Source organism: Mastigoproctus giganteus, chromosome 1 (assembly GCF_048544385.1).
Source record: "Mastigoproctus giganteus isolate SK-2022 chromosome 1, ASM4854438v1, whole genome shotgun sequence".
In the NCBI taxonomy this organism is placed as follows: domain Eukaryota; kingdom Metazoa; phylum Arthropoda; class Arachnida; order Uropygi; family Thelyphonidae; genus Mastigoproctus; species Mastigoproctus giganteus.
In genome coordinates, this window is record NC_143575.1 from 250299262 (window position 1) to 250443440 (window position 144179).

At 37.8% G+C, this 144179-nt stretch overlaps 1 protein-coding gene across 1 annotated transcript; it reads left to right on the forward strand.

The window, feature by feature from the left end:
* Positions 1 to 8814: 8814 nt before the first annotated feature.
* Positions 8815 to 112511, forward strand: LOC150091749 (CD63 antigen-like). The gene is made up of 7 exons (XM_090385544.1): positions 8815 to 8925; positions 47030 to 47221; positions 55849 to 55923; positions 63841 to 63933; positions 82009 to 82092; positions 96854 to 96937; positions 111989 to 112511. The coding sequence occupies exons 1-7, from the start codon at positions 8860 to 8862 to the stop codon at positions 112031 to 112033; spliced, it is 639 nt and encodes a 212-aa protein (XP_090241670.1). The 5' UTR covers positions 8815 to 8859; the 3' UTR covers positions 112034 to 112511.
* The last annotated feature ends 31668 nt before the right edge of the window (positions 112512 to 144179 follow it).

Consider the following 144179-nt stretch of genomic DNA (forward strand, 5'->3'; position numbering starts at 1 on the left):
AAAGGGTTAAAAATGTGAAATTCCTGGGTGATGCACTTTCTTTGAACACCAGTGTATATTTGCAATTAACTTAGCTACAGAGCCATTGCATACATAGTCAAATTTAAAGAATCCTCATTAAAATGGATTTATGCTCACCAGTATGACGATAAGAGAATTACTGTATAAAAAAAAAAAAAAAACTGTGCGAGTGAGTTTTTTTTAGGCGCGTTCGCATATGTAGATGACTGTGCACAAACGCCTGTTGTCTTCACCATGTTTGTCCATCTGTCGACACGCAACAATTCTGCTGCTAGTAGCCGGAATTTTTATTTATTTAGCTATATATATACAGAGAGAGAGAGAGAGAGAGAGATTTAAAAAACAGTATACGAGAGAAGGGTAATAAATGTTATACAGTTGTAATTAAACTGAATGGCTCAGTTTAATGAACACTCAATAAAACTTCTGTAGTTTTATTTATTGTTCTATAAAGTTATAATCACTTCTATTAATCAAGGAAAAATTCAATTAATTAAAAAAAAATTGAATGCGCCTAAAATGTAACACACTGCGTACATTAACTACCTTGTTTTTTTATATAAATTCAATGTGCAAGTAAATACATTAGAAACGTACTGTTTATATTATATTATTTGTATTAATGTTTCCCAATTCACCTTATTGAAAAGCGTCATTCAAGTAAATTTAGGCCAAAGGCCTCAAGTTATAAAACATTATTATACGAGTGGAACTTAGCCTCACCGTGCACTTATCAGTCAGCAAACTAGGTTTGCTATCCAGTCTATGGATATCATATTGCGGGTTTCCTTGGTTTCACACTTAGGGAATAGCAACCCTACAATAGCTAATACACTTGGTGGGGTTGAATTCTAAACAACAGAGAAAGAAAAGGATTCGAGAGTTACGATACGGCGGACGTGAAGTTCTCAGAGCAATTGTAGGCAGGTAAGAAGGAAGTCGCGTGGTGTCCTATGGATGATTTACCTAACATTTGCTTGAGATCGGGAGGTCATACCATTATATAAGGCAATTTTAAGATCGTACTTAGAACCCTGTATCCCATTATGCAGGCTGCACCTAAAAAAAAAAAAAAAAGTTATCCAACTTCTTGAAAGAGTCAACATCAGGAAGCTGCTTGGTAAGATCTGTAAATGGTCGTTCGTATGAGGAGAGAATTGGAATACTGAATATGGGTTAAAGAACTTGGCAATCAGAGGCTTCTTGGGGAAATTCAAAATCAGCTCGTTTTACCTGCGTGAGGAGACAACCATTCGTACTTTATTATTTTTATTTTATAATTTTTATTTTAATTAATTATTTACTTAATTTTTAATTATATTAAAATTATATAATTTTAATATTATTATTTAATACTTAATTAAATAATTTATTTAATACTTAATTAAATAATTTATTTAATATTTTTAGCAAAAGCCTGTGGCACTGTATGTCTAATACTAATATTAAAGTTAGGGCAAAGACCTCATGCTACGATTGCTTCAATATATTTTTATACAAGTAGGGCATAGTAATGAAGCCTTGCCCTACTACTACAAACAAGAGCTTCATTTAATTTAATCACTTTTTGTAATTTTATTTACATTATTTAATATATATTTTTAAAAAGCTACGGAAATAAATACAAATTACAAACGTTTTTGTTGTTTACCGAATTACAAATAAATACTGTATATTAATTTCTGTTACAGATTAAAAGGCTTGTAATTCTCTCATTAATATTGTTTTAAGATATTTTTAATTTATCATAATAATATCATTTTCCTCAATTTAAAAGCAATAGTCTGTTTTGCTGGTCTCCATTATATTTGTGACATTACTGCTATAACTTCGTATTTGTCGATTACTATATATTTCAATATTAACTGATGTTTTTCGTTATTGCCTTTGATCAGATGATTCATGCAGAGATCACATTGAAATGCTGAATGCGTAATCGGTGAAAACCGTACTGGTAAGTGGAAAATTTGTCCACATTGTACGAAACAGGATATTTTGATATGCCAGTGATTTTATGAGTCACGATGCAGTGGGATTGAGAAATCGCACGTATACATCTGCGTGATATCAGTGATATTTCAAGAGATTCGACAAAACTGGAGCACAAAGTGCGTTATTCTTTTGCAACACACATGCAACCATTTTAATAATCATCGCTTTTTATTCGCAAGTGAGACATTCAACTGAAACTGCAATAAGGCAAACGACACGAGTCAAAACTGAAAATAATGCTTTCGTCTGCATAAGCCACGGTTAGAAGTACCATAGTTTACTATTATAATAGGGAAGAAAACAACAGGCGGCTGAAGATCACTCACTACGCCTTTTCTTCCATGGCTTTCGTACCGAGTGGGGTCTGGTCCAATTGAGTAACCTTGAGTTGTTTGTTGTTAGTTTTCTTTAGCTACTTGTATGTATCAGTCGGTACTGACGCTTAACCTTATTTTTCATGCACAAATAGTGTCCATCAATTTCTAGTAGCGTGCATTTCTAAACTAATCGAGTAATCGTAATTTCAGTTTTTTTCAAATATATTTCAACATTAAAAAATATAATTTCTGTTTATACATCAGGACAATGTCTGTCTCTGTTTTGTAGTACTACTTGAAAATGTTTACCTGCCTTATTTTGCTCTCACAAGTAGAGAAGAAAATACAAATTATATGCTTTCCTCCGCAGACAGGTAACTATCCAGTTGACCTTTCAATTTATTCAAACTTTCACTCATCAACTACCTGTGAAGACAACCTGTTCCAGCAGTCAACGACACGCTCGATAAAAAAAAAAAAAAAACTTCCTACAATCTAATCTAAACCTCATCACCTGTAATTTGAATTTATGGCCCCTAGTTCTGGAATTCTTTATAATAATGAAAATTACACCTTCATTCATTTTACCAACACCTTTCAGAGCCTTATAAACCTCAATCAAGTCACCTCTTGAGGGTGCCTGGTTGCCAAGGTCTGTAGTTCACGTAATCGGAGTCTCTCCTTGTACGGTCGTCCTTTTTCCGATCTCACCATGTGAGTTGCGTGTCTTTGGATCCTTTCAAGACGCTAAATGTCTTTTTTCAGATGAGTTCTCCATACTTGAACACAGTATTTCAAATGTGTTCTTACACTTGTCTTATGCGATGGGATTATATTATGTTATCGTGTAAAGATAGGGAGGATAACGTTCGATAAATCAATAGGACACCACGGGCTTTCCTAGCTTCCTGTTTACGCTGTTCAGAAAACTTCATGTCTACCTATATCGCAACTCCCACATCCCTTTCTTCCTGTACTGTTTTTAATTCAACCCTACCACGTGTATAATTTACTTTGGGGTTGCTATTCTCCAAGTGCAAGACCTTGCATTTTGCTGATTTTTAAAACATAGCTGCCACTTCTCCGACCATATTTGAAGTGTGTTCAAGTCATCCTGAAGGAGCGCTGCTTGGTACTGATTATTAACGACTCTACAAATCTTTATGTCGTTTGAAAAATTTGACATCACGCCTTCTATCCCTTTGTTGTGTCGTTTATGAAATTCAGAAACAACAGTAGTCCAAGAACCGATCTTTGGAGGACCCCACTCCTGACTTTACTCCAATCTGAAATATCCATTAATCACAACCCTCTGCCTTCTGCCCTGCAGTTGATTTAAAACGTAACGGTATTCGGATACTTTTGGCAACAAAATGCATATACAGGGACAAAATAATGGAAACATGGTAAGAGTTGAAGGTATGCACTAATATAGTGTTGGGGCACCCTGTGTTTGAGTTGCATTCTACGTACATTAAATTCAAATAAATCCTGAACTGTCTTAAGAGGAATATTGAACCATTTTTCATAGAGGAAAGTTTTAAGCTCCTTGAGTGTTGAAGGTAGAGGAAATCTGCTTCTCACTTTCCTCCACGTATGCCCACAGTGGCTAAATAACATTTAAGTTCGTGGCACAAGACAATCAGGATAGTGCGCTTCCATTGGCATTCACCAAACGTAAATTCTCGCTGATGTCGGAAAAAGTATGAGTGATTATTCCTCTGAAAATATGAGATGTTCCCAATTACACGGGTCAGCATCAATTTCCTCCTTGAAATAATTTCGAAAGATTCTTGTAGAAAGTATGTTCAAAAACTCAGATATGCGATTAAAAAGATTTGAAAGCTGAGGGTGATTCTCATCACCCTCAGCTTTCAAATATCGTAGGTTAATGACCGAAAACCAAGACCTGTAATTAGTTTAATTATCTTTTCCATCTGTTTATTTTTATATTTTTTCTAGAACATTCGAGAGATTTCTTCAACATTCGAGAATATTCCGGAACGTGCTAGAATATTGCTCCGTGCGGAAGAAGGATCGGGGTGTTTCCAGAAGATTCTAGAACTTTCGCCGTTCTCTGTAGAAACTTCTCTCCGTATATATACGAGTGGGTTCCGCACCAAGCAAGCATTTTCGTATTTCTAGAAGTATGTGTTTCAGAGTGGGAGTGGTGGACGTGAACAAATGTTTAGTTGTTGTTTGTTGTTGTTGTTTTTAGGAGCATTAGCAACTAAGGCCATATTGTTCCGGGGTTATGCGGTGGTCATTCCCTGACCTTTCCGCATCCTCCATATTTGGTGGTGACGGGCTCGAACCCCGGTCTAATCAAGAAGCGTGTGCTACGCACTGCTGCTCCTTCCCACCTGGCTGCGGAGGCGCCCAGTGTTTTAGTGAATTAGTGTTTGCAGCCTGAGGCATAAGCCCTAAATGCATTATTGAATTAGTGTTTGTAAACAAGTGTTGTGTGTGTGCATAAGCGTAAATCGAGAATTGCGTTTAAATTAGAAATAAAAATCTACACTTTCTTAATTGTGTTCTTATGTGCACGTAACTCAACCGTATATGAAATATGTCGCATTCTTGCCGAAATAAGCCTGATGACATCTGCGGAGAAGTGGTATTCAAATCGCAGCGGAAGCCACTGTCACAACTTGTGAGTAAAGCCTATGAACTCTATTTTGGATGTAAGGTCGGAGATCCAAAGATTTCCTATAGCTCATGTTCAAGGACATTAATAGGCTGGCTTAGAGGTAGTCATAAATCGATACCTTTTGCTGTTCTGGTGATATGGCGGGAATCTCGAGACAACATAAACGATTGTTACTTTGGCATATCTAAGGCATTTGATAAAGTCCCGCACGAACAACTTCTGGAAAAACTTAAGCTGTATGGCATCCGTGACCCTTTGCTCTCATGGCTACGCAGCTATATTACGCATCGTTCCTTGAGCGTTATCATCGATCAAGTGAACTCAGACTGTTTTATACCACTAAGCGGAGTACCACAAGGCTCTCCCTTAGGTCCTCTTCTCTTCATTGTTTTCGTAAATGATCTTCCTTCTTTCATCTACACCTCCAATGTTCAAGTTGCTCTCTATGCAGATGATCTTAAGATCTACTCAGCAGTGAAGGAGACTACCGATTCTCAACAACTTCAATGTGCTCTCAATAAATTCTCTCTGTGGCTATCTCTGAATGGCTTGTCTGCTAACCCCGCGAAGTGCAAAGTTATCTCTTTCTCATCTTGCAGATCTCCACAACTAATGAATACGGAGTATAGTATTAACTCTGTGATCATCGAAAGGTGTGACCAAGTTAACGACTTAGGGATTCTCTTTTCCAGCAGTGCTAAATTCGATGCCCATGTCCTTAAAATCACCAGCAAAGCATTCAAAACACTGGGATTCATCAAACGGAACACATACAAGTTCAAAAACTACAGATATGCGGTTATCCTTTATAAAACTATTGTACTGCCAATCCTTGAATTCAGTTCCCCCATCTGGAATCCTCACACAAAGACTTTAACTAACAAAATTGAAGCAGTCCAAAAAAACTTTATCCGTTACCTTACGTACCGCAATCCTCTATTCTATCACTCAGTGTATTATGAATCGCTGTGTGATTACTTTCATCTAAGGCCTCTGTGCACTAGAAGAGTTACTGCTGACATCGCCCTCCTAGCCAAAGTAATCACTGGAATTTATGAAGCATCTGATATCCTGAGTAAAATAAACTTCAATGCTCCCTGTAGACAAGTCAGGAACCTTACACCGTTTCGCCTTGACTCTGCCAACACGGACTTAATGAAGTTCAGTCCACTGAACAGAATCAGCAAATCAGCGAATGACTCTCGCATTGACTTCTTTGACAACTCCCAATCACTGATGAACTCCATCCACAAGTTTGCCTCTTCACTTAAACTGCAAAGTGACTAGCTCACATCTAATTATTGTAGCTTATTATTTGTTATATTATTTTTCTATTCTCTAACGGATTAATTATTACTTGTTTTACCGGTAACTTAACTTAATACAATCCTCTTTTGTACATATGCTTTATTGTTTGAATTTGTATCAATGTTTATCGTCCTGTAGGATTTCACATTATTGTTATTATGTTTATTGATCTGATCTCAGATACACTGTTAATGGTTACCTGTTGTGTATCTTTTTATTAATAAAATAAAAATAAAATAAAATAAAATAAAATGACCAATATTTCTGGTTTTTCTGGGAAATTCAAGAATAAAGTAGAGTATCCCTATATGTCCAGCAAACAGATAAATCGATCATAGAACGCGCAATTAACAGACATAAGACACATCACGGCAGATGAATTTCATTATTCGGGTGGCTTAAATATAATAGTTTGGTTTTTTTTAGTATCCCAATATACCTTCTGCTCTAAGGTCGGTTCCTAACGATGATACAATGCCAGTACCAAAGCAACCAGAAACTTATGGACTTGACTGTGATTTAGGATAGGAAAAGGAATCTCCAGAAGATGCAGAACCCAGAACGAATACAGACCCGGACTTCAACTTTTGATACTGCAAAACCGCATCTAATCACTCAGATAGAAATGAACGATTTGGTCATAAATTTGGACCTCTCTAAAACCAAGGCTCAGTTACTAGGATTACGGCTTCAGCAGTGAAATCTTCTTGAAAAGGGTGTCAAGATGTCTTTTTATAGGAAGAGGAAATATAACATAATGATCTATTACTCCATGGATGGTGCTTTGTTGGTTTATTGTAACAATGTCCAGGATTTAATAAAAGTTACATCTGGAGCACGTCCACCAGCAGTGGAGGCTTTTCATTGGTTCATCCAAGGTCAGTTTGAAAGCGGTTTTACTCCATAATGGATATAAGTATCCATCTATATCAATGGCCCGCGCAGTTCACATGTAATTTGCAAAAGAACCTGTAGGTTCTTTTGCCAAAAATATGTCATCAAGAATACAAATGGATACACTAAATACTGCTGCTTTTCATGCGAGTGGGACAGCGAAAGATTGTCACTATAGGGTTAAAAAATGGCTACACCGTTCAGAAAATATGCCAGGCCAGAAAAATGTAGCACATCCTCCTTTGGTAGATAAGTCAAAAATCTATTTACATCCTCCTTTGGTAGATAAGTCAAAAATCTATTTACATCCATTGCACATCAAGCTAGGTTTGATAAAAATATTTGTGTAAACGATGGACAAAAAAGGAGAAAGATTTTCCTGTTTGAGGCAAAAGTTTCTTCGAATCAGTGAGGCCAAAATAAAAGAGGGAATTTTTCTGGGTCCTCAAATCAAATTGCTGTCCAAGATGAGGAATTCACTAAAAATTTTTTTAAAAATGCCAACGAAATAAGAGCCTGGCAGGCATTCGAAAACGCGTGCCAGAGGTTTTTAGGCAATGAGCTAATTTTAGCATTCAGAGAGTTGGGATGCAACATGTTCTTAAAGCTTCATTTCCTACATTCTCATTTAGACTTTTTTCCTGAAAACGTGGGAGCCGTCTGCGATGAACACAGTGAAAGGTTTCACCAAGATATTTCTCAAATGGAAAAAAAGATATCAGGGAAAATGGAGTCCAAATATCTGACAGACTACCGTTGGAATCTCGTATGGGAGACACCAATGGACGATTATAAAAGACAAAAAACGACAAAATAAGTGTTTTCTTATCACATAAACATTTTTGTAAATAGAATAAGGTTAACAGACCCATTATTCAATACTGTATGTAGCATTTTAACATATTTAGTACTGTATGTAACATTTTCTTAAAATACATGAAAATGAAATCTTTTTTTTACTAGAAACTTAGTTTTTGACTTTAATCCCTTCTCCCTTAAAATGGTGCGTGTTACAGCGATATGGTTGCTATATTTGAATTCAGCAACGTCTATCTACAAGAATCATCAACTCCATCGGTACCTGGAAGAAACAAAACAAACACAAAAAGAAAAGTAAACACTGTATGTTCATAAATATCCCATACAAGCCATTACAAAAACTACTACTTTCTTATCAGGTGTTTCCATTATTTTGTCCTCTCTAGTATATACATGTATATATAATTTAGAATTTTGCTAAATTGCATAAAGTTATTATGGTATATGCATTTAGTGAAACAGCTGATAATTTATTTTCCATCTCCCTCAAGATTATAACATCATTTCCCCCTCAAGTTCAACGTTAAACTGCAGTTATAGTATATCAATACAAAATCCTAGAATAGAGTATTTTGAAAATGTTTGTTGTGTGTAATCTGTTTTTCACGGAATACTGGTTATCTTACAAATGTTAACTGTTATTAGAAGCGTAACAATAGTGGGAGTTACAATCCGATTGCACTGCGCATGACACACTGTTACGTTTAGCCAATGACGTTATTACACAATGGGAGGTACAAATAAAACTAACTTCTCTTTGTGCCATCTCTACGTGTTGATTCTGCCAGAGAAGTTTGGAGTACATCTACACTTTTGCCCAAATTTAGGAGTTTTAATTAAAAATATTTAATTTTAAAAATGGTACTTAGTGGCGGACAGTCGTGTATTAAGTTACTACTACATGTATTCAATTTGCTTTTTTTGGTAAGTAGTCCAACTTTAAAAATTATAAGCGATATCTATCAAGCCAAAATACTGTCTAAAAACCCATAATGTAATTTTACTTAAGTGTTAATATTTTCCTTTTCGCTATTGAATTAATACAGTTCTTCGTTGTAAAAATTACAGTTTTAGTTGATTGGTAATTGAGATTAATGGGGGGGGGAGATTATAAGCCTACTGAGTAAGTTTTTTTTTTTTTTTCGTACACGTAGATGATTGAACGCTGGTAACATACCATTTGTAATTCAAATAGTTTAATATTTCCTTCCAAATCATTGCCTGACGGTTTCAAAGACTAATTTTTCATACAAGGCTATAAGCACTCGCAGACAAAATTCAAATGGTTATTTGCGCAGGTGGCAGTTCTGGATCTGCCTATATGCGCATATAGGCAGATCCAGAATTTTTTTTCTGGGGTAGGGGGGGACGCAAGTTGGCATGTCAATTATGATAGTCTAATAGCCTGTCTATTATCCACCCCCCCCCTTTTTTTTTTTTTTTCATTTTCTATTCGGCGCAACAGTACGTTAAGATATGATGCTTCTAATTCCAATTTTTGGGAGGAAACACGTGCCCCTTGTCTTTCCCCTCAATCCGCAAGCGAATGGAATGCAAAATCACTTGTATAACAAGTTAGTTAATGTACGGGGTGAGTTACATTTTAGGTGCGTTAAAAATAGTAATAATTTCATGATTTCTTAAAAAAATAAACATGAAATTTGTTACAAAGATTCCTAAAATATCGTAAATACGTACTGAAATTTTGAAATGGATCAGAACTCTTGATCCTAATTTATAGTAATATTTCTTAGAAAAACTGGGGAGGGAATGTCACGAAATCTGAATTTAAAACCATGCCAGGAGCCAAAGAATATGTTAAATTTGGTAGCAGTCGCATACATTCATTTATGCCGATTTTTGTAGGGGGGGGGGAAATGAAGATTGTGAAATCTCATCTGGACCTGAAAATTTCCCAAGGACTAACAGAACATAGGTTGAAAACTTGGCCTCCATCCGACTTTTCGTTCTAGAGTAATACACAAAATATACTTTAGTTTATAAGGAGCGAGCTACAGCCGCTGTTGACCCTACCTAGGACTGCCACTGGTCCCAAGGAAGAACTCCGAGGAACACCTTTAGTAAAAGTAATAAACATCTGATACCATCAGTAGCACATGATGTATATGGCCTTGGAAATGTTATCACTTTAACAAGATCTTTAATGCATAATGTAGTACATTATGCAAAGTAGAGTAAAAATCCTCGGTAACTCTCCTCTCTGGACTTTACTTGAGATATACACCATCTGTGTGGACATTTTACTGTACGCAGTCGAAGAGGGCAGACATGTTTTAAGTTGGCTTCGGTGGATTAAGATTTTTATTCAAATTTAAATTTTAACAAAATTTTTCTTAACATTTTTCTTTCGGAGCGTGATGAAAAGGTGCAAACACAGGCAACTCAAATGACGAGATCAGAAAAAGACGGTACGAGGAACGACTTCGATTATGTGGGATACAGAGGCTGGTAACCAGCCACCTTAGAGGAGACCTGACTGAGGTTTATATGATGCGGTTAGTAATATGAGAGTGGTCAGTAAAATGATTGAAGGAAGAATTTTAATTATTATAAAGAATTCCAGACCTAGGGACCATAAATTAAAATTACAGGGGATGAGGCTTAGACTAGGTTGTAGGAAGTTTACTTTTAGCCAGCGAGTTGTTGATAACTGGACAAAGTTGCTTCCTCGTGTAGTTTAAGCTGACAGTTTGAAGGAAATTCAGTGCTCGACTGGAAGTTACCTACCTGAGGTGGGAGGTCGCATACTCGGTTCGTTTTTTTCTTTTCCTTCTGGCCGGCGCATCAAAGTCTGTGGCTTCCTTGCACTATATGGCCAATATTAAGATGAATCTTTTCTTAGTATTGGTCATATGAATCTTCCAGCATCTAATACTTCATCTCACTCCTGAGAAGTAACCAAGGCCGCCGCAAGTGGGTAGGCGAAGTAAGCGTCGCTTACGGGCGGCAGTTCAAGTAGGCGCCGAAATTTCTTTTGATATTGTTTTCTGATTGGTTAACGCTTATCAGTATTCAACATTTAGGGCATCAAATTTTATTTTGCTTACTGGCGGCACATCTCATGAGTGACCCTCATGAGGCTGCTTAGCTGAATTTCTACTCAGCTGAATTCCAACCAGCCCAGTGAGACCGCAGAGCTTTCTGCATATGCCAGCCATAATGGCAATCGGTGCCGGCGGTCTTGCTGGACCCATCTTTCTTTCCCACTCCCTCGGCGGTAGGGGAGGAATCAGGAGGCTGTCCATCTTTCCTCTCCCCTACTCGCCAACCCAGATTTCCTCCTCGTGGAGCATGGACATTCACCACTGACTTATAATGGGGTCATCTCCTCTATTTATCCCATTTCTTCTGTCTTTCTCCCCCCAGTCTCCTCTCCCTCTCTATCTGCTCTCCAGTGTATATCCCACAATTCAAAATTTAATAGTTCCAAATTAAGTTCGCTCACATTTTGGTCTTTCAATCTAGCGATCAACCCACCCAAACGTAAGGCGCCTCCGTAGCCAGGTGGGAAGGAGCAGTAGTGCGTAACACACGCTTCTTGATTAGACCGGGGTTCGAGCCCGTCACCACCAAATACGGAGGATGCGGAAAGGTCAGGGAATGACCATCGCATATCCCCGGAGCAATATGGCCTTAGTTGCTAATGCTCCTAAAAACCAAATGACAACAACCACGCAAACGTTTTTTTTTTTTTTTTTAAGGTCCTAGCCACTGAAATCTCAGGAAACTAGGTGGCAGGACCTGCCAGAGTAAACTACAACTACTGGGTACCTGGTCTGCCTCCATGGGGAAAAGTGTGGGCAACGTCGGGCCTCAGCAGGGGTCTGGCGGCTAAATGGCCAGAAGAACAACAGTACACGACATCACACACCTCAAGATCCATATACTTTTAAATCTCTGGCCTTTACAGTGAACTGTATCACACCACAATGTAAACTACGCGGAGAGGGGGGAAACCCCTGGTGCCGTTTGACCCTAAACACACTTTACACTTTACTGGCGGTATATAGGAACGCAGCGCTACTGGAAGTAACGGGTGATTAGAGAGCTCACATGACAGTTAGAGGGAATGTAATGGGAAAAGGACCTAAAGAAAAAGAACACATCAAAGCACAACGGTGGTTTAATGTAGTGTCTGCCATTTTCTGTCTAGAGTCGAGATCTACACCCAAGTTATCGTTTCCAAACTCCTTTTGGGAGTTTTGGAATCTGGAATGTTTCTGAACAGTTCTGCTCGAACCAGTAAGTTCTATTCTGGACAGAGCAGAGAACTAGCTGAACTAGTAGCTCTTGAAACCCCCCAGCAACTTTGCTCTTTAGGCTGCTGTTCATGGCCATAGAAGCAGTGCAAGAATTACTTTCACTTCTGCTTGTGGCTTCTATTAGTCTGTGAATCTCCCCCCCTCCCAAAGCTAGCAGTTTCCGACCCACCTAACACTGCCTCCATGGCATCAGCAAATATTCTCTATTTAAGTGTATCCCATCCTTTTAGAAACACTCTCCTGTTAATAAGCACAGACCGCGCTATGAAAAATTCTATCCAATGAGCCTTGCACAATCTCTCCACGGCCGAATTGATTGACAAGGCTCTCATCATATACTGCCTCCTATCGTGTCTGGGCAGAATTGCACTTGACTCCAGTATAAAATAAACTGGAAAATAAAATAATAAAATAAATAAACACACTACTACTTTTTTTCATAATTCGTTTTGAGGGACATGATCATATCCGCTGTATATCCGAAACTGCGGTATGAAGAACGCATTATATCTAGATTGCACTGTGTTGATACTTAAATTTTTTTCGTCTTTGATTAAAGTATCTTTTGCTGATTAAGGATGGCGGCATTTGTTAAAACAAAATCGAAGTGGTACCCATAATGCAAAGCGTAAACAGCATGGCGACTGGACGTTTAACATTCGAACAACGGAGCACAAATTTAAAATGCTGGAAATCCATGGATAGGTGTTGAAGTTCAAAAGATAATGGAGACGTGAATTTTTCGCAAAAACTGACATCGATAAGTCCAAGAATTAGTGTTAAATTTAAGACACGATACTGTGCAAAATTTGTGCAAGCATTGGGGATCTCGCTCATCAAAGGGTCAGTGAAAAGTCTGACCTGGTGTTGCAGCGACTTGCACAATCAGCCGAGCAGTCAGGCGTGAGAGTACATAAATAGGTGTGCTTTGAGGCTTGGTTCAGGCCCGCGCGTACTAAATACGGTGCTGTTTCTTGTTTTGTGTACTCTCTCTCTCTCTCTCCCCCCCCCCCCTTGTAAACTACTCCGCTGAACACACTGTGGTCTTCCCTGAGTACAAACAGAAAATTCTTTATCTGTCAAGGGTGCTGCTTGCGAGACTAGAAACACTAGTCTCACAAGCAGCACCCTTGACAGATAAAGATACACTGCTGCTTGGAAGAGAAGTTACAAATACGTGCCAAGGATGCTACACGATATGAATGTCCTCGTGGCAGCCCATTGGTTATAATCAGCTTCTTTCCCACCTCCGATGGCAAAAGCCCGGGTTCGAATCCCGTCTACAGTACAAGGAATTCTTTTTATTTTTACATTATATGAATTAAAGCTAATTCCTTTTTCTGAGTTGTCCAGTGAACGGCTTAAAAGAAGGTGGATGAGAATGCAAGATTTTCGGGTAAGATGGGTTGGATTCAAGCTCAATAGTACAGTGAACTGACATAATTGTGTTTATTGATCCCCTGATAATTCAAATGTTCATGCAGTGAATTTAACACAATTAGTCTGGTGTGGTCTCTCATCTAGTGGTAATTAACCAAGAAAGGCTTGTTCTGCAAATTGCAGCGTCTGGAGACCAGGCACCTGCGAGGCCATCTGATTGAGATGTTAAAGCTTTGAATGGATTGAGCAAACTCATTGCTGATAGGATTCTTCCTCTCGCTCGGACTACGCACATGAGGACATTTCAAATTTAGGAATAGATGTGCGGAAGTTTGTCTTTAGCCAACGAGTGGTTGTTTGCTTGAACTAACTTCTATCCTGATGTTGTGGAAGTGGATAGCTTGAATAAATTCAAGGAAGGAATAAAACTGCTGGATGGGATGAATAGGTGAAATGGGAAGGGGTGGGTTTCTTTTCCCCTCTGGTTCTGTATAAGCTTGCTTTCTTGCATCATTTGCCACTACTAATACTAATTTTTGGACCGTATGTTTTTTGAAGGGACAGCTACCGATGTCAGAGCCTATTTTCATAACAGATCACTTATCTGTAGATAGGCCAATGAGGAATTTTGTGCTCTCCCCTCTCATATTCATCTGATTTAACCCCACTTGAATTCTACATGTGACGATATCCAAAGGATGTAGCTTATAGTGGAAAATTAGCGACACTTCAACGATTAAAGGATGAAATTAAAAAAGCATGTGGAGCTGTCCTTGCAGTAACATTGGAGAACATTTGTCATTCACTTGTTCGGTTGTAAATAGTGCCTAGAAGAAAATGGTGGACAATTTGAACATCTGCCCTATTTCAGCATGCTTATGTACATACACAAACCTAAAAAAAAAAAAAAAAATTATTTTATTTTCTAAAATGTGTGCACATTTTTTGAGACACGGCAAAGCAGCGAAAATCTGCAAACTTCCTTTGAATATGTTTTCTATTAGTTCTATGATAGATTTGTCTGTTTGCTGGACGAAAAACCCCAGTTTCTGAGGGGAAAACCTTTCTATCTGCGCCTGAGACAGACTAACTCAGCCATGGAATGAAAAAAGCCCACTAATGTTCCTCGCTTCATGGACGGGATTCGAATCCGGGCTTTTCCCACCCGGTGTAGGGAAGGACGGTGACGATGCCACAGGGCTATTCGCGAAGACGTCCACATGGCGCAACAGGAAACTTGATTCACAGAACCAGACGACCTTCTTCCAATCACTCATGGTCCAGTTTCGATGCTCGCGTGCCCATTGCAGGCGCTGTCACTGGTGAACTGTGGTTAGCATGGGCACTCAGAGCGACCTGCGGCTGCGCAACCCCATTTTCAGCAAGGTTCCATCTGTTGTGACACATTACTCCTGTCACTAGCATTCCAATTACTGGCGAGTTTTTTTTTTTTTTTTTTTTATGTAAACCCCAAACACTTGAGGTATTAGAACCTATAGTACTTAGTACTGTGCTTGGGTTGGAGGTTGAGAAGACGAAAGAAGATATTTGTTGAAATTGGACTTGAACTTCTATAGACTTGTAATTTTTAGGGAATACGTATGCAGGGAGGTTGTTCCAAAAAACGGCAGTTCAATGAATAAACGAGGAAGATGAAAAGTTGGTTCTGTGAGTTTGAAGTTGGACAGTAAATGGATGTTGACTGGTGGCGTCACGTGTTCGGACTGTTTTGAAAGAGAGAGCGGGAATTATAGAAGCCAATTCAGAAGAGCAGTGCCCATGGAAATATCTGTAGAAGAGGCATGCAGCAGAAACGGTACGTCTGTGAGACAGCGAGTGGAGAGACTCTGTTAGAGATGAATTATTAATTAAGCTAACTGCCTTCTTTTGAATCAAGAAGCCTGAGAGAGGTTTTGGGGCACCACCAAATGTGGGAACAACATTCCATGGTAGGGCGGATTTGCGATTTGTACAGAGTGAGCAGCTGTTTGGAAGAAAAGTAACGCCGAGAGCGAAAGAGAAAATCAAGTTTTTTAGATGCAGAGGAAGCAATATTTGTAATGTGCTTGTGCCAAGAGAGATTAGAAGTCAGGGCAATCCCCAAGAGAGATATATCATTTTGCCTAGAAATCGGAGTAACACCAAAGATAAGCATTGGAGCAGAGGAATCCTTTTTGCGAGATATAAGACAAGACTGAGTTTTAGAAGGGTTGAAATCAACTAAGTGGTCTTTGCCCGAATGGAGAATTATCGGAAGATCGGCATTTAAGGAATTGGTAGCAGATTTGCGGGAAGTTGAAGCTGATTGAGCAGGGCAAGGTTTGTCAAAATGGAAAGTAGAATACAATGTGCTATCATCAGCAGAACTATGGATAGGATTTCCGGTCAATGGAAGAAGGTCGTTAATATAAAAGAGAAAGAGTGGGGGAAAGAACTGAACCTTGGGGGACACCAGCATTAGTGGAGAAATTAGAAGACAGAGCCATCTACCATCACCCTCAGTGAGCGATCAGAGAGAAAACTGGATAACCAATTACAAAAAACAGTTGGCAAACTATAGGATGGAAGCTTGTTTAGAAGACCTTTATGCCAAACACGATCGAAAGCCTTTGAGATGTCAAGAGCAACTACTTGTGTTTCACCGAACCTTTCCATTGAATTAGTCCATAAATGGGTAATATAAGCCAGAATATCACCAGTGGATCGAGACTGACGGAATCCATACTGGCGATCGTTGATCAGACGGAAGGTTTCTCGGTAATTTAAGAGTTGGCGGTTAATTAATTTCTCCATTACTTTAGAAAGAGTAGAAGTAATTGCAATGGGACGATAATTGGATGGGAGGGATTTGTCACCCTTTTTAGGAACTGGATGGATATGAGCAAATTTCCAAGCAGAAGGAAAAACACCTTTGGAATAAGAAAGTGAAAAAAGGCGGCAAGGAATAGGAGTAAGTTCAGGAGCACAGGTTTTGAGAACAAGTGGAGAAATACCATCGAGACCTGGAGCTTTCTTAGCATCAAGGTTCGTCAAAATCCTTCTGACATTTTTTTCACGGAAGACCACAGGAGGCATTGACTGGAACGCGTTGGGAATGGTGGGAGGTGTTTTACCAAGATCATTAATACATGAGTTGGAAGAAAAATGGGATTTTTTTTTTTTTTTTTTTTTTTGTGAACCCCAAACACGAGAAGTATTTAGTACCGTGCTTGGGTTGGAGATTGAGAAGACGAAAGAAGATATTTGTTGACATTGGACTTGAACTTCTGTAGATTGTAATTTTCAGGAAATACGTATGAAGGAAGGTTGTTCCAGAAAACGGCAGTTGAATGAATAAACGAGGAAGATGAAAAGTTGGTTCTGTGGGTTTGAAGTTGGACAGTAAATGGATGTTGGCTGGTGGCGGCACGTGTTCGGACTGTTTTGAATGAGAGCGGGAATTATAGAAGCTAATTCAGAAGAACAGTGCCCATGGAAGTATCTGTAGAAGAGGCATGCAGCAGAAACAGTACGTCTATGAGAAAGCGAGTGGAGAGACTCTGTTAGAGATGAATCATTAATTAACCTAACTGCCCTCTTCTGAATGGAATCAAGAAGCCTGAGAGAGGTTTTGGAGGCACCACCCCAGATGTGGGAACAATATTCCATGGCAGGGCGGATTTGCGATTTATACAGAGTGAGCAGCTGTTTGGAAGAAAAGTAACGCCGAGAGCGAAAGAGAAAACCAAGTTTTTTAGATGCAGAGGAAGCAATATTTGTAATGTGCTTGTACCAAGAGAGATTAGAAATCAGGGTAATCCCCAAAAGAGATATATCCTTTTGCCTAGAAATTGGAGTGTCAATAAAGATAAGCATAGGAGCAGAAGAATCCTTTTTTGCGAGATATAAGACAAGACTGAGTTTTAGAAGGGTTGAAATCAACTAAGTTGTCTTTGCCCCACTGGAGAATTACCTGAAGATCGGCATTTAAGGAATTGGTAGCAGATATTCGAGAAGTTGAAGCTGATTGAGCAGGACAAGGTTTCTCAAAATGGAAAGTTGAATGCAATGTGCTATCATCGGAAAAACTATGGATAGGATTTCCAGTCAATGGAAGAAGGTCATTGATATACAAGAGGAAAAGAGTGGGGGAAAGAACTGAACCTTGGGGGACACCGGCATTAGTGGAGAAGTTAGAAGACAGAGACCATCAACCATCACCCTCAGTGAGCGATCAGAGAGAAAACTGGATAACCAATTACTAAAAACAGTTGGCAAACCATAAGATGGAAGCTTGTTTAGAAGACCTTTATGCCAAACACGATCAAAAGCTTTTGAGATGTCAAGAGCAACTACTTGTGTTTCACCGAACCTTTCCATTGAATTAGTCCATAAATGGGCAACATAAGCCAGAATATCACCAGTGGATCGACACTGACGGAATCCATACTGGCGATCGTTGATCAGATGGAAGGTTTCTAGGTAGTTTAAGAGTTGGCGGTTAATTGATTTCTCGATTACTTTAGAAAGAGTAGAAGTAATTGCAATGGGACGATAATTGGATGGGAGGGATTTGTCACCCTTTTTAGGAACTGGCTGGATATGAGCAAATTTCCAAGCAGAAGGAAAAACACCTTTAGAATAAGAAAGTGAAAAAAGGCGGCAAAGAATAGGAGTAAGTTCAGGAGCACAGGTTTTGAGAACAAGTGGAGAAATACCATCAGGACCTGTAGCTTTCTTAGCATCGAGATTCATCAAAATCCTTCTGATATCCTTTTGACGGAAGACCACAGGGGGCATTGAATGGAGTGTGTTGGGAATGGTGGGAGGTGTTTTACCAAGATCATTAATACATGAGCTGGAAGAAAAATGGGATGCTAGCAGGTCAGCTTTATCCTTGGCTGAAGTGACAACAGAACCATCTGGTTTGGACAGAGGTGGGAGCAGAGATGGGCAAAAGTTGCGGCCAATAGCTTTGGCAAGAGACCAGAAGGCTCGGCTACCATTAGGGCAAGAAGCAAGTTTTCTACTCTTAGCCTGTTCAAACTCTAGTTTGGACTGATTAATAACTGCTTTACAATTGTTGCGAGCTTTGGTGTAGGCAGAAAATGAAACTGAAGAATTAGAAACAAGCCAATTACGATATGCAACATTCTTCTCTTGGACAGCCTTAGCACATTTATTGGAAAACCAAGGTTTAGATAAAGGACGAGATTTTAAAGTGGAGTGTGGGATAAAGGATTCCATTCCTGCAAGAATAATTTCACTGACACGATCTGAGCAAACATTGACATCAGAACTTTTGAAACAGTAATCTGACCAAGGAAAAGAAGTCTCGCAGGTCATCCCATTTTGCACTCTTGTAATGCCAAACAACACGAGGTTGGGAATAACCATGAGATAAAGGTTCCATTGGAGAAGAGACAATCACCAAGTTGTGATCTGAAGTGCCTAAAGGAGCTCTCACTTCGACCGTGTACTTAGAAGTGTTGTTTGTGAGAAAAAGATCAAGCGTATTGGCTGTATGATTAGGATTGTCAGGTATTCTTGTAGGTAATTGAACAATCTGTGCTAGGTCATTAGTAATTGCAAAAGCCTCAGCATCTCGACCTGCTGGGTCGGTGTGACTAGAAAACGGAAGCCAGCTGGGGTTGTGAACATTAAAATCACCAAGGAAAATTACCTCACTGTTAGGAGAGTTGGACTGGAGAAAGTCAAGTTGCAACGAGAGGAAGTCAAAGAGCTCCAAGTGATTAGTCGAGTTGGGAGAACGGTAGAGACAACAGATGAATTTGACACAATGAGGTAGAGAGATTTTAAGCCAGAGAAGATCAAAGAGAGGAGATTCCAAATTGCCAAGTCTCTGACAGGGAATATCAGAACGGACATATGCACAAGTACCACCTTTGAGGCGAAAGGAATCATACAGCGAATAATTTGGACATCTGAGATGAGCAGTAGTTGAATCAACCGATAACTGAGATACTGTCAGAAAAAGTACATGGGGTTTGGCAGACTGCAAGTGGAAATGGACATCGTTGAGATTAGAATTGAGACCACGTATATTTGTGAAATGAATTAGGAAGTCCTTGGGAGGTTCAGATCTTTTCGCAGATAAGCTTGCTCTATTAGTTTGACAATTCATGGTGTATTCAATACTAAGAAAGAGTGGGTGGGACATGCTGTATGAAGTAATGAAATTTTTGGATATGGCGTACATGTGGTAAGAATATACCTAGATCCTTGATATAACGTGGCCTCGACAATGCTCCCCGCATACACACTACTCGTACTCCCTCCAGTCACTATCTGGCAGAGTAGAGGTAGCACGATTATACACTAGCTGATCCGGAAGCCTCCTAGAGAGTTACCAATAGGTCCGGTCCGGTGTACTAACTAGCGGCCGGCCTGCGAAAACCGTTTTAGAGCTGTACCCGCGAAATTTAAGGAATATTGGATCTCGCCACGACGTTCATCATAACCTCAAAAGTCATCAATCATACTGCATGATGGAAGAGATAGGGAAGGGTTGACCGGAACTTAGCTCTAGAGACTAAACATGGGTTCCCACCACTTCAAGCCTCCAATGCTAGCAGGTCAGCTTTATCCTTGGCTGAAGTGACAACAGAACCATCTGGTTTGGACAGAGGTGGGAGCAGAGATGGGCAAAAGTTGCGGCCAATAGATTTGGCAAGGGACTAGAATGCTTGGCTACCATTAGGGAAAGAAGCAAGTTTTCTACTCTTAGCCTGTTCAAACTCTAGTTTAGACTGATTAATAACTGCTTTACAATTGTTGTGAGCTTTGGTGTAGGCAGAAAATGAAACTGAAGAATTAGAAACAAGCCAATTACGATATGTAGCGTTCTTGTCTTGAACAGCCTTAGCACATTTATTGGAAAACCTAGGTTTAGATAAAGGACGAGATTTTAAAGTGGAGTGTGGGATAAAGGATTCCATTCCTGCAAGAATAATTTCACTGACACGATCTGAGCAGACGTTGACATCAGAAGTTTTGAAACAGTAATCCGACCAAGGAAAAGAAGAAAAGAAATCTCGCAGGTCATCCCATTTTGCATTCTTGTAGTAGTAGTAGTAGTGGCATGTGATGCAAGAAAGCAAATGTATGAGCTTATGCAGCATCAGCCAAAAAAAAAAAATCACACCATTCCCTCCAAATGCCTCTCCAGTTCCTCCTTAAATTTATTCAACCTATCAACTTCCACAACGACAGATGGAAGTTTGTTCCAGCAATTAACCACCCGCTGGCTAAAGGCAAATTTCCGCACATCTATTCTACATCTGTCTTTTCTTAATTTGAATTTATGCCCCCTTAGGTTCGTAATCTGAACAAATGGAAGAATTCAGCGTGCTCAACCCATTCAAGGCTTTATATACCTCAAACAGATCACCGCGCAGGTGCCTAGGCTCCAGCCACTGAAATTTGCAGAACTTAAGCCTCTCTTGGTAAGAGGATCCCTTCATTCCCCTCACCAATCTTGTTGCCCTTCTCTGTACACGCTCAAGTAAATCTACATCCTTCCTAAAATGAGGCCTCCAGACCTGTACGCAGTACTCAAGCCGTGGCCTGACCATTGCCTTATACAGAGGGATAATCACCTCCTTTTCTCTGCTAGCAAAATTCCTATATATCATTGACAAAACCCCATGACCTGCCCTGGCAGCCTGTCTGCATTGCTCAGAGAACTTCATATCTGCCTGCACAATTACTCCCAGGTCTTTTTCATTTTCTACCACCTTAAGTGTAGTACCACACAGTTGGTACGTTTCTCTGGGGTTACTTCTACCCATATGCAGTACTTTGCATTTGTCAAGGTTAAACTTCAGTTGCCACTTCTTAGCCCATCTGCCCAAATTATCTAGATCCTGTTGCAGTAGCACACTGCCATTACTGTCATTAACAACCCTGCCAACCTTTGTATGATCTGCAAACTTCGACATTAAGCCATACATACCTTCATCACATACCTTCGACATACCTTCATCAATATCATTGATAAATATATAAAACAACAGTGGACCTAACACCGAACCCTGTGGGACTCCACTAATAACATTAGTACAAGAAGAGCAGCACCCATTGATTACCACCCTCTGTCTTCTCGCACTTAACCATCATTTTATCCATTGTAGCAACTTACCCTTAATACCATTCTGCTCCAATTTGTACAATAGTCTTCCATGCGCAACAGTGTCAAAAGCTTTCCTGAAATCCAAATATATGATATCAAAATTATTTTTCGCATCGAGTTCCTTTGTAACCACATCATAATATCCTATCAAAATTGTCAGACAAGTCTTTCCCTTAACAAACCCATGCTGTGTCTGAATTATTGCTGCAGTCTTGTCGAGATGATCCTGCAATGCATCTTTAACCAGCGACTCCATTATTTTACCCGGAACAGAAGTTAAACTAACTGGTCTGTAATTACTCGTGTCACCCTTCGATCCCCCTTTGTGAATTGGGGATACATTTGCACATCTCCAGTCCGTGGGAACCTCCCCTGAGTCCAAGGATGCTCTCATAATTATGGCTAAGGGTTTGCTTAGTTGCTTTGCCGCCTCCTTTAATATAACTGGATAGATCCCATCCACCCCAGGTGCTTTCCTTACGTTTAACTTCAACAATTTCTCTTCCACTTTGCTCTCAGTTATTACAAAATCATTAAGTATCTTGCTACAATTTGATAACCTTCTGCCATTTTCAAACCTTAATAATTCCTCACGTGTGAATGTAGATGCAAAATACTCATTCAGTTTGTTTGCTATCTGAGCAGGATCATCAACAGTCGAACCATCGATGTCAAGTGGACCAATCAGATTCACCCCCTTCCTTTTAGAGTTTATATAAGTAAAGAAATCCTTGCTGTTTTTCTTAGCATCTTTTACCAACGATTTCTCGTAATCTGTGTAGCCAGTCGACATCGCTGGACAGTGCAGTGTGGAGTCAGTTTGGTGTGACATAAACATTGGGAGATCAAAATTGAGAGTAGGAGTGTGCTATAGGCCTAATGACTCTGATGAGTATAATAAGGAACTGTACAGGGAAATAGAGTGGGCCAGTAAATCAGAGTGTCTTATAATGGGAGATTTTAATTTCCCAGATATTGACTGGAATTTGGGAGCTGGTTACTCACACACTAGCAGGACTTTTGTGGAATTATTGGATGATTGTTTTCTACATCAGCATGTTCGGGAGGCAACTAGAGGGAGTAATACTCTTGATTTGATTATCAGCAGTGATTCTTCATGCATTAAGAATCTGCAGATAAATGAACCACTAGGTGGCAGTGATCACAGTGTGCTGAAGTGGGATTTACTCAAAGAGGTAACTACCATTAGGGGTAAAGGGAAGGGTTATTGCTTCCGTAAAGGCGACTACGATGGACTGAGACAGTATTTAAATTCTATACAGTGGGACCAACTGATGATGTTACCAACAGCAAATTCAAAATGGGAAGCATTCAAAGAACTTATCTTGGAAGCTACTAGGCTTTACATACCAACTAAGAAATATTGTTCAAGGTTTAGGCCAAAATGGATGTCAGATGAACTAATGAGGCATATGGCAGAGAAGAAAAATGCATGGGATACATACAAATTAACACATGACACAGAAGCCTATGATAGATACAAGTTGATATGCAACCAAGTTACAAAGGAGGTTAGGCAGGCGAAGGCAGATTACGAGAAATCCTTGGCAAGGGATGCAGAGAAAAACAGCAAAGAGTTCTTTACTTATGTAAACTCTAGAAGGAAGGGGATGAATCAGATTGGTCCACTTGATATTGATGGGTCAAGTGTTGATGATCCTGCTCAGGTAGCTAACAAACTAAATGAATATTTTGCATCAACATTCACACATGAGGAGTTATTCAGCGAGGGGAATGCCAGAGGTGTATTCAACTCTAGCAGTAAGCTACAGAATCTTGAAATAACTGGGAGTAAAGTGGAGGAGAAACTGTTGAAGATAAACACAAGAAAGGCACCCGGGGTGGATGGGATCAATCCAGTTATATTAAAGGAGGCAGCAAAGGAAGTAAGCAAACCCGTAGCCATAATTATGAGAGCTTCCTTGGACTCAGGGGAGGTACCCATCCATAGACTGGAAATGTGCAAATGTGACCCCAATTCACAAAGGAGGATCAAAGGCTGACACAAGTAATTATAGACCTGTGAGCTTAACTTCTGTTCCAGGAAAATTAATGGAGGCACTGGTTAAAGAAGCACTGCAGGATCATTTAGACAAGACTTCAGTTATAGCTCAGACACAGCATGGTTTTGTTAAGGGGAAGTCTTGCCTGACCAACTTGATTGGATACTATGATGCAGTCACAAAAGAACTGGATTCAGGGAATAACTTTGATATTATATACTTGGATCTTAGAAAGGCTTTTGATACTGTTGCACATGGAAGACTGCTACACAAATTGGAGCAGTGTGACATTGGAGGCAAATTGCTGCTATGGATAAAGGGGTGGTTGAGGGGGAGAAGACAGAGAGTGGTAATCAATGGACACTGCTCATCGTGGACTGATGTTATTAGTGGAGTCCCTCAGGGCTCAGTGTTGGGTCCGTTATTGTTTTCTGTATTTATAAATGATATTGATGATGGTATATCGGGCTTAATGTCCAAGTTTGCAGACGATACAAAGGTTGGCAGGGTTGTCAAGGACACTACTGACACTATGCTGCTGCAACAGGATCTGGAAAGGTTGAGCAGATGGGCTGAGAGGTGGCAAATGAAGTTTAACATTGACAAATGTAAAGTACTACACATGGGAAACAGCAACCCCAGAGCAACGTATCAACTCTGTGTTACTACACTGACAGTGGTAGAGAATGAAAGGGACTTGGGGGTGGTTGTGCAGGCAGATATGAAGTTCTCTGAGCAGTGCAGACGGGCTGCAAGAGTAGCTCATGGAGTATTGTCAATGATATACAGGAATTTTTCCAGCAGGGATAAGGAGGTGATTATACCATTGTATAAGGCGATGGTCAGGCCACACCTAGAGTACTGTATACAGGTCTGGAGGCCTCATTTCAAGAAGGATGTAGAGCTGCTGGAACGAGTACAGAGAAGGGCAACAAGATTAGTGAATGGAACAAAGGGGTGCTCTTACGAAGAAAGGCTTAAGTTTTGCAAATTACAGTGTCTGGAGACTAGGCACCAGCGAGGTGATCTGATAGAGGTGTATAAAGCCTTGAATGGTTTAAGCATGCTCAATGCTGATGGGATTCTTCCTCTAGCTCAGAAAAATCACCTGAGAGGGCATAAATTCAAATTGAGGAAAGACAGATGTAGGATAGACGTGCGGAAATTTGCCTTTAGCCAGCTGGTGGTTGGTTGGTGGAACAGACTTCCATCCCTTGTGGTGGAGGTTGATAGCCTAAATAAGTTTAAGGCTCAGCTGGACAGGTATTTTGAACGAACAGAGGGGTGAAGTGGAAGTGGGTTTTTTTTTTTTTTTTTTTTTTGGCTGATGCTGCATAAGCTTGCTTTCTTGCATCAAATGCCTCTACTAATGCTAATGCTAATGCTAATCTGCCTTCGCCTGCCGAACCTCCTTTGTGACCTGATTACAGACTAGCTTATATCTGCTATAGGATTCTGAGTCGCTTGATAATTTATATGCATCCCATGCATTTTTCTTCTCTGTCACGAGTCTCATTAGTTCATTTGATAACCATTTAGGCCTAAACAATACAAGGCCTAAACAAGAAATATTGTTCACACCTTGAACAATATTTCTTAATAGGTATGAGACTTTTAGTAGCTTCCACGATTGATTCCTTGAATGCTTCCCAGTTAGAATTTACTGTGGGTAACATTGTCAGTTGATCCCACTGTACAGAATTTAAAAACTGTCGGAGACCACTGTACTCGCCTTTACGGAAGCAAAAACCCTTTCCTTTACCCCTGATGGTAATTAAATCTTTAAGTAAATCCCACGTCAGTACACTGTGATCACTGCCACCTAGTGGTTCTTTTATCTGCAAATTCCTAATACATGAATGATCGCTGCTGATAACCAGATCAAGAGTATTACTTTCTCTGGTTGCCTCTCGAACATGCTGCTGCAGAAAACAATCATCCTATAAATCCACAAAAGTCTGACTAGTGTGTTAGTGCCCAACCCACAAGTTCCAGTCAATAACTGGGAAGTTAAAATCCCCCATTATAAGACATTCCGATTTACTAGCCCATTCTATTTCTCTGTACAATTGTTCATTGTACTCATTCGAGTCATTAAGCCTATAACACACTCCTACTCTTATTTTTGCTTTCGCAGTGCTGATGTCACACCAAACTGACTCAACAGTGCGCTGTTCATTTATATCAACTGGATGCACTTCTTTTGATTTTATGTTTTTCTTTATTAACAGCATAACACCTCCTCCCTTCCTATCCTGTCTATCCTTTCTGTACACATTGTACTCCCCAAATTCCAGTTCGGCATTCCTTATATCTGTGTGACACCACGTCTCTGATAGATATCCCAACAATATCCGCCTTTGATGTCTTGACCAACACTTCAAATTCATCAAATTTATTTACTATACTTCTAGCATTGGTATACATGCAAGTATACATGCACCTATTCCTATTCCCAGCCACTCTAACACATCCCATATACCCACCTGTTTCACGATGACTGACATCCGTCCCTGAAACCCCCAACACCCCTCGCTCCAGGTCGCTACTTATTCTAATAGAAGTTGTGCAAGAATCACCTTCACCTCTGCCAGTGGCTACTGTTAAACTATTAGTCCTTGTATCCCCCCAAGCTATCAGTTTTCCGACCCACCTAACACTGCCTCGATAGCATCAGCAAATATTCTTGCACCCTTTCTATTTAAGTGTATCCCATCCCTGTAGAAGCAGTCTGTCCTGTTAACAAGTACAGTCCAGGCTGAAAAAAATTCTATCCTTTGAGCCTTGCACAGTCTTTCCAGGGCCGAATTGATCGACAAGGCTCTCATCATATACTCCCTCCTATCGTGTCTGGGCAGAATTGCAGACACGTTCAAATTCAACCCTAATTCACGGCTTTTTTTCATCAGTGACCTGTACTTGTTAAGTAATTCTGCCGGTCTCCTACTCTTAATATCATTAGTGCCAACGTATACTACTGTATCACTTTTTGTGCCCCTAAAAGATGGTATCTGCTCTACAACGTCATCAACCTTTGCCCCTGGCAGACTTACCCTGGTCCTGTTCCATCTATCCTTTCTACAAAGGATGTTTCCCTGACAATAGAGTCACCAACAACTACTAGTTCCTTTGGGACCAGCGCAATCTGCCTTGGGGGTTGCCGCTGTGTTGCGTGATGACCAAGTGCAAGCTCTGGAGTTGATGTGGGCAGCTGAGAGCCTGATGGGCCCCTCAATTTAGATCTTTCGAGGGCATCCACCCTGTCCTTCAAACTCTCATATAGGCCCATAACAACGCTGAGTTGTCGCCTTATTTCCTTACACTCCTTACATCGCGTACACACAGACATCCCCCATGGCAATATCATGTTCCGTTCCAGATAGTTCGGCAAATATTTCACAAGTTGCACATTTTTTTAGGCTGTGATGCGTCGGAGAAACGCCCCCCTCAGTTCTCCCCCGAGTCACAGCACTCCTGCCACTTTGTGCCCGTTGCTTTGCTGCTCTAGTTTGGGGCATGATATTTTAAATTAATAAGATCAATAAATTAAATTAAATTAAATGTCAATACTATGCTATCTAATAGAAACAGTGAAGCGTATTACTGTTTCTATAATTATACGTTAGAGCTACCTAGCTACCTCAATTAAAAATATGAATTCCCTATCACTATATACAAAAACAATGCCTGCAATATTCGAACGATAACGGTTTTATAAAGTATTACGTATATCTACAAAAACTGTTTATATAAATTAAAATAAAAATAACCAGCGTAATTAGAACTATAAGACTACGTATTAAGTAAAATAACAATTATGTAAATAAAAAGCAAACACTTACAGTAATGCCAAACAGCAAGAAGTTCGGAATAGCCATGAGATAAAGGCTCCATTGGAGAAGAGACAGTCATCAAGTTGTGATCTGAAGTGCCTAAAGGCCTCTCGCTTCGACAGTGTACTTAGAAGGGTTGTTTGTGAGAAAAAGATCAAGCGTATTGGCTGTATGGTTAGGATTGTCCGGTATTCTTGTAGGTAAATGAACAATTTGCGCCACAGAAGCCCTTCTGTTGCCACGTACCATCTGGGAGAGCATTTGCTCACCTCGAGTATCAATGAGCCGTGGTCGTCCAACACCTCGCCGGCGGTTTGTGGGTTTCCCCTCCTCAGACCACTTTCGGTAGGTACTAAGGACGGCAGACCGTGAGCATGCCACCAGCCGTGCCGTTTCGGATAAGCTCTGATCCAGTCGTCTGGCCATTACAATTTGGCCTTTGTCAAACTGGATTAAATCCGCCTTTCCCATCCGAAGAACAAGAGTAACACTGATTAACGGATCTCAGTATCAGGGTTTTTTTTTTTTTTTTTTATATACACCGTGTCCTGACCTGAGCACGTGCCGTAGTTCACCTGCAGTTGCTTCGATTTGCATAACGACTCGCTGGTCATAATGTTTTGGCTCATCAGTGTACTTTAGATTCCTTAACAAATAGTCACTTGGGACCTAATCTGTGCTGAACGTGGGCATGGGGTTAATTGTTGAAAAATCTACATTCATTATTAATTTTAATTGGTGCACGGGTGCTTTTTCATGGAGAAGAAAAAGCACCTGTGCACAAATCTCGGGTTGCATAGGCTAAAATTAATAATGAATGGAATGTAGATTTTTGAACCATTAACCCCCTATCCATGTACAGCGCAGATTTGTTAAGCATGTTAAGTTCTTTTCCCAATTGCAGCCTTTTAACTTTGATATAAGACTGGCATAATATTATCCATAATGTTATTTAGTAGCATTACAGATGAATTACAGAGTTCCAGACTCCAGAAGCCTTTCAATGAATAATATTTTCCTCTTATTGTGGTTTTAGGTGCACGGTAATCAGTTAAGAACAATTCTTTTGTGTCCCACAAAATTGAGACCAACACTTTTCTAGTTGATGATTTGGTTCGAAACCTTTAAGGGTTCGGAGATATTGTTTCCATTGCATTCTTTCTAACTTGGACCCAGGATCATCAAAATGTAACTAAGTTTTACTACCAGTCACCAAACGCGATAAAAATGTAACTGGATTAGCAATAATTAATTTTAAATTCTCTTTTGATCACTCCACCCTATGTGGTTAATGGAAAGGTTTCTGGGAACACATTTTGCACAAACTTTGGACGTTACTAATGCTTATTGTATCATTGTTAAAATGCTTCCATGGGAAATGTTAAGCATATTAAGTTCAGACACTATTTCTTCTGTTTTCTGAATTTTTTTTCTTCAGAGGGCCGGCCACACCTTAGCATTAGTAGAGGCATATGATGCAAGAAAGCTAGCTTATGTAGCATCAGCCAAAAAAAAAAAAAAAAAAAAACCACTCCCATTTCACCCCTCCGTTCGTTCGAAATACCTGTCCAGCTGAGCCTTAAATTTATTTAGGTTATCAACTTCCACAACAAGGGATGGAAGCCTGTGTCACCAACCAACTACCCGCTGGCTAAAGGCAAATTTCCGCACATCTATCCAACATCTGTCTTTCCTCAATTTGAATTTATGCCTTCTCAGGTGGTTATTCTGAGCAAGAGGAAGAATCCCATCGGCATTGATGGGATTCTTCGTCAACCAGAACAGACCGCTATCCTACTCTAACAGCAAGACGGAATCATACTATTTCCTGTCTTCAGTTGTCTCTTGAGGTTGCTACGGCTGCAGGTGAAAACATTTCGAACCGGACTGTGTTAAGAAGGCTCAATTCAAGTGGACTCTATGCAAGGAAGCCAGTGGTTTGTATCCCATTAACGCCAAACCACTACAGAGCTCGTTGAAACTAGTCCCATGAACATGGGAGCAGTTTCAACCAGTTTGGGACCTTGACAAATGGGCTACATTTCTGTTCTCTGAGTCCCATTTCAGCCTACAAACAGATTCTAGATGTTATTTCATATGGATACGAGGAATGAGATACCATCCCTGCAACATGAAAGAAAGGGACACTTATGGTGGTGGAGGCGTTCTCATGTGGGGTGGAATAATGATCAACGACCGCATCCCCTTCATGTTTTTGATAAGGGTACTATAACTGCGCAAACGTGACGAGAACAAATTGTTGAACCCTATGTGCGACTTTTTATGGGTGTGGTTGGCTCAGATTTTCTTTTCATGCACAACAAAGCTGCTGCACAAAGAGTTCAAATAGTGGAGAAATATCTTGGAAGTTAAGATAGTGTATCTGTCAGTGGTTCCCACGAAACGGAGAAACTCGAGATATTTTAAGACTGCCATGACCAGCACGATCAACAGGTTTAAATCCGATCGAATGTGTGGGACACTCTTGGGCGTCGCATTGCACGCTGACAGCTAACTCCTCGGTCACTTGGAGAGCTGTGGTCTGTGCTGGTGGAAGAATGGGATTTGTTGCCTCTGAATCTTAGACACCCTTATATCAAGCATAGCTCACCCCTGTCAGACCTATTTAGCCGTTGGAGAGGGTCATACACCATACTGATGTCATGTGACCATATTTTCGAGCATCTTGTATCGACTTCTGTAATGTGACCTTTATGGTAATTCTTATACAACCCATATAAATGGCCCTTATACTTGTCCGAAGTTTCTCGCTGTCTCCTCATTTCATCGTTATTGTATGGTACACCATACCAAATTTTGTCCGACTTCATCGCAAGCTTCACGAGTTACAACATGTTTTCTTCATGTTCTATTAATTTTTTAGCAGTGTAGTTGTAGAATTGTACGCCATCGCATTGTGAATAGAAACGAAACTTATCAATATAGCAGCTGTTTAGTTTCAAGTATTTAATATTGGTAATGTAATCTCCGAATTAGCGTCCATGAGCCACCAGGGGCTGTATCGGATTATAAAAAGAAAGATGTTGGTGTGATTAGAAACTGTAATGCATTTAAGCATAACCTTGGACTTTTTATGAACCGTTAGATGTTTCTTTTCACCGTCCCAAATGTATTCTTATATTTACGCTGACACATTCCAAGACAAATTATAACAGTTTACTTATGAATTTGAATAGGGAAAAAAGAAAAAAAAAAAAGAAATGCATTTAAAATTTAAGTTACGTCCTGTTTCCAATTTCTGGATGACGCCGAAAACTTAACGGTACTTACTACAATAAATATTCTTTTTGATCACGTTTCATCAACTGTTTTAAAAGTTCGCACCAAGAATTTTTTTAAAACGGAATTGAAAAGCCTTTAACTGTGTACAAGGAGAAATATTAATAACTTAGTAGTTTAATTTTAAAGTTTTTAATGAATTTTTGGAAACTGGTTTGAGCTCATTTTTCGTCACCCGTAATGACTTACTTGGAACTGTACTAACGTTTTCAGAAAGAATATCGAATTTCATCGAGCAATGGCTGGGAACTTCAGGTAATAGAGAACATAATCTTAACGAAACTTGAAAGAGACAGCCCATTTTATTTCAGTGGCAATTTTTACTATTTATAGGCGAAACTTCAGGGCTTTGCCAAGGCATGGGCGAGAGGGATGTTTGCCCGGATGCATTTCTGCTAGGGGGTGAAAAATAAGATGAAATAGATATCTGGGAAATGGTTCACTATACTTATCCTTCTATACAGCTTGCAGCGATGTGGAGTATTTTGTTTTTCTATGTCTTGTAACATTTTAACCAACTTGTATTGTATTGTACATTAAATGTACATTTTTTTTTGTATACTTAATGCTTTTGTCATTCCTTTTACATAAATAGTAAACTTTTCTCAAAAAGAGAAATTAAAAAAATAATTAAGCTGAAGGGGTATAATATGAACTGCTTTCCTCGAGCACTGAATTGGGTAGGCAGGATCACGGTCATCTTTTGGTGTTCGTAGGCCTTAGGTACTCCTTGTTCCGAGGTCTTGCTTCATCACATTAAAATGCCCTTGCGTTAAATCTATTTTGTTTTTAAACGAATTCGAATGCGTTTCTGTAAATTTGGTATGAAGTTATTTCCACATTACAGCACTAACTTGTAGCAATACAAACTTTGATATTGTTAATGACTTTGTTAACAGAAAATTGAATAAAATTTATTTTAGAAACCTTCATTTAAAAATTAGTTTGTAGAATTTTGTTGTTGAAATAAGTCTAATTCTATTTGAATTGTTTTCGAGTACACAATATGGCCCTGGGTAGGATCCTGATTAAGGTTGAGTTACTGGATGAAAGTTTAAAAAAAAAAAAAAACTCTTGAAGAAAATTGCTCCATTATAACGACGTTTCTTAACTTTGGATTCGCGTGGATACCGTATGGGGTCCTCAATTTCCAGGGAAACTTTACAAAGTATTTTATAGTATGTGAAATCAATTTTATTAAAGTGTGACTAAAAAACGTGAAACGCATGTCATCTGCTGTATGAATTGGGTAAAACTGAACGGACAAATTGTCAAAATTATTTAAGCAATTGTGACAAGGTTAAAGATTCGCTGTATTATAAGATAAGTTGTAAGGTCCCAAAAAATCTGATCTGAACAAGGTGCGCGGGAGTGAGTTTGTGTGTGAGGGAAAAATAATCTTGAAAAGTTGATACAACCGTGGAGTCTTGGTCAAGTGTTTTCACGATAACAAAATACACCTGCGCTATGGGCAAGTAAGGGTGGCGAATGAAGTACTTGAAGTAAGATCACAAATTTAATTCAGCTTATGTCATTTTGTGAGCATTCTGGCGTTAGCTGCTTTTAATCGATCATTTTCAGTAATGAATTTAAAAATGGAGGGTTGAGAGGATATAGACAGATTTGATTAAAAGCTCATTGATTATAATCTTAAATAGTATTTTTTTGTGGTTTGTTTTCGTTTTTTTTATAATAAAAAAAAAAACCTCCTGTAGACTGTAAAACAAAAAATAAATAAAATAATATTAATTTGTCAATTTATATTATACTAATCGCTCCTTGTACTTTTTTTAATCCTGTTTTTACGTATATGGAAATGAAGTAACTTGGATACGGTTCACATCTTATAAAGGGGAGCACCGTCCCGTGGTGTAGTTTTTGGATTCTCTAAGTTAAGTTTTACTTTACAACATTAAGAAAACTGAATATCAAAACAGGAAACAGGAAAGTAATAAAAATATCAGCATATGTAATATGCTGTATATATAAACATTTACATACCTGGTTACTCATGACAAATTATGTCGTCTTAAGAAGCTAAGAATAAACGTCTGAACAAAATTTTATGTTCTTTTGGCACAGTTCATTATAACAGAGCAAATGACTCGACTGAACTTTCTGCTATGTACCTGTTTGGGTAAAGTGACCAGATCCTTAGTATTCCAATGCAGGACATCGATTTTACAGGCAACCAGGGCCGCACCAAGCTATATAGTTACCCTAGTGCAAACTATTTCCGCCCCATGGTCATTTTGCTTATATCAATTTTTTTTGGGAATTTAAAAAATATATATATATAATACATTTGTTTTGCTTTGGCTGCAAACAATAAAGTGCATTTAGCATGCATATCGCTTTTTTCGCGAATATTCAAGTCTTGTTAAATGTTGCCAATCTTTGAATGCGCCGTTTACAAGTGCAACTGAAATAGTAGTACTATGTAAAAATAATTTACAATTATAACAAAATACATCATTTTGCGAAATCGAATACAGTAACCATTTACGCGAAAGTGATTCACCGTTTTGTAATTTTTTAGTGTAATATTCAATAGAAAAGTTTCTTCTATTATTATCTTTATCTGTTAGAAAATAATTTTTTTTTTAATTGTTCTGGTTTGTTTTCAACTACGATCATTTTTATTTTATTATTTAAAATTTGTAGTTCATTTACCTGGATCAGGCCTGACGTAGCCGAGTGGTCAGGAGCGAGAGTGCATAGCACGCGTTCCTTGAGTGAACCGGGGTTCAAGCCCGTGACTACTAAATACGATAAATATTTGTATTGACAATTTATTGTAAACTCTACTGACTTGGTTGTCATGCCGGAGTATAAACAGAAAAAAAATTCTTTAAGTGAAAATTAGTTTGTTGTATACCACTATTGTGACCTTCACTTTCCTCTTCATCCGAATTTGCTTCACTTGCACCTAGTGTTTCTTGCTGAATTGGAATGTCAACATCTTGGGCAAGTGATAATTCAAGTGTTTCAATTTATTCATCAATAGTAGTAAAGCTAGAGGAATTCGATGGACGTGGCTGGAAGTCCATACACCTGGTAATCGAACTGGTTGCTTTTTTATTTGGTCGCTTTAATTTTTTTGTTTTTTTTTCTTTTCATTTTCTGTATTCATAACCAGAGTCGTTTCCTTCTGTCAGAAATCTGAGAAGTATATTTTAAAAAAATTTAAAATTCATTATTTCTTAATATAAAATATGACATAACACATACTTCGATACATTGAACTTTCAGCTTTTTTAGTGATTACAGAACATTGGTCTTTACTGCCTCTTAGTCTCTGTTGCCCCTTAGTCATTGCTACCCTGGTGCGGTACACTACTTGACCACCGGGTTGGTGTTGCTCTGCAGGCAATACCCGTTTTATTTTTTACAATTTATTTATTTATTTTTTTTATGAAAACTCCAAACACGAGGTATTAGAACCTATAGTACTTAGTACTGTGCTTGGGTTGGAGGTTGAGAAGACGAGAGAAGATATTTGTTGACATTAGACTTGAACTTCTGTAGACTAATTTTCAGGACAGCCATATGAAGGAAGGTTGTTCCAGAACACGGCAGTTGAATGAATAAACGAGATGAAAAGTTGGTTCTGTGAGTTTGAAGTTGGACAGTAAATGGATGTTGGCTGGTGGCAGCAGGTGTTCGGACTGTTTTGAAAGAGAGAGCGGGAATTATAGAAGCCAATTCAGAAGAACAGTGCCCATGGAAGTATCTGTAGAAGAGGCATGCAGCAGAAACATTACGTCCATGAGACAGCGAGTGGAGAGACTCTGTTAGAGATGAGTCATTAATTAACCTAACTGCCCTCTTCTGAATGGAATCTAGAAGCCTGAGAGAGGTTTTGAGGGCACTACCCCAGATGTGGGAACAATATGCCATGGTAGGGCGGATTTGCGATTTGTACAGAGTGAACAGCTGTTTGGAAGAGAAGTAACGTCGAGAGCGAAAGAGAAAAACCAAGTTTTTTAGATGCAGAGGAAGCAATATTTGTAATGTGCTTGTGCCAAGAAAGATTAGAAGTCAGGATAATCCCCAAAAGAGATATCAACTTGCCTAGAAATCGGAATGTCACCAAAGATAAGCATAGGAGCAGAAGAATCCTTTTTGCAAGATATAAAACAGGACTGAGTTTTAGAAGGATTGAAATTAACTAAGTTGTCTTTGCCCCACTGGAAAACCTGGAGATCAGCATTTAAGGAATTGGTAGCGGATATTCGAGAAGTTGAAGCTATTTGAGCAGGGCAAGGTTTCTCGAAATGGAAAGTGGAATGCAGTGTGCTATCATCGGCAAAACTATGGATAGGATTTCCAGTCAATGGAAGAAGGTGATTAATATACAAGAGGAAAAGAGTGGGGGAAAGAACTGAACCTTGGGGAAAACCAACATTAGTGGAGATGTTAGAAGACAGAGCCATCTACCGTCACCCTCAGTGAGCGATCAGAGAGAAAACTGGATAACCAATTACAAAAAGCAGTTGGAAAACCATAAGATGGAAGCTTGTTTAGAAGACCTTTATGCCAAACACGATCGAAAGCCTTTGAGATGTCTTGAGCAACTGCGCTTGTGTTTCACTGAACATTTGCATTGAATTTGTCCATAAATGGGTAACATAAGCCAGGATATCACTAGTGGATCGACACTGCCGGAATCCATACTGGCAATCGTTGATCAGTTTCTGGTTAATTTATTTCTCCATTACTTTAGAAAGAGTAGAAGTAATTGCAATGGGATGATAATTGGATGGGAGGGATTTGTCACCCTTTTTAGGAACTGGCTGGATATGAGCAAATTTACAAGAAGATGGAAAAACACCTTTGGAATAAGAAAGTGAAAAAATGCAGCAAAGAACAGGGTAAGTTTAGGAGCATAGGTTTTGAGAACAAGTGGAGAAATACCATCAGGACCTGGAGCTTTCTTAGCATCAAGATTCGTCAAAATCCTTCTGATATCCTTTTGACGTAAGACCACAGGAGTCACTGAATGGAGCTTGTTGGGAATGGTGGGAGGTGTTTAGCAAGATCATTGATACATGAGTTGGAAGAAAAATGGGATGTTAGCAAGTCAGCTTTATCCGTGGCCAAAGTAACAACAGAACCATGTGGTGGGAGCAGAGATGGGAAAAAGTTGCGCCCAATAGCTTTGGCAAGAGAACAGAATGCTCGGCTACCATTAGGGCAAGAAGAAACTGAAGAATTGGAAAAAGCCAATTACGATATGCAACATTCTTCTCCTGAACGGCCTTAGCACATTTATTGGAAAACGAAGGTTTAGATAAAGGACGAGATTCTAAAGTGGAGTGTGGGATAAAGGATTGCATTCCTACAAGAATAATTTCACTGACACGATCTGCGCAAACGGTGACATAAAGTTTTGAAACAGTAGTTAGACCAAGGAAATGAAGAAAAGAAATCGCGCAGGTTTCGCTCCAACACAATTGATAAATTTCGGCAATCATTGCACAACACAGTACTTTACATAATACGATTTCCCTCTAACACAGTTATAATTTCGGCAAACCTTGCATAACACGGTGTTTTTGAGGATTTGTGCTGAAAAATCCTACTATTATTAATTGGATGTAATTTTTCAACATTTCTAATTTTTTTTTTTTTTTTTTTGTGAATCCCCGCTGTTGACTTGCTAGTCGTTATAAGAAAAAACAAGTGAAACCCCTGTGTTAGGTATTGTACTATTGAACTTGCGCTTGTTTTAGAACACACACACACACACACAAAAAAAAAAAAAAAAAGTGACTTCGAAGCATTGCTGAACTGTTGTATTGGAATAATTTCTTTGTTGTGAATTAAATTCCAGTCTTAAATTATGCCTAAGGAACGTAGGCATAATTTAGGTAACTGCTGATTTATAATAATGATTTCTAAATTATTTTGTGCCAGCTGTGGAAAACTATTTAAAGCAGAAAAATCTAGTAAAAGTTTTATTACTATTGGATAATGCTCCAGGCCATCCAAAAGATTTAAGTCATCCAAAATGTTGAAGTACTGTTCCCACCACCTAATACAACTTCTTTAATTCAGCCATTAGATCAAGGCATTATATCTGTCGTTAAAACTTATTACATCAGAAAATTTATAATGGATTTTGGAAGATATTGATTCCGAATTTATTGAAATGATGGAGGCATGGAAACATTTCTCAATTGTAGACTGTATCGGAATCATAACTTTATCACTCAAAGAAATAAAACTGTCAACATTAAAACAGTGTTGGAAAAATGTATGGCCAGAATCAGTTCATTCAGGAAATATGGTCCAACTGGCAGAAAACAGAATCGGTGTGATAGTAAATATTGCTAAGTCAATAGGAAGGGGAAGGTTTGATGATATGACTGCCGAAGACTTCAAGAATTACTGGTAGAAAAGAGGCTGGCGAAGTGGGTTTGGTGGAAATGACATCGGAGGTAAACCAAATCAATTCAGAGGATGATGGCACAGATTAAAATTCTGAAGTTCAAATTTTACACTAAAAAGCATACGGGAAGGCATAAACATAGCCGAGCAATTAGAATATTATTTTCTGAATGCAGATCCTTCGACTGAGAGGAATACAAATTTCAAAAGGAAGCTTCAAAAATGCTTAGCTCCATACCATACAATTTACAAAGATCTATCAAGCAAAAGCAAACAATTCCAGAATACTGATTATTTAAAGAGAGCAGAAGATACACAAAATCTAGATGCTTCAGAAAAAAGTTAAGGCGAAGATATTCTGCAACAGAGATAACATTCTCATTTGATTGTGCTTAGTAGCAGTGAAGAGGCAGAAAATTAAATGAATGTATATCATCTGACGCGGCCTCCATAGCCGAGTGGGCAGGAGCGGGAGTGCAGTAACACACGCTCTTTGAGTTGACCGGGGTTCAAGCCCCTGACTGCTGACTACGGTCGATCTGCCAACCCGCACTGGACCAGCGTGGCAGATTATGGTCCATTTCCCTCAGCATGAATTGTTGAGGAGGCTTCCATCCTGCAGTGGGTTGATAATGGCTGCACTTTACTATATCATCTGACATATATGTATATGTCAGATAACATACTGAATAAACTTCCTACAGTTTGTAGGAAGTTTGTTCAGTTACGATTTTAATAAAAATTAAGTTTCCAATAGTTATAAAATGGTGTATTTTTGTTAGCTTTTTGGAACGTAACCCCCCCCCCCCTCCTTTTTGTACTGGTTCTTAGTCTCGTATAGCACATTTTGCATTACCCAAGATTTTATGGGAACTTAACTGTGTTATGCGGGGGTTACCTGTACACATTTTTTAAAATTTTTGGCAAAATCCAGAATCTGGTTACCCCTTTGTACTTTGACTAAAAGTCAAGGAGAAGGCAGTGATTGGCAGGTGCCACTCGCTGCTTTCCCCACCCCTGTCCTCCTAGGTTGAAATGCCTCCAGTGTTTATCCCTCCACTTGCCGCTGTTTTAAAATCGGGAAATTTCTATCAGCTTGGCCTGCACTTGTATGTAGAAGGAATCTGTTTTGTAGAGACGGAATACATTTAAACAAAGGTGGTGAAAGAGTTTTTGCTAGTATTATTGGGATACCTTAAAGGTTCAAGAAAACTGCTAGTTTTAGGGGGACAAGAGTAATATAGATATGCGTTTATCTGATAATATTGTTCAAAGTAATGCTTGCATATACCTAATGCCAGGGAAGGGAGCTTAAATAACTTTAAGGGTAGTTAACTATACAAGAGCACTGTCTTAATTGTTTGTACAGTAATGTCAGAAGCATCTTCAATAAAATGAGTGAATTCGAACTGCCAGTTAGGACAAGTAAATGCTGACATAATGGGGCTTATGGAAATGTGATGCCACTCGGAGGTGGGAGATGATGAGTTTCAGTATGGTACTTATTATGTATTCAGGAAGGATAGGGAAGATAGGTGTGATGAGGGTCATGCTTCTTGTCGAAAGCTTTCCCAGATTCAGACGTTTCGCATGCTAGTATAGAATCTGTATGGTGAGATAGTTGGAAGCAAAGGTATAATGGGGGGGGGATAATCTACAGGTAAGGTGATTGTGAAGATTATGATGAGAGCCTCTACATACAAATGGAATGGGCAAGTAAGCATCAATGTCTTATTATGGGTGATTTTAATTTGCCTCTAATTGATTGGAGCAAATGGGAAGGAAACTCACTACGGGAGACAATTTTTAAATCAACTAGGTGATTGTTATTTGTATTAACATGTCAGGGAAAGTACCAGGGGAAAAGAATATTCTAGACCTCATTACCCATGAACCAGATAACGTAATAGGACTGATAGCCAGGAACCAGAAACATGAAGTGAGTACCGATTTATACGGTTGGACGATGAAGAGAGAGGTGCAGTAGTTAAAGGCAAAGGAATGGGTTATAATTTCAGAAAAGAAAATTACGATGCCTTAAGATGCTACATGGCCTCTAACTGGGTAGATATTGCACAGAGAGCGAATACAATTGAATTATGATATACTTATAAAACATTATTCACAGAAGCCTTGAATGCGTATCTCTCTATAAATTAAAAATTTTCCTCCTAGTGATATTTATTCGCCTTCGAAAGCTTTGGTTTTATCGATTTTAATTTAGTATATTTTAATGTATTTTATTGTTCTTAACCCAGTATATTTTAATGTATATTTTATATGTATATTTCATATATTTTAGTTGTAAAGTTAAATATAATTTATTGTAAATACAGACAAATATAACTTATTATAAATACATAGTTATCAAGATTCCAGTTTTCGTTTTCTTTGTGTTTTATTTCTACATAAGGTTGGTGAAAAACATTTAAAACTACAATATGCTAAATAAAACATATTGAAAAAGGAATCAGGTCAAAGCTTGTTTAGCCTGAATTATTTAAGTTCAAAGAGTTCTGGATGGAGGAACATTTTTAGTCATGTCAGCACATACATATGTGTAAAGAACCTACCCTGTATTCCGACATAAGTCGACACCTTTGCAACACTTAAACTGTCTAAATTTAAAGGTTGACTTATACACAGGAAATAAAATTTTAAACTTGAATTGAAGGCACTTTCGTAGGGTTAGAAGACATGAATTAATATCAGTATATTCAGAATTTATTACATGTACATTTTTAAACAAATATACACTGTTGCTCACCTTCTTAAAACCCAAGAATTCTCATATCTTCTTTGGGTTGTACTTTTCGAAGTTGTCAATTTCTAATACCTAATTTGCTTATCTTTTATCGAGGCATTGTTTACAGACAAATCCAATTAGTACAGTGCTAGATAGACAAGGAAAAGCTCAACTAAGTTAGTTTCCCGTGCAGCGCTGTAGTGGAGAGTACATGCTGTATACCTCTGGATTTTTTTTTTTTTTTTTTTTTTTAGGTGAATAGAGGTAGGAATCAAACTGCCTCTCAGTTTGATTCCTACCTGTGATCAAGGCAGTATGTCAAAGATTTTTCCCTTAAGGAAGGAAAGTTTTTAGCGAATCATTTATCTTTTTTTTAGAAATATTTAGGTGGAAGAAATTTTTTTTTTTTTTTTTAGCAAATTATTCATCATATTTTTTTAGGAATTATTCTTCGTCATGTTGTAGTGTGTTTTAGGGTTTTTATTTTAAACTTTGACACAATGTCTTCAGTCACTTGGGGTTTCTTGGTGAATTGGATAGATTCGGGGTCGGGTTGGGGTCTTCAGCTGTGATCCCAGGGGTGTCTGATCACTCATGAGCTCAGATCCTATGGAAAAGATTGAACACATTTAAATATATTTTAATGATGTATATATAATTTAATCATTTTAAACAGTGTAAAATAGAAGTCTGATTTGGAGAGTTTGAACAGAAGTCATCCTATGAAAAAGATTGTAAGTAATAGTATTCCAGAAATTGTTAAGCTGTCAAACAGACTATGAGAAATCACTGGCTAAGAAAACAAAGGACAAGGAGTTTTAGATGTATGTAAATAAAAAGAAGGGTGCAAATCAGATAGGATACTTAATGATGTAGGGACTGATCCCAAACAAGACTGCACTTACTATCTCCACCACCCACCCTGGGGTGACAACAGTAACTGCATTGTTCCAGAGTCAAAAGTGTAAATCAGTTTATCCTATATCTCTAATACTGACTTCATTTGCTGTCACAAAGTACAGGTTTAGCATTTTAATTGGGGGAATCAGAGTGGTATTAATAGTGGCAGATGATGCAAGAAGGCAAGCCTATAAAGCATCAGTGGGGGGTGGAACCTTCCCATATCAGCACATGCTTCTTGATTAGACCGGGGTTCGAGCCCGTCACCACCAAATACGGAGTATCTGGAAAGGTCAAGGAATGACCACCGCATATCCCGGAGCAATATGGCCTTAGTTGCTAATGCTCCTAAAAACCAAATAACAACAACAACAACAACCTTCCCATATCACCTGTCCATCTGTCAAATAACTTTTCTAGTTTTTCCTTTAATTTATTCCAACTATGCACTTCCAGACATCCTGCAACCATCCTTCCTCAATTTGAATTTATGCCTACTCATGTGTATAGTCTGAGCAAGAGGAAGAATCCCATCAGCATTCAGCTTGCTCAATCCATTCCAGGGGCTCATGTCTGGTGAGTACGGGCTTGGCACACCCAGGATCCTGAGCTGGATATCATCATTTTTCTCTTTATTGGTGATTTCCCCCCCCCCTCTCTCAGGGTAACTCAGAAATTTTTTTTTGGCTGGTGCAGCATAAGCTTCCTTGCACTATATGGCTAATAATAATAATCCTTAAACACTTCAATCAGATTGCCTCACAGGTGTCAAGTCTTCAATTTTCAGAACTGAAGCTCTTCTTGGTAAGACCCCCCCCACCAATCTCATTGCCATTCTTTGTACCTATTTCAGCAGCTGTACATCATTCCTAAAATGAGGCTTCCAGGCCTGTATGCAGTACTTGAGATGCAGCCTGACCACTGCTTTATACAATGGGATAATCTCCATATCCTTGCTAGCAAAATTCCTGTATATCATTGACAAAACCCCATAACTGTCCTGGCAGCCCATCTGCATTGCTGGGAGAACTTCATATCATACTACCTCCAGATCGTTTTAATTTTCCACTACACTGAATGTAGTACAGTACAGTTCATATGTTACTCTGGGTTTACTGCATATGCAAATGCAGTACTTTACATTTGTCAATGTTAAACTTGAATTGCTATTTCTCAGCCCATTTGCCTTAGTTTTCTATATCTTGTTTCAGCAGCATACCTTCATTACTGTGATTAATCACCCTGCAAAAGGTTTACAGGGTGATTAATCACCTGCAAACTGAGACATTTAGCTTCATATACCCTCATCAATATTATTAATAAATACAAAAAGGAATTGTCCCAGCATTGAACCCTGGGGGACTCCACTAATAACATTAGTCCAAGAAGAGCAGTGTCCATTAATAACCACTGTGTTATCCCATTCAACTATCCTTTTATCAGTGGTGCATTATACCTTCATGGGGTCCCAAGGCAAAATTCCATCTAAAGAAAAAAACTAATAAAGAACATTTTGAATTTCATTTTATTGTGACAACAAAACAAAAAAAATTATACGACATAAGGACTAAATATAAAATTTCATCAAAATTTATAAAACATTTTTGAAAAAAAAACAATTTTAAAATTAATCTTCAAGTAAAGTTCATTGACCTTGGCAGGTAGAAAGTTCAGTTTTCGATAAAAAATCATTTAAAAATAATAGTGAAAAACAGCAATGAGTTTTTGAAACAGTGATTTTGCCCCCCCCCTTGCTGAGGGGGTCTTTTTTGCCTATAGGATAATGTGCCACTACCCTTTATGCAGAGCAGTAACATGCCCTTAATGCCACATTTTTCCAACTAGTGTAGTAGTAGTCTTATGTGCAACAATATCAAATGCTTTCCTGAAATCAGAGTATATGATATCAAAAATATTTTTTGCATCCAGTTCTTTTATTACTGCATCATTGTATCCAATCAGGTTGGTTGGACAAAATTGACCCTTAACAAATCCATGCTGTGATTGCAGTATAATTGTATTCCTGTCTAGATGGTTCTGCATTACTTCTTTAACCAGTGAATCCATTATGTTCCCTGGAACAGAAGTTAAGCTAAAAAGTCTATAATTACTTGTCACCCTCTGATCCTCCTTTGTGAATTAGGGACACACTGCGCATCTCTAGTCCATAGGGATCTCCCCTGAATCCAAAGATGTTATCATAATTATCTAAGGGTTTGCTTACCTCTTTGCTGCCTGCCTCCTTTAATATAGCTGGATAGATCCCATGCGCCCCCAGGTACTTTATGTTAAGTTTCAATAAATTGCTTTCTTGCATGATTTGCCACTACTAATGCTAATTTCTCTTCCATTTTCCACTTGGTTAACACAATCATTTAGCTCCCTCTTAGAATTTGAACTTTTGCCATCCCCTTCCCTAAAGAACTCTCCATGCATGAATGTAGATGCAAAATACCTATTCAGTTTGTCAACAACCTGAGCAGGATCAACAGTGAAACCATCAAAAAATCACACCAGGGACTCCCATCTGCCGAGTATGGGCTTGGCACACCCAGGGTCCTGAGCTGGATATCATTCTTCTTTCTTGGTGATTTTTCTCTCTCTCACTCTCACTCTCTCACACACACACAGGGCAACTCAAATTTGTTTTTGGCTGGTGTGGCTTCCTTCCACCATATGGCTAATAATAACATCAAGTGGCCCAATATGATTCAACCCTTTCCTTCTGCTGCTAATATAAGCAAAGTCCTTGCCAGACACTTCTCGTAATCCTGCTTAGCTTGCCTAAACTCCTTTGTGACTTGATTATATCTACTACAGTCTTCTGTATCACCTATAATTTATATGCATCTCATTCATTTTACTTCTCTGCCACCAATATCATCAGTTCATCTGACATCCAATTAGGTCTGTCTTGAATGATATTTCTTAGTTGGTATGAAAAGCTTATTAGCTTCTATCACTTCCCTGAATGCTTCCCATTTAGGATTTGATGTCGGCAATATCATCAGATGGTGCCACTGTATAGAACTTAAACTATCTAAGACCATTGTAATCGCCCTTATGAAAGAAATGCTTCCTTTTACCCTTGACAGCAGTTATGTCTTTAAGTAAATCCCATAACAGTACACTATGGTACCACCCAGTGTGTCATTACCTGCAGATAAGCCAGATTTAAAATTGTTGTGGCCCTAAGCTATAACATGTATGAGGCCCTTCCCCGCCCTCCACCAAATAATAATAAATTAAAATTTCTAAATTGAAAATAAATTAAATAGGCTGTACAATTTAACAGGATTTGATAAGCATGTAATATGTATTATAAAAAGCCAAGTTATATTTGTGCATCTTCTTTAACTTTAAATAACAAAATTATGAAACTTTTGCTCAACATAAAACTGGCTTTAAAAATTCCTGCTTATGGAATCAGTTTCCCTTTTTCTCCTCTTAAGATAAACTTCCCTCCAGTTGACGACACTGGTACTTGTATTTGCAATGAACTCTATTTTGCCTATACTTATCACACCACCTATGTGTATGGGATCAGCACAGCAGATGCATGCACCAGCACACATCTGAATCCAAAAAACCACACCACATTCTCATTCTACTATTGTCATTGTCAGCAAGCGAGCTGCTTGCAGTAGCAACTGATTAGCAACAGTGATAGTCAAAAACCATAAAAAATTATCATTGTATGATGTTTATGGTTCACCTATATATGACACTCATAATTTTTTATTTATTTTTATTTTTTATATGGAGTGAGGCCCCTTGTAAAGAGGCTTGCATCTGGTGAGTATGGGCTTGGCACACCCAGGGTCCTGAGCTGGATATCATCATTCTTTCCTTTCTTGTATTCCTTTCTGTCTTTGGCTGGTACAGCATAAGTCTCAGGCTTCTTTGCACCATATGGCTAATAATAATAATAATAATAATAAGCCTTAAGCTGTAACTTGTTTAGCTTATATGTAAATCTGGCCCTGCCTGCAGGTTGTAAATGTATGAAGAATTGCTGCTGGTAATTAGATCAAGAGTATTGCTTCTTGTTGCCTCTCTAACATTCTGCTCTAGAAAACGGTTGTTCAATAAATCCACAATTATTCACCTATTATATCCATAATAATTAAGAAATAAATCTAATAATCAAGAAATAAATAACATAATAAATCCACATATTATGACTATTAGTTAACAAATTTAGCCAGCTAATAACAGAAAAAAAAAAAGTTGATTATATGAGGATGCAATTTTATCCATAAGTACAGGCAACCCCTCATATAACACGGTACTTCTACAATGTTTCGCTCTAATGTGGTTTGAGAATTGCTGGAAATCTCGCATAACACGGTATTTTTGAGCTTTCGTGCTGGGAAAACCCTGCTATTATGTTAGATGTAATTTTCAACATTTCCATTCCTTTTTGTGAATCCCCTGTTGACTCGCTAGTTGTTATTGCCTTCGTGATATTTTTCTAAAGTACATTTCTGGAGGTCACTACCATAAAACAAAAACAATTTGCAATTTCCGATTTATTGGTCTTTTCTGTTAGTGCAATCAATTATAAACGGGTAGTAAACTCTATCTTATTTTATTTGCGATAGTACCAATAGCTGGAATTCTCTGGGTTTCCCCTTCCATGAAATATTCAATCATATAAAAAACATTTTCAGAAACTCATTACTCTGTATCTTATTTGTGTGTGCTGTATTCTTTGTTATTAATTGCTTTATCATTTTTACTGTTTTAAATTTTACAACCAAAAAAAAAAGTCAGTGAACAAAAATATCAATTAGTTAGTATGTACATATTACAGTACGTAATATGTACGTAAGCGTATTTTTATTTTGCTAACTAGAAAATATTCTTCCAATTTTCACGTATCATTTAAATTTGTTAATTGGTAAGGTAATAAAGTTAAATTTGTGCTTTATATCTCGGTATAGTTTAGGGATAAAGCCTCAGATTACATATATAGTTTAACTAATGTACAAGTTAGTGCATTTGCATAATTTCTGTACATAGCCAACTACATAAGTAGTTATAAATTGGCATCATTAAGTATATCTTATATTGTGAATACCTTCACAACAAGTTGCCACGATATTGTCATCATTGCAACACCCGGGTATCTGCCCACCCACTGATGAGGAGCTTATAAGTGCTGAAACGGTGCTGTATGGGTGATGGTATCCGCTGAGAATAAGTAACAATAGTCTTCTCCTATGGTGAAGCATTACTTATTCGAGGTAGTGCAATATCGTAGCAACTCATTGTGAAGGTATTCACAATATGAGATATACTTAATGATGCCAATTTATAACTACTTATGTAGTTGGCTATGTACAGAAATTCACTAATTTGTACATTAGTACTTCATATCTTTAAAGCGGGGGTCCACTGTATTTTGTTGGGAGATCCTTGGGTTAGGTTCTGTGCTATTGAACTTGTGCTGGTTTGATACTATAAAAAAATTGTGACTTAAGCATGCAGTTTGATCTAGATGCTGCAGAAGAGATTGTGCTTAGCAGCGATGAAGAGGAAGAAAATTAAATGAACGTACATTATCTGACATAAGTATCACAGTTTGTAAGGTTAAGACGTTTGTTCAGTTATTACTATTTAAGTTACTACTATTGTAAAAATATCAAATATTATAATATTAAATAATAAATTAAATTATAATAATTAAACTATAATTTAAATTATAAATTAAATATTAAAATAGTCCCGTATAACACGGTTTCGCATTACACAAGATTTTGTAGGAACCAAACTACCGTGTTATACGAGGGTTACCTGTACTGTGCTTTTATCTGACTTCTTTAGGAGGTCTAAAGATCTTAGTAAGTGCACTGTTTACTTGTAGAGACAGTTGGCCGACTTAGATATTTTCAAAAATACTATGTATGTTAAGCTAATCAACTTGGTTCTTTTTTAGAAATTTTTACTAGGAAAATATGTATAATTTGCCTTAAATTTATTGCCTTTTAAATCTTGAATGTAATCAGTATGATAGCTTTTTCCCTTCATTCCAGATTGTTGGCATTGCTATTATTGCAGTTGGAAGTTATGTCATCCATTATGCAAGTAAATTTCAAATTATTATTGGTGACCAACCATTTACGTCTCCTCCAGTGATCCTTGTCATTGTGGGATGTGTTGTTTTCATCTTGTCCTTCCTTGGATGCTGTGGTGCGATAAAAGAAAGCTCTTGTATGCTAAATACTGTAAGTACTAACTTTTTCTTTTAGAATTTATCTGGATTAGTGATGTTATCTAAATTAAATACTATGATATTGGATTTTCAGTGCTAGAAAATTCAATTTGATTAGTAGTCTCTTGATTATCCAAATTGTGGATTAACTAGGGTCTCTCTATGGCAGTGGTGTCCAACGTTTTCCCATACAGGGGCCAGATTCAAAGTTAGATTTGTTTCTTGGGTTGCATTGAGTGATTCAACAAAAAATTAAGTTTGTCACATTTCCCATATCTTATTACATGTAAAAGGATGTTTCGTTTTTCATGTTGCCATTTTTTATTTTCAGGCTATATATAAAAAAATGCAAATTCCCAATGCTTACGTGCAACAAATCTGTCAGTGATTTATTTTTTAGATTTTATTAAAATTATAAAAAATATTACTTTTTTTTTTTTTAAAGTACTTGACATTTTTGTTTTTAAATGTTCAATTTAGAAAATTTGCAACCTGAAAAGGATCACTGCTTTTCAATATTAAGGTGAATAAATAAATATAATGTTGCACCTAATGTTTTGTGTTGTTAGTTTTGTAATTTTGAACACTTTTTTTTTTTTCCCCTTTTTTTTTTTTTTCCCCTTTTTGCAACACTCCTTTATATCGATCATAAGACATTCTTGAAATCAATGTTGTTTTAAATTATATTCTTTAAAAATTGACACAGTCTCCTTGCATATCAAACATTGTTTTTTTCATTGTACTCAATGATTAAATAGTCTTCAGTCCACCTTTGATTAAAAACACGACATTCCAAATAGACATTCCTCTTTCGGAACATTTTTAAGGCTTATTTTTTTAATTCAATACAAATTAATAATAATTCAATACAATGAACAAGTTATATCAAAATAGTAGAATTTCACAATATGAAAAGATGATACATACATAACTGTGTTTAGCAGTGCATATGACTGCACTGAACTGTATACATGTTACACTTGCATGCCTGTACATGCAGTGGCACAACTCTAATGTTGTTTTAGTTCACTTTCTGTGCAGGCTGTACAAAAAATTATTTGCGGGTGTGGGTTGGACACCACTGCTCTATGGAATGCAGAAATCTAAGTTGGATAACAAAAAGAAATATGTGCAGATTCCACATAATTCTTTTTGTTATTGTATTTTTGAATGTTTCAGTATACCAGCCTCCTGAATTTCTCAGAACCTGCATCCTCACCTTTGCTTTCTGCTTACCAAGTAGCTTACCCTATCTCATATATATTAGTAAACCTTCAGTTTTAATTTGTCTGTATGCATTAGACATCTTAAAAAGAAAAAGGATTGTTCTTTCTAAGAAAAATGCTTCATCTCATCAAGAAACATGGAATTTCAATCATCTGGGAAAAATATAGTGATAAAGAATATAATTAAATACACCATTTTAAACTTTCTTGCCTTTTTCTCAAAATTATGTAGCATGCCATGCAACAACAAGCCTAAAAAGGTAAACTGCAGCCATTATCAATCCACTGTGGGATGGAAGCCTCTTCAACAATTCATGTTGAGGAAAATGGACTATAATCTGCCACACTGGTCCAGTGCGGGTTGGCAGATTGACCGTATTTAGCAGCCAGGGGCTTGAACCCCGGTCTACTCAAAGAGCATGTGCTACTGCACTCCTGCTACTGACCACTCAGCTACGAAAGCCGCCTACTCCTGACTTTTTAATTTTGTTTGCTGCAGGGTTAAGTTGCAGTCCTTTGGCTACAAAGTAGTGCTCAGTTATCAATTAATTTATTAATTTCATGATAACATCATTGACTTTAAGGTTATTTTAATTTACACTATAGTAAAAGTCACTACTATACATGGCTACCTGCATCATCTTGTGCAGGGTTGTTAAGGACACTACTGATGCTATGCTGCTGCAACAGGATCTGGAAAGGTTGAGCAGATGGGCTGAGAGGTGGCAAATGAAGTTTAACATTGACAAATGTAAAGTACTAAATATGGGAAACAGTAACCCCAGATCAACGTATCAACTCTGTGGTACTACGCTGACAGTGGTAGAGAATGAAAAGGACCTGGGGGTAATTGTGCAGGCAGATATCAAGTTCTCTGAGCAGTGCAGACGAGCTGCAGGAGTAGCTCATGGTGTCTTGTCAATGATATACAGGAATTTTTCTAGCAGGGATAGGGATGTGATTATTCCCTTGTATAAGGCATTGGTCAGGCCACACCTTGAGTACTGTATACAGGTCTGGAGGCCTCATTTCAAGAAAGATGTAGAGCTGCTGGAACGAGTACAGAGAAGAGCAACAAGATTAGCATTAGCATTAGTAGAGGCATTTGATGCAAGAAAGCAAGCTTATGCAGCATCAGCCAAAAAAAAAAAAAAAAAAAACCCCCACTTCCACTTCACCCCTCTGTTCGTTCAAAATACCTGTCCAGCTGAGCCTTAAACTTATTTAGGCTATCAACCTCCACCACAAGGGATGGAAGTCTGTTCCACCAACCAACCACCTGCTGGCTAAAGGCAAATTTCCGCACGTCTATCCTACATCTGTCTTTCCTCAATTTGAATTTATGCCCTCTCAGGTGATTTTTCTGAGCTAGAGGAAGAATCCCATCAGCATTGAGCATGCTTAAACCATTCAAGGCTTTATACACCTCTATCAGATCACCTCGCTGGTGCCTAGTCTCCAGACACTGTAATTTGCAAAACTTAAGCCTTTCTTCGTAAGAGCACCCCTTTGTTCCATTCACTAATCTTGTTGCCCTTCTCTGTACTCGTTCCAGCAGCTCTACATCCTTCTTGAAATGAGGCCTCCAGACCTGTATACAGTACTCTAGGTGTGGCCTGACCATCGCCTTATACAATGGTATAATCACCTCCTTATCCCTGCTGGAAAAATTCCTGTATATCATTGACAATACTCCATGAGCTACTCTTGCAGCCCATCTGCACTGCTCAGAGAACTTCAAAATTGGAGCAGTGTGACATTGGAGTGCAAATTGCTGCTATGGATAAAGGGGTGGTTGAGGGGGAGAAGACAGAGAGTGTAATCAATGACACTGCTCATCGTGGACTGATGTTATTAGTGGAGTCCCTCAGGGCTCAGTGTTGGGTCCATTATTGTTTTCTGTATTTTAGAAATCCTGTTGCAGCAGCATAGTGTCAGTAGTGTCCTTGACAACCCTGCCAACCTTTGTATCGTCTGCAAACTTGGACATTAAGCCCGATATACCATCATCAATATCATTTATAAATACAGAAAACAATAATGGACCCAACACTGAGCCCCTGAGGGACTCCACTAATAACATCAGTCCACGATGAGCAGTGTCCATTGATTACCACTCTCTGTCTTCTCCCCCTCAACCACCCCTTTATCCATAGCAGCAATTTGCCTCCAATGTCACACTGCTCCAATTTGTGTAGCAGTCTTCCATGTGCAACAGTATCAAAAGCCTTTCTAAGATCCAAGTATATAATATCAAAGTTATTCCCTGAATCCAGTTCTTTTGTGACTGCATCATAGTATCTAATCAAGTTGGTCAAACAAGACTTCCCCTTAACAAAACCATGCTGTGTCTGAGCTATAACTGAAGTCTTGTCTAAATGATCCTGCAATGCTTCTTTAACCAGTGCCTCCATTAATTTTCCTGGAACAGAAGTTAAGCTCACAGGTCTATAATTACTTGTGTCAGCCTTTGATCCTCCTTTGTGAATTGGGGTCACATTTGCACATTTCCAGTCTATGAGTACCTCCCCTGAGTCCAAGGAAGCTCTCATAATTATGGCTAAGGGTTTGCTTACTTCCTTTGCTGCCTCCTTTAATATAACTGGATAGATCCCATCCACCCCGGGTGCCTTTCTTGTGTTTATCTTCAACAGTTTCTCCTCCACTTTACTCCCATTATTTCAAGATTCTGTAGCTTACTGCTAGAGTTGAATACACCTCTGGCATTCCCCTCGCTGAATAACTCCTCATGTGTGAATGTCGATGCAAAATATTCATTTAGTTTGTTAGCTACCTGAGCAGGATCATCAACACTTGACCCATCAATATCAAGTGGACCAATCTGATTCATCCCCTTCCTTCTAGAGTTTACATAAGTAAAGAACTCTTTGCTGTTTTTCTTTGCATCCCTTGCCAAGGATTTCTCGTAATCTGCCTTCGCCTGCCTAACCTCCTTTGTAACTTGGTTGCATATCAACTTGTATCTATCATAGGCTTCTGTGTCATGTGTTAATTTGTATGTATCCCATGCATTTTTCGTCTCTGCCATATGCCTCATTAGTTCATCTGACATCCATTTTGGCCTAAACCTTGAACAATATTTCTTAGTTGGTATGTAAAGCCTAGTAGCTTCCAAGATAAGTTCTTTGAATGCTTCCCATTTTGAATTTGCTGTTGGTAACATCATCAGTTGGTCCCACTGTATAGAATTTAAATACTGTCTCAGTCCATCGTAGTCGCCTTTACGGAAGCAATAACCCTTCCCTTTACCCCTAATGGTAGTTACCTCTTTGAGTAAATCCCACTTCAGCACACTGTGATCACTGCCACCTAGTGGTTCATTTATCTGCAGATTCTTAATGCATGAAGAATCACTGCTGATAATCAAATCAAGAGTATATTACTCCCTCTAGTTGCCTCCCGAACATGCTGATGTAGAAAACAATCATCCAATAAATCCACAAAAGTCCTGCTAGTGTGTGAGTAACCAGCCCCCAAATTCCAGTCAATATCTGGGAAATTAAAATCTCCCATTATAAGACACTCTGATTTACTGGCCCACTCTATTTCCCTGTACAGTTCCTTATTATACTCATCAGAGTCATTAGGCCTATAGCACACTCCTACTCTCAATTTTGATCTCCCAATGTTTATGTCACACCAAACTGACTCCACACTGCACTGTCCAGCGATGTCGACTGGCTTCACTTCCTTGGTTTTTATGTGTTTCTTAACTAATAGCATAACCCCTCCTCCCTTCCTATCCTGTCTATCCTTTCTGTAGACGTTGTACTCCCCAAATTGCAGTTCTGCATCCCTTATATCTGTGTGACACCACGTCTCTGATATCCCAACAATATCCGCCTTCGATGTTTTGAGCAATACCGCAAATTCATCAAATTTATTTACTAAACTCCTAGCATTGGTGTACACGCAAGTATACCTGCACCTGTTTCTATTCTTAGCTACCCTAACACAACCCATGTGTTTACTTGTACCGCAATGGCTCCCAGCAGTCTCTGAAATACCATGCATCTTGTTTTTCAGGCTTCTGCTAGTGAATGGAACAAAGGGTTTCTCTTACGAAGAAAGGCTTAAGTTTTGCAAATTACAGAGTCTGGAGACTAGGCATCGGAGAGGTGATCTGATAGAGGTGTATAAGGCTTTGAATGGCTTGAGCATGCTCAATGCCGATGGGATTCTTCCTCTTGCTCAGAATAATCACCTGAGAGGGCATAAATTCAAATTGAGGAAGGACGGATGTCAGATAGATGTGTGGAAATTTGCCTTTAGCCAGCGGTTAGTTGGTTTGTGGAATAGACTTCCATCATTTATTGTTGAAGTTGATAGCCTAAACAAATTTAAGGCTCAGCTGGACAGGTATTTCGAACAAACAGAGGGGTGAAAATGGAGTAGTGGTTGTTTTTTTTTTTTTTTTTTTTGGCTGATGCTGAATAAGCTTGCTTTCTTGCATCATATGCCTCTACTAATGCTAATGCTAAACCCAATATTAACATAATTCTGAAAGAGATTAGCATTTTTAATGCTAAAAATGCTAATCTCTTTCTCTTGAAACGGGTAGAAAAGACATGCAACAATAGAATCCCAGTGAGATAGAGAATGGAATGAGCTTGCACAAGAGAAATCATTAATTAACCCAACCACTCTTTTGCAAATTCAGAAGTTTCAGGTCTCTATAGCCAGGTGGGAAGGAGCAGCAGTGCGTATCACACGCTTCTTGATTAGAACGGGTTCGAGCCAGTCACCACCGTTGCTAATGCTCCTTAAAAAAAAAAAAAACCAAAAACCAGAAGTTTCAGCAGGATTTTTGGGAATGGTATTAGTGGAAACTGTTCAGTAGTGTTTCCCCCCCCCCCCGTGCCAAGCTTACCTTCCAATAAAAGCGAAGGACTTATTGATCCTCATCAGGTATTAGGCTGTCTCTGTGAAATAATGAGTTTTAACCTTTTTGCATTATCTGTTTGTTTTGAAAATAGTGCAATATCAGAGCAACTTGTTGTGAAGGTTAATTGCAACTTTTTGGTTGCAACTCTTGCCCATCTATTCCCACCTCTGTCAAAACTAGATTGTATTAATGCCACTTCAGCCAAAGATAAAGCTCATCTGCAGGGGATGAGGAAAATAGCGGGACAAATTCACTAGAAAAGGTTGAAATTGAAGTAGTTGCTCTTGACATTTCAAAGGCTCTTGATCATGTTTGGCATAAAGGTCTTCTAAATAAGCTTCCATCGTATGGTTTTCAAGAGTCTTTTTTGTAATGGGTATCCAATTATCTCTGACTGCTCACTGCAGATGATGATAGATGGCTCTGTCTTCTAATTCCTCCACTAATGCAGATGTTCCCCAAGATTCAGTTCTTTCTCCCACTCTTTTCCTCTTGTACATTAATGACCTCCTTAAATTGACTGGAAATCCTATCCATAGTTTTGCTGATGATAGCACATTGCCTTCCACCTTCCAATTTGAGAAAACCTGCCCTGCACAGACAGCTTCAACTTCTCAAATATCCACTACCAATTCCTTAAATGCTGATCTCCAGGTAATTCTCCACTGGGGCAAAGATAACTTAGTTTGGTTTCAATTCTTCTAAAATTCAGTCCTGTCTTATATCTCACAAAAAGGATTCTTCTGCTGCTATGATTGTCTTCGATGACACTGATTTCTAGGTAAGGTCATATATCTCTATTGGGGATTATCTTGACTTGTAATCTCTCTTGGCATAAGCAAATACTGCCTCCTCTGCATCTAAAAAAACACATCTCTGTGTTACTTTTCTTCCAAACAGCTGTTCAATCAAATTGCAAATCCACCCTACCATGGAATATTGTTTCCACATTTGGGATGGTGCCCTCAAAACTTCTTTCAGGCTTCTAGATTTCATTCAAAAAAAGAGCAGTTAGGTTAATTAATGACCCATCTCTAACAAAGTTTCTACTCTGTCTCATAGACTGTGTTTCAGCTGAATGCCTTTTCTATAGGTGCTTCTAAGGGCACTGGTCTTCTGAATTGGCTTCTATAATTCCTGCTGTTTCTTCCAAACCTGAAGGGGGGGAAATGTTTAGACTGGATTGCAGGAAGTTTTATTTTAGGCACCGAATTATAAATTACTGGAATAAATTACCTACATTGTTTGTTATTTGGTTTTTAGGAGCATTAGCAACTAAGGCCATATTGCTCCGTGGATATGTGGTGGTCATTCCCTGACCTTTCTGCATCCTCCGTATTTGGTAGTCACGGGCTCGAACCCCGGTCTAATCAAGAAGCGTGTGCTACGCACTGCTGCTCCTGCCCACCTGGCTACAGAGGCACCCTACCTACATGGGTGATAGAGGTCAACAGTTTGGGGAAATTCAAAGGTCGGCTGGATAGTACCTGTGTGAGGAGGGAAATGCAAGGTTGTCTATTTTCTTTTATTTTATTATTATTATGTTGCTTTTTTTTTGTTTTTTTTTGCTAATGCAGCATAAGCCTTAGGCATCCTTGCACCATGTGGTCATTACTAATAATAACCAGTCTGAACACATGCCACAAACAATCGGCATCCTTTTCTGAAAATTATAGTCTACAGAAATTCAAGTCTAATGTCAACAAGTATCTTTTATCTTCTCAACCCATGCATGGTACTAAGTACAGTAGATTCTAATACTTCTTGTGCTTGGTGTTTTCATTAAAAAATAAATAAACAAAAACCTAACAAACATTTTTAGTTTGTAGTATTTGTTTTATTTTTGTTTGTTTTTATGGGATTTTACCATATTTCTTTTGGCTGCTAAACATAATTTGATTTGAACAATAAGTGATATTATGCTGTATTATTGAATACATTGTAATTTTTATAATTAGTACTTCTCATTCATCAATTTTGCACATTGCATTTGCTTAAGGAGACAGATACATTTTCTGGCTGTATTGTTATGAGTGGGGTCCTAAAAGAACTGCAGAGCCTTGGTATACTGCCCTACTTTGAGCTGGTTTATACACTAAAAATTGCAATAATAATGGCATAAAATATACTGTAATATCACAGTATATTTTATGCCATACTACAATATTTTAATGTGAATAATCAAAATCAGGAAGTAAATTACAAAAATCATTATATACTCAAGTTGAAATGCACTTGAACAAGCTAATTTATGTAGTAACATCAATTTACTTTATAGTGATTAATTTAGACTATGGGCTTTAACAGGGGGAGACAAGATACCTCCCTCCTCCATACTTTGTCTGTTACTTCAGACTTTTTTTCATAAACTACCATTCTACAGACACTGGTCTATGCAGATGTTGAAGAGTGGCAGCACTGATGATAGTAACACTTCTTGAAATTCTTTATTTATAGTATTTTCTTAATGTGATTTTTTTTTAAAACTTACTATTTTGATAATTTCAGTTTGCAGTTATTCTCTCACTTATATTAATAACTCAACTAGCTGGTGGAATCCTTGCTTTTGTCTATAAACCAAAGGTATGTAACTTACTTTAATTGAAGTAATTTTTAATCTTGTTTTGGTAGTTGAAATTGTCCATGATGGAGCCATATTTCCCATAATAAATTTACATTGAACTGTCCTTTGATTAAACACCTTGAAGAGATTAAGGAAATAATACAATTTTTCTGTTACTTCAGACGTTTTTTATAGACTACAATTCTACAGACACTGGTCTCTGCAGATGTTGAAGAATGGCAGCACTCATGATAGTAACACTTCTTGAAATTGCTAACCTGAATGAAGAAATGACAATCTACTTAGCCACTTCCATTAAGCAACAGGCTTGTTGGTAAGCTGGCAAAGACTCATTAGCAATGAAATTAGGATATCTACCATTTTATCCAAGACAACTGATAATCACTTTTGTTAAGAAGAGGTCTATTCCCCAAAACTGGGATGAGGAAAACTAGAAAAAAATGGAGAAAACCTGAAACAAAATGGAAAAAGCCAGGATAAAAAAAAATAGAAAATCCAGGGCATATTTTTTTAATTTTTTATTTTTTTGCTAACTTTGATTAGTTATATTAATTCTGCTGCTTTTGTCTGTACTTGCAAAAATTTGAGTTATAAATTTTGCATGCTAAAAAAAAAAAAAAAAACTGTTTTAAATTATATTAAAACAGTCAAAAGCTCAATTAAGAAAGAATGCAATGTTAATTCTGAAGACTTTTTTGTATTTTGAAGTTTTTTTTTTTTTTTTTTTTTTTTTGGCTAGTGCTTTTCCAAATATCCCTCAGAAAACTGATAAATATTACAGATCAAAAAGGACGAAGTTTTATTTTGTGGTAAACTTGAATTTAATTGAAATTGCTTATTTTACTTTACTAAGAATATTGTTTAGTCAAAAAAAAAAATTTTGAAGAAATGCAGTGGCAATTTTGCTTGTTTCTTGTTGTTGTTATTTGGTTTTTAGGAGCATTAGCAACTAAGGCCATATTGCTCCGGGGATATGTGGTGGTCATTTCTTGACCTTTCTGCATCTTCCATATTTGATGGATCACGGGCTCGAACCCCGGTCTAATCAAGAAGCGTGTGCTATGCACTGCTGCACCTGGCTACGGAGGCGCCTGCTTGTTTCTTGGTTTCAAGTGTAAATTCTGGACACCACCTCAAAGTTCAAGTGCCCACTCCTGTGCTCTTCGGTGATCATGCCAAACCAATTGAAGTCCATTAACCCTCTGTCCACCCTCTGCAGCAGCAGAACTGGCACTAAAGTGGTTTCACTACTGCTTAAAAGTTATAAGTTGGCTAATTAAATCCTTGAATGACAAGTTGCAATGATATTTTGTTGCCTGTGAGATTTGCTTTTCAGTATTCAGTGGAAATATGGCTGTGCTAAACAAAGCCATTTGAAATAAAATATAGCACTTCTCCTACAAGGGGTTATTTATTTTTAATATAGTTCTAATCTCGAAATTGCCATTTTGGAAGACTAGGCTCAGCAATCTAACAATCTAAAATCCAGTGATATAAATCAAGATGCTAAGTGGTATATAAGATACAGTTTTGTCTTCAAGTCTAGGACAAGTAAGTTTTTGACAATTAAATTTATCTGGACTCAAATATGCAGTTAATTAGATCTAGACCAGTGGTTCCCAAAGTGGGTGATACCACTGCAAGGGGTGGTGTCGCCCACTTTGGGAACCACTTGTCTAGACCTAGATGGGATTATCTAGGGGGTTTTAAATGGCAAGGTGGTGGATGGAACACCATCAGTGACCAGTTGCTACTGTAGGTGTGTTGCTTACTTGAAAAAAGCAGTGCCACCAAATGTCTTTACCATTCACTGTCATTCGTCTCCAACATCTGGGGAAAAAAAAACCGTGATCACCTGCACAAGTCATCACATAATTCACTGCAGTAATAAAACTATATTCCATACTCTTAATGACTGAGGGAGTTCTGTGTCAAGAATGATGAAGATTTTGAATGTTTGCTGCTTCATACTGAAGTTCATTGGCTATCAAAAGGCAACTATGTGAGAGATGTTTTTATGACCTTTTTTCAATGCTGCTGTGGACTTTTTTTTGAAAAGTGAACTTGACGAGATCGGACATGAAATTGCTTATTTTTCAAAACTGTTTGTGGAATTCAATAAAATGAATTTGCAGTTTGCAAGGAAATGACATTGGTCTTAAGGCCAGAACTGTTATCTTTATGTTTATTTCAAAGTTAACTCTATTCAAGCACAATACATGCTATCACAAGCCATTACCAATTTCAAAGCATGTTTGAACTAAAAGAGAAAGGTGAGATGCAAGATGATGATCTGCATGTTTTTTTTTGACCATTTGGATATACTGCATAAAGGTATGTCTAAGTGATTTGGGAATCTTCTTTTTGATGGAAATTCCAGATTGGGAAGTGACAAATCCATTTTCACATACTGAGGAAGTTGGTAGTGGAGCTACAAAATGACTTTGAACTGAAGTCAAAGTTTAAGAAATCATACCAAACATTTTGGTTGAAGAAGGAAATTTCTGATCACTGTCTTGCACTATGGACAGTGGTTAAGAAGCTCCATGTTGCATTTCCAACTTCATATTTGGTGGAATGTAGTTTTAGTGCAGTCATCCAACTTCTCTAGATGTGGTGATTCGACTCCTAAGTGACTTTAAACCAGACACTGGGAAACTGGTATCACTTCATCAAGCCCATCCATCGCATTAAGAATTTATTGAACAGTGAAGTAGTTACTAAATGTGGTATCTAAGACCCTTGCTAAGTGATCTTCAGCCTTTGAAAAGCTGGTATTACTGGATAAAATTCATCAATTTTGTTGAGTTAAACTAAAAATTTTAAATTGGATTTGAATTAATATGTAATTAATTGTTACTGTTTTGAAATTTTTTATCTTCCTTAACTTTCTTTTTATTATCTTCCTTTATTATCTTCCACACAACTTGTTTTATAGAGTAAGGGCACTGGGGATGAGTTTATGGAACCAAGGGAATGGTGGCCAAAATGTTTTGGAACCACTGGTCTAGATGGCAAACAAAATAGAAGAATAGTAACCTAAAAGCCTCAAACTTTGAGTTCTAAAATCATTCAGAATCATTATCTTGCAATTAGTCAGTTATTGATCTGACATGTGACTACTCTCCTATCAAAACAACTATCTTTAGGGTGAAGACAGGTGTGGTACTGTGTTACAACTAAAAAAGATTTCTTTTTTTTTTTATTTGAAACAAAAAGCTTCTCTTTTGAGGAGTGCTGTTTATTTATAGTATAGCGCTGTAGTAATTTGTCATAACAGAATCGCAACTTGAGCCTGTTGCCATTAGAGAAGACCAGGGTGGCCAACCATCCCAATACGACTGGGATTGTCCCTATTTAGAACTTCAAATTCCGCTTCCCAATAATACCATCATTTGTCCTGATAAGAGAGGAAAAAACTATTTTACGTATTTTTAATTAATTCTTATTGGAATGTAACTGATGTGTTAATGAGAATTGAGAAATCTTTTTACTATTTGGTGTTTTAAATTAGATCTTCACTGAGTAATGAAGAAAATAAAATGAGTGATTAAAAAAAAAAAAAAAAAAATGGGTGCAGTTTTTCTCAATTTCCAGAGGCAAATAATTTGTCTCAAATTGTAAGCTCCATATTAAGCATTCCACATTCAAATGCTTCATCAGAAAGAGGTTTCAGCTTAATGAAAACTGCTTGGCAGAAAGAGAGAAACCATCTTTTATTAGAAAATTTAGAAGCTGAACTTATGGGGAAAGAAAACTATAACATGTTCTGTTCAGAATTTTAAAAACTTTTTAAAATCTTCAGAAGGAGAAGAAATTTTAAAACTAGAAAAATCTAAAGAAAAATATAAAGTGAAAGTAGTCTTCCTCGATATTTTTAAAATAACTGTTATAAATAATATTATAGTTTATATATAGGACAAATACTTATTAACAAATAAATACTGTACTATGATTGATTGATAAAAAAAATGTATTTTAATTGTAATTTTATATTTTTCTTTTCCTTTTTGAAGGAAAAAATGCTATACTACACATTTCGTTTTAGATTGTCCTGCTTACCAATTTTCAAAATATGGCCACCCTGGAGAAGACTGACTAGTCTTATATAGTACAAATTCTGTTATACAAAATACTTACAATTAAAGTGTCACTTTTAGCTGCCTGTAAGTGGAAAATCACCCAGAGATGAAACCTGGAATAGGCAGGGTATAGATGTGTTGTGGCCAGCTGTTTCCTGTAGTATGCTATATCATATTTAAAATGCCCTGCATGCTACCTGGAGGGTGAATGCCATAAAAAGCTAAAATTATGTAAAGGAATTTCATGCTAAGTGCTTAAATTAATTTAAAAAAAACTTATGAAATAAATTTAATGCAGGTTGATGAACAAATGTTGATCCATACAGAATTGATGTCACAAGGAGTTCTTCCCTTGTGAGGTCATCACATTGAAACCTAGATCATAATTTCTGATAATTAAAGTTGAATTTAAATTGGTGTTTATGTAGATTTCAGATTTTTTGAATCAACTGAAAATTATTTTTTCCATATTGGTAGTAGGCCACTCACAAGAGCTTGTGTACCACTTGTTCATGCATGCTATCGGTTGGCCACCCCCCCTGATCTAGATCATATGGAAATGAATGGTACAAAACAATTAGTTGTAAAAAGTGACACTGGATGCATTTGGCACTGCATATATAGCCACACAACTGACATAGCACAACTTGTCTGTTCAAGTTACAATACACTGTGAGGAAGCTACAGTTTGGTATGATAAACTGCTTCATACAAGAGCACATTTTCAATACAAATTTGTTTAGCACAGCATGGCCAACTGTTGCCTGAAACATATCATGGGAATATTGGAAACAACATTTATCTCCAGATAAAGGAATCACTAGGTGGCAGTGATCAGGGTGCATCACTGTAAGATTTGCTTAGAAATATACGATAATATATACTACTGCCTAGAGTGAAGGGAAGGAATTTTGCTTTTGTAAAGGTGATTACAATGGTCTTACAGTTTTTAAATTCTTTACAGTGGGGACCAAGTGATGATGCTAACAACTGCAAATTCTAAGGAGAGTATTCAGAGAAGCAACAGCAGAAGCTAATAAGATTTTTATAGCAAGAGATTGTTCAAAGTTTATACTTAAATGTATGTCAGATGAACTGATGAGACCAGTGGCAGAGAAGAAAATATACATGGAATGATTATAAATTATCAGAGAATACAAACATACTAAATATAAATTAGTCTTCAATTAAGTCACTAAGGGGTTTAGGCAAGTTGCTGCAGATTATGAAATGTCTTTGATTAAGAATGTGAAGAAAAGTAGCAAAGAATCCTTTGTTTATGTTAACATTAGAAGGAAAAGGATGAGCCACATTGGTCCACCAGAAAAGAATGGCATAACTGTTAATTATCCAGTTCAGGTAGCTGAAGAACTAAATAAATATTTTGCATCCCAATTTACTCATTAAGTTTTTATGAATGGGGATACCAAGAAGCATGCAAAATTCCAACTGGAAGTTAATTGATTTTGTGATAACTGACAGGAAAGTGAAAGAGAAATTGCTGAAGCTAAAAGTAAAATGAGGCTCCTGGGGCTGACAGAATCTATCCAATTATATTAAAAGAAGTAGCCAAGGAGCAGAAACCCTTTAGTTGTAATTATGGTATCATCCTTGGATTCAGAGGAGATCCCTACATACTGGAGATACAGCGACTTCCCCTGAAGCAGCACATGGATCTTATGAGGAAGCCACTGTAGGAGGAAATCAGTCAGTCAACAGAAGCACCTTGTACTTTGTTGCTCATGAAATAACTAGTTGATGAAACACTGCTCCAGTATGCTACAAACAAGGCATTGGTTTCTTTAAATTTCGTTTATTTTGCACAAACCGTTTTTGGAAAGGGTACAAGTTTTTCAAATGGTGGTATTCCTGCAGTGTAGCCAAAGCATTTTTTTTTTTTTTTTTGTAAAAGAGCTTAAAGAACAAAACAATCTTTTCATTTACAATGCTTTTTGAGTTTTTTGTTTGCTATGGTGATTGTTTCTGCTCTTATTACATCTCAGACACATGCCTTGCTAGTTGTCAAGAGATTTACTTTTCATACTGACTGCATGCAGTGCAAAGTGATGATCCTGGTTTCATTTTTTATAACTTTTTTGCGCCATTTAGTTCCCCTCATTCACTAAATCATCCAGAAATGAAATTTAGTTTACTAAATTTCATTTAGTGAGCTAAGTGAATTTCATTTTTTGCAGGGTACCTACAGGTAGTAAAAAATGTAGGGTGCATTTTTTACTACCCGCAGGTGGCCAAATCGATGCACTATAGTTATATAACAACTTTGTGTTATAGCAGAGGAATTATGTCCAGCTATATTTATTTCTGCTTTGTAATTAATGTTATTTTTTTAGGCGTTGGAGCAAGTTATATAATTACTATTTAATTAGTAAAGATGACAATAGACTATTGTTACTTGCACTACCATTGTCTTGTTTATATTGTGGCACAACAACTAGATCAGTGGAGTTTAATTATTTTGACAATGAATACAGTCATTAACAGTATTTAGCAGTCCATTCAAAGCACATGAGTAGAGATCTAGAGTAGAGATAGGGACATGATAATCCCATTATATAAGCACATCTAGAGTAGAGATAGGGACGTGATAATCCCATTATATAAGGCTTATGTTAGACCACACTTGGAATACTGTGTTCAAGTATGGAGACCGCACCTAAAGAAAGACATCGAGCTTCTTGAAAGGATGCAAAGAAGGGTAACTCGCCTGGTGAGATCGGCAAAAGGGCGTCCTTATGAAGAAAGACTTCGAATATGTGGGTTGCAGAGTTTGGAAACTAGACACCTTAGAGGAGATTTGATTGAGGTGTTTAAGGCTCTGAGAGGCATCAGTAAAATGAATGAGGACAAAATTTTCAAGATTATAAATGATGCTAGAACTAGGGGACATAAATTCAAGTTACGGGGGGAAATGTTTATATTGGACTGCAGGAAGTTCTATTTTAGCCAGCGAGTTATAAATTACTGGAATAAGTTGCCTTCATGGGTGGTAGAGGCCGACAGTTTGGGGAAATTCAAAGGTCATCTGGATAGTACTTTCGGGTAAGGGAAGCGCATAGGATGATAGGTTTAATTTCCTTTTTATTTATTTTTTATTTTATTTTTTTTTATTTATTAATTATTATTATTTAGTTATTTATTTATTTTTTGTTTTTATCATTGTTTTGTTCGGATTTTTTTTTTTTTTTTTTTTTTTTTTGGCTGGTGCAGCATAAGCCATAGGCTTTCTTGCACCATGCGGCCGTTACTAATACTAATACTATTATGACCACTCAGTAACATCTCTCCATCAGTAACCACACTAGTTTCAAATGAATATTACTTTCTGGTACTTTCAAATTCCACTAATTATGATCTTTAAGATCTGTTGAGTTTAAGTTTGACTGAATTTATGCTACATGAGTAATTAAAAATTAATCTTAATATTTCCTATAATAAAGATATCTAAACTACCTTGTCATTCTGTTTTTGGGTACTCAAAAAAATCTGTTTAACCACTACCACTTAATTTAATTGAATGAAAGTAAAGTGTGGCTCATTGGTCTAGGGGTATGATTCTCGCTTTGGGTGCAAGAGGTCCTGGGTTCAAATCCAGTTCTTCTTTTTTACCTCAGGGGTTTGCTTCTTATTCTTTCTTGGCGATTTCCTTCTCTCTCTCTCTCTCTCTCTCGGTAATGTGGGAATTTTTTTTTGGCTGGTGCAGCATAGGCCTCAGGCTTCATTGCACTATATGGCTAATAATAATAATAATTTTCAAATCAAATATTTTTGATTGTAAATGTAATGTGCCAGTTTTAATTTGAGTTTCTTTTCTAGGTTGAAGACATTGTACGAAAAGGGATGGAAGATACTATAAAACAAGTTGGAAGTAAGGAATATCAGGATGGTTGGTATGAATTACAAAAGAAGGTAATTAATTTATTGCATTTAGTTAAGATGTAATCTGTTTTAATCATTAGCAAACCCAACTCTCCTTTACTCACTTTCCCAAATGAGTTTCCTGAAAACTCACAATGAAAGCATAGTGAGTTTTCAATAGGAATAGGCTTTGCAAAATGCTTTTAAATATTTATTTCTTCTTATTGAGATTGACTGCCCATCATTAAAGCAAAACTAACAAAAATGAAACTTGAACTTTTTTTTAAAAAATCAATTTGTAAGAAACTGGTGGGGGGAAAAAAAAAAAGTCTTAGTTACCTTATTTTTCTGCAATAATGTCCTCTACATCTATTAAGTTTCATTTAATTTGATTTCAACTTCTGAATCTGAATTCCACATTTACAGCTTTTGTAAGCTATTTGCTGAAATCCAGATCCACAAGTTGATATAAGCTAAAATCGGTCAGTGGCTGACAAGAGCAATGTTCCACCTCAGATTTTCAAAGCTATTTTTGTGCTGCCAGATGGCAGTATTTACTGGAAAAATTTCAAGACAAACATAAAATATTCACTTCTGAAAGGGTTAATACATTCTGTATTCTGAAAAAAAAGCACTGTATACAAAAGGTTATGATAGCAGCGTGGGAACGCTGCAGACGGTGGTTTTTTCCTTCCTCAGTTCAAGTCCATTTAGTCTCCCCAGGGGCTCACATCTGGTGAGCATGGGCTTGGGTCCTGAGCTGGAAATCATCATTCTTCTCTTTCTTGGTGATTCACTTTTGTCTCTCTCTCTGCGCCTCCGTAGCCAGGTGGGAAGGAGCAGCAGTGCGTGGCACACGCTTCTTGATTAGGCCGGTGTTCGAGCCCGTCACCACCAAATACGGAGGATGCGGAAAGGTCATCACATATCCCGGAGCAATATGGCCTTAGTTGCTAATGCTCCTAAAAACCAAATCTCACACACACACTCTATCTTTCTCTCTATCTCTCTCTCTCTCTATCTCTCTATCTCCTGGTGCAGCATAAGCCTCAGGCTTCCTTGCACCATATAGCTAATAATAATGTGAATTTAGATAAAAGGGTTCAATACCCTTTTGGGCATTCTCCTCCAGACTCAATTTCCAAACCTGTTTCTCTAATTCACATACCGTATATTTGTAACACTACAAAAGGCCAAATATACAGTAAGAGAAACTAATGATTACTTGCCAACAGTGATGGCATACCAAGATGTGAAAGCATTAGGAGCACAAAGACAAACTGTGAATTCTTATTTCATTCCCAAATCAGCTAGTTTCAAAAGACAGTAAGCTCTTTTAGCTTCTAAAGTTGTGACCAGTCTTCTAGGACCTGAAACCAAAAATGGTGGAGTTCAGTTTGTCATAGTGTTTGTTGTCCCATAACTACTACTGCTTGTTGATAGCTAAAGCTTTAAGCAGAACTTGGAAAGCATTGGTACCTAAACTCTGTTTAAAACTTAGCTTAGGTTCTTAAATGTTTTTGTCTCTCTTGATGGTAAGGAATGGTAATTTCAGAATCTCCTCCCACTGCAGTGCACATTTTTCACTGAAAAACTAATGCTAGTATACAGTTGACAATTTTTCTTTTTTTGCTTGTTGAGCTATTCATGGACTACTTTTTGGACCTCTTCATTGGAGTAGAAGTTATACCTCCCTCAGTCATTTTACTAATCCCCTTCAGGGCCCACATACCAGAGGTTCCAAAATTTTTATACCTTCTACCTCACCCTTAAAATAGTTCATAAATTTTATGCTCTCCTTCGAGAACAAGCGAAACGAGTGAAAATAAACAGATATGTATAAAATTTGGCCATTGGCTATATACTTTTATAAATTAACATATACTGGGTGGTTATAAAATGTTTCCCTATTCAGGAGACCAGAGTGTCAAAACGCTTGGAGATAGCGCTGTGAAAATTTGTGGGTATGTCATTTAAGGTATGGGGAAGCGATCTGTAGAAGAAACAAATTTGTTCAAATTTCTGCCACCAGGGGAGAAATTGGCACTGTACACATGAGATGGAATACTTAACTTAGGATTATTAGATTTAATATCAGAACTTATAAATCTACAGATATTGTTCTATGTGCTTTCCTTCACTTGAGATGACATTCTGAAAAATGGAGGACTGCGTGTGACAGTTTCACTTGCATAGCATCTCATTGGGGATGTGGGCTACATGCTGTTTAATGCTTGCTTTAAAATCAACACGTGGTCTGTATGCTGCCATGGTAAACTCTGTCTTTCCAGTATCCCCGTAGCCAGAAATCATAGGAATTGAGATCTGTTGATTGGCCTGGCCAGAACTGCGGAAAGTCTCTAGAAATGATATGATCATTTCCGAATGTTGAACGGAGCAGTTCCTTCACTTGTCAACCAATGTGGGGAGGGGAACAATCTTGCATGAACACTACAGTCTGCAAGCATTGCCTTTCTTGCAGAGCAGGAATAAAATGTGATCTCTTAGAAGAGCGCAGTACCGTGCACTAGTTACCGTACACCTTATGGGGCCACGAGGTGTAGGATCTTAAAAGAAAAATGGTCCAATTATAAACTCTGCTTTGAATCCACATCAAACTGTAATGTATGGACTTTGTAGTGGCTTTTCATGCACAGTAGATGGACGAGAAGTTCCCCATATTCGGCAGTTTTGTGCATTTACAGCCCCATGAAGAGTGAAATGTGCCTCATCAGACCACAAGATCGTTCGAACTCATGTATCATCAAATTCCATACGGGCCAGAAATTGTAGAGCAAAGTCTATTCGTTGTTGCTGATCACAAGACTTTAGTTATTGCACTACATGAATCTTGTACAGGAACCAGTGTAAAATTATTCAAAGCACTTTACGTACAGTAGACCAAGGAAGGTTCAAGTCTCTTGACATGCCTCTGGCACTACTGACTGGTAGTGTTTTGCATTCTGACCTGGAAACCATTGCAACTGCCACTTCATCTACTACCTCCATTCTGATACATGGTCATCCCCTGCCTGGAATTACACCTAACTCCCTGGTCACTTCAAATTTCTTTATTAGTTTTCAAATCCCCACTGATGTCAAAGGTCCTTTATGCAAACCTTTTAAGTTTCCAATATTCATGTAGTGCTGCATTAGAGTTACTATTATTCTGGTAAAAGTTTTACTAAATGAGCACGTTCCTTTTTTGTAAGAGCCATAATGGTTATTGACGGTGGTGTTGGCCTTTCTGCTTTTATCTAACAGGATGTCATTTGCATAAGCAGAGTGTCTTGAAGTAAATGACAACTTTTACATATGTGCAGTGCCCTTTCCCCTGGCGGCGGAAATTTGAACTAATTTTTTTTCTTCTACAAATCACTTCCCCATACCCTAAATGAAATACCCACTGATTTTCACGGCGCTAACTCTAACCGTTTAGACACTAGGATCTTCTGAATAGGGAAACTTATTTTATAACCACCCAGTACTTCAAAACATCTATCTCAAAGATTGAAATAAAATTCATATGAATGAAATAAAATTGGAAAAAAAAAAAAAAAAAAAAAGCACGATTCCCCAAACAAAGTGTACCCCCTGGGTGCACACCTCACACTTTGGGAATTTGCTTTATACACTTTAGTTAGACTCAACCCCCTCCATCTAAGATGTCTAGTTACAGGGCATTGCAAGCTGGTTCTAAGTTATTATTCATATGGAAAAAAATTTGACACCCCTCATTAATGTGGTTCTCCTTTGTTAAACCTTCTTAGATGCTAGTCTTTTTTTTTTTTTTTTTATTATTTATTTATTTATTTTATTATTATTATTTTTTTTTTTTTTCAGATGTGGTCTCACCACCTATCATATAACAAAACTGCTGAAACATTAAAACAAGCAAATGTACACATATCCTGTAAACTTAATAAATCACCTAATGACCTGAGCAAAGACAGACATAAAAAAACAGTACCTAATTTCCCCAAAGAATATTAATAGAACTTTCAACCATAATTACCTAAATAATTTTAATTCATACTTGTCAAATATTTAATAAAGATATTTCATTAATTAGCATTAGCAAAGGCACATGATGCAAGAAAGCAAGCTTGTATAGCATCAGCCAAAAAAAAAACCCTTATTTCACCCATCCACTTGCTCCAAATGTTTGTCAAGTTCCGCCTTAATGCTACTCCGCCTTAAATCTATTTAAGCTATCAACTTCTATAACGACATATGGAAGTTTGTTCCAGCAATCAACCACCTGCTGGCTAAAGGCAAACTTCTGCACATCTATCCTACAACCGTCTTTCCTCAATTTCAATTTATGCCCTCTCAGGCAATTATTGTGAGCAAGAGGAAGAATCCCATCAGCATTGAGCCTGGTCAATCCATTCAAAGCCTTATACACCTCAATCAAATCGCCTCGCAGGTGCCTAGTCTGCAGACACTGTAATTTGCAAAACTTAAGCCTTTCTTCATAAGAGCAACCCTTTGTTCCATTCGCTAACCTTGTTGCCCTTCTCTGTACTTGTTCCAAAAGCTCTATATCCTTCTTAAAATGACACCTGCAGACCTGTATACAGTACTCAAGGTGTGGTCTAACCATTGCCTTATCCCTGCTAGAAAAATTCCTGTATATCATTGACAAGACACCATGAGCTACTCTTGAAGACTGTCTGCACTGCTTAGAAAACTTCGTATCTGCCTGCACAATTACCCCCAGGTCCTTTTCATTCTCTACCACTGTCAGTGTGTTGTACCATAGAGTTGATACGTTACTCTGGGATTACTGCTTCCCATATGTAGTACTTTACATTTGTCAATGTTAAACTTCATTTGCCACCTCTCAGCCCATCCGCTCAACTTTTCTAGATCCTGTTGCAGCAGTGTACTGTCATTAGTGTCATTAACAACCCTGCCAACCTTTGTATCGTCTGCAAAGTTCCTTGGACATTAAGTCTGATACACCATCATCAATATCATTTATAAATACAGAAAACAACAATGGACCCAACACTGAACCCTGAGGGACTCCACTAATAACATTAGTCCACGAAGAGCAGTGTCCATTGATTACCACTCTCTGTCTTCTCCCACTCAACCATCCCTTTATATATAGCAGCAATTTGCCTCCAATACCACACTGCTCCAATTTGTGCAGCAGTCTTCCACGTGCAGCAGTATCAAAGGCTTTTCTAAGATCTAAATATATGATATCAAAGTTATTCTTTGTATCCAGTTCCTTTGTGACTACATCATAGTATACAATTAAATTAGTCCGACAAGACTTTCCCCTTAACAAACCCGTGCTGTGTCCCTGAGCTATAACTCTGAAGTCTTGTCTAGATGATCCTGCAATGCTTCTTTAACCAGTGCCTCCATTAATTTCCGTAGAACAGAAGTTAAACTAACAGGTCTGTAATTATCTGCCTCCCCTTTGATCCTCCTTTGTGGATTGGGGTCACATTTGCACAACTCTAGTCCATGGATACATCCCCCTGAGTCCAGGGAAGCTCTCATAATTATGACTAAGGGTTTGCTTACTTCCTTTGCCACCTCCTTTAATATAACTGGATAGATTCCATCCACCCCAGGTGCCTTTCTTGTGTTTATCTTTCTCCTCCAGTTTACTCTCAGTTATTACAAGATTATCTAGCTTACTGCCAGAGTTGAATACACCTCTGGCATTCCCCTCCCTGAATAACTCCTCATGTGTGAATGTCGATGCAAAATATTCATTTAGTTTGTTAGCTACCTGAGCAGGATCATCAACAGTTGAACCATTGATATCAAGTGGACCAATCTAATTCATCCCTTTCCTTCTAGAGTTTACATAAGTAAAGAACTCTTTGCTGTTTTTCTTTGCATCCTTTGCCAAAGATTTCTCATAATCTGCCTTTGCCTGCCTAACCTCCTTTGTAACTTGGTTACAGACCAGCTTATATCTATCATAGGCTTCTGTGTCACATGTTAATTTATATGTATCCCATGTCATTTATATGTATTGCATGTCTAATTAGTTCATCTGACATCCATTTAGGCCTAAATCTTGAACAATATTTCTTTGTTGGTATGAAAAGCCTAGTAGCTTCCAAAATTAATTCTTTGAATGCTTCCCATTTTGAATTTGCTGTTGGTAACATCATCACTTGGTTCCACCGTATAGAATTTAAATCTCAGACCACATTAGTCACCTTTACGAAAGCAATAACCCTTTTCTTTACCCCTGATGGTAGTTACCTCTTTGAGTCAATCCCACTTCAGCACCTTGTGATCACTGCCACCTAGTGGTTCTCTATCTGCAGATTCTTAATGCATGAAGAATCACTACTGATAATCAAATCAAGAGTATTACTCCCTCTAGTTGCCTCTCAAACATGCTGATGTAGAAAACAATCATCCAGTAAATCCACAAAGCCTTGCTAGTGTGCGAGTGACCAAACCACAAATTCCAGTCAATATCCGGGAAATTAAAATCCCCCATTATAAGACACTAATTTACTGGCCCACTCTATTTCTCTGCACAATTGCTCATTATACTCATCAGATTCATTAGGCCTATAACACACGCCTACTCTCATTTTTCCTTTCCCACTGCTTATGTCACACTAAACAGAATCAACATGGTGCAGTGTCCACCAACATCAATTGGATGCACTTCCTTAGATTTGCTGTTTCTTAACTAACAGCATAACCCCTCCTCCCTTCCTGTCCCGTCTATCCTTTCTGTACACATTTTACTCCCCAAATTCCAATTCTGCACTGCTTATGTCTGTGTGACACCATGTCTCTGATATCCCAACATCTGCTTTTGATGTCTTCAATAGCGCTTCAAGCTCATCGAATTTATTAACTATACCCCTAGCATTGGTATACATGCAAGTATACATGCACCTGTTTCTACTCTTAGTTACCCTAACACAGCCCATGTATTTACTTGTTCCACTATGACTCCCAGCAGTCCTGGAAATTCCCATTGCCTTGCTTTCCAGCTGCTCACTTGCATTTCAATAGATGTAGTGCAAGAATCACTTTTACCTCTGCCAGTGGCTACTGCTAATCTATTAGTCTGTGTATCCCCCCAAGCTAGTAGTTTTCTGACCCACCTAACTCTGCCTCGGTAACATCAGCAAATATTCTTGCACCCTTTCTATTTAAGTGTATCCCATCCCTATAGAGGCAGTGTCTCGTGTTAACAAGCACAGACCAGGCTGAGAAAAATTCTACCCCTTAAGTCTTGCATAATATCTCCAGGGCTGAATTGATTGACAAGGCTCTCATCATATACTCCCTCCTATCATGTCTGGGCAGAATTGCAGACACTTTCAAATTGAACCCTAACTCGCGGCTTTTTTTCAGCATTGTCTTGTATTTGCTAAGTAATTCTGCCGGTCTCCTACTCTTAATATCATTAGTGCCAACGAGTACAACAATATCACCTTTGTGCCCTTAAAGGATGATATCTGCCCTACAATGTCATCGACCTTTGCCCCTGGCAGACATACCCTGGTCCTATTCCATCTATCCTTTTTGCACAATATGTTCCCCGTTTCCCTGACAATAGAGTCACCTACAACTAGTTTCTTTGGGACCAGCGCATTCTGCCTTGGGGGTTGCCGCTGTGTTGCGTGATGTTCAAGTGCAAGCTCTGGCATTGATGTGGGCAGCTGAGAGCTTGATGGGCCCCTCAATTTAAATCATTCGAGGGCATCCACCCTGTCCTTCAAGCTCTCATATAAGCCCATAACAATGCTGAGTTGGCACCTGATATCCTTGCACTCCTTACATTGCGCACACACAAAGACATTCCTCTTGGCAATATCATGTCCCGTTCCTGATTGCTCCACAAATATCAAACAAGCAGTGCATTTCAGTAGACTGTGATTCAGAGGACAACCACCCTCTCTCAGTTCTCCCCTGAGCCACAGCACTTCCACTAGTTTGAGCCTTTTGCTTTGCTGCTCTGGTCTGAGTCATGATTTCTATTCAGGTTCAATAAAATTCCAATACAAAATATAACACTAAACCTATATCCCAATGCAGTTATAACATTATATGTATTTCAGTATCGAATATTATCTCCAAGTTACGTTATATGACTCTCTTATCCCCTGTCAACTTATATGTATTAATTTATGATGTTACGTTTGTAATAACTAGGTTGCTATATTTATTTAGTTAAAGTCCAATTCAATTGACAATGAAATTTAATAAGATTAATAAATTTTACTGATTAATTGATACTACTATACTCGCTATATAGTTTTCCGTTAAACCTTATGCTAGCACACGTATCGTATAACAATGGCGGCAAGTTACAAACAGTTAATCTACAGACACAAGGTATTATTTACTTTCCAAATCGTGCTATCTAAATTCAAAATAAACCACGGAGCTTGACTAGGTCTATAAGCTACTTATAGAAAATAATTTAATCTAACAATTAAGTCAAAGCGGCTAAGTATAATTAAAAACTTTTGTTTGCGGGAGCTGCAAAACCTGTCCACATGTGGATTTGATACCCTTACCGATACTAAGTAATAACCTACAAAATCTTTATCTAAATTCAATTTATTGAAATGAGAGGAAAATTGTACACCCAAACAGTCCTGCAACCTAATAAACTAGCTATATTTCAGAATTTCTGTGTTGAAATCCAAAATGTAGCCAGTTTATTAGATTGTTCAGACTGTTTAGGTCTATTATAATAATCCTCTCATTCCAGTAAGCTAATTAAATACTTAATGGTAAAGTCTTTATTAAACCTACTTAGTAGTAATTTCCATGTCATGTCCTTAAGTTTAATATATTGAAAGAAGCTAACTTAGGCCTTTATTAGAAATGTGAAATGCATAGAGCAGTATTTCCCAAGATTTGTATAGCTGAGGAATAGTCCCTTCCCCTTTGGTATCCTTTTTGCTACACGTAAATATATTAGTGTGGTACTTTTCAGGGAATTACTATTTGCAATAGTAATAATTCATGATTTATAACAAAAATAATGAGCAAAAAGCAACTACTTTTATGCAAAAACCTGAGAATTTTATTTCTGCACATTCCACTGCATTGCCCACTTAATTCCTCCAACAAGCACATAGCAACATTTTATAATATAGTAGTAATAATAATGACCATATAGTGCAAGTAGGCCACAGGATTTTACTACACTGGATGGGGGAGGGAAAGAGTAGATAAGAAAATACAAATTATATATTTCCCTCCTCACAGAGGTAACTATCCAGTTGACCTTTGAATTTATTCAAACTGTCAGCCTCGGCTACCTATGAAGGCAACCTCTTCCAGCAATCAACGACTCACCGGCTAAAAGGAAACTTCCTACAAACTAGTCTAAACCTCATCCCCAGTAATTTGAATTTATGCCCCAGAGTTCTGGAATTCTCTAACAGTGAAAATTCCACCTTTAATTATTTTACTAACCCCTCTCAGAGCCTTATAAACCTCAATCAGATCACCTCTGACCTGCCTGGTTGCCAAGCTCTGTAGTTCACTTATACAGAGTCTTTCCTTGTATGGTTACTGTTTTGCCAATATCACCATGCAAGTTGCCCATCTTCGGGCCCTTTCAAGAAACCCAATGTCTTTTTTTTTTCAGATGAAGTCTCCATACTTGAATACAGTATTTCAAATATGGTCTTACAATTGCCTTATACAGTGGAACTATGACCTCCATATCTCTACAGGATAATATTTGATAAATAATTGATAGGACACCATGTGCATTCCTGGCTGCCTGTTTACACTGTTCAAAAAAAACTGTATCTGCCCATATTGTATCTCCCAAATCTCTTTCTTCCTCTGCTGTTTTTAATTCAACTCCACCAAGTGTATAACTTATTTTGGGATTGCGATTTCCCCAAGTGTAAGACTTTGCATTTTGCTGCATTAAAACATATAGTTGCCACCAGAGGCATAGCTAGGTTTTTGGCAAATTTGTGGCTACGCACAATTTTTTTTGATAATTGGTAAAATTGTAATAAATAATATTAAATATAGTCCGACCTCTGTTTAACGATCCTCTTTATAGCAAATTTTTTGAATTCCCCTTTGTAATTACATTTAAAAAAGTTTCTGTAGAACAAAGAAAATTTTCCATATAACGAATAGATTACGATGATGGCATGTCTAAAATTAATTGGCCTTTTGTTGTTTTATTTAAATTATAAATCACAATATTCATGATTACCTATTTACATAGCAAGTATAAAAACACTATACACACATTATTTATAACTTCTAGCTTATTCAATTCATGATTACCTATTTACATAGCAAATATAAAAACACTATACACACATTATTTATAACTTCTAGCTTATTCAATAGTGTATCATAGAACATACACAATGCGTGAATTGTGTAACTGATATGCAAGTGATCTACTAGATAGAGATCCAGAATCTGAGTGGACAGCATTCAGGAAAATGACTTCAAGAAGATAATGACAGATGCTGCAAATGCAAATCTTGGACGGGCCAAAGGAAAGCCAAGAGATACTACATATAGTGGAAAGCAGGAAAAACTTTAAGATGTAGAAAAATATAGGATGTATGACAGTTTGATTAAAATGGAAATAAGGAAGACTAAACAGATATGGATGGAGGAGAGATGTAAAAGGATTGAATATCTGCATAAGGAACATCTAGTCCTCAAAGAAGTGAGGGAACTATGCAACATTAGGAAAGACCAGGAAAGAGACCAACAGGGAAATTGTGGACAAACAACAGAAAAAGGTTAGATGGCAAGAATATCTAAAGGAACTATACTGCAAGGATGACAGTCAACTAAGAAATGACAACACCCAAACAGAAAGCGAACATAAGACTTTCTGATGGAAGGACTGGAGCAAACAATGAAATCAATGAAAAATAACAAAGAAACTGCCATTGATAACATCCCAGCTGAAATGTTCAAATACCTCTGAGCAAGAGGAAAACAACAGCTCCTCAATATTTTCGATAATATCCTAAATGGAGGGAAACTATCCCTTGAATTTCTGAGATCCATATTTATTCCCATACTGAAAAGGCAAGAACAGCAAATTGTGCAGACCACACAATAAGCTTCATAAGCCACTCCACGAGAGTCCTCTTGAAGATGATTCTACACAGGATGATTCTTGAATTGAAGGCAAGATTCAAGAACAAATTGGAAAAGACCAGATGGGTTTTAAAAAGGGATTAGCACAAGAGAAGCAATATTTGCTCTTAATATACTGGCAGAAAGAGCAATTGAACACCAGCAAAACCTATTTATTTGTCTGCTTCATTGACTTTAACAAAGCGTTCGATTACTTGAAACGATATCCTCTTCCAGCTCTTGACCAATCTAAACATCAATCCCAATGAACTAAGGATACTATGGTTACTATAACTTGAGCAAGAAGCAACAATTTCTGTAGCGGGAGAAAAGACAGACTGGGTACAAATCCAGAAAGGAGTGAGGCAAGGATATGTGTTGTCTCCTATGCTATCAACCTCTATGTTGAAGCCATTATAGATTTAATACAAGAGTCTAAAGAGGGAATTACTGTTAATGGTTCAGTTATCAGCAACCTGCGATACGCATACGATACTGTCCTCATTGCAACATCAGAAGAAAAGCTACAAACACTCCTCAACAAAGTGGTAACAGCCAGTGAGCAGATAGGTTTAACAATTAATGCCAAAGATCAAAACTATGGTTATAAGCAAACACCTTGCCTGGAATCAAAATATGCTCTGGCAACTCCCCCATTGAAGAAGTGAGCAGCTTTAAATATCTAGGGAAGATCTTTACAAATTATTATAAGCAGAATTGGTATGGCCAAAAAGGTATTTAAGACTCTTAAGAACTTCCTCTGTGGATTTCCAGAAAAGATATCGAATGACCAAATGCTACACATGGATCACTCTCCTATATGAATGTCTGACCTGGGTCATGCAGAAATCAGGAAACTGGAAGCCTTCAAGATGTGGATGCTCAAATTTCTGTGGACAGATCAGGTCACCAATGAGCGGATCCTTAAGAGGGCAAGAACCGCAAGAACACTACTAACTACAATTGCAAAGAGAGACTGCCTACCTCGGGAATATTATAAGAGGCCCACAGTATGACCTGCAGAGACTAATCCTGCAAGGAAAGATTAAAGGCAAAAGAGCAAAAGGAAGACAAAGAAAAAAGTGGCTTGATAGCATCAAAGAATGGACAGGGGGGTCTTACGACACAAGAACGATTTCACAAAGCAAGAGACAGAACTGGCTGGAAAATGTTGATCTACAACGTTCAAATTGAATACGGAACCTGAAGATGATGCATTTGAGCATGCGCTGATGAAGTGGTCGCCTGATTGGTCCCTTCAAAGTTACATTCTGGATGGAAAATAGATCTATGTTGCTATACAATGTGTACTCAGATTTAAAGATGCATGCAGGCTTGAATCGTGCTCTGAAAACATGCTATTTGGTGAAAAAATTAATTTTCACACCCCTGCTCTCATCCTGATGGGACATCATTTAGGGGCACCATTTCATCCATTTTTTTCAACACATGAGCTAGCCTTGGGTGTGCGGGTTCGATTCCTGTCGATGACGCGAGGAACTTTAGTGAGCTTTTTTCACTCAGTGGCTGAGTTATTCGGTCTCGGGCATAGATAGCAAGGTTTGTTTCCCCAGAAACTGCAGTTTTTCGTCCAGAAAAACAGACAAATAGACCATAGAACATATGCAATTAACAGACATAAGACACACAGTATGGCAGATGAATTTAATTATTTGGGTGGCCTAAAAATAACAGTTTGGTAGCCTTGGATGTCGAAATAGCTTGGAACGGAACTGATGTGAGCTGTCAATGGTGCCCTTCTGATACCGGCACCCTTGGCATCTGCCCCAATGCCAAGGCATTCCTACGCTACTGGCTACCACTTTTCTGACCATTCTTGCAGCTTTTTCAAGTCATCCTGAAGGGGTGCTGCTTGGTACTGATCATTTATGTCATCTGAAAATTTTGACCTCGGTGCCTTCTATCCCATCATCAATGTTGTCTATAATCAGAAATGACAATGAGCAAAGAACTGATCCCTGGGACCCCACTTCTGCCTTTTACGCTAATCTAAGAATATCCATTATTGAAAACCTTCTGCCTTGCAGTCCATGTTAGAATTTTTTCCAGTAATCGCAACATGTTCCAGCTTATATAATAACCTCTCCTGAAGGACTGAATCAAATGCCTTGCTAAAATTCAAATAAACTATGCCAAAATTGTTCCCTACATCCAGCTCATGAGTAACTGTTAATATAGCTTACCAAGTTAATTAAACATGATTTTCCCTTAACAAAACCATGCTGTGTGTTATTCAGAATGTCATATCTATCTAAATGTCCCTGTATTGCTTTCTTAATCATTGCTTCTAAGATTTCCCCTACCACTGAAGTCAGACTACAGTCTGTAGTTACAAACTTTGCTCTGAGCTGCCTTTATGTATTGGTGATACATTGTCACTTGTGTAATCCAAAGGAATCTTCCCAGAGTACAAAGATTTCCTCAAAATTAAGTTCAGTGGTTCAATACACTCCCTGGCAGCCTCCCTCAAAATTACTGGGTATAATTCCATCAATTCCAGGAGTCTTACTTGCCTTTATGCTTGAGTTTTTCTCATAAACAGTCATCTGTAATTTTGAAATCATTAATTTCATGACTCAAACTCACTTGCACAGCCTCTTCTCAGGACAAAGGGTCTTTCTTCAGTAAAGATGGATGCAAAGTGCCTGTTCAATTCATCCACATCAGCTGGTTGTCTAAGACTTTCCCACACCCAGTGCATAAGGATCCGATCTCATTCCCCTTTTTCTTTCTTGTATTTGCATACATGAAAAATTCCTTATCCCCATTGTTTGCTCTCTTAGCCAGTGCTTTCTCATATGCAGCCTTGTTCTCTCTAACTTTGTGTGTACTATTACAAATAAACTTGCAGCTGGTGTACTTTTCATCACTCTGTAACTGTCATATTTTTCTGCTCTATTTGACAAGCCAGCTCTACATTCATCCATTTTGGCATCCTCCTCCTGCAATATTTTCTTAATGGTATGTATGCATTCATGGTTATCACTTCCTACCAATGGTTCTTGTATTTTAAGCCCTGTGATGTCACTGATTTGTGAGTAATGACAGGGTCAAAAATATTCTTACCCCTAGTATTATCTCTGACATTCTGGTACAAATAATAATCATCTAGATTATTATTTGTACCAGAAAAAATTTATTTAGAAAAATTTTTCTGTATGGTGAGTTTCCCTCCTACTTATTCTGATCAATCTGGGGCAGATTGAATTCGCCCATAAGACATTCACTCTTGCTGGCCTATTCCGTTTGCATGTAAAGAATTTTGATGGGGCTGCCAGGGAGTTGTACAGTTACACATGAGCTGGAGGTAGGGAACAATTTTGACATAGTTTATTTGTATTTTAGCAAGGCATTTGACTTTGTCCCTCATGAGAGCTTATTGTATAAGCTGCAACATGTTGGGATTACTGGAAATATTCTAAGATTGCTGAGTGGCTGCAGGGCAGAAGGCAGAGGGTTGTGATTAATGGATATTCTTCAGATTGATGTAAAGTCAGAAGTAGGATCTCCTAAGGATCATTTCTTGGACCACTGTTGTTTCTGCTTTCATAAACAACATTCATTATGGGATAGAAGGCTTGATGTCGAAATTTGCCAATGACATAAAGATTGGTAGAGTAGGTAATGATCACTACCAAGCAGTGCTCCTTCAGAATGACTTAAACAGGCTGCAAGAATAGTCAGAAAAGTGGCAGCTATGTTTTAATGCACAAAATCCCAAGTACGTGGGGAAATAGCAACCCCAAAATAAATTACCCACTTGGTGAGATTGAATTAAAAACAGTAGAGGAAGAAAGGGATCTGGCAGTTATAATATGGACAGATAAAGTTTTCTAAGCAGTTTAAACAGGCAGCCAGAAAAGCCCATGGTGTCCTATCAATGATTTATCAAACATTATCCTATAGAGATATGGTCATAGTTCCACTGTATAAGGCAATTGTAAGATCACATTTGGAATAGTGTTCAAGCATGGAGACCTCATCTGAAAAAAAGACATTGGGCTTCTTGAAAGGGTCCAAAGACTAGCAACTTTCATGGTGATATTGGTAAAAGGGTGCCTATATGAGGAAAGACTCAATATATGTGGACTTAAGCTTGGCAGCTGCGCAGCTCAGAGTTGACCTGATTGAGGTTTGTAAGGCTCTGAGAGGGTTTAGTAAAATGAATGAAGGTGGAATTTTCATTGTTGTAAAGAATTCAGGGGCACAAATTCAAATCACAGGGAAAGAGGTTTAGACTAGACTGTAGGAAGCTTTCTTTTAGCCAGTGAGTCATTCATTGCTGGAACAGGTTGCCTTCACAGGTAGTTGTTGTTGTTAGATTTGTTGGTGCATCAGCAATTTAGACTACACGGGTAATTGAGGCTGACAGTTTGAATAAAGGCCACTGGATAGTTACCTCTGATTAGGGAAGCATATAATTTGTATTTTCTTATCTACTTGTTTCCCCCAATGGGTATCTATGATTTAAAGTTCTGTTAGTGTGCACTGGAGAAATTAGGCAAATGTCTCTGCCTTAACACATTCATTTGTTTCACTTTACATGTCTAATGGAGCTCTTCAAACAGAAGCTCTTCTCCAGGTCATTAGGTGATACAAAGAGTATTTTATTTTAAAACTTTCTGGCCTACCACAGAAAGTACAAAGCAACCTAGAAATTAATCAACTTTTATTCAATATATTTCTAAGGAATATGATGCAGCATATTCCTTAGATTCCTCTATCTTTACATAGGAAACTTGCTGTTTTAGTCCTTAAACCACTTCTAAACTGAATAAATAAATACATTGTTTCTATTTAGTCATTAGATGGCCAAGGCCAGAAAAGTTTATAAAACCATCATGACTGCACGAGAGTTGATCATAACGAGGAATCCATTTTCAAGGGCATTTTTAGCTCAATGGGCAGTGTAATTTTGTGGCAGCATTCAGGCTTGAACTTGCAACTTCCTAGCTTGTGATTTTCACAAGCTAGGAAGGATTACGGCTGGCCCTGAATTTCATGGACAAAGGTTTGTAATTTGTGAATTCAGGGTTAGCTCTGAATTCACAAATTAAATGCCAGGTGGGCAGGAGCAGCAGTGCATAGCACACGCTTCTTGATTAGACTGGGGTTCGAGCCCGTGCCCACCAAATACGGAGGATGCGGAAAGGTCAGGGAATGACCACCGCATATCCCGGAGCAATATGGCTTTAGTTGCTAATGCTCCTAAAAACCAAATAATAAACAAATTAAATAATGCCATTGTGTCCCAGAGCGTTGTCCTTTCCCACTGGTTTTTTTTTTTTTTTTTTTTTTTCCAATATTGGAAATGGTAGTAATCTGAAGGAGACATGGTGAATACAGTGAATGTGACAACAATTCATAACTGAAACTTGGTTATCTTCATGGTTACCTAAGCCTTGTGACTTGCCAAGTTATGCAGGAAGAGGATTCCTCTGAAAAATTTTCTGTGACATTTGGCCTTTAATTGCTCATCAAATTTTGACAAAAAAGAAGGATAATATGTGCTCTTTTTGAAGGTAATAAATATGTAATATTCTTTATCAATAAAAATCTACTACCATTACCACGAATAGTTGATGGCACCCTCCAAAACTTCTTATGGTAAGAATATCCTTCACAGTTATACTAATGGACTGCTATTTGGTCTGTGGATCATAAGGAATCTGTTTCATCCAGTTTTCTGATAAATTTTGAAAGGAGTGGCTTTGTTTTCGTATAACTCACCTTCTCCATCTGTCTGTATTCAGATTGTTTGGTAGTATTTCACTGAAATTTTTTTTAATTCTCAATTTTTTGAACAACAGGCAAATCTACTCACATGATATGTTTAGTGTTTTTATTATATATTATAATCTAATGCATGATCTTTCAAATTCAGGTGATGAACTGAATCAGTCTTGTGTGGTTGACAACATTACATCTTATACAGACATCAGTTAATCTTCAGTAACTATAATCCCTTTTGATTTTTAGCAACCCGGTTCTTTGATACTGTATGATGGGCGGCTGCCCATCATACAGTATTAAAAAAACGGGTTGTTCCATCATACAGTACAGTTGTCTTCATCTTTGTGGTTTTGTTTAGAAAACAGTACCGGTGTTCTCCTCAGAAAATTTTGCCAGCTGAGTGGCATTACGAATTAGTTGGGTGGGGAAGTGTAATACTTCACCATATTATAAAATTTTCCGTTATTTATAAATGTGACTTAAGTGACAAGAGCATATAATTTAACATTATATGCTCTTGTCGCACTGACCTAGATTGCACAGTATGTTCAAATTAATATTGATCGAGATCAGTGAGCAGTACCATATGGTACTATGAGGTACCACGAGAATTGCTTAAATTTTAGCTGGGCAGTCAGTTAAATTCACTGGACAGTGCACCCATTTGATAGGTCCTGGGGAGAACAATAGGTACAAAAAAAAAAAAGAAAAGAAAAAGCAAAGTTGTCACTACTGAATAGCTCTCTTCTTTTGTGAAATTAGTCCTTTTTTTGTGAATGTGGCTTTTTTAAACCTAGAAAAAAAGTAATAATATTTAAGATATTACTCTGAAACATTCATTTTATGCATACATATTTTTTTCAATGTACAAGTTAAAGTTGTTTTTTATTTTCAAATAATGAAATACATGCTAGTTTCAAATACTAATATAAAAATAACAATCTTTTCAAATATTAAATAAATAACAATACCACAAGGTTTAAAAGGATAGTTCAAAGCTGTAAGGGAGGCAATGCCAGAAAAGATGTACAGAATTAGTCAATGTAAGGTAATCAGCACTGCTTTGATAACCATCCTAAAAAAGTTGTTGGGGAAAAATGTATATGACATATACCCAATTATATTATTGTACTGTAACATCTGATGTTTTGTAGGTGCAAAGTACATAATTTTCGAAAACTACAAACTTAAATGCAAAATAGCTTAATAGACTTTTTTTACATTTAAGTTTATGAAGAGCCATTTTAACTGCCACGTTATTTTTTTTTTATCTAGTTTCATTGCTGTGGTGTGAATAACAGTGAAGACTGGACAATACCAAATGTTCCAGATAAATGTGAAGAAAAGTATAAAAATGTTGTGAGTATAAAAATTATTGTCAATACTGTCAGGTTCATTCCTTTCAATATATAATGGGTACAGTGTTGGCATTCGAGGTGAGTGGACATGCTTAGTCAGGGCTCCTCAGTTAAGTGGTTTACTTTTGGATAGTGCTTTTAAATATTTGATTTATTTAGATATTGTTGGATTATTTTGTTATAGGTTTTCCTGTAACAGTTTGATTTTAATAATATTATAGATATAATTTTTTAAAGTTAACTTTCATTGATATTTATTTAATTTTATAATGGTAGTTACAAGATCTTCTTTAAACACATCACAGGGTATCGTGACTCACACAGAAATAGCCGATGGCGATTTACGGGTGAGTCATGATCTAATCCGTTGTGGAACCTGTGGAATGTTTTCCAAGGTTAACCTGGTGACTAATCCTAGCTCACCTGGGGATTCTTTTCTTTGTGATCGATGTAAGGAGTGCACCGATCTTAAATTACAATTTGGTGCACTGATGGAACAATTTGAGTCCCTGAAAAAACAGGTACTTGCCCTCGAGAATAATGCATCTGAGAGCTCGTCGAGGACTCAAGACTCCAGCAATCTACCAAATGATGCACACCCGATTTGAGCGTCAAAACAGAAAAACCAAGTGCAAACTACTCTGGTTAAAAAGGACATTGTTTTATTAGGAGACTCCATTGTCAGGGAAACGGGGAATATTTTTTGTAATAAGGATAGGTGGAGTAGAACCAGGGTATGTCTGCCAGGAGCAACTATTGATGATGTCACCAACAGATTGTCAGATTTTAAAGGGGGTAAAGAGAATATTATTATTCATGTGGGGACTAATGATATTAAACGTACACGATCTGACGATTTGTTGGAAAAATACAGGACCATGCTGAGGAAATGCCGTGAGCTAGGCCATAATGTCTATGTGTCTGCAATTCTGCCCAGACATGATAGGAGGGATTATATGTTAAGATCCTTGTGGATTAACTCAAGACTTGGACTCTGCAAGGCTTTAGGGGGGGAATTTCTATCAGCATGGCCCACACTTGTAGGTAGAAGGAATTTGTTTTGTAGAGATGGGATACACTTAAACAAAGGTGGTGCAAAAGTTTTTGCCAGTATTATTGAGGATACCTTAAATGTTCAGGGAAACTGCTAGCTAGGGGGGGGATGTGGGTAATACTGACATGTTTATCTGATAATATTGGTCAAAGTAACTCTTGCACATACCTTAAGAGTTCTTATCTGCTACCCAAACTGGATGTATTATCTAGATGTTCTTGGGGGCAGAAACGTTTCACGTGAGGGGGTAGCTAATGCCAGGGAAGAGAGCCTAAAAACCTTCAAGGGTTGTGTTAGGGTTGTTAAATATACAAGAACAGTAAATCTTAATTGTTTATACAGTAATGTTAGAAGTGTCGTTAATAAAATGAGCAAATTTTAACTGCTGGTTAGGATAAGTAACGCGGACATAATAGGGATTACGGAGACGTGGTGCCACCCGGAAATTGGGGATGATGAGTTTCAGTACGGCTTATATAATGTATTTAGGAAGGATAGGGTAGATAGAAGGGGTGATGGGGTAATGCTTCTTATCAGAAGCAGCCTGAGTGCGACGATAGCTTTCCCGTATCACATGCTAGTATAGTCTGTATGGTGTGAGATAGTTGGAAACAAAGGTATAATGCGAGTAGGAGTAATCTACAGACCAGGTGATTGTGAAGATTATGACAAAAGCCTCTACATGCAAATGGAATGGGCAAGTAAGCGTCAATGTCTTATTATGGGTGATTTCAATTTGCCTCTAATTGATTGGAGTAAATGGGAAGGAAACGCGACATGGGGAACAAAATTTTTAAATCAACTAGATGACTGTTATTTGTATCAACATGTCAAGGAAAGTACTAGAGAAAAGAATATCCTAGACCTCATCATCACCCATGAATCAGATGACATAACAGGGCTGACAGTAGAGGAACCAGTAGCAGGAAGTGATCACAGAACAGAGTTCTACGGTGGATGATGAAGAGAGAGGTAGCAGTAGTAAAAGGCAAAGGAATGGGTTTTAATTTCAGAAAAGGAAATTACGATGCCTTAAGGTACTACATGGCCTCTATTAACTGGGTAGATATCGTGCAGAGAATGAATACATTTGAACTGTGGTACGCTTTTAAAACATTAATCACAGATGCCTTGAATGCATATATACCATTAAAAAATACTCGGCGAGGAGGGTTCCAAATTGGATGAATAGTGAAGTTGCCACATTACTTGAGCAGAAAAAGGTGGCATGGAAAGGTTACAGAGCAATAAAAAGTACTGAAGCCTATAACAGCTACAAGATGATCTGTAATAGAGCCACAGAAAAGGTTCGACAGGCAAAGGCAGTTTATGAGAAATCACTAGCAAACAGAGCAAAGAGGGAAGATAAAGAATTCTTCACATATATAAATGCCAAGAAGAGCAGGACAAACCAGATCGGACCTTTACGTAAGGGAAAGGGGATAGTATTAAATACACCAGCTGTTGTTGCAGATGAACTCAACAGTTACTTTGCGTCGATATTTACAAATGAAAAACCTTTTGTGGCAATGGGAAATTGTGGGAGCGAAGTTAAAAAATATGTATTTAATGATATTGAAATTTCGCAAGATTATTTAATGAAAAAACCTTCGAGCCTACAGACCAGTAAGGCTCCTGGAGTTGATGGAATATACCCTATAATCTTAAGGGAGGCAGCAAGTGAGTGCATTGAACCATTGAGGCTAATTATGCGAGCATCACTAGACTCTGGGGAGATTCCCTTTGATTGGAAAAGTGCAAATGCATCTCCCATACATAAGGGTAGCTCTAAAAGTGCAGTTGGAAATTATCGACCTGTCAGTCTGACTTCAGTAGTAGGGAAAATCATGGAGGCAATGATCAAGGGTGGAATTCAGGATCATTTGGATCGAATTGAAATTCTCAAGGATACTCAGCATGGTTTTGTAAAGGGAAAATCATGTTTAACAAATCTGGTTCGCTATTTCGAAAGGGTCACTCACGAGCTGGATTTAGGGAATAATTTCGACATTGTTTATTTAGATTTCAGCAAAGCTTTTGACTCAGTCCCACATGAGCGGTTGCTTTATAAGCTGGAACAGGTTGGAATCACTGGAAAAATCCTTAGATGGATAGAAGGATGGCTTCAGGGCAGGAGGCAGAGGGTTGTGATAAATGGCTATTCCTCAGATTGGGTTGATGTAAGAAGTGGGGTTCCCCAAGGATCAGTATTAGGATCACTGTTGTTTTTAATTTTCATAAACGACATCGATGAAGGGATAGAGGGCATGATGTCTAAATTTGCAGATGATATTAAAATTGGTAGAGTGGTTAATGATCACTGTCAAGCTGAGCTTCTTCAGAGAGACCTAGATAGACTTCAGGAATGATCAGCAAAATGGCAGCTATGCTTTAATCCAACAAAGTGTAAGATATTACACCTGGGAAACAGTAATCCCAAAATAACTTATTCACTTGGTGGAGTTCAACTAAATCCAGTACTGGTGGAAAGGGACTTGGGTGTTACAATACGGTCAGACATGAAATTCTCTGAGCATTGTAAACAGGTTGCAAGGAAGGTCCATGGTGTCCTATCGATGATCTATCGAACTTTTGCAAGTAAAGAAAGGAACGTGATAATCCCATTATATAAGGCTTATATTAGACCACACTTGGAATACTGTGTTCAAGTATGTAGACCGCACCTAAAGAAAGACATCGAGCTTCTAGAAAGGGTGCAAAAACGGGTAACTTGCCTGGTGAGATCGGCAAAAGGGCGTCCTTATGAAGAAAGACTTCGAATATGTGGGTTGCAGAGTTTGGAAACTAGACACCTTAGAAGGGATTTGATTGAGGTGTTTAAGGCTCTGAGAGGCATCAGTAAAATGAATGAAGATGAAATTTTCAAGATTATAAATGATGCTAGAATTAGGGGACATAAATTCAAGTTACGGGGGGGAAAGGTTTATTTTGGACTGCAGGAAGTTTTATTTTAGCCAGCGAGTTATAAATTACTGGAATAAGTTGCCTACATGGGTGGTAGAGGCTGAGTTTGGGGAAATTCAAAGGTCATCTGGATAGTACCATCGGGTCAGGGAAGCGCATAGGATGATAGGTTTAATTTCCTTTTTTTTTATTTATTAATTATTATTATTTAGTTATTTATTTATTTTTTGTTTTTATCATTGTTTTGTTCGGTATTTTTTTTTTTTTTTGGCTGGTGCAGCATAAGCCATAGACTTTCTTGCACCATGCGACTAATACTATAATTATCCAAAGGAAAAATTTAGCTAATATTTAATATCAGTAGTGGCAAATAATGCAATAAAGCAAGCTTAGAGTAGCAGCAAAAAAAAAATCCACATATAACCTTTCCATCACCTCTAACAGTTTATCTAGTTCTTCCTTGAAGTTATTCAAATTATCCACCTCTATAACACCACACCAGATAGTTTATTCTGAAAATTAACTAACTACTAGCTGAATGCAAATTTCCACACATTTATTCTACAATCATCCTTCTTTAATTTGAATTTGTCCCTTCATGTGAGTGTGTCCGATTTGCAGAACTGAAACCTTTCCAGGTAAGAGCACCCTTTTGTTCCCCTCACTAATCTTGTTGCTCTTCTCTACATCCTTACTAAAATGGAGTGTAAAGACCTGTATGCAGTACTCAAGATGCAGACAAACTATTGCCTCCTAATCCCCCTTTTTTTTTTCTTTTTCTTTTTTTATGTAAACCCCAAACACGAGAGGTATTAGAACCTATAGTACTTAGTACCATGCTTGGATTGGAGGTTGAGAAGACGAAAGAAGATATTTGTTGACAATGGACTTCAACTTCTGTAGACTGTAATTTTCAGGAAATATGTATGAAGGAAGATTGTTCCAGAAAACGGCAATTGAATGAATAAACGAGGAAGATGAAAATTTGGTTCTGTGAGTTTGAAGTTGGACAGTAAATGGATGTTGGCTTGTGGCGGCATGTGTTCAGACTGTTTTTTGAAAGAGAGAGCTGGAATTATAGAAGCCAATTCAGAAGAACAGTGCCCATGGAAATATCTGTAGAAGAGGCATGCAGCAGAAACAGTACGTCTATGAGACAGCGAGTGGAGAGACTCTGTTATAGATGAATCATTAATTAACCTAACTGCCCTCTTCTGAATGGAATTAAGAATTAAAAATTATATATATATAATTTTGCCTAGAAATTGGAGTGTCACCAAAGATAAGCATAGGAGCGGAAGAATCCTTTTTGCAATATATAAGACAAGACTGAGTTTTTTTTTTGGTAGCAGATTTTCGAAAAGTTTAAGCTGACTGAGCAGGGCAAGTTTTCTCAAAATGGAAAGTGGAATGCAATGTGCTATTATCGGCAAAACTATGGATAGGATTTCTAGTTGATAAAAGAAGGTCATTAATATACAATAGGAAAAGAGTGGGGGAAAGAACTGAACCTTTGGGGACACCGGCATTAGTGGAGAAGTTAGAAGACAGAGAGCCATCTACCATCACCCTCAGTGAGCGATCAGAAAGAAAACTGGAGAACCAATTACAAAAAACAGTTGGCAAACCATAAGATGGAAGCTTGTTTAGAAGACCTTTATGCCAAACATGATCAAAAGCCTTTGAGATGTCAAGAGTAACTGATTGTGTTTCACCAAACTTTTCCATTGAAGTAGTCCATAAATGGGTAACATAAGCCAGAATATCACCAGTGGATCGACACTGACGGAATCCATACTGGCGATCGTTGATCAGATGGAAGGTTTCTAGGTAGTTTTTAAGAGTTGGCGATTAATTGATTTCTCCATTATTTTAGAAAGAGTAGAAGTAATTGCAATGGGATGATAATTGGATAGGAGGGATTTGTCACCCTTTTTAGGAACTGGCTGGATATGAGCAAATTTCCAAGCAGAAGGAAAAACACCTTTGGAATAAGAAAGTGAAAAAAGGTGGCAAAGAACAGGAGTAAGTTCAACAGCATAGGTTTTGAGAACAGGGGGAGAAATGCCATCGGGACCTGGGGCTTTCTTAGCATCAAGGTTCGTCAAAATCCTTCTGACATCCTTTTGATGGAAGACCACAGGCGGCATTAAATGGAGCATGGTGGGAGGTGTTTTACCAAGATCATTAATACATGAGTTGGAAGAAAAATGGGATGCTAGCAGGTCAGCTTTATCCTTGGCTGAAGTGACAACAGAACCATCTGGTTTGAACGGACAGAGGTGGGAACAGAGATGGGCAAAAGTTGCGGCCAATAGCTTTGGCAAGAGACCAGAATGCTCGGCTAGCATTAGGGCAAGAAGCAAGTTTTCTACTCTTAGCCTGTTCAAAATCTAGTTTGGACTGATTAATAACTGCTTTACAATTGTTGCAGCTTTGGTGCAGGCAGAAAATGAATCTGAAGATTTGGAAACAAGCCATTTATGATATGCAGCAGCATTCTTCTCTTGAACAGCCTTAGCACATTTATTGGAAAACCAAGGTTTAGAAAAAGGACGAGATTTTAAAGTGGAGTGTGGAATAATGGATTCCATTCCTACAAGAATAATTTCACTGACACATCTAAGCAAACATTGACATCAGAGGTTTTGAAACAGTAATCTGATCAAATTAAAGAAATCTTGCAGGTCATCTTATTTTGCATTCTTGTAATGGGAAACAACACTAGGTTGGGAATAACCATGAGATAAAGACTCCATTGGAGAAGAGACAATCACCTCACCAAGTTGTAATATGAGGTGCCACTCACTTCAACTGTGTACTTATAAGGGTTGTTTGTGAGAAAAAGATCAAGTGTGTTGACTGTATGGTTGGGACTGTCTGGTATTCTGGTAGGTAGGTAACTGAACAATCTGTGTGAGGTCATTAGTAATTGCAAAAGCCTCAGCCTCTTGACCAGCTTTGTCTGTGTGACTAGAAAATGAAGCCAGCCAGAGTTGTGAACATTAAAATCACCAAGGAAAATTACCTCACTGTTAGGAAAGTGGGACTGGAGAACGTCAAGTTGCAAAGAGAGAAAGTCAAAAAGTTCCAAGTGATTAGTGAGGATTCCAAATTACCAAACCTCTGACAGGGAATATCAGAACGGACATATGCATAAGTACCGTTGAGGCGAGAGGAATCATACGGTGGGTAATTTGGGCAACTGAGATGAGCAGTGGTTGAATCAACCAATAACTGATATTCTCATAAAAAGTACATGGGGGTTGGCAGACTGGAAATGGACATCATTGAGATTAGAACTGTGATGACAGATTTGTGAAATTAATTAGGAAGTGTTTGGGAGGTTTAGATCTTTTTGCAGATAAGTTTGCTCTATTAGTTTGACAATTCGTAGTGTATTGAATAGTAAGAAAAAGTGGGGGGGGGACATGCTTTATGAAGTAATGAATTTTTGGATATGGCATACACGTGGTAAGAATATACCCAGATCCTTGACATAACGTGGCCTTGACAATTCCCCCCACATACACACTACTCAGACTCCCTCCAGTCACTACTGGTAGAGCAGAGGTAGCAAAATTATACACTAGCTGATCCAGAAGCCTCTTAGAGAGTTACCAATAGGTTCAGTCCTGTGTACTAGCTAGCAGCCAGCTTGCAAACACCATTTTAGAGCTGTACCCTTGAAATATAAGGAAGTTTGGATATTGCCATGGTGTTCATCCTAAACTCAAAAGACATTAATCATACTGCATGATGGAAGAGCCTGCCTGCATTGCTCAGAGAACTTCAACCTAACTGCATAAGTACTCCCCCAGATCTTTCTTTTTCCATTACCATGAGTGTAGTACCACACAGTTGGTATGTTAATCTGGGATTACTGCTACCCACATGCAGTAGCCTGTATTTGTCAATGTTAAACTTCAACTGCCTTTTCTCAGACTATCTGTCTAATTTTTTTAGATCTTCTGGTAGTAGCTTACCTTGATTACTGTCAATCATCACCTTGCCAACCTTTATTCATCTACAAACAGGCATTAAGCCTGATATTACCGCCATTGTAACACGATACAGCATATCCGGAATTCGATAGCATTAGCTTTGTATAGTATAGTGCATAATATAATATTGTCAGTTAATCAGCAAACCTATTAATCTTGTTAAACTTCATTGCCAATTAAATTGTACTTTTAACTACATATATATATATATATATATATATATATATATATATATAACGACTTAGAGTTCAAACGTAATAAATAATTAATACATAACTTGACACGGAAGTTATATAAAGGGAACTCATAGATAACACTCGATACTGAAAAATAAATATATCGTTATAACTGTGTTGTTATACAAGTTCAAGGTTTTAATTTTGTTCTGAAATTGTAATTTTATTGAAATTAAATCGAAATCATGACTCAGACCAGAGCAGCAAAGCAAAAGGCTCAAGCTAATGGGAGTGCTGTGGCTCAGGGGAGAACTGAGGGGGACAGTTGCCCTCTGAATCACAGCCTTTTAAGATGCACTGTTTGCTTGATGTTTGCGGAGCAATCGGGTACGGGACATGATACTGCCATGGGGGATGTCTTTCTGTGTGCATGATGCAAGGAGTGCAAGGAAATTAGGCGACAACTCAGCGTTGTTATGGGCCTAGTGAGAGCTTGAAGGACAGGGTCGATGCCCTCGAAGGAAATAAATTGAGGGGCCCATCAAGCTCTCAGCTGCCCACATCAACGCCAGAGCTTGCACTTGGTCATCTTGCAACACAGAGGCAGCCCCAAGGCAGAATGCGCTGGTCTCACAGGAACTAGTAGTTGTTGGTGACTCTATTGTCAGGGAAACGGGGAACATGCTTTGTAAAAAGGATAGGTGGAACAGGACCAGGGTATGTCTGCCAGGGGCAAAGGTTGATGACGTTGTAGAGCGGATATCATCTTTTAAGGGCACAAAAGGTGATATAGTTGTACACGTTGGCACTAATGATATTAAGAGTAGGAGACCGGCGGAATTACTTAACAAGTACAGGTCACTGTTGAAAAAAAGCCGTGAAGTAGAGTTAAATTTGAAAGTGTGTGCAATTCTGCCCAGACACGATAGGAGGGAGTATATGATGAGAGCCTTGTCGATCAATTCGGCCCTGGAGGGATTGTGCAAGGCTCAAGGGGTAGAATTTTTTTCAGCCTGGACTGTACTTGTTAACAGGAGAGACTGCTTCTACAGGGATGGGATACACTTAAATAGAAAGGGTGCAAGAATATTTGCTGATGCTATCGAGGCAGTGTTAGGTGGGTCGGAAAACTGCTAGCTTGGGGGGAGACAAAGACTAATAGATTAACAGTAGCCACTGGCAGAGGTGAAAGAGATTCCTGCACTGCTTCTATTGGAATGAGAAGAAGCCTGAAAAACAAGATGCAGGATATTTCAGAGACTGCTGGAAGTCATTGCAGTACGAGTAAACACATGGGTTGTGTTAGGGTAGCTAAGAATAGAAACAGGTGCATGTATACTTGCGTGTACACCAATGCTAGGAGTTTAGTAAATAAATTTGATGAATTTGAGGTATTGCTCAAAACATCAAAGGCAGATATTGTTGGGATATCAGAGACGTGGTGTCACACAGATATAAGGAATGCAGAACTGGAATTTGGGGAGTACAACGTCTACAGACAGGATAGGAAGGGAGGACGGGTTATGCTATTAGTTAAGAAACACATAAAATCCAAGGAAGTGAAGCCAGTCGACATCGATGGACTGCTGATGGTGTGCTGAAGTGGGATTTACTCAAGGCGGTAACTACCATAAGAGGTAAAGGGAAGGGTTTTTGCTTTCCTAAAGGCGACTATGATGGTCTGAGACTGTATTTAAATTCTATACAGTGGGACCAACTGATGGTGTTACCAACAGCAAATTCAAAATGGGAAGCATTCAAGGAACTAATCTTGGAAGCTACCAGGCTTTACATACCAGCCAAGAAATATTGTTCAAGGTTCAGGCCTAAATGGTTGTCAGATGAACTAATGAGACATATGGCAGAGAAGAAAAATGCATGGGATACATGCAAATTAATGGGATTAATGGGTGACATGGAAGCCTATGATAGATATAAGTTGGTCTGTAACCAAGTCACAAAGGAGATTAGGCAGGCAAAGGCAGATTATGAGAAATCCTTGGCAGGATGCAAAGATAAACAGAAAAGAGTTATTTACCTAATTAAACTCAAGAAGGAAAGGGATGAATCAGATTGGTCCACTGGATGTTGATGGTTCAACAGTTGAGGATCCTGCTCAGGTGGCTAACAATCTAAACGAGTATTTTGCATCTACATTCACACATGAGGAGTTATTCAGGAAGGGGAATTGTAGGTGAAGTAAATATTGGCAGTGAGCTAGATGATTTTGTAATAACTGAGAGGAAAGTGGAGGAGAAATTGTTGAGGATAAACATAAAAAAGGCACCTGGGGTGGATGGGATCTATCCAGTTATATTAAAGGAGGCAGCAAAGGAAGTAAGAAAACCCCTAGCCATAATTATGAGAGCTTCTTTGGACTCAGGGGAGGTACCCATAGACTGGAGATGTGCAAATGTAACCCCAATTCACAAAGGAGGATCAAAGGCTGACACAAGTAATTATAGACCTGTTAGTTTTAACTTCGGTTCCAGGAAAATTAATGGAGCACTGCAGGATCATCTAGACAAGAATTCAGTTATAGCTCAGACACAGCATGGTTTTGTTAAGGGCAGGCCTTGTCTGACCAATTTGATTGGATACTATGATGTAGTCACAAAAGAACTGGATGCAGGGAATAACTTTGATATTATATACTTGGATCTTAGAAAGGCTTTTGATACTGTTGCACATGGAAGACTGCTGCACAAATTGGAGCAGTGTGGCATTGGAGGCAAATTGCTGCTATGGATAAAGGGATGGTTGAGTGGCAGAAGACAGAGAGTGGTAATCAATGGACACTGCTCAACGTGGACTAATGTTATTAGTGGAGTTCATCAGGGTTCAGTGTTGGGTCCATTGTTGTTTTCTGTATTTATAAATGATATTGATGATGGTATATCAAGCTTAATGTCCAAGTTTGCAGATGATACAAAGGTTGGCAGGGTTGTTAAGGACACTACTGATGCTATGCTGCTGCAACAGAATCTGGAAAGGTTGAGCAGATGGGCTGAGAGGTGGCAAATGAAGTTTAACATTGACAAATGTAAAGTACTACATATGGGGAAACAGTAACCCCAGATCAACGTATCAACTCTGTGGTACTATGCTGATAGTGGTAGAGAATGAAAAGGACCTGGGGGTAATTGTGCAGGCAGATATGAAGTTCTCTGGGCAGTGCAGACGAGCTGCAAGAGTAGCTCATGGTGTCTTGTCAATGATATACAGGAATTTTTCCAGCAGGGATAGGGATGTGATTATTCCCTTGTATAAGGCATTGGTCAGGCCACACCTTGAGTACTGTATACAGGTCTGGAGGCCTCATTTCAAGAAGGATGTAGAGCTGCTGGAACGAGTACAGAGAAGGGCAACAAGATTAGTGAATGGAACAAAGGGTTGCTCTTACGAAGAAAGGCTTAAGTTTTGCAAATTACAGAGTCTGGAGACTAGGCATCTGCGAAGTGATCTGATAGAGGTGTATAAGGCTTTGAATGGCTTGAGCATGCTCAATGCCGATGGGATTCTTCCTCTTGCTCAGAATAATCACCTGAGAGGGCATAAATTCAAATTGAGGAAAGACAGATGTCGGATAGATGTGCGGAAATTTGCCTTTAGCCAGCGGGCAGTTGGTTTGTGGAATAGACTTCCATCATTTATTGTTGAAGTTGATAGCCTAAACAAATTTAAGGCTCAGCTGGACAGGTATTTCACGAACGGAGGGGTGAAATGGGAGTAGTGGTTGTGTTTTTTTTTTTTTTTTGGCTGATGCTGAATAAGCTTGCTTTCTTGCATCATATGCCTCTGCTAATGCTAAATATACCTTCTTTAGTATCATTAATAAATATAGAAAAACAATGTGCCCAGCACTAATATTATTAGTTCCCCAGCACCCTGGGGGACTAATAATATTAGTTCATGAAGAGCAGTGCTCATTCATAACCACTCTGCATTCTCTCTCTGAGTCATCACTTTATACAAAGTAACTTGCCTGTAATGCCCCAGTGTTTCAACTTGTACAGCAGTCTTATGTGAAACAGTATCAAAAGCTTTCCTGAATTCCAAGTATATAATATCAAATTATTTTTTGCATCCAGTTCCTTTGTCACTGCATCACAGAATCTAATCAGATTGGTCAGACAAGATTATCCCTTAACAAATCCATGCTGTGATTGTGGTATAATTGCATTCTTGTCTAGATGATCCTGCATTACTTTTTTAACTGGTAAGTCCATTATTTTCTCTGGAACAGAGGTGAAGCTAACAGTTCTGTAATTATTCATGACACCCTTTGATTGTCCACTTTGTGAATCAGGGTTACGTTTGTTCATCTCTAGTCCACAGGGACCCTCCCCGAATCCAAGGATGCTTTCTCGATCATGGCTAGAGTTTTGTTTAGCTCTTTTGCTGATTATTTTAATATAATTTAAATGATCCCCATCCACTCTAGTTGCCTTAATTACTTTGTTTCATTAATTTCTGTTTTGCTTTCCTCTCAGTTATCACAATCATTTATTATTGATTAGATGTTAAAATATCTGTTCAGTTTGTCTGCAGCCTAGACTGGATCATTAATGTCATACCTAGTGAGCCAGTGGATTTCATCCCTTTCCTTATAGCATTAACATAAGTAAAGAAGTCTTGACTACTTTCTTTGCCAGAGACTTATCTGCCTTAGTTTGCCTAACCTCCTTGTGACCATTGCAGACTAGTTTATACCTACTGTAAGCTTCTGCATACTCTGATAATTTATGTATGAGGGGATCAAAAAAAAAAATCTATATTCACTTGGAAGTAGTTTTGTTTAGTGTAACACCATGGGTTACACTTTTTTCAACATAGTCACCAGGGAAAATGACACATTTTACCACCTCTCAATATACACCTGCAGGCTAGTTTTGTAGAAGTCCTCTGACTGTCCCTGAAACCATGACTTGGTAGCAGAAATCTCCTCATCGTCAAGAGCAAACTGTTTTCCATGAAGAAATGACTTCAGAGCTGAAAAGAGGAAGAAATAAGAGTGCAAGGCCAAGGAAATAAGCAGGATGTGGCAATATTTCAGTTTTTCTTGGCACATCGACAACTTTTCATCTGCACATTTTGCTCTTTCCTTCTTTTTCTAGTAAGGGGGCAGAAGTCTGTGAACCCATCTGGGAGACACTCATATGAAACTGTTGATGGATGTTCTCCAACTTCTACCCCTGATTTTGTTACTGTTCCTCAAATGAAATATGAGAAATTTTATTGATTCTGTTTAGATCTACTTTTATGTAGTTTTTTTTTTTTTTTTGGTTTAACTATTTATTATTGATTAAAATCTATGTTTAATTACAATGAATGTGGAAATTACCTACTTCTGTATTGTAAAAGTGCAGCAAGAACTTTATTCAAACAAATAATAATTCTTTTAAAATATAACTGAACAATATTTATTAGAACAAAACTTCACTATAACAAATGCTTTGCATGCCTCCATCCAAGAAGTTACTGTAATGAGATTTGTACCATAAATTAGCTTGGTATGGAGCTATTAATTGTAATTTTGCAATGAATGGATTTCAGAACAACTTTTTTGTACAAATTTAATAGAAAAATGTTTAGGAGTTCAAATTTGACCCTTTCTTTTTAATAATATATTTGGTACAACTGATTTAAAATTAGGAATTATCAATATAATGCAAGTTCCATGAAACAGCAGTCATGATTATAGCAGCTCATCTCAGCATAAAATAAGTTGGTTTGTATGTTTTATAGTTCAGTGGAATGTGCATTATTTCTCTTCAAAGGAGGCAAAAGGGCTTCAAACTCATTGGCTTTGGTGCAAATCATTTAGGGGGGGGAATCATGAAGAATAAAGCACACAGTGGGGCCAGTAACTGCAGTAATTGCTGTGGCAATGCATTGGTTGCACACTGTGTAGTGTAACAGAGCATATAAGTGTATAAATTATTATTAAAACTTAACACCACACTCTGTAATAATTGAGGATTAGGTAAAGTTAGCACATGCTAGCACATTCAAAACAGCTACAGCCAAAAACAAAGGCAGTGAGAATCAAGCTTCTTCAGTTATGAATGAATAAATGCTAGAAGAAAAAAAAAAAAAAGATGACACCTTCAATTGTAATTTAACTACTGATGGGGCATGGATCCATCACATTCACTCCTGAACGTTCTAGTATGTTTTCACTGCTGAATGGGCACTTAAAGGACAAATTCAGGTTGAACGATAAGGTAAAAAATGCAGTCTAAAGTGGTTTCAAAATCAACTGAAACCTTCTTTAAAGGGCAAATACAAATGCTCCCAGAATTCTGGAACAAATGTATGTATTCTGAAGGAAGGACTGTAGCTATAAAAAAAAAAAAAAAAAGTGTCAAATTTGAACCTTGTCTCATAAATGAGGTGTTATGAGGCCTATCAAGATTTGCTATCTTTTATCTTGCACATCTTTCATTTTGTTTTTTAATTCTATCTTTTTTCACCTTGTGTCCTAGGCTTTTAAAGTTTGACCACTCCTTACATATTTTTTCCCACCTCTAGTAAAATTGCTCTCTGCTCTCTAAAATAATTAAATAAAATGACTTGCAATCTTTAATTTATCATTTTTAGGGGTGCTTTGAAAAGCTAAAAAAATTTATTGAAGATAACATTCTCATAGTTGGTGGAGTTGCCATTGGAATTATTTTTGTTGAGGTAATTTCTTTGCAACATTCAATTTATAAGTTAATTTATTTATAAATTTTTACAGACAGGTAATTTTTAAAGTGGTGCAAAAAATAATATGAAAAAGATCATTTTTGTTTTTTAGTGGTAACAGAATCAAAAATCTTTATAATAAAATTTTAATTAAAATGCTGCCTTTGGTAGACTATTTCTAGTCTGATTATTTTTTAATTAAAAATAATTTAGAACATTGGGCTCAGTTAACAATGTAAATCTATGAAACATCCCATTCTATAACTGTCTCATAATATGAAAATAACCTAAAATAAATGATTTAAAATATCAGATAAGATGGATCAATTTTTTCTTGGATAATGGTGAATATATTTACAGATGACTTTATAATCATAATCCTCCTTGGTAGCATAAGCAGATAATGCCCATGGATCTGTATTATACTGCATAGAATAAAACTGGGCTCTTCGTTTTATCAACTGAAGTTGATATGGAATTAAGTTATGAGCTTTTTCATTCCACAACCTAGGTAATCTAATCCTTCTCCAAAGGATTAGATTACCTAGGTCATGGAATGGGAAAAAAAAAAAAAATTAATTACAAATCTGCCCCCTGGAAACAAGATTTCATCTTACAAAACAGATAAACCAACTAAAATTAATCCAATTAATAAACATACCTTGACATCTTAGCCTTAGTATGCCTGGTGCAAATTGAAAGAAATCAGCCAGTGAATCCCTGAAAAGGTTTCCTATTTCAGCAATTTTAACTATGTTAAATACACCACCTAGTAACTGCAAAGATAATTAAGGCTATAAAATATCTTTAATGTATGTTGCTTTGCATACACAGTGGAGAAAAAAAAAACAGTTTTCACTAGGGGAATTCCTTCACCTGAAATTAGTTAATTACAATTGAGGAAAAAAAAACAAAAAAAAAAAAAAAAACTGGTTTTCTAATATGTGAAGGGAACCAAACCTGACTCTTCAAGTGGTGGGCAACAGTATTCTTGCAGAGAATATTGTTGCCAAAAAAGTCATGGAAACTTTTTTTTTTGTAAATGTAAATATATAAAGATACTATATTTCTTGAAAAGAATTATGAATTGTAAACAGTTATTTGGTTGGAAACATTAGAATAAATAAAAACAATGCAGTAATGCAGTCAGTACATAGCATTAGTAGAGGCACATCATGTAAGAGAGCAAGCTTATACAGCATCAGCCAAAAAAAAAGAAAACCACTTTCATTGATCTATTTGTTCCAAATGTTTTTCTAGTTCTGCCTTGAATTTAATTTAGCTATCAACTTCCACAAAAACAGGTTGATAGGTGAAACAGGGCCAGGGTATGTCTGCTAGGGGAAAAGGTTGATGATGTTGTAGACCAGTATCATCTTTTAAGGGCACAAAGGGTGATATTGTTGTACACTAAAGATATTAAGAGTAGGAGACTGTCAGATTTACTTAACAAGTACAGATCAATGTTGAAAAAAAGCCATGAGTTAGGGTTGAATTTGAAAGTGTCTGCAATTATGCCCAGACATGATTGGAAGGAGTATATGATGAGAGCCTTGTCGATCAATTCGGCCCTGGAGAGATTGTGCAAGGCTCAAGGAGTAAAATTTTTCTCAGCCTGGTCTCTGCTTGTTAACAGGAGAAACTTCTTCTACAGGGATGCAGTACCCTTAAATAGAAAGGGTGCACGAATATTTGCTGATGCTATCGAGGCATAGTTAGGTGGCTCGGAAAACTGCTAGCTTGGGAGGGTACCCGGACTAATAGATTAACAGTAGCTGCTGGCAGAGGTGAAAGTGATTCTTGCACTGCTTCTATTGAAATGAGCAGCAGCCTGGAAAACAAGGTGCAGGGGATTCCAGAGACTGCTGGGAGTCATTGCAGAAAGAGTAAATACATGGGCTGTGTTTGGGTAGCTAAGAATAGGAACAGGTGCATGTATACTTGTGTGTACACCAATGCTAGGAGCTTGGTAAATGAATTTGAGGTGTTGATCAAAATTTCAAAGACAGATTGTTGGGATAACAGAGACGTGATGTCACACAAATATAAGAAATGCACAACTGGAATTTGGGGAGTACAGTGTGTACAGGAAGGATAGACAAAACAGGAAGGGAGGAGGGGTTATGCTATTGGTTAAGAAACACAGAAAATCCAAGGAAGTACAGCTAGTCGACATGGCTGGACAGTGCAGTGTTGAGTCAGTTTGGTGTGACATAAGCATTGGAAAAAAAAAATTAAGAGTAGGAGTGTGTTATAGGCCTAATGACTCAGTATAATACACAACTGTACAGAGAAATAGTGGGCCAGTAAATCAGAGTGTCTAATAATGGGGGGATTTTAATTTCCCAGATTTTGACTGGAATTTCTGGGTTGGTCACTCGCACATTAGCAAGATTTTTATGGATTTATTGGATGATTTTTTTCTACAGCAGCATGTTTGGGAGGCAACTAGAAGAAGTAATATTAACAATAAGAAGTAATACTCTAAGAAGTAATACAACAATAAGAAGTAATACTCTTGATCTGATTATCAGTAGCAATTCTTCATGCATCAAGAATCTGCAGATAAAGGAACCACTAGGTGGCAGTGATCACAGTGTGCTGAAGTGGGATTTACTGAGAGGTAACTACCATCAGGGGTAAAGGGAAGGGTTTTTGCTTTCATAAAGGTGACTACGGTGGTCTGAGACAGTATTTAAATTCTATACGGTGGGACCAACTGATGATGATACCAATAGCTAATTCAAAATGGGAACCATTCAAAGAATTAATTTTGGAAGCTACTAGGCTTTTCATACCAACTAAGTTAAAATATTGTTCAAGATTTAAGCCTAAATGGATGTCAGATGAACTAATTAGACATGTGGCAAAGAAGAAAAATGCATGGGATACATATAAATTAACAGGTGACACGGAAGCCAATGATAGATATAAGCTGGTCTGTAACCAAGTCACAAAGGAGATTAGGCAGGCAAAAGCAGATAACGAGAAATCTTTGGCAAAGGATGCAAAGAAAAACAGCAAAGAGTTCTCTACTTATGTAAACTCTAGAAGGAAGGAGATGAATCAGATTGGTCCACTTGATATCGATGGTTCAACTGTTGATGATCCTGCTCAGGTAGCTAACAAACTAAATGAATATTGTGCATCTACATTCACACATGAGGATTTATTCAGGAAGGGGAATGTCATAGATGAAGTAAACACTGGCAGTGAGCTAGATGATCTTGTAATAAGTGCGAGTAAAGTGGAGGAGAAATTGTTAGACATGTGGCATGAGGAGTTATTCAGGGACGGGAATGCCAGAGGTGTATTCAACTCTGGCAGTAAGCTAGATAATCTTGTAATAACTGAGAGTAGAGTGGAGGATAAATTGTTGAAGATAAACACAAGAAAGGCACCTGGGGTGGATGGGATCTATCCAGTTATATTAAAGGAGGCAGCAAAGGAAATAAGCAAACCCTTAGTCATAATTATGAGAGCTTCCTTGGACTCACGGTAGGTACCCATGGGCTGGAGATGTGCAAATATGTCCCCAATCCACAAAGGAGGATCAAAGGGAGACGCAGGTATAATTACAGACCTGTTAGTTTAACTTCTGTTCTAGGGAAATTAATGGAGGCACTGATTAAAGAAACATTGCGGGATCATCTAGACAAGACTTCAGTTATAGCTCAGACACAGTGTGTTTGTTAATGGGAAGTCTTAATACTGTTGCACATGGAAGACTGCTGCATAAATTGGAGCAATGTGGCATTGGAGGAAAATTTCTGCTATGGATAAAAGGATGGTTGAGTGGGAGAAGACAGAGTGGTAATCAATGGACACCGCTATTCATGGACTAAAGTTATTAATGGAGTCCCTCAGAGTCAGTGTTGAGTCCATTATTGTTTTCTGTATTTATTAATGATATTGATGATGGTATATCAGGCTTAATTTCCAAGTTTGCAGGCAATACGAAGGTTGGGAGGGTTGTTAATGACACTAATAACAGTATGCTGCTGCAAAAGGATCTAGAAAAGTTTAACAGGTGGGCTGTGAGAGGTGGCAACTGAAGTTTAACATTGACAAATGTAAAGTACTGCATATTGGAAGCAGTAACCCCTGAATAACGTATCAACTGTGTGGTAATACACTGACATTGGTAGAGAGTGAAAAGGAACTGGGGGTAATTGTGCAGGCAGATATGAAGTTTTCTGAGCAGTGCAGATGATCTGCAAGAGTAGCTCATGGTGCCTTGTCAATGATATACAGGAATTTTTCTAGCAGGGATAAGGAGGTGATTATCCCCTTGTACAAGGTGATGGTCAGGCCACACCTTGAGTACTGTATACAGGTCTGAAGGCCTCATTTTAAGAAGGATGTAGAGCTGCTGTAATGAGTACAGAGAAGGGCAACAAGATTAGTGAATGGAACAATGGGTTGCTCTTACGAAGAAAGGCTGAAATTTTGCAAATTACAGTGTCTGGAGACTAGACACCTGCTGGTGATCTGATTGAGTTGTATAAAGCCTTGAATGGTTTGAGCATGCTCAACGGTAAAGGGATCCTTCCTCTTGCTCAGAATAATCGCCTGAGAGGGCATAAATTCAAATTGAGAAAAGACAGTTGTAGGATAGATGTGGGGAAGTTTGCCTTTAGCCACTGGGTGGTTGATTGTTGGAACAGACTTCCATCTGTCATTGTAGAAGTTGATAGGTTAAATAGATTCAAGGCAGAATTAGACAAACATTTGGAGCGAGCGTGCATGCCTGTGTGTTTATGGCTGATGCTATATAAGCTTGCTTTCTTGCATCATGTGCTAATGCTAACAGATGGAAGTTTGTTCCACCAATCAACAACCCGCTGTCTAAAGGCAAACTTCTGCACATCTAAACTACAACTGTGTTTCTTTAGTTTGAATCTATGCTCCCTCAGGTTTGTAATCTCAGCAAAAGGAAGAAACCCATCAGCATTGACCCTGCTCAATCCATTCAGGGCCTTTTACAACTCAACCAGATTGCCTTGCAGGTGCCTAGTCTCCAGAAGCTGCAATTTGCAAAACTTAAGTCTTTCTTCATAAGAGCACCCATTTGTTCCCTTCACCAGTCATGTTACCCTTTTCTGTAGGATAAATGTAGGATAGGACTCGTTCTAGCAACTCTACTTCCTTCCTAAAATGAGGCTTCCAGACCTGTATGCAATACACAAGGTGTGGCCTGACCATAGTGTTATACAAGGGGTAATCACCTCCTTATCCCTGTTCGTAAAATTTCTGTATATGATTGACAAGACCCCCATGACCTACTCTAGCAGCCTGTCTGCACTGCTCAGAAAATTTCATATGACTGTACAATTACCCCCAGGTGTCTTTCATTCTCCACTACCCTCAGTGTAACCACCCCATTGGTACGTTTCTCTGGGGTTACTGCTACCCATATGCAGTACTTTGCATTAGTCAATCAATGTTAAACTTCAGTTGCCACTTCTCAGCCCATCTACCCAACTTTTCCAGATCCTGTTGCAGCAGCACACTGTCATTACTGTTATTGACCACCCTGCCAACCTTTGTATCATCTGCAAACTTGGACATTTAAGCCTGATATACCTTCATCAATATCATTGATAAATATACAAAACAACAATGGGCCCAACTCTGAATCCTGAGGGATACCACTAATAATATTAGTCCACATAGAGCAACCATTGTTACCACTCTGTCTTCTCCCACTCAACCATTGTTTTATCCATTGCAAATTACCCTTAATGCCATACTGCTCCAATTTGTACAGTAGTCTTCCATGTGCAACAGTATCCAAGTCATCATTATCATCAGCCATTTTCAAGGCCTCTCCAGCAACTTTCCAGTTCCTTCCGTTTTGTGCAATGGCCATCCATTTTCTACCCACAAACTCATGAATTTCATCTATCCATCTCCATCATTGTCTTCCAGGTTTTCTTCTAGCTTCTCTTGGGTCCCATTCTGTTATTCTCTTGGTCCATCTGTCATCATATCTTTGAGCTATGTGTCCTGCCCATTTTAGTTCTTTAGTTTTGATAAGAATGTCCTTTACTTGAGTTTCTGCCTAATCCATGTGTTTCTCTTCTTATCTAACAGTCTGATTCCCAATATGTTTTGTTCCATTCTCCACTGTGTAGTTCTGAGCTTCTCTTCCATTCTTTTCACGAGTGCCCAAGTTTCACTTTCATAAGTCATTGTGGGGAGTATACATTAGTTCATTATTATATGTTTCAGACAAATTGGGATATTGCTCCTCAGTATGTGACTATATTTCCTGAATGCTATTCTTCCAAAATTTATTCTTCTCTTGACTTCCAGCCATTTATCATTATTACAGCTGACGACTTGTCCCAGATAAGTATATGACTCCACCTTTTCAATTACTGCTCCATCAATGATTATATCCCTTTCTGTGGCATACATGTTCATTACTTTTGTTTTGTTTTAGCCATATTCATCTTTAGTCCACTAACTGCATAACTGATTAAGATTTTCCTCTAATTCTTTGGGATCGTGGCTTATGACCACAATGTCATCTGTAAATGGTTTAGGTACTCTCCATTCACATTGACTCCTTTCTGCGACTAGTCCAATCTTCTGAAAGCTTCCTCAAGGGCAGCAGTAAACAATTTCGGAGATATTGTCTCCTTGTCGAACTCCTTTCCCAATTTTAAATTTACTACTGTCTTTGTCTAGTCTAATAAAGGAGGTAGCGTTCTCATATATTTTCTTCAAAATCATAATATGTGGGGTATCTATGCCTTGTCTTTCCAGTGCCCGAAACATTGCCTTATGGTATATGGCACCGGCGCCTCTGTAGCCAGGTGGGAAGGAGCAGCAGTGCGTAGCACACGATTCTTGATTAGACCGGGGTTCGAGCCTGTCACCACCAAATTCGGAGGATGCGGAAAGGTCAGGGAATGACCACCGCATATCCCAGAGCAATATGGCCTTAGTTGCTAATGCTCCTAAAAACCAAATAACAATAACAATGCTATATGGAGTCAAATGCCTTTTCATAATCCACAAATGCCAGGCATAATGGTGTTTTATATTCATTTGCTTTCTCCATTAGGTTTATCTTTCAGTTGATGCTCGTCAAGTATTCTTTCTAATCTGTTAGTAATGACCCTTGTGAACAACTTGTAAATGTGGAATAACAAGCTAATTGGTCTATAATTTCCAATTTCTGATTTATCTCCTTTCTTATGCATTAAAACTATGATTGCATTATTCCACTCCTTAGGCGTCACACCTTTGCTAATGCATTTTGTGAAGAGTCTTGCCAGTTTTTGTGTTATGTCTCTTACTTCCAATTTTAACAACTCTACAGTAACTTCATCTTCCCCCAGGACTTTCTGAGTCTTCATTTTCTTCAACGCATGTTCTACCTCATTAGAAAGGATATCAGGTATGCAGAGCTGGCAAAAGGGGAGTGCATGGTGTGCATCGCACACAGCCCCGTGCAGGCGATTTGTTTTTTTTTTATAATAAATTAAAAATTGAAATATTTTTAACTAGTTTGGGCTATCGCTAGTTGCAATTGAAAGAAACATTTACAATGGGATAGATTTTTCACAAATTATAGATGATTTTGCAGTGAAAAAAACATGTAGAATTACTTTGTAATACAATATATAGTTTTTTTGTTTATATTAATATTGTATTTGTTTAGAGGTATAGAAATTGTTTCTGTTACTTTTGCTATAAAACTTTGTGATTTTATTTTAATAATTATTTTTCGATTTGAAAATACATGTATCTTTAATGAGTAAATAAAAGTTTATATTTTTCGGCCCCACATTTATTTTTGCACACAGCCCCACAAACCCTGTGACTGGCTCTGCAAGTATGTCATATGTGTTACTAATTTGCGATCCATCTTCCCACTACTGTGGGAAGATGGATCGCAAATTAGATCCAGTGCTTTTAATATGATTCTGCAATAAAAAGACAAAGCATGCAATAAAAAGTATCATCTGAGATACTACAAGGTATGCATATCAACAGGTCTGGCCCAGAATCCCAACAGTATCTACTATACTGTAAAAATATATGAATATAATCTTATATATTTATTAGTTTTTTAGTAAGTAAAAGTTTACCTTAGATTAATTTTGTAGAAAGAATATAAAAAATAACAAAATTTAACAACATATACCTCTCAATTTGAAGATCATGTTTTCTGTTACAGAAACAAGCAGTTTTAAAATACGATCAGCAAATAAAAAAGACTTAATTATTTTACTCTAATATATTGCATTTAATTGGTAATTTTTCAAGTCAATTTTGGTATTTGTATAGGGCGTTTGAGCAATAATTATAAGTTTAGCATAGAAATGCTAAAGATAAAAAACTTTAAATAAGAATACTTTCAGAATATCAAAATTAAAAGTAATGTATTTTGGCAGATGATTAACATTTGTCAACGTCATTAGCTTAACTAAAACTGTAATTTCATGAATTTCTTTGACAAGTACGTTTGGCACGACCATGGGTGCCAAAAGTGCTTCAAAGAGTAAAGTGGGTAACTACAGACTAAATTTGACTTCTGTATAAAAAAAAAAAAAAATGGAATCAGTAGTTAAGGTAATGCCAAATCATAATGAAATTGCATTATTGGAACTATAAAGCAATCACGGCATGGATTTGTTAAAGATTGCATGACCAGTCTGATTAGCTACCTATGAAGTTATCACAGAGAAACAGAAGGATATTTTGAAAGGAGTAACAGGAAAAAATATTCTTATTATTATTATAATACTTAAGATTATTGAAGTATATTAAGATTATTATAAAACTATATAATAATCTTAATATACTTAAACATTTGATTATATAATTTGTATGATTTTTTTGCAAATTTAGTGTATGTATGTGTGTATTTTCATTAATATGACATAATTTTAATGTTTTTTGTAGCCGTTTTGATTACATGAAAAACGTTTTTATTGCAAAAAAAGTTTCTGAGATATAGACTAACTTTTTTTTTTTTTTTTTAAATACAATCGGTATGTCAGGATTTTCGGCTGTCGGGAATTTGGGTAGCACTGCACATTAACAGCCAAAATAAAGATAATGGTGGTTTGTTTCTTTGATCACAAAGGTGCTTTTTACTTTGTTTGTCCTACAAGATAAAACAAACTATAAGCTAGTATTATTATTATGTGGAAATATTAAAAGAGTAACTTCATTCATCATAATTCCAAACTTTGGTCTGCCATATGGATGTTGCACTATGACAATGCCATTATTCACTGCTCACTGTTGGGCAATTGGAGGTGTGCAAATATATCTCCTGTTCAGAAGAGTGCTTCAAAGAGTGTAAAGTGGGTAACTACAGACTAAATTTGACTTCTGTATAAAAAAAAAAAAAAAGAATCAATAGTTAAGGTAATGCCAAATCGTAATGAAATTGCATTATTGGCATTATTGGAGCTATAAAGCAATCACGGCATGGATTTGTTAAAGATTGCATGACCAGCCTGATTAGCTACCTATGAAGTTATCACAGAGGAACTGAATGCAGAGAATAATTCTGGCATCATATACTTAGATCTCGGTAAAGTTTCCAAAACCCATTAATACTATACCACATCTATGATCGTTGTATAAATTGGAGTAATGCAACATTATGGACAAGTTACTACAATGGATAAAGGGATAGGTTGAGTGGTGGAAGGCCAAGTAATTATAAATGGTCACTGCTCTTCATAGGCTAATGTTATGAGCAGTATTCCACATTCAGTATTGGGTCCCTTATTGCTTTTATATTTATTAATGGTATTAATATATGAATTTTAAGTTTGAAGTCTGTTTCATGATAATACTTTCATAATATCATGATAATAATTTCATGATAAAAGAGCTAAACAAATTAGGCAGATTTAAATTAACCTACACCTTTTGGCATCTCTTATATTGATGGTTCTCAGTTATTCACCTGTGAAAGGACAATAACTCCTGAAGCAGTTTCTGGACAATGGCATTCCATGATAATAAATAGTAATATACAGTGGATGCCACTTATTGTGATCACTTCGGGATATAGCTTAACTGATTGACTGGCCACTATTTCTTCAAGGAAATCGCAAATAAAAATGAAATTGTTTGAAGATAATAAAGCACTTGAAACCTACATTGTTACAATTGTTTATTTCTGAATTGGAAATGTGTACATAATGGAGTCAATGTTTCATGGTATTTTCTTACCACTTCCTCAACTGTCATGGAAGAAAAGCAGAAAGACAAACAACACAGTTTACTTATGCACCATGCCACTCGAGAAATACTTAAAAATGAAATTGTCAAAGTGTTTCTGGAAATCCATAAAAGTCATTAAAAACAAAGAAAATACAGTGCATGCTGCTAATTGTAATCACAGATAACATTATGCCATTTGTGTAATTTTATCACTTTTATGAAGTGCTGATAAGACATACTAATACGGCACTTGCTTTATTGTGGTTTACACATGCATAGTGGAAGTGATTACATAACATCCTGATTTGTTCTTTGACTCCACCATGTTGTGTGGTTTTTGTTGTAGCTATTGATTTTTGCTTTGTGTCAGTGTAAATTACTCTGTGAAAGAAAATACTGTATCTCTGCACCTACCAATGTGACTGTTTTACATTAAAGCATTAACCGTTCTCTAATTCTTGATTTTAATATTTTCTTCATCAATAAAAATGAAACTCAAACCATTGAGTTTCATTTTTATTGATGACTTTCTCAACGAAATAGAGGACAGTCAAATTAAAATATTTTATATTGCTTGACTTAATGTTTTCTTTCTGTCTATTTCCACCTTTATATGTACACACTTCCACTCTACATGAATAAACATTGCTGAATAGCTTCATTCTTGTTTCTTTGGTTATTGTTATTAGTTATTGTTATCAGTTTAGCTGAGTCCCAAAGTAATCACAATAAGTAGCATCCACTGTATTACAATGAAGAATTAGAAAACAGTTAATGCCATACTGTAAAACAGTCTGACTAGTAAGAGTACATATATTGCACTTTTGTGAAGTAATGATACTGATAACCATAAGAACTGTACAAAACAACAGCAGTAACTAGATACGCAATGTGTCAGAGTGCAAGAACAAATTGGAATGTTACATAATCGCTTCCACTGCACATATCTAAACTGCGTAAGGCAAAAAGCAATAATATAAAGTGCTGATTACAATAAATGCCACTTTCTATGTACAGGTAGCCTTCTGTTTATGACAGGGCTAATTTTACAGACTTCTGTTTTGCAACAGTTCTGAAGGAACTGTTGCAAAAAAAAAAATCTGTAAAATTAACCTAATTATATAATGTAAGTCAATGAGTTACATTCCAGGCCCCTCTCAAAATTGACATAAGTAATATAATATTGTATTTAAAACTGAAATGAATGGTATGAATGTAAAAACAGTATTTTTATGAATATAAATCAATTAAATGTAATACAATATAAAATAACCAAACTAAATTTAATTAAATTTAAAAAAATAATTTTGTACATTTTACTTTTATGTTGATGCCCAGATCAAAGGTTTTTGTAAGTGCCAGTGCAAGGCCCCTGCACTGACCTTTTTTGACAGTGGCATAATGTTAGAGATTTTACTTCTCTGACAAAGTCCCTGGTTGAGGATCTTTTTTTTTTTTTAAGAAAGCATGTAGTGTTGACTGTTAATTTTCCTCTTTCTTTGAGAATCTCAGAATAAAGGCTAATGGATACAATTACACTCCTTTTCACTTTTGCACGTCTCTTACAGTTGTGTTAAATCTAGCACACTATCAGTGAGGGTCTCCATGGCTGAAAGGATGGGCTGTAGATCACTTGTATTCATAGATTTTAGAGGAGGCTGTTCATCTTTTCCTTTCTCCTCTTTCTATTTACTTAATTCTTTAGCCAATTCTTCCAAGTCTTCATTGGAAAGCTGCTGTCCGTGGCTATCCAACAGCTGTTTCATCTTCAGCTGTAACCTCGTCCAATCCTGTCTTTTGCGACAGCCTGCTAACACCTTCAACAATATTCTCCACTGGCTCTAATTCTGTTTAGTCATGAATGAATTGTGAGAGAAGCTTGTGCCACACTCCATTCAAAAAGTTCACTGACATTTCTTTCCAAGCTGTCTTGATGTTATTAATGCCCTTCAAAATGTCGAATGAGCACCAATAATCCTTGATAGTTTTGTCTGACTTGTCCAAAACTCTCACCATTTCCATGAAGGTTTGGAGAAGGTAATAGGCTTTAAAGATTGCTATTATCCCCTGGTCAATTGGTTTCAGAGCTGAAGTGGTGTTTGGTGGCATGTAACAACATTGACGTCCAGAGATGTTCCGATTTCAAGGTTTGCAGGATGACCAGGGGCATTGTCCAAGAGAAGTCTTGGCTGGTAACTCATTCTCTTGACAAAAATGGAGCACAGTAGGGCAAAACGTTTAACCAATCCAAGAAGATTTGTGTCACCCAAGTCCTGTTCCATTTCCAGTAAACTGGCAACATGGCTTTGTTTAGGCCCTTGAGAGCATGTGGTGTCTGTGAATGGTACACCGACATTGGTTTTAGTTTCAAAGTGCCAGAGACATTTGTGCACAGAAGTGCTAGCCTGTCTTTTGAAACCTGGTGCAGACTGCTCTTCATGGGCAATAAAAGTTCATGATGGCAAGCTTCTTTCAATAAAAGCCCAGTCTTGTCAAAGATGAGATCAGGAGGATAATTACCCTCCTCTACAAAGGCTTGTAACTCTGCAGGAAGTGCTGTAGCTGCCTCAGCATCTGCACTTGCTGCCTTACCACTTAATTTCACACAGCAGCAGTTACTGTACTTTGAGATTTAAATTGCATTAATCATCCCTTGCTACCTAAAAATGTCTCATTATCACCTTTTTTCTTAAGACTTCAAAAATTTACTTTGCTTTCTCAGTAATAACAGTTAGTTAATGGAATGTTTTTTTTTTTTTTTTATTTAAGTCATCCACCCACAAAGACTATCATTTCACCATTTTTAGGGTCTGTAGTCTGACGAAGGACCCTTATGTCACTCGGTTGTCTGTCTGTCCGTCCGTCTATCACAGCATTGTATCTCTGGAACCACTCAACCTATTGACTTGAAATTTTGCATGGGTTTGTACATCATGTGGGCCAACATAACGCCATATTGATAGTTGTTGACAAAAATTTGTCTGAGAAATTGGGGGGGGGGGGGACAAAAATGTTGTCGACAACCTATAGCTTATTATACACTGTTGGAAAGAGCTCAACGAGTAGGTTTTTAAAATTAAAAATGGTGGCACCAGGTAGAAAAATGTGAGTAATTTTCATGTCTTCCCCCCTCTATTTACTAATGGAGCTAATAATTTAAATCATATTAGCTATGTGTTATTCGATTCAAGGGAAAACTATTCCGATTGAAATCTATCATTTACTTTTTTGTGTTAAAATTAAAAAAAACAATTTTTTATTGCACTTCAATAGCGTGCTTCTTTGTACTAAGTAATTCTCCTTTTGGTGACAAAAAGGTTGCTAAATAGTTAATTAATAATTCTGTAAAGGTCATTTATAAATTTTGCAGGCGCCTCCGTAGCCAGGTGGGAAGGAGCAGCAGTGCGTAGCACACGCTTCTTGATTAGACTGGGGTTCGAGCCCGTGACCACCAAATACGGAGGATGCGGGAAGGTCAGGGAATGACCACCGCATAACCCGGAGCAATATGGCCTTAGTTGCTAATGCTCCTAAAAAAAAAAAAAAAAAAAACCAACCAAAAAATATAAATTTTGCAACTAGAAGTATTTTTTAACATTTTCAAAGCTGCTGTTGTCCCGGCAAGGAGGTACTCAGAGAGGCAGTGGTTGTGGGGAGGTGTCTGCGCAGAACCTTGCCCGGCCCTCACCTGCTAGTCACTTCTTCCCCAAGACTTTAATCTCTTCTCCCACCCTTGTCATTCACAACAACTGGAAAGACTCAAATAGACAATGTTTTCATTAGTTCCTCAGTTTTAGGCCAATCCAGGGTACTACAAACTTTTTTTTCAGTTACCATAAATCTCTCTATTTGAGATACTACACAAATAACCATTCGCGAATATGGACCCTTCATCCTGGGTGCCTGGCATTCGGTAGTTGACAGATTTATTTTATAAAAGTTTACTTTTGCTATAATTCACTTCTCTACAACAGTAAGTGCCTTGCACTTACTGTTGTTGCATTGACTTTTATTTCATCTGCATTTTTCATTGTGGTACTCAGTCGATGGAAGCAATTTCAGATTCTACACACACATTTAGGACGTGTATGACCATCTTCCATTCTACGAGTTACTTCCATCTTTTTTCCAATGTGATAGATAAGTAGATAAGTGACATTTTCCCATTCACTTGGCTTTACTGCTACTAGACATGACAGCTCTTATTTTATTAATTCAATCAACAATTTTTAATTAAAACTTGTAAATTGATACTGTAGAATAGTTGCCCAACAATAGTACACCAACAAGTGAACCGAGTGGTCCTCTCCAATTATCTCCGGCCACCTCATCCCTGATTGGCTTAGATGGTAGATAGGACAGCTCTCATGTCTGATTGGCTGTGCTGTTTCTTTACATAATATCCGGTATTTATAGTTACACATGTTTGATATTTTTGGCCTTAGTTTTTTTTTTTTTGTGACAATTCACAATAACAGTCGTAAACTGAGGGCTACTACCTGTATTAGTATATTTCTGATTAGGTTTCATAAAAGTGATAACATTACTGTGATCACAATAATTGGCATGCCCTCTTTCTCTTCACGTGGAACTGTTATTTATATGAAGATTGAGTGGGCAACTAATTGTGATTTGCTTCACAATACAGGATCTATGGTGCTTTGATGTGCAAACATCAGTTTATCATTATACCTATGTAGAGAGTGATGCATTTGAAGTGATGATTTTTTGAGATTATAAAGTGAACTAAAAGTCTCCATAATAAGTACAGCTGTATCAAATTTATTTTTAAGAAGCTATAAAGTAACTGTTAATTGAAATAACCTTGACTTTCTTTTATTTCAGCTTGTAGGTGTCATCCTTGCATGTTGCTTAGCCCAAGCTGTATGAAATTGGAGAGTCAAATTCCTTGTATAAAGCCTTGTACTTCACCTATAATTTCTGTAAATGCTGAAATTTAATGGAAAGTTCCAAAATTTATTGAATTTTAGATAATTTAATATTTCATTCTTTTATATTAAAATAGACTGTACTGTATATTTGACTTTTGAAAAGACAAACCATTTTGAAATATTCAGAGGAGCATCCTTATATACCACAAGAAGCAACTGTTCTATGGTAAATATTTTTTTGAAACAATCTACTGCAACTAACTGTTATATCAGATATATTCTTGACATCCGAAATTAATGCCAAAACCACTGCACATACACTACTCAGGGATGTTTACATATGGTGGATTGCCAAAAGGTTTCCTACATCAATATTTGCTTCTTGTTATTGTTAAACCCATAATAGGGAATTTCAGTTTTAATTATCCACTTTCAATTTTGCTCTGGCTTAGTGTTTCCTTCAAGAATTACAGAAGATCCTGACTTTTAAGGTGTTATATATTATGCAGAAAGGTTAAACATTAAAGTGATTTGTAATTCTATTTTAAATAAAGTGAAAGTTTTATAATTTGGATCTTTGAAATGTTTTTGCTTAGTTGATAACTTCAATGTTAAGGTGTCTAATATACTTAATATTACATAAAAGTACAATCCCATTTTAATGAATAAATGAAGCACTTGCTAATACATGTTGTACAGCAGTTCACTGCTATCACAAGAGAAATGGATTAATAATTATATCTAATAAGGAACCTTTTATGCTGACTTTGAGGACGTTTAAGTACAGAATCCATAATTCTTATCACTAAATGCTCACATAATTAATAGACATCTACAAGGCTGGTTCTAGCCTGAATGATGCCTTCAAGTGTACCCTTAATGCTGGCCTTGGGTGTGAGATCAGACTGGCATAAGTCTTATTAGATTTTGTATGGTTTGCTAAGCCACTTGTTAAATGATCGGCAATACACCCTGAGGTAGTCTTAACAATGAAGAACAGGTAGAAGGATGGTTACATAATTTTTCTATGTATAGATAACCCTCATATAACATGGTAGTTAGGTTCCTATAAAATGTCGTGTTGTGCGAAACCGTATTATAAGGGACTAACAAAAATGCACTTTCGTTAACAAAACTAAATCATTCTAGATTTAGTGTATCTACTACTCTTTTTAAAAAATCAGTAATCTGGTTTTGTTTGCTTTTGCTTGATAAATCTTTGTGAATTTCATCGTATGGAACTAAGCATTTTTGAAGCTCCCTTTTGAACTTTGGCTCCTTTCATTCAAGAATGTGATTCAAAAAATAAGATTCTAATTGCTTGGCTAACTTTATGCCTTCCCATATGATTTTTAGTGTAAAATTTGGAAGTTTAGAATTTTCATCTGCTTTATCATCCTCTGAATTGATTTGGTTTTACCTCCGATGCCATTTCCACCAAATCCGCTTCACCAGCCTCTTTTTCTACCAGTAATTCTTGAACGTCTTCAGTAATCATATCTTTTTTTAAATTTTTTTAGGAGCATAGGCAACTAAGGCCATGTTACTCTGTGTATATTGTCTATAAATTGCATGTGTCCCGAGGTAGATTTTTTGTTTTGCTGGACAAAAAACCCGAGATTACGGGAGAAAAAAACCATGCTACCCTCGCCTGAGCCCAAGTAACTAAGCCACATTGTGAAAAAGATCCATAAAAATTCCTCCCATCATCGATGGGATTCGAACTTGGGTCTTTTCAACCCAGTGTGAGGAGGGTGATTCTATCAACTGTGCTACCCACGAGAGCTTCAGTAGTCATATCATCAAAACCTTCCCTTCCTACCAACATAGCAATTTCTACTATCGCACAGATTCCATTTTCTGCCAGTTCAACCATATTTCCTGAATGAACTGTGGCCATACATTTTTCCACATGCATTTAACGCTGACGGTTTTACTTCTTTCAACGATAAAGCTATGATTCTGATACAGTCCACAATTGAGAAATGTTTCCATGCCTCCATTACTTCAATAGATTTAGAATCAATTTTTTTTCCAAAATCCATTGTAACAATTTTCTGAAGTAACAAGTTTTAAAGATGGATATTAATGGCTTGATCTAATGGCTGAAGGAAAGAAGTTGTATTAACCTAGTACAATTGTGGTGGTAGGAACCTAACTTAAATGTTTTGGATGGCCTGGATTGCTATTCAATAGTAATAAAACTTTCAAATCTAGATTTTTCCACAAGTTCAGTAACATGGGGATTTCCCAACAAAATAAAATACAGGAATTTCTCAATTATTTATTTTTTATTTATTTATTTTTTTTACTAGTGAATCAACAGCAGGGATCCAAAAAGAGTGGAAATGTTGAAAAATTACATCCAACATAATAGCAGGGTTTTCCCCGCACAAAACTCAAAAATACCCCATTATGTGAGGTTTACTGAAATTCTCTAACCATGTTAGAGTGAAACTGTGTTATATAAGTACCGTGTTATGCGAGGATTGCCGCAATTTATAAATTGTATTGTAGAAGTACAGTGTTATACGGGGGTTGCCTGTACATTAAAACAATCCCAAAGCTCTTGCAACAAGCACAGTGGTTATCATTGTAGAGTTAATCATAGATGACAGTTGAAAGTTTTTTTTTTTTTTTTAAGAAAGGTCTAGTTTCCTGGATTCCTTTGGCTGTTAACACTCAGTAAAAAGTGAAATTTGCGGTCCACATGCTAAAACACTGTCACCCACATTTATTTTACAAAATGCCACTTCTCATATCTTAGCCTTCCATCACTCACACCCTCAATTTTAACAAGGTCACTTGTGTGGCATCTGTGTGATCTTTTTGTTTTAATTATAAAAAAATTAAATTTTTAACTTTTTTTCACTGAATTAAAATCGGTGGGCTATTAATTATGATTTGCTAAACACAAAAAATTTCAAATAAAAGAGACCAATAATAATAACAAAAGTTTTAGAATTTTAAAGGTCACTGGTCCCCTAAATCAGTGGTGTCCAACCTACAGCCTGCAAAGAAAGTAAACTAAAACAGCATTTTAACTTTTAATTATTTCAAGAACCGTGTACATTCTGGTAAGAAATAAACAAATTTAAAAGACTGTGGCAAGTATGTGAAAGTGTTGAAGTTACGTTAGGGTAGCTAAGAAAAAGAACAGGTGCATGTATACTTGTGTGTACACCAATGCTAGGAGTTTAGTAAATAAATTTGATGAATTTGAGGTATTGCTCAAAACATCAAAGGCAGATATTGTGGGGATTTCAGAGACGTGGTGTCACACAGATATAAGAAATGCAGAACTGGAATTTGGGGAGTACAATGTCTACAGAAAGGATAGACAGGATAGGAAGGGAGGAGGGGTTATGCTATTAGTTAAAAAACACATAAAATCCAAGGAAGTGAAGCCAGTCGACATCGCTGGACAGTGCAGTGTCGAGTCAGTTTGGTGTGACATAAGCATTGGGAGATCAAAATTGAGAGTAGGAGTGTGCTATAGGCCTAATGACTCTGATGAGTATAATAAGAAACTGTTCGGAGAAATAGAGTGGGCCAGTAAATCAGAGAGTCTTATAATGGGGGATTTTAATTTCCCAGATATTGACTGGAATTTGGGGGCTGGTCACTCACACAGTAGCAAGGCTTTTGTGGATTTATTGGATGATTGTTTTCTACATCAGCATGTTCGGGAGGCAACTAGAGGGAGTAATACTCTCGATTTGATTATCAGTAGTGATTCTTCATGCATTAAGAATCTGCAGATAAATGAACCACTTGGTGGCAGTGATCACAGTGTGCTGAAGTGGGAGTTACTCAAAGAGGTAACTACCATTAGGGGTAAAGGGAAGGGGTATTGCTTTCGTAAAGGCGACTACAATGGACTGAGACAGTATTTAAATTCTATACAGTGGGATCAACTGATGATATTGCCAACAGCAAATTCAAAATGGGAAGCATTCAAAGAACTTATCGTGGAAGCTACTAGGCTTTACATACCAACTAAGAAATATTGTTCAAGGTTTAGGCCTAAATGGTTGTCAGATGAACTAATGAGGCATATGGCAGAGAAGAAAAATGCATGGGATACATACAAATTAACACGTGACACGGACGCCTATGATAGATACAAGTTGATCTGTAACCAAGTTACAAAGGAGGTTAGGCAGGCGAAGGCAGATTACGAGAGATCCTTGGCAAGGGATGCGAAGAAAAACAGCAAAGAGTTCTTTACTTATGTAAACTCTAGAAGGAAGGGGATGAATCAGATTGGTCCACTTGAGATCGATGGGTCAACTGTTGATGACCCTGCTCGGGTAGCTAACAAACTAAATGAATATTTTGCATCGACATTCACACATGAGGAGTTATTCAGCGAGGGGAATGCCAGAGGTGTATTCAACTCTAGCAGTAAGCTAGAGAATCTTGTAATAACTGAGAGCAAAGTGGAGGAGAAATTGTTGAAGATAAACACAAGAAAGGCACCTGGGGTGGATGGGATCTATCCAGTTATATTAAAGGAGGCAGCAAAGGAGGTAAGCAAACCCTTAGCCATAATTATGAGAGCTTCCTTGGACTCAGGGGAGGTACCCATTGACTGGAGATGTGCAAATGTGACCCCAATTCACAAAGGGGGATCAAAGGCTGACACAAGTAATTATAGACCTGTGAGTTTAACTTCTGTTACCGGAAAATTAATGGAGGCACTGGTGAAAGAAGCACTGCAGGATCATCTAGACAAGACTTCAGTTATAGCTAGGACACAGCATGGTTTTGTTAAGGGGAAGTCTTGCCTGACCAATTTGATTGGATACTATGATGCAGTCACAAAAGAACTGGATGCAGGGAATAACTTTGATATTATATACTTGGATCTTAGAAAGGCTTTTGATACTGTTGCACATGGAAGACTGCTGCACAAATTGGAGCAGTGTGGCATTGGAGGCAAGTTGCTGCTATGGATAAAGGGGTGGTTGAGGGGGAGAAGACAGAGAGTGGTAATCAATGGACACTGCTCATCGTGGACTAATGTTATTAGTGGAGTCCCTCAGGGTTCAGTATTGGGGCCTTTATTGTTTTCTGTATTTATAAATGATATTGATGATGGTATATCAGGCTTAATGTCCAAGTTTGCAGACGATACGAAGGTTGGCAGGGTTGTCAAGGACACTACTGACACTATGCTGCTGCAACAGGATTTGGAAAGGTTGAGCAGATGGGCTTCGAGGTGGCAAATGAAGTTTAACATTGACAAATGTAAAGTACTACATATGGGAAACAGCAACCCCAGAGCAACGTATCAACTCTGTGGTACTACACTGACAGTGGTAGAGAATGAAAGGGACCTGGGGGTGGTGGTGCAGGCAGATATGAAGTTCTCTGAGCAGTGCAGACGAGCTGCAAGAGTAGCTCATGGTGTATTGTCAATGATATATAGGAATTTTTCTAGCAGGGATAAGGAGGTGATTATTCCCTTGTATAAGGCAATGGTCAGGCCACACCTAGAGTACTGTATACAGGCCTGGAGGCCTCATTTCAGGAAGGATGTAGAGCTGCTGGAACGAGTACAGAGAAGGGCAACTAGATTGGTGAATGGGACAAAGGGGTTCTCTTACGAAGAAAGGCTTAAGTTTTGCAAATTACAGTGTCTGGAAACTAGGCACCAGCGGGGTGATCTGATAGAGGTGTACAAAGCCTTGAATGGTTTGAGCATGCTCAATGCTGATGGGATTCTTCCTCTAGCTCAGAAAAATCACCTGAGAGGGCATAAATTCAAATTGAGGAAAGACAGATGTAGGATAGATGTGCGGAAATTTGCCTTTAGCCAGCGGGTGGTTGGTGGGTGGAACAGACTTCCATCCCTTGTCGTGGAAGTTGATAGCCTAAATAAGTTTAAGGCTCAGCTGGACAGGTATTTCGAACGAACAGAGGGGTGAAGTGGAAGTGGTTATTTTTATTTATTTATGTTACTTTTTTTTTTTTTTTTTTTTTTTGGCTGATGCTGCATAAGCTTGCTTTCTTGCATCAAATGCCTCTACTAATGCTAATGCTAATGTGTTGGTGTCGTGAATTCTGTTTCTTTTATCTATGTTTTGTATCAAATATGCACATGCCCGACCAAAAGAGTGTGTATATATACGAGGTGCTATCAAAATGTTCTGGGACTCCAATCATGCCTTCTGCTTGACCTTGGTGGCTGTGCAAAAATGTATGCACAGTACGCTTCATTGAAAATGTAACTCACAAATTTTTCTCAAATCACTCAGTGCAGTCTGCGAAACAAATTAACTCTGAATATGGCCCCTGTAAAGGAAAAGGTTGGTCACCACTGCCCTATCCAAATGCAACATCTGCATTTTTATCAGCTCCATGTTTAGCTGGTGAAATCAAAGCTCTGCAGCAAGATTAGACACCTATCACTGACATCACACAGATGCTACATAGGAATGGAGTTGCCTAGAATTAAGGTAGATGCTTTTGCTCTACCTTTCAAATTTTTCCAAGCTGTCAGCCTCAACCTCCTATAGAGGTACTTATTCCAGTAATTGACTTGTTGGTTGATAGAAAACTTCCTGCAATTCAATCTAAATATCTTCCCTCCCTCATAATTTGAATTTATGACTCTTGGTTACGGAATCATTTATAATAGTGAAAATTTCACCCTCATTCTTTTTACTTTCTCTCCTAAGAGTCTGAACACCTCAATCAGATCTCCTCTGTGGTGCATACCTAGTTACCCAGCTTGCAGCCCACATATTCAGCGTTTTTTCTCGTGTAGATGTTCCTTTGACAATCTCTTCAGGCATATTATCTATCTTTGGACCCTTTCAAGAAGTCTTTCTTTAGGTGCAGTCTTCATACTTGGACACAGTATTTCGGGTGCAGTCTTACAATTGCCTTTACATTTGGATTATGACATCCTTATCTCTAGAAGCAAATCTATGATAAATCATTGACAGGACACCATAAGCCTTCCTTGTCACCTGTCTACCCTGCTCAGAGAACTTCATGTCTGACCAAATCATAACTCTCAAATCCCTTTCTTCCCTTTCTTCAACTATTCTTAATCCCACCAAGTGTATAAGTTATTGGAATATTTTTTTTTTAATTTATTTACATAAATACAAAAATACATAAGCACAAAAATACATAAGCACTCTATTTACAATCATTCGAACCTGTGTAAGAAACTCCAACAGAAAACGGAGCTTCTCTTACAAAATTGTAAAATGCAACAAAACTCTCAAAAGTAAAAGAAATGCATGTATGCACACTCAATGACATTTATGTATGTGTGTATGTATGTGGCCTGTTTGTAGCAGCTCCAGGACCTGGGTCCATCTCTGCAAATTGTCTATCTTGACTACACAATCTGTGTAAACAGGACCTGAAATGTGAGCAGCCAATACCTGAGCAACTGCTGCCTGATGCCTGTCCCAAGGCACATGGAGCCGGGCATAATCTACTATCTGTGCCTCAGTAGTGCACTAAAATCCCGCACATCCAATGGGGGTAGTGGTTGCCAGCAATCCTGTACTCAAGATGCCCAGTCCTGAGTACCAGCAGAAATAAAATAATAAATAAATAAATAGCTGGTCCTGGACTATCAAACAGACTTGCCTGTCATAAATCGATTACAACAAAAATAGATTTCTGTACTGTAAAACAACTGTGCCGAGTTGAATTAATGTTCAGGAGCCACCCTATACAAGATATAGTGTCTGTGTAAAACAACTCTATTATACCTGACTGTTGACTCATTCTAAACTGGTTTGAGCATGTTAAACAATTTTATAATAATAATGACAAGTAATAACATAAACCTGATTAGTATTAATACTAATCATTTTTATATTATTTTGCCTCACTCCTGAAAATGGCACAAGGTCTGTCACTAATTTGAGAAGTTTCTTTTTGTTGTTTTCAGAGCAAACAGACTTTCAATGGATTTAAAAATGGAAGAGTTCAATACATGATACAGCAAAAACTATAGAGTATAAAAATAGCACACATGCACTTTAAAGAGCACATCTGGTGACCCAAAACCTTGAACTCCTGTGGACATATACAGTGCAATAAAATTTCTAAGGAGCTAGCAATCTGCCATTGGAAGCAAGAATTTACTTCCCAATTAACTTAAAACAGAAACTAAGGCGCAAGCATAACCAGAGTAGTCAGTGTCAAAGCGTATTTTAGATAGAGCTAGAATTGAAAATAACTTATTACTACGTTTTATCAAGTTTGTATTAGAGACTGCCTCACAGATGGCATAGTAGTTATAAACATTGTCCCCTCCACAGTGTAGAAAAGGCCTGGGTTTGAATCCCACTGATAACAAGGAACTTTAATGGGCTTTTTTTTTTCTTTTTTTTTTTGCACTGTGTTAGTTGTCTGATGCCACCAGGGGTTCCCCCCATCTCCACATCTTTTTTTTTTTTTGCACAGATCCTCCCCAGGAGGGGAGGGGAGGATCTGTCCTCACTCAAAACATTTGACTGCTTTCATCCAGCAAAACAAGCAAACTGATCAGTGTGTGTAAACTACATGTATTCTGTGATCTGTTTGCTGAACATAACCTGACTTTCCCAATAGAAAAAACAAGCAACCCTCACTGAGGCTGATTAACTTGGCCATGTTGTAAAAGAGCTCACAAAACTTTTCTCATATCATTGATGGGATCTGAGCTTGGGCATTTTCCATTCAGTGTGGGAAGGACAATGATTTTATCTGCTGTACTACCCATGAGGGGAAACTACCCATAAAAGAGAAACAATTTACAGACAAAATGCACTTTAGTGCACAAGCTGCTATTCAGGTAACCCAAAACTTAAAATGTTTCTGGTTTTTTTCCTGTGGAGACTAATAACATATGCCAGTCATTTCTCAGCAGATAACTTTAAAAAATAATACAGCTTCCTGAACCAGAACCAGCCAGCCCAAATGTTCACACTGAAGCACTGGAATATTCTAATAATCCCATTGATTGGATCATAGATAACAAATTCTTAGAATTCATATCATCACTGGAAAAACTATCTTGCCAAAGTGATGGTGGGGATTTCAGAAAATCAGAGGCTCATGTTTGTGAAAAAAAAAAGCATGGCTGGTTCATGTTTTTTTTTTTTTTTTTTTTTTCCCTCCTAATAAATTGAACCATGAGAAAAAAAGAAAATAGCTTATTTATACCCTGAAGTAGTAAAGTGTTCCATATATACTATGAGCAGTTTGCAAACCAAGAAATCATATGCTTTGCTGGTATATTAGGTGTCCAGGGGCCTGGATGCATGGTTGATTTTGGGTTTGACCCACTTTCTTTTGTAATAGCTGTGTTACAGCACTAACCCAGTACAGCCCACCCCTTTTTTACATCCCTAGGTAAGATGTAACAAGTGGAATAATGCTGCTTAGCATTTCTCCAGCCAAGAAAAGTTCTGACCATATTTCTGCAGAAACTGTATACTTCAGTCGAAATAAAAGTTAAACTGTTTGGATAAACATTTAAAGAAACAATTTGATGAGAAAAATTACTGGCAAAAGTTCTTCAAAGGATAATTTAAGTCATTAAGTTAATTACTGAAAATAATCTGTCATTTTGCAGAAGATGTAGAAGACTGTTGCTAATTTGCAGCTACTATTATCTTGTAATATTTGATCTATTCATGCAGCAAGACATTAAAATGATGGCAAATTGTGGGAAAGATAGTTTATTTATCTGACCTCTGTTTATGAAGAATTTATTTATATATATAGGGCTTACAATACGGTCAAAATCTTAATACCAGTATTTCGGTATTTTTAATTTATGAAACCGGGATACTGGTATTCCAAAAACAAACGTTTTTCTCAATACATTTTTATGACAGTTAATAAAGTAAGGAAAAAACAAGTACTGTAATTACTTGAATTCAAGTTTTAAATAAATATTCTGAAAAAAATCATTAAAAATACAGTTATTCTAAAAACAAAAAATACATATTGTTACTGCAAAGTTTAGTTATGTTTAAGCATCCACACTACCTGTCCTAATAAAGTGAGCTCTTAAGAAACATAAGCAATCAATAGTATGATAGTTTAAAATGAATCTAATTTTGGTACATACAGTATTTGATTAGTGGCAGAAAACGCCCTTTTCGCATTCTATTCTGGTACTGAGATAATCATAGATGATCTCAGTCCATATTTTCTAGGCTTTGAACTTTTTTAGCAAAAATAGTTAAAGTATTTCATTAATTTCCAACTGAAGTTCATCTTTTAAAATCTCATTGGAGTTAGGCAATTTCTTATTTTGGAAAGAATTTGCGGAACACTAATTTTCTGTTCCATGTTGGTCTTCCATGGTTGAATTATGTTCATCATTTTCTGAAGGACATTTTATTCGGCAAAGTATAATTTTCACTAAAGTATCTTTACTGAGTCTGGGAGAGAGCAAAGAGTGGGGATAAGGAATAAAGAGAGCAAAGAGTGCAGTTAAGGAATTCTTCACATATATAAATACAAAGAAGAGAAGGACAAATAAGATCGGAGGCATATGTAATTGTGTGGGATAGTATTAGATACCCCAACTGATGTTGCAGATGAACTCGACAGTTACTTTGCATCGATATTTACAGAAGAAAAACCCTTCACGTCAACAAGAAATTATGGGAGTGAAGTTGAAAAAAATGTAATTAATGATGACGAAATTTCACATGTTGATTTAATGAGAAAACTTTAACTTTCGTGCCCACAGGCAAGTAAGGCTCCTGTGATTGATGGTATATACCCTATAATCTTAAAAGGAGGTGGCAAGTGAGTGCATTGAACCATTATGAGAGCATCACTGGACTCAGGAGAGATTCCGTTGGATTGGTGTAAGTTTGAACATAAAGGCGGTTCTAGGAGTGTCACGGGAAATTACTGACTGGCCAGTCTAACTTCAGTAGTAGGGAAAATCATGGAGGCAATGATCAATGGTGGAATTCAGGATCATTTAGATGGAAATGGAATTCTGTAAGATACACAGCATGGTTTTGTAAAGAGAAAATGTTTAACAAATCCGGTTAGCCATTTTGACAGGTCACTCATGTGCTGGATTTAGGGAATAATTTCAACATTATTTATTTGGATTTCAGCAAAGCATTTGGCTCAGTCCCACATGAACGGTTCCTTTATAAGTTGGAGCAGGGTGGAATCGTAGGGAAAATCATGGAGGCAATGATCAATGGTGGAATTCAGGATCATTTAGATGGAAATGGAATTCTGTAAGATACACAGCATGGTTTTGTAAAGAGAAAATGTTTAACAAATCCGGTTAGCCATTTTGACAGGTCACTCATGTGCTGGATTTAGGGAATAATTTCAACATTATTTATTTGGATTTCAGCAAAGCATTTGGCTCAGTCCCACATGAACGGTTCCTTTATAAGTTGGAGCAGGGTGGAATCATAGGGAAAATCCTTAGATGGATAGCTTGAGGGCACTGGGCAGGGGGTTGTGATAAATGGTTATTTCTCAGATTGGGTAAATGTAAGAAGTGGGGTTCCCCAAGGATCAGTATTGGGACCACTGTTGTTTTTGATTATCTTAAATGACATCTATGAAGGAATATAGGGTGTGATGTCTAAACTTGCAGATGATGTAAAGGTCAGAAGAGTAGTTAACGATTGCTGCCAAGCAGAGCTTCTTCAGAGTGACCTAGATAAACTTCCGGGATGGTCAGAAAAGTGGCAGCTATATGCTTTAATTCAACAAAATGCAAGGTCTTACAACTGGAGAACAGAGCCCCAAAATAACTTATACACTTGGTGAAGTTGAATTAAAGTCAGTAGTGGAGGAACGGGACTTGGGAGTTACGATACGGTTAGACATGAAGTTGTCCGAGAATTGTGGACAAGTTGCAATGTTGCATGGTGTCCTATCGATGATTTATCGAACATTTGCTAGTAAAGATAACGACGTCATAAAGACATAAAGGTGATTTTATAACCTTTATGTGATTAGATTATAAACTATTTTTTTTTTTGTATCAATACCAGTATTTGAAAAACAAAAAAAAATTACTGGTATTCGGGAACCCAGTATTGTAAGCCCTATATATATATATATGAATAATGGCTTTAAAAGTTAGAATGAAATGAAATTAAATAAGAAAATAAATAAATATAAGTTCTTACTTTTCCCCTCCCTGTTGATTTAATTTTTCACTCTACAGTTTTGCCACACTACTGGCATATGTATTAATTTGACTTTTATTTTTATATTAATTATCGATTATATATGTATATATATATATAGGCAGAAAAGGATCAGTAAAATTGCAGTATAATAAAGAAAAATAAATATTTCTCAAGTAATTTAACTCCTGATTATTTAAATGAAGATGTCTACTGGGTAGTCTTCATTATCATTTTTAAAGAATTTTTGCTTTAGAAGCAAGGTGCACACAGAAAATGTTTGCTGAAGCTATTTTAAAAAAAACTGAATAAAAGCCAAATTATTAGGCATTGTGTGATAAACATGATAATAAGGCAAATTATTTATCTGGTTTCTAATTAGAATTTCAAAAATCATTTGAAAAGAGTATGCAAGCCATATATAACTTATACCATGTTATAGGCATAGCTCCTAATTTAACAAAGTGAAAGAAGGTATAAAAATCTCCTGAAGTGTTCACACTTTAAGTCACAAAATTTTTCAAGTGCTTTCTGTTTTCCAACTCCAACATTGCAAATACTTAATGAATAAAATGTATTAATATCTTTATGTACAGGAACTCCCCGACTTACGTAAGGGTTGCAATCTGCTGAACACTACATAAGTTGTAATTTCCCCCATGCTTATACAGCACTCGCTGAATTGATTGAATCAAAAAAGAAATATTCACCGAACATGTAAATAGAATTATTTATTGTATTTATTCAATTTTTTATCTCATGCGCAGGAAAATTTACAAAAGCATGCAATTTAAAAAATTTAAAAATTATAAAATTACAAAAAAAGAGAGGAGACAGGCATAATGTCAGTAAGTTTTATCTCTCGAGCATTGTTGCCAGAATCGACGTCACAATGTCACACTGCTCCAATTTGTGCAGCAGTCTTCCATGTGCAACAGTATCAAAAGCCTTTCTAAGATCCAAGTATATAATATCAAAGCTATTCCCTGCATCCAGTTCTTTTGTGACTGCATCATAGTATCCAATCAAATTGGTCAGGCAAGACTTCCCCTTAACAAAACCATGCTGTGTCCGAGCTATAACTGAAGTCTTGTCTAAATGATCCTGCAATGCTTCTTTAACCAGTGCCTCCATTAATTTTCCTGGAACAGAAGTTAAGCTCACAGGTCTATAATTACTTGTGTCAGCCTTTGATCCTCCTTTGTGAATTGGGGTCACATTTGCACATTTCCAGTCTATGGGTACCTCCCCTGAGTCCAAGGAAGCTCTCATAATTATGGCTAAGGGTTTGCTTACTTCCTTTGCTGCCTCCTTTAATATAACTGGATAGATCCCATCCACCCCGGGTGCCTTTCTTGTGTTTATCTTCAACAATTTCTCCTCCACTTTACTCCCAGTTATTTCAAGATTCTGTAGCTTTACAACTGTACTGCTAGAGTTGAATACACCTCTGGCATTCCCCTCGCTGAATAACTCCTCATGTGTGAATGTCGATGCAAAATATTCATTTAGTTTGTTAGCTACCTGAGCAGGATCATCAACACTTGACCCATCAATATCAAGTGGACCAATCTGATTCATCCCCTTCCTTCTAGAGTTTACATAAGTAAAGAACTCTTTGCTGTTTTTCTTTGCATCCCTTGCCAAGGATTTCTCGTAATCTGCCTTTGCCTGCCTAACCTCCTTTGTAACTTGGTTGCATATCAACTTGTATCTATCATAGGCTTCTGTGTCATATGTTAATTTGTAAGTATCCCATGCATTTTTCTTCTCTGCCATATGCCTCATTAGGTCATCTGACATCCATTTTGGCCTAAACCTTGAACAATATTTCCTAGTTGGTATGTAAAGCCTAGTAGCTTCCAAGATAAGTTCTTTGAATGCTTCTCATTTTGAATTTGCTGTTGGTAACATCATCAGTTGGTTCCACTATATAGAATTTAAATACTGTCTCAGTCCATCGTAGTCGCCTTTATGGAAGCAATAACCCTTCCCTTTACCCCTAATGGTAGTTACCTCTTTGAGTAAATCCCACTTCAGCACACTGTGATCACTGCCACCTAGTGGTTCATTTGTATTTGGTGGTAGAAATATGACTCTCACGTTCGAATTGAAATCATCTAGATATGTAGGATGTCCAGGAGCATTATCTAATAGAAGCAAAATGTTAAAAGGAACGTCATTGTCTTTACAATATTTTTCAAAGTAATCACTGCCTGATTGAATGCATTTATTTCACCATTCTAAAAGTTTGTGAAAAGAGTCATCACAGGCATCCAAAGAGATAATGTTCAGTTTAGCAGTTACATTTTTCTTTGTTCTCAACATTCTGAAATTTCTTTCTTTTGAAGGCAGTTTTCACCTTGGGAAAGAGGAAGACTTCTGTTGCTGATGGCTGATCTGTACAATGCCACATTTTCTCTGAAATATCTTCACAAAAAGTGGGGAATGGGTGGGAGCATTTTTCAAGAACTAGCTGCCTTTCTTTAAAAATTGCAGCTCGCCCAAGGAATGTACTTCAATAGTCTTTGAAGCACCTGTATGAAGAACACAGCATTGACTCTTCTCCCCTTCAGGTACAAATTGCTTGTGAATCACACTGTTTGTTGAAAAACATGAGCAGCATTGTTTTGATCCAGCACTTCTGTAATGAAACTTTTTGGGCCTTGGTGATGATTTTGAAGTCCACTGCATGCTCTGATGCTTTGTGTCTCGGTTGTACTGAAGCACCCAACAATCACCTCCAGAGACAATATAGGTGAGGACATTAGGACTCTTTACAAGTCTGGATGAAGTCTTTTCATGATGACACTTTATTGCTTCTACTCATCCGTGAGGCTGTGCAGCACAAATTTTGGATGGACCTTCCTTTTCCCTAAATATTCAGGGGCACCTCCGTAGCCAGGTGGGAAGGAGCAGCAGTGCGTAGCAGACGCTTCTTGATTAGACCGGGGTTCGAGCCCGTCACCACCAAATACGGAGGATGCGGAAAGGTCAAGGGAATGACCACCGCATATTCCCGGAGCAACATGGCCTTAGTTGCTAATGCTCCTAAAAACCAAATAACAATAACAACAACCTAAATATTCATTCAGAATTTGACATATCATCTGCTTTTTCATATCCAACTCATCAGCCATCATTCTCAGAGCCAAACAACGATCTCTTGCCACAATTTTCTGCCCTTTTGCAACTCTGTCCTCATTTTGAGAGGTAGATGGACACTTGCTCCTTGGGTCATTGCAAACATCCTCACATTCACCTTTAAACCACTTATTCCATTCAAATAGTATTAGTATTAGCAATGGCCACATGGTGCAAGAAAGCCTATGACTTATGCTGCACCAGCCAAAAATATAATAAATAAATAAAATAAATAATTATAAAAATAAAAGAATAATAAGAATAAAATTAAAAGAAATAATAAGAGAAAAAGGAAATACGCAACCTATGCATTTCCCTCTTCCTGTGGGTAATTATCCAGCTGGCCTTTGAATTTCCCCAAACTGTCAGCCTCTACTACCCATGTATGTAACTTATTCCAGTAATTTATAACTCGCTGACTAAAATAAAACTTCCTGCAATCCAGTCTAAACATCACCCCCCCCCGTAACTTTAAATTATGGCCCCTAGTTCTAGAATCATTTATAACTGTAAAAATTTTGTCATCCTTCATTGTACTTATGCCGCTCAGAGACTTAAACACCTCAATCAAGTCTCCTTTGAGGTGCCTAGTTTCCAAGCTCTACAGCCCACATATTCAAAGCCTCCTCATATGGATGTCCTTTTGCCGATCTCACCAGGCAGGTTACCTGTCTTTGGACACTTTCAAAAAGCACGATGTCTTTCTTTAGGTGCAGGCTCCATACTTGAACACAGTATTCCAAGTGTGGTCTAACAATAGTCTTATATAATGGGATTATGACATATGACATCTTATCTCTAATAGCGATTGTTCGATAAACTATCGATAGTACACCATGGGCCTCCCTTGCAACCTATCTACAATGCTTGGAGAACTTTGTGTCTGACTGTATAATAACACCTAAGTCCCTTTCCTCCAGTACTGGCTTTAGTTCAACTCTACCAAGTGTATAAGTTATTTTGGGGTTACTGTTCCTAGTGTAATACTTTTCACTTTGCTGGATTAAAGCATAGCTGCCATTTTTCTGACCATCCCTGAATTCTATCTAGGTCACTCTGAAGAAGCTCTGCTTGGTGGTGATCATTAACTACTCTACCAATCTTTAAATAATCTGCAAATTTAGACATCACGCCCTCTATCCATTCATTGATGTCATTTATGAAAATCACGCCCTCTATCCCTTCATTGATGTCATTTATGAAAAACAACTGTGGTCCTAATACTGATTCTTGAAGAACCCCACTCCTTACATCAACCCAATCTGAGGAAAAACCATTTATCACAACCCTCTGCCTTCTTCCCTGAAACCATCCAGCTATCCATCTAAGGATTTTCCCTGTGATTCCAACCTGTTCCAGCTTATAAAGTAACCACTCATGTGGGACTGAGCCAAGTAAATACACAGGTTTGACTTAAGTTTCACCACCATAAACAGACTTTAAGATTTCATACATTTTTGTTACAGATTTTCTCAGTTTAAAGCAAAATTTCGTATTTTTTCATTGCTCCATTGCAAAATCATGACATGGAATGTTGATGCTATTAATGAAACTGGTCGTTACTGCAACCTGTCAGTCTGCTGGACCATCTCTGTACCACGATATGCTGGAGGAAGTTTGAAGTTCAACATCATCAGTCCACAAACTTTGTTGCCATATCTATATGCATATGCACCTTTTGTCTCCACCATGTCTATTCATCCATCTGTCTGTCCGTCAACTTGACTCCTAGTAGACAGATTTTCATTAAATTTTATATTTCGACCCTTCAGAAATATGTCACATCAAACCAAACTTAATTAAAATGGAAGAGATTCTGTATGTATCTGCCAATTATTATTTCTTTCTTCCATATAATTTGTATGCCAAAAATAAATTCATAGATTAAATATAGTTTTATTAGCTTTAGCCAATCTGTGAATGTTGCACGTATATTATTATGGAAGACTCGTAAAGGTGGCATCACTTGTGAAGATATATATCTTCACAAGATATATATGTATATATGTCTTCAAGTCCAATGGCCCACTGTCTCAAAGTCATCTAAACAATGATGACGACATCCTGAGTACTAGATGTGTCTGTTCCACTGAGCAAGCCAAAAAACGGGAATGAGGTGATGTGGTCGCAACCAGTGTTTTGTAGGCATGAATAATTTGCATAATGTGCGGCTCTCGAAAAGGGTAGTTCGAATATTGGATACTCAGAATTTGTATGCGAGGATGCTTATAATATCAAATATTCGACTTTGACGACACTGTTCACAATGAAATATTCACAAAAAACATTTTGCTCTGTTAATTTTGTCAAGCAGTGTATAAAGTTATTAACTTAGTAATTGACAAGAAGTGAAATTCATGTGAAAAGTAAAAAGTTTTCCGTTAGTTGTTTAAAATAAAATTGGATTTCTATTTACCTATATTTTTCTCACTATTGCCCTTTGTTTTTCTTAATTTCGGCTTCGACATATTGTGATGTCACGTGACATCCCCCAGAGCAGGCCTAAGGAGGAGTGGGGGAAAGGAGTGAGTGGGAGGTGCCTTAACCAGCCTATCACTGCCTTCTTCCTTCCTGCAGTCGGAGCCTGTACCCATGTTCTGGAATTAACCCATTTACTTTTCACTTCTATAAAATCATAGAAAATGAAACAATATTCATTTAGTTTAAAGAAGAAAAAAAAAAAAAAAACCAACAAGCCTGAAATCTAATGGACTGCAACGGAGCTGCTTACAGACATATTTTTAATTAATGTTTTTTAATTCTGCATATTCTGAAATGTGGTAATGCAAATTTTGAGGGTGCGCTAAAATTACAGGCTTAGCGCTCTTAGTTTGGAGCCATTAAAAAGAGAGCGCTAAATTAGCATTAGCATTAGTAGAGGCATTTGATGCAAGAAAGCAAGCTTATGCAGCATCAGCCAAAAAAAAAAAAAAAAAGTAACATAAATAAATAAAAATAACCACTTCCACTTCACCCCTCTGTTCGTTCGAAATACCTGTCCAGCTGAGCCTTAAACTTATTTAGGCTATCAACTTCCACGACAAGGGATGGAAGTCTGTTCCACCCACCAACCACCCGCTGGCTAAAGGCAAATTTCCGCACATCTATCCTACATCTGTCTTTCCTCAATTTGAATTTATGCCCTCTCAGGTGATTTTTCTGAGCTAGAGGAAGAATCCCATCAGCATTGAGCATGCTCAAACCATTCAAGGCTTTGTACACCTCTATCAGATCACCCCGCTGGTGCCTAGTTTCCAGACACTGTAATTTGCAAAACTTAAGCCTTTCTTCGTAAGAGAACCCCTTTGTCCCATTCACCAATCTAGTTGCCCTTCTCTGTACTCGTTCCAGCAGCTCTACAATCTCGCTTAAAATGAATTCATTTTAAGCGAGAGGGGATAATAATGTAAAATTATGTACATTATTATCCATAGGTAATAATGTAAATAATTTTAACTGGTTGATGTGACAAGTGTTCTGGCGGATTTTAAGGTACCATTTTTTTATATAACATATTAAATATAGAAGAAACATTTAAACCTTTAAATATAAAAGTTAAATACTGTACATATATTATACAATAAAACAAATATAGTTTGTTTGTTATTTGGAGCATTAGCAACTAAGACAATATTGCTCCGAGGATATGCGGTGGTCATTCCCTGACCTTTCCACATCCTCCGTATTTGGTGGTCACGGGCTCGAACCCCGGTCTAATCAAGAAGCGTGTGCATGCACTGCTGCTCCTGCCCACCTGGCTACGGAGGCGCCACAAATATAGTAGAACAAATAAAAATTCCAGAACGTTTATCCTAAAATTAGGCAGCTTTATATATATAGTATTTCCATTCTTCGATAACAAATTTTTACTATTGAGAACAATAAAAAAAAAAAAACGTTATTTCATTCTAGGGATCTGCTGATAAATCTATAAATCAAAAGCGGTTTGAGATCTAAAAGTGTCCGTGACGTTGATGCTATTCACAAAAGACAAAATTAATGTGTATCATCCAAAAAAGGAAGAAAGGTGCCGAATATGGACGTATTCGATTTTAAAATTTGATTCTTAATTAGTAATTGTCAATTAATTTTTTCACAATTTTTCCTTTGTCTTTCTCCATTTTTTTTTTTTTTTTTTTTTTTTTCTCTCCTGTATTGTCTAGTTCTTGCTCTTGACTTCTCCACACAAACAAACTTTCGTTCGTTTCACTTTTAGGTAATTCTTTCGTGTAGTAAAAACACAAAATGCTCGTTTCTAAAGAAAAGATAACTCCACTTCCTGCTTTCCACAAAGATAAGTTAAAGTGGTCTTAAAGGGGAAAAAATAAAATAAATTAAATAAAAGGAACTAGCTGACACACACTGCACAAGAGTCTTAGTTTAGCCTAACCTTATTGGCACAGGAAGCTAAAGGCGGAATGGCCGGAATCGGAAGTACAGTTCTGCGTTGTCACAACTATTTTAACACAAACAACTGGAAAGATGTGATTGCAGCTTGAGGTTGTACCAAAGGATGACTCATCACCCGTGGTAATGGGTGAAACAAGCAACATTTCTTTGGCTTTATTTACTTGCGGATGGGGAGGGGAACAGAAGTGATAGTGAAGCTGTGCAAAAAATGAAATTTCCGTGGGATTCTTGTTGCTTCATGTACCCACTCAGAATACACCTTACTTAATTAGCATTATGATGCAAGCTCCCTGACGTATCAACAAACGTCCTGGATATACACTAACCAGACGGCATGCCACTTGAGTGACGTAAGTGTCCCTGAAGTCTTTGAACATTAGGTGAGACATGTTCGGCCTTTGTTTGTGCGTGGGCAGGGGTGTACTTAGCACGTACATTTCCACTTGGTCTCATTGTTCACGGAACTCCACAAAATCGTGTGTGTATGCCCATAAATATGGAGCTGTGACGTCATTAGCAGTGACTCGTTTATCAATGGTTTCCTACGCGCCGCTGCAATTTACAAGGTAATAGCTATACATTCGGAGGTAAAGTTTACGCCACGATCATTAGATCATCGTCCTGAGTTCAAAAATGACGGATAAAGACACCTACACCGACTTGTTCTTGCTGTTTTTGTAACATGACGGAAAGTCAGTTTATTTATCGGGAATCCGTAATCTACAGAGGTACAGGGAGAGTTAACAGATTATATACAACACATAAGGACAAAAAGAGAATTATAAATGGTGTAGCTGCCGAGTGTAATTTAAGGGTTTTCAACTCCTTGATTCTTGAATGATAAAATAATTACAGCCAAGTGGTTGAATATGATTAGCATTAGTAGTGGCATATGATGCAAGAAAGCAAGCTTATACAGCATCAGCCAAAAAATAATAATAAAAAAATAAATATATATACAGTATATAAAACCACGTCCCATTCACCGCTCCAAAAGTTTGTCCAGTTCTTAGCATTAGTAGAGGCATATGATGCAAGAAAGCAAGCTTATTCAGCATCAGCCAAAAAAAAAAAAAAAAAAACCCTCTCCCATTTCACCCCTCCGTTCGTTCGAAATACCTGTCCAGTTGAGCTTTAAATTTGTTTAGGCTATCAACTTCAACAACAAGTGATGGAAGTCGGTTCCACCAACCAACCACCCGCTGGCCAAAGGCAAATTTCCGCACATCTATCCGACATCCGTCCTTCCTCAATTTGAATTTATGCCCTCTGAGGTGATTATTCTGAGAAAGATGAAGAATCCCATTGGCATTGAGCATGCTCAAACCATTCAAAGCCTTATACACCTCTATCAGATCACCTCGCCGGTGCCTAGTCTCCAGACTCTGTAATTTGCAAAACTTAAGCCTTTCTTCGTAAGAGCAACCCTTTGTTCCATTTACTAATCTTGTTGCCCTTCTCTGTACCCGTTCCACCAGCTCTACATCCTTCTTGAAATGAGGCCTCCAGACCTGTATACAGTACTCAAGATGTGGCCTAACCATTGCCTTATACAAGGGAATAATCACCTCCTTATCCCTGCTAGAAAAATTCCTGTATATCATTGACAAGACACCATGAGCTACTCTTGCAGCTCGTCTGCACTGCTCAGAGAACTTCATATCTGCCTGCACAATTACCCCCAGGTCCTTTTCATTCTCCACCACTGTCAGTGTAGTACCGCAGAGTTGATACATTGCTCTGGGGTTACTGTTACCCATATGTAGTACTTTACATTTGTCAATGTTAAACTTCATTTGCCACCTCTCAGCCCATCTGTTCAACCTTTCCAGATCCTGTTGCAGCAGCATAGCGTCAGTAGTGTCCTTAACGACCCTGCCAACCTTTGTATCATCTGCAAACTTAGACATTAAACTTGATATCCCATCATCAATATCATTCATAAACACCGAAAACAACAATGGACCCAACACTGAACCTTGAGGAACTCCACTAATAACATTAGTCCACGTTGAGCAGTGTCCATTGATTACCACTCTCTGTCTTCTGCCACTCAACCATCCCCTTATCCATAGCAGCAATTTGCCTCCAATGCCACACTGCTCCAATTTGTGCAGCAGTCTTCCATGTGCAACAGTATCAAAAGCCTTTCTAAGATCCAAATATATAATATCAAAGTTATTCCCTGCATCCAGTTCTTTTGTGACTACATCATAGTATCCAATCAAATTGGTCAGGCCAGACCTGCCCTTATCAAAACCATGCTGCGTCTGAGCTATAACTGAATTCTTGTCTAGATGATCCTGCAGTGCTTCTTTAACCAGTGCCTCCATTAATTTACCTGGAACAGAAGTTAAACTAACAGGTCTTCCTTGAACATATGCAGTGGCGTGCTCTATAGCAAGAGAAGGGGGGGGGGGAATACTGATCCATACTTTCACGGATGGCGTAGTAGATAGCGTAGAGGTTCGGTTCGATTCCGAAGTTTGTGGAAGCTAATATTTTCCGACTGCTTGTACGGTTTTATCTCCGGAAACGTGGCATTTTCATTCAGCAATACAAACCAACCAACCGTGGAATATAAACAATTTACAGATTCCTCATAGCATTCGTTGCTTTGAGGCAAAAACAAACATTCCCTCTTCAATATTACGTAACAAAATCATTACAAACAGTCACATTTTTTTTTTTTTTTTTTATTAAAAAACCTGTTAGGTGTATTTGTTCAACCACCCACAGCGGGTCGAGTCAGCATGGAGCACACTTCAGGAAAATAGCCCGACCAGATTGGCCGGCCTATTCTCGTGAGGAGCTCGGACTTCAATTCTGAACCTTGGGAAACTGACCCTCCCTGGGAACTCCCCCCAACGGGACTGCCCATCTATAACCAGAGGTGGATTTATGCACATGAAGAGCCAGCTGGGCTCCAGCCTTGTCAAAAGGAAAGACAAGAAATGGTTCAGAGGGGGACCTCTTGGAAAGATGCCTGTTGGGAAAAGGATCCACTTACTGACTTTGTATATATTAAGCAGAAATTCTAAGAGCATAAATTGCAGCGTCTGGAGACTGGGCACCTGTGAGGTAATCTGATTGGGTTTTATAAGACCTTAAATGGTTTGAGCAAGCTCAATGCTGATGGAATTTTTCCTCTTGCTCAGATTACGCACCAGGGGACGCATAAATTCAAATTGAGGCAAGAGTCATGGTAGAATATATGTGCGGAACTTTGTAGCCAGAGGGTGGTTTTTTGCTGGAACAATCTGTCGTTGTGGAAATTGATAGCTTAAACAAATTCAAGGAAAAACTGGACAAAGTTTGGGAGCAAATGAGTGAGTGAAATGGGAATGTTTTTTCTTTCTTTTTTTTTTTTTTTTTTTTGGCCGATGCTATATAAGCTTGCTTTCTTGCATCATATGCCTCTACTAATGCTAATGTCAAGGCAACTTACGATTCCATAAGCATCCTGATAATCTACAGAGGTACACCTACTTTGGAATATCTAATGGGATTCTTCAGTTCTTAGGGGAAGCTAATTCTTCACATCTAACAGGATATTGATTATAACGTGAAGTAACATGCATCAAGAGCTAAGAATCTCTAGCGGTGTTCCACAGAATGGAATTCGTATTCTCTGTCTGCCTTCCTCTTCTCGGTTGCCTTGGAGCCTGTCTCGACACATCTGATAACTTCCTGTGCTGCTCTGACGACATGAAGTTTTTCCAAGGGAACACAGTAGAAGTGCTAGAGATGATCCCCCTCTCCCCAACAAAAAAACACTAAGCAAAATCCAGCGGTTAAGGAAGTACTTTGAAAACCAGTTGCTTAATGCTTAACTCTCTCAAATCCGCCCAATTCTCCAAAAAGGAAATCAGTGAATAAAGTTCGACTAATCATCGGGGATTCCAGAACAAAATGCGCCAGACACCATCTCAATCTAGTGTCCAAAGGTCACGCGTGACTGTCCTATGGCTGGTTAGTCGACAGCTGTTAAGCCAATCACAGTAGATTAGTGACAACACAGAACGGGCGCACGTAACCGTGTTGGCTGTTGTCGAGATACTGGCACCTGCGTGTCTTGTCCTCACAATCATTCCACGTTCGAAGTCGGGAATACCTCGACGCCGATGATCGATCTATTCTTCTTCCCAGATATCTGATCGCCACGTGTGCAACTTTCTTATATCAGCCGTTCCCGACTTGAGCCTTCACGAGCGTCCTAGGCAAATCCAACTCAGTGTATATAGAACATCTATAATAAATAAATGCAACAAGGCATAATACTATAACAGCGTAGGAATAGACTATTAAATATAGGTGTAGATACACCATAGTATAACTCTTAAATGTAAACTACAATTGTAGTGTAAAGGCATCGTTTCAATTGTATCTCATATTGTAATAATCCTTCACAACGAGTTGCCATGTATTGCACTACCTCGAATAACTAACGCTTCACTAATAGAGAAGACTATTGTTACTGATTCTTGGTGGGCACCACCAGCACCCAGACGGCACCGTTCAAAGCTTGTTGGCCTTTCATTGGTGGGTGGGAAGGTACCCCGGGTATTGCACGCAATACCAGTGGATTGTCATGAGCACTGTCATGATTGTCAGTACCAGTGGATTATCATGAGTATTTCCAGGGGGGTTCCTAGGGTATGTGGCACCCGGGTGCCAACTGAAATCTGGCGCCACCCTTTAAATTTTTCATCATATATGTATATAAGTTTAAGTTTTTTCAGGCGCCCCTTGAACGTTGGCACCCGGGTGCAGTGCACCCCTTTAACCCTCAGGAGGGCCCGCCCCTGAGTACTGCACTCATGAGTGCAATACCAGGGTACCTGCTCACCCACCGATGAAAGGCCAACAAGCTTTGAAACGGTGCTGTCTGGGTGGTGGTGCCCACCAACCGATGAAAGGCCAACAAGCTTTGAAACGGTGCTGTCTGGGTGGTGGTGGTGCCCACCGAGAATAAGTAACAATAGTCTTCACTAATAGAGAAATGTTACTTGTTCGAGGTAGTGCAATACCTGGCAACTCGTTGTGAAGGATGATCACAATATGAGATACAATTGAAACGATGCCTTTACACTACGATTGTAGTTTTCATTTAAGAGCTCTACTATGGTGTATCTACACCTATATTTAATAATAGAACCTCTATGCAAGAGGTTCTATACTTGTTGAGACAGTTCCACAACAAAGGCATATTGTACAAGTAATCTTGATCAAATTACAAGAAATAAAACCACTTCACCTGTGTAAAGGTTAGAATCTATTTTTTATTAATAGTCTAACAATCATACGTTTCACAGATGTTTTCTCCTCCGCTACTTCAGTAATTGTAATCCTGCAGTTCCACCTTCACAAAAACACCAAAGGACCAAACGGAGTAACTATTTGATAATTAAACAACTCAATTTAGTCCTTCGGTATTTTTGCGACGGTGCACTGCATGTTTACAATCACCGAAGAAACGGAGGAGAAAACATCCTCGAACATATGATTATTAGACTTAGTAATAAATAGATTCTAAACCTTACACAGGTGAAGTACTTTTAAGTAATTCGTACAAAAATATAGCAAGAGACATATTTTATAATTTTGGAGAGAGGGCATATGTTTAATATTCGGCTCCGAGCGCAGAAATGCCTAGTTCTGGTGATGACTTGAGAGCATGGTCATCAGACATATCTCCTGAGTAGAGAGGCGTGATCGCATGCAATTTTTTCCCTTCCATTTATTTTTTTATTTTTTCTGCCACTTTACCTCTTGTTCCAAAATTCTTAAATGAAATATATGGTCAGAAAATTAGATGTTTAGAGCCCTTCTCACCTCCCCTAGGAGAACGAACCAACCTGGTTAAGAACCGTTTTCCAGAATCGTGAGGAAAATGGACGAATCCGACAATCCAGCCGAGCCGCGAATCGGCAAATTTATTTCTCGGGGTTGGTTTTTTACAGTGCTCTAACTAAAGCGAAATATGTATTAAAAGGCTATGGGATTATTTACCGCTTGTTTGTGAACAAGATTTGCAACTCATTGGATTATTCACTTTCCGGGTGTTATGACTCGTACACGAAGAATTACGCTGACGTAAAGGATTCACTAACCAACCTTCAAACTGTTTATAAACAACGTCGACACAGCAACTTTCATCACATCAACTTACATCTGTATTTATTCATACGCTGACAAATAATTATTTAAAAGATGCCTAACAGGAAAAACAAGTGGCTCGGAAGACTGGGAGCTTCAAAACGCAATCTCATTATTTATTATAGAAAATACAGTATTGCGATTTTCAAGAAATTCGATAGTGAGCCTTCGGTAAAGCGATTGTGTGAAACTTGCAGAGTTATTCAAAAATGAACAACTCCACATTTTTAGTGGTACATTTTTGAAGGGAAAATGATTTTATATATGTAAAATCACTTGGCCTGCTTTTTTTTTTTTTTTTTTTGGCAAACACATTTTAAACTGAAGTGAAAATTTCAATAGTATTACAATTACACAGTAGAGCCAACTGCTTTACTAGCAGTAGTCTTAAGTATTGCACTATTTCCAAACAAATAACATCACCGAAAGACTACTTCACCCATTTATAAGACACCGCTATCAGTCTATGACAGCCATTTTCAGATTAACTGGTCTCTCATCATAAGTGGGTTTCAGATAAAAGAAAATAAACTTCAGTTTCTCGCTGATGTAATTTGTTTGAAAGTAATGTAATACCTAGGCAGGAGTGTGCTCTATTGTGAGTAATAAGACTATTGCAATATTCTCTGCAGTTTAAAAATACTGTATATCACAGCCACAGCAACTAAGGCTGTGAGATGTCAGTATATTATGTCTGTAATTGCTTATGTTCTTCGGTCGGTCTGGACAAAAAAAAAAAAAAAAAAAAACAGCCTGGGACCGACTAACTCAGCCACATTCTGAAATAGCCCAAAAATTCCTCCCATCTTTCGTCCGTAATATGCCCGCACTCCACAAGATGTTGTACAGTGTAGTGTAGTAGTAACATGGGTTGCACAGTGTGTCCATTAATGCCTACACGTTGTCAGTGGATGGTCGTAGCATCGAATGTCCTTTTCAGTAGGTCCCAAACATGCTCAATTGATTTGAGATCGGTAAGTTGGGCGGCCATGGGAGGACGAAGAATTCATTACCATACTAAAACTAGTTAGGTTGCCACCTAATTGAAAACAGTTAGCAACCCGACGAGCTTTATGACACAACGCGTTATCTTGTTGATAGACGCCGGATATGTTGTTGCTATTTAGTTTTTAGGAGTATTAGCAACTAAGGCCATATTGCTCCGGGGATTTGCGGTGGTCATTCCCTGACCTTTCCGCATCCGTCGTATTTGATGGTCACGGGCTCGAACCCCGGTCTAATCAAGAAGCGTGTGTTACGCACTGCTGCTTCTACCCACCTAGCTACGGAGGCGCCACGCCAGATATGTTTGGATACAATGTATTAATGAGTGGGTGTACTTGCTCGGCGACGATAGAAAGGTAGGCATTCCCAATAAACCAATAATTAACGGTGATCAGAGTATCCGGGGTTATTTGTTAGTTATTTGTTATTTGGTTTTTTAGGAGCATTAGCAACTAAGGCCATATTGTTCCGGGATATGCGGTGGTCATTCCCTGACCTTTCCGCATTCTCCGTATTTTGTGGTGACGGGCTCGAACCCCGGTCTAATCAAGAATCATGTGCTACGCACTGCTGCTCCTTCCCACCTGGCTACGGAGGCGCCGTATCCGGGGTAAGTCACGAAAACAGTCCCCAAACCATAACAGTATCGCCTCACACTTGCCGAACACCAACAGTACATCCAAGTGCCATGGCTTCATGTTGCTTTCTCCAAATGCGGATACGTCCATCAGCATGATGGAGTTGGAAACTGGATTCATCAGACCAGGCGACAGATTTCCACATGCATGTCAGTGGTCCAGTGTTGGTGCTAACGTGCCCATGCAATACGCACTTACTTGTGATTCGCAGTGAACATAGTCACCCGTGATAACCTTCAATACCGTAGCCTAAACAAACTAATGTTTCGCGTGTAGTCGTTTGAATATTGGTCTTTATATTCTTACGTTTTAATGGGAGTTTGCTGGGCCACTGTGCTGCGTCGCTGCTGTGTTAGAAGACGAGACAGGAAACTTCCCACGGGCAATGAACACACGTGGCTGTCCCAAGCGTGATCTTTGGCTGGTTGTTCAACTGCTGAGGCAGTTACGGTAAACTCGTGACACCAAACAAAGGAGGTATGTAACAATGTTGGCTGTTGTCGAGCTACTGGCACTTGCACGTCTCGTCCTCCACAATCATTCCACGTTCGAAGTCGTAAAGATCTCGAGGTCAACCCATCCTTCCTCGCAAACGCTTAAAAACTGATCGCCACGTGTGCGAACTACAATCTTATATTAGCCTTCCCGACGTTGAGCCTTCACCAGCGTCACAGACCAGTCCATTTCTACACAAGGGGTTGTTGCTAATACAAAGTCAAATCAGTGATTATATGGCCATTATTTAATTTTTGCTAATGTTAAATACCATAATATAAATGATGAAATAATAAAAAAAGGAAAAGCTCTGTTTATATTCCGACAAAGCTACTAGGTCAAAGGAGTTTACAAGTAATCTCCTTCCTAAATCTATCCTTCCTAAATACATTATACAAGCCGTACTGAAACTCATCATCCCCGGAAATTGGGGATGATGAGTTTCAGTACGGCTTGTATAATGTATTTAGGAAGGATAGAGTAGATAGAAGGGGTGGTGGGGTAATGCTTCTTATCAGAAGCAGCCTGAGTGCGACGATAGCTTTCCCGGATTCAGACATTTCACATGCTAGTATAGAGTCTGTATGGTGTGAGATAGTTGGAAACAAAGGTACAATGCGAGTAGGAGTAATCTATAGACCAGGTGATTGTGAAGACTATGACAAAAGCCTCTACATGCAAATGGAATGGGCAAGTAAGCGTCAATGTCTTATTATGGGTGATTTCAATTTGCCTCTAATTGATTGGAGTAAATGGGAAGGAAACTCGACATGGGGAACAAAATTTTTAAATCAACTAGATGACTGTTATTTGTATCAACATGTCAGGGAAAGTACTAGAGAAAAGAATATCCTAGACCTCATCATCACACAAGAATCAGATGACATAACAGGGCTGACAGTAGAGGAACCAGTAGCAGGAAGTGATCATGGAGTTCTACGGTGGATGATGACGAGAGAGGTAGCAGAAGTAAAAGGCAAAGGAATGGGGTTTAATTTCAGAAAAGGAAATTACGATGCCTTAAGGTACTACATGGCCTCTATTAACTGGGTAGATATCGCGCAGAGAATGAATACAATTGAACTGTGGTACGCTTTTAAAACATTAATCACAGATGCCTTGAATGCGTATATACCATTAAAAAAATACTCCACGAGAAGGGTTCCAAGTTGGATGAATAGTGAAGTTGCCACATTACTTGAGCAGAAAAAGGTGGCATGGAAAAGTTACAGAGCAATAAAAAGTACTGAAGCCTATAACAGCTACAAGGTGATGTGTAATAGAGCCACAGAAAAGGTTCGACAGGCAAAGGCAGTTTATGAGAAATCACTAGCAAACAGAGCAAAGAGGGGGGATAAAGAATTCTTCACATATATAAATGCCAAGAAGAGCAGGACAAACCAGATCGGACCTTTACGTAAGGGAAAGGGGATAGTAATAAATACACCAGCTGCCGTTGCAGATGAACTCAACAGTTATTTTGCATAGATATTTACAAATGAAAAGCCTTTTGTGGCAATGGGAAATTGTGGAAGCGAAGTTAAAAAATATGTAATTAATGATATTGAAATTTCGCAAGATTATTTAATGAAAAAACTTTCAAGCCTACAGACCAGTAAGGCTCCTGGAGTTGATGGAATATACCCTATAATCTTGAGAGAGGCGGCAAGCGAGTGCATTGAACCACTGAGGCTGGTTATGCGAGCATCACTAGACTCTGGGGAGATTCCCTTGGATTGGAAAAGTGCAAATGTATCTCCCATACATAAGGGTGGCTCTAAAAGTGAAGTGGGAAATCATCGACCTGTCAGTCTGACTTCAGTAGTAGGGAAAATCATGGAGGCAATGATCAAGGGTGGAATTCAGGATCATTTGGATCGAATTGAAATTCTCAAGGATACTCAGCATGGCTTTGTAAAGGGAAAATCATGTTTAACAAATCTGGTTCGCTATTTCGAAAGGGTCACTCACGAGCTGGATTTAGGGAATAATTTCGACATTGTTTATTTAGATTTCAGCAAAGCTTTTGACTCAGTCCCACATGAGCGGTTGCTTTATAAGCTAGAACAGGTTGGAATCACTGGGAAAATCCTTAGATGGATAGAAGGATGGCTTCAGGGCAGGAGGCAGAGGGTTGTGATAAATGGCTATTCCTCAGATTGGATTGATGTAAGAAGTGGGGTTCCCCAAGGATCAGTATTAGGACCACTGTTGTTTTTAATTTTCATTAACGACATTGATGAAGGGATAGAGGGCGTGATGTCTAAATTTGCAGATGACGTTAAAATTGGTAGAGTAGTTAATGATCACTGTCAAGCTGAGCTTCTTCAGAGAGACCTAGATAGACTTCAGGAATGGTCAGAAAAATGGCAGCTGTGCTTTAATCCAACAAAGTGTAAGGTATTACACCTGGGAAACAGTAATCCCAAAATAACTTATTCACTTGGTGGAGTTCAACTAAACCCAGTACTGGAGGAAAGGGACTTTGGTGTTACGATACGGTCAGACATGAAATTCTCTGAGCATTGTAAACAGGTTGCAAGGAAGGCCCATGGTGTCCTATCGATGATCTATCGAACTTTTGCAAGTAGAGATAGGGACGTGATAATCCCATTATATAAGGCTTATGTTAGACCACACTTGGAATACTGTGTTCAAGTATGGAGACCGCACCTAAAGAAAGACATCGAGCTTCTTGAAAGGGTGCAAAGAAGGGTAACTGGCCTGGTGAGATCGGCAAAAGGTCGTCCTTATGAAGAAAGACTTCGAATATGTGGGTTGCAGAGTTTGGAAACTAGACACCTTAGAGGAGATTTGATTGAGGTGTTCAAGGCTCTGAGAGGCATCAGTAAAATGAATGAGGACAAAATTTTCAAGATTATAAATGATGCTAGAACTAGAAGACATAAATTCAAGTTACGGGGGGAAATGTTTAGATTGGACTGCAGGAAGTTTTATTTTAGCCAGCGAGTTATAAATTATTGGAATAAGTTGCCTTCATGGGTGGTAGAGGCCGACAGTTTGGGGAAATTCAAAGGTCATCTGGATAGTACTTTCGGGTAAGGGAAGCGCATAGGATGATAGGATTAATTTCCTTTTTATTTATTTTTTATTTCATTTTATTATTTTTATTTATTTATTAATTATTATTATTTATTTATTTATTTATTTAATTTTTGTTTATATCATTGTTTTGTTCGGATTTTTTTTTTTTTTTTTTTTGGCTGGTGCAGCATAAGCCATAGGCTTTCTTGCACCATACGGCCGTTACTAATACTAATACTAATCATTTTGACAATCAATATAATCGTTAACCGTACTTAGCAGTCGGGCGAGCTTGACCCATGGTCCATACAAACGCGTGTGCTCAGCACTCCTACGCTTGGCCCGTCGGCTATGTTGGCCTATTTTTCAATATAGGTCACCTTTCTTTCGGCGTAGAATACACTTCTACAGCGCTATGCACAATAATTTTCAGTACAGGAATGTAGTATTTAATTAGTGATTTCTTTATATATATATATGTTTATTTTATTCTTTTCTGTATTTATTTTTATTTTTTCGTGATGGTATTACCACTCGAAATGGTTTAGGAGGTTACGCCTGGATAACGAATAAATTATATCAAGCGGATAAAAAATCGATAAAGTGCTGGTTGAACAAGAACCAATTCAGAGGCTATTGAACTGGTTCCTGTTGAACTGATACCGTTTCGAGAATATAGCATCATCTAAACGCCATATTGAAGTATCCTTTTTGAAAGCAGAAGAAACTATGTTGTAAATGTGATAATTTATGCTCGCATCGTTACTGTTATTACAAGATAATGTTTTGAAATAATCCCCTCTGAAATATAATTGCATCTCATTCATAATAAAGTAAGTTGTACTTTATTATGAATGAGATGCAATCTGATGTACCTGGACACGTCAACCGCAGTGTTTATTTATTTATAATCCATACAAAACAGTTAATACTCGCTGTACATACATGCATAGTGAACAAATAGAGATAATTTATACATTAAACCTATTACAATTAGAGATAACTCATAGAATACATTAAATGTATTGTAATGAGAGTGGGAGACAAAATACATAATATATACAAAAGAGGTAGCGGTATTAGGTAGATATGTACCGTG

Coding starts and splice junctions, on each gene's coding strand:
- LOC150091749 (XM_090385544.1), top strand. CDS start 8,860: ATGGTACTTAGTGGCGGACAGTCGTGTATTAAGTTACTACTACATGTA. Junction 8,926..47,029: donor TATTCAATTTGCTTTTTTTG/GTAAGTAGTCCA, acceptor CCTTCATTCCAG/ATTGTTGGCATTGCTATTAT. Junction 96,938..111,988: donor TTGGAATTATTTTTGTTGAG/GTAATTTCTTTG, acceptor CTTTTATTTCAG/CTTGTAGGTGTCATCCTTGC.